The 128,547-nt window shown below is 44.5% G+C and overlaps 16 protein-coding genes and 2 pseudogenes across 22 annotated transcripts; 9 read left to right on the top strand and 9 right to left on the bottom strand.

Annotated features, from left to right (window-relative positions):
• Positions 1–6,625: 6,625 nt before the first annotated feature.
• On the bottom strand, positions 6,626–13,101 carry LOC112875461 (endoribonuclease Dicer homolog 2a-like). Of its 3 annotated transcripts, none has more exons than XM_025939325.1 (9): positions 12,807–13,101; positions 12,286–12,548; positions 11,742–12,145; positions 11,542–11,642; positions 10,276–10,472; positions 9,755–9,961; positions 8,750–9,157; positions 8,149–8,421; positions 6,626–7,695 (listed from the first exon to the last, which is right to left on the bottom strand). In XM_025939325.1, the coding sequence occupies exons 1-9, from the start codon at positions 12,895–12,897 to the stop codon at positions 7,342–7,344; spliced, it is 2,298 nt and encodes a 765-aa protein (XP_025795110.1). In that variant the 5' UTR covers positions 12,898–13,101; the 3' UTR covers positions 6,626–7,341. The 3 variants fall into 3 exon arrangements, with proteins under 3 accessions (XP_025795110.1, XP_025795111.1, XP_025795112.1); XM_025939326.1 differs by having other exon boundaries at positions 12,286–12,661; positions 12,807–13,099; XM_025939327.1 differs by having other exon boundaries at positions 12,286–12,588; positions 12,807–13,099.
• Positions 13,102–13,959: 858 nt separating this feature from the next.
• On the top strand, positions 13,960–17,901 carry LOC112875670 (alpha-soluble NSF attachment protein-like). 2 transcript variants are annotated; one of them, XM_025939607.1, is made up of 9 exons: positions 13,960–14,273; positions 14,927–14,976; positions 15,070–15,142; positions 15,647–15,726; positions 15,944–16,095; positions 16,841–17,000; positions 17,073–17,120; positions 17,317–17,421; positions 17,509–17,901. In XM_025939607.1, exons 1-9 carry the CDS (start codon positions 14,129–14,131, stop codon positions 17,587–17,589), a joined length of 894 nt encoding a protein of 297 aa, XP_025795392.1. In that variant the 5' UTR covers positions 13,960–14,128; the 3' UTR covers positions 17,590–17,901. The 2 variants fall into 2 exon arrangements, with proteins under 2 accessions (XP_025795392.1, XP_025795393.1); XM_025939608.1 differs by having other exon boundaries at positions 13,969–14,273; positions 17,317–17,397.
• Positions 17,902–19,771: 1,870 nt separating this feature from the next.
• On the bottom strand, positions 19,772–21,246 carry LOC112876833 (dof zinc finger protein DOF5.7-like). The gene has a single exon (XM_025941015.1). The coding sequence runs from the start codon at positions 21,014–21,016 to the stop codon at positions 19,943–19,945; it is 1,074 nt and encodes a 357-aa protein (XP_025796800.1). The 5' UTR covers positions 21,017–21,246; the 3' UTR covers positions 19,772–19,942.
• Positions 21,247–23,111: 1,865 nt separating this feature from the next.
• LOC112877099 (arabinosyltransferase XEG113) lies at positions 23,112–28,484 on the bottom strand. The gene is made up of 10 exons (XM_025941304.1): positions 27,645–28,484; positions 26,403–26,659; positions 26,048–26,183; positions 25,798–25,892; positions 25,645–25,698; positions 25,045–25,158; positions 24,540–24,638; positions 24,314–24,433; positions 23,892–23,978; positions 23,112–23,809 (listed from the first exon to the last, which is right to left on the bottom strand). The coding sequence occupies exons 1-10, from the start codon at positions 28,360–28,362 to the stop codon at positions 23,639–23,641; spliced, it is 1,851 nt and encodes a 616-aa protein (XP_025797089.1). The 5' UTR covers positions 28,363–28,484; the 3' UTR covers positions 23,112–23,638.
• An 11,527-nt stretch (positions 28,485–40,011) lies between these two features.
• On the top strand, positions 40,012–41,905 carry LOC112874683. The gene is made up of 6 exons (XM_025938155.1): positions 40,012–40,395; positions 40,482–40,566; positions 40,668–40,860; positions 40,982–41,094; positions 41,232–41,339; positions 41,498–41,905. The coding sequence occupies exons 1-6, from the start codon at positions 40,211–40,213 to the stop codon at positions 41,615–41,617; spliced, it is 804 nt and encodes a 267-aa protein (XP_025793940.1). The 5' UTR covers positions 40,012–40,210; the 3' UTR covers positions 41,618–41,905.
• A 205-nt stretch (positions 41,906–42,110) lies between these two features.
• LOC112874684 (DNA-directed RNA polymerases II, IV and V subunit 6A-like) lies at positions 42,111–45,227 on the bottom strand. The gene is made up of 6 exons (XM_025938156.1): positions 45,073–45,227; positions 44,365–44,398; positions 44,100–44,272; positions 43,970–44,021; positions 42,591–42,658; positions 42,111–42,500 (listed from the first exon to the last, which is right to left on the bottom strand). Exons 1-6 carry the CDS (start codon positions 45,105–45,107, stop codon positions 42,431–42,433), a joined length of 432 nt encoding a protein of 143 aa, XP_025793941.1. The 5' UTR covers positions 45,108–45,227; the 3' UTR covers positions 42,111–42,430.
• Positions 45,228–46,974: 1,747 nt separating this feature from the next.
• LOC112876182 (paladin) lies at positions 46,975–63,236 on the bottom strand. Of its 3 annotated transcripts, none has more exons than XM_025940235.1 (19): positions 62,662–63,219; positions 61,593–61,724; positions 61,194–61,265; positions 60,810–60,880; positions 60,621–60,720; positions 60,448–60,546; positions 59,976–60,102; positions 59,592–59,725; positions 59,451–59,510; positions 59,128–59,363; positions 56,841–57,270; positions 56,089–56,412; positions 55,369–55,974; positions 55,110–55,283; positions 54,055–54,285; positions 53,701–53,984; positions 53,334–53,612; positions 53,037–53,171; positions 46,975–47,491 (listed from the first exon to the last, which is right to left on the bottom strand). In XM_025940235.1, the coding sequence occupies exons 1-19, from the start codon at positions 63,154–63,156 to the stop codon at positions 47,359–47,361; spliced, it is 4,122 nt and encodes a 1,373-aa protein (XP_025796020.1). In that variant the 5' UTR covers positions 63,157–63,219; the 3' UTR covers positions 46,975–47,358. The 3 variants fall into 3 exon arrangements, with proteins under 3 accessions (XP_025796020.1, XP_025796021.1, XP_025796022.1); XM_025940236.1 differs by lacking the exon at positions 46,975–47,491 and adding an exon at positions 51,951–52,084 and having other exon boundaries at positions 62,662–63,223; XM_025940237.1 differs by lacking the exons at positions 46,975–47,491; positions 53,037–53,171; positions 53,334–53,612 and having other exon boundaries at positions 53,813–53,980; positions 62,662–63,236.
• Positions 63,237–65,720: 2,484 nt separating this feature from the next.
• Positions 65,721–67,119, bottom strand: LOC112876621 (annotated as a pseudogene).
• A 683-nt stretch (positions 67,120–67,802) lies between these two features.
• LOC112876620 (lysine--tRNA ligase) lies at positions 67,803–74,550 on the bottom strand. The gene is made up of 17 exons (XM_025940762.1): positions 74,273–74,550; positions 74,105–74,180; positions 73,805–73,879; positions 73,565–73,727; positions 73,390–73,483; positions 72,552–72,637; positions 72,047–72,129; positions 71,759–71,839; positions 70,707–70,832; positions 70,352–70,634; positions 70,134–70,230; positions 69,856–70,012; positions 69,406–69,549; positions 69,257–69,325; positions 68,826–68,969; positions 68,674–68,741; positions 67,803–68,102 (listed from the first exon to the last, which is right to left on the bottom strand). Exons 1-16 carry the CDS (start codon positions 74,404–74,406, stop codon positions 68,703–68,705), a joined length of 1,851 nt encoding a protein of 616 aa, XP_025796547.1. The 5' UTR covers positions 74,407–74,550; the 3' UTR covers positions 67,803–68,102; positions 68,674–68,702.
• Positions 74,551–74,749: 199 nt separating this feature from the next.
• Positions 74,750–81,866, top strand: LOC112877356 (DNA-binding protein SMUBP-2). 2 transcript variants are annotated; one of them, XM_025941651.1, is made up of 15 exons: positions 74,750–74,882; positions 74,965–75,057; positions 75,190–75,258; positions 75,709–75,798; positions 75,887–75,970; positions 76,235–76,399; positions 77,661–77,848; positions 78,052–78,124; positions 78,525–78,578; positions 78,971–79,228; positions 79,568–79,774; positions 79,881–79,984; positions 80,323–80,467; positions 80,848–80,982; positions 81,334–81,866. In XM_025941651.1, exons 1-15 carry the CDS (start codon positions 74,781–74,783, stop codon positions 81,508–81,510), a joined length of 1,944 nt encoding a protein of 647 aa, XP_025797436.1. In that variant the 5' UTR covers positions 74,750–74,780; the 3' UTR covers positions 81,511–81,866. The 2 variants fall into 2 exon arrangements, with proteins under 2 accessions (XP_025797436.1, XP_025797437.1); XM_025941652.1 differs by having other exon boundaries at positions 74,836–74,882; positions 75,185–75,258.
• A 1,780-nt stretch (positions 81,867–83,646) lies between these two features.
• LOC112874556 (inositol monophosphatase 3) lies at positions 83,647–86,192 on the top strand. The gene is made up of 10 exons (XM_025937933.1): positions 83,647–83,804; positions 83,892–83,942; positions 84,092–84,279; positions 84,380–84,464; positions 84,684–84,738; positions 84,854–84,897; positions 85,421–85,489; positions 85,571–85,671; positions 85,746–85,802; positions 85,895–86,192. Exons 1-10 carry the CDS (start codon positions 83,748–83,750, stop codon positions 85,989–85,991), a joined length of 804 nt encoding a protein of 267 aa, XP_025793718.1. The 5' UTR covers positions 83,647–83,747; the 3' UTR covers positions 85,992–86,192.
• A 336-nt stretch (positions 86,193–86,528) lies between these two features.
• LOC112874555 (probable cytokinin riboside 5'-monophosphate phosphoribohydrolase LOGL10) lies at positions 86,529–88,381 on the top strand. The gene is made up of 4 exons (XM_025937932.1): positions 86,529–86,981; positions 87,090–87,218; positions 87,517–87,701; positions 87,797–88,381. The coding sequence occupies exons 1-4, from the start codon at positions 86,706–86,708 to the stop codon at positions 88,197–88,199; spliced, it is 993 nt and encodes a 330-aa protein (XP_025793717.1). The 5' UTR covers positions 86,529–86,705; the 3' UTR covers positions 88,200–88,381.
• A 174-nt stretch (positions 88,382–88,555) lies between these two features.
• On the bottom strand, positions 88,556–94,913 carry LOC112874554 (kinesin-like protein KIN-12C). Its single transcript, XM_025937931.1, has 15 exons — positions 94,527–94,913; positions 94,277–94,420; positions 94,101–94,184; positions 93,868–93,993; positions 93,733–93,792; positions 93,586–93,639; positions 93,411–93,503; positions 92,139–92,234; positions 91,803–91,948; positions 91,374–91,520; positions 91,171–91,300; positions 90,157–91,092; positions 89,985–90,083; positions 89,150–89,908; positions 88,556–89,052 (listed from the first exon to the last, which is right to left on the bottom strand). Exons 1-15 carry the CDS (start codon positions 94,776–94,778, stop codon positions 88,804–88,806), a joined length of 3,375 nt encoding a protein of 1,124 aa, XP_025793716.1. The 5' UTR covers positions 94,779–94,913; the 3' UTR covers positions 88,556–88,803.
• An 11,142-nt stretch (positions 94,914–106,055) lies between these two features.
• Positions 106,056–107,610, bottom strand: LOC112872538. Its single transcript, XM_025935562.1, has 5 exons — positions 107,339–107,610; positions 106,923–107,049; positions 106,603–106,821; positions 106,428–106,529; positions 106,056–106,356 (listed from the first exon to the last, which is right to left on the bottom strand). The coding sequence occupies exons 1-5, from the start codon at positions 107,542–107,544 to the stop codon at positions 106,264–106,266; spliced, it is 747 nt and encodes a 248-aa protein (XP_025791347.1). The 5' UTR covers positions 107,545–107,610; the 3' UTR covers positions 106,056–106,263.
• Positions 107,611–109,451: 1,841 nt separating this feature from the next.
• Positions 109,452–111,840, top strand: LOC112872758 (annotated as a pseudogene).
• Positions 111,841–115,839: 3,999 nt separating this feature from the next.
• LOC112872757 lies at positions 115,840–116,584 on the top strand. The gene has a single exon (XM_025935816.1). It carries the CDS (start codon positions 115,862–115,864, stop codon positions 116,582–116,584), a length of 723 nt encoding a protein of 240 aa, XP_025791601.1. The 5' UTR covers positions 115,840–115,861.
• On the top strand, positions 116,460–118,904 carry LOC112877129 (uncharacterized transmembrane protein DDB_G0281039-like). The gene is made up of 4 exons (XM_025941336.1): positions 116,460–116,573; positions 117,261–117,431; positions 117,681–118,077; positions 118,569–118,904. Exons 2-4 carry the CDS (start codon positions 117,285–117,287, stop codon positions 118,796–118,798), a joined length of 774 nt encoding a protein of 257 aa, XP_025797121.1. The 5' UTR covers positions 116,460–116,573; positions 117,261–117,284; the 3' UTR covers positions 118,799–118,904.
• A 2,260-nt stretch (positions 118,905–121,164) lies between these two features.
• On the top strand, positions 121,165–125,598 carry LOC112874201. Its single transcript, XM_025937400.1, has 3 exons — positions 121,165–122,745; positions 124,221–124,393; positions 124,653–125,598. The coding sequence occupies exons 1-3, from the start codon at positions 121,209–121,211 to the stop codon at positions 125,301–125,303; spliced, it is 2,361 nt and encodes a 786-aa protein (XP_025793185.1). The 5' UTR covers positions 121,165–121,208; the 3' UTR covers positions 125,304–125,598.
• Positions 125,599–128,547: the final 2,949 nt, after the last annotated feature.

Genomic DNA, 128,547 nt, shown 5'->3' with positions numbered 1-128,547 from the left:
TATATAAGGGAGCTATGGAGGTACCCACCAAATACAACGCAACTAGTCTGCGCATTCCAGAAACCCTAAACCAGTCAATACAACACCGAACACAGGACGTAGAGTGTTACGCTCTGAGCGGCCTAAACCTGTCAAAACCCTTGCATCTTTTTGTTACCATCAAGTTCTTAGCTCTGCGATCTCTCTCACCTACAAATCTACTACCCGAGCATACTCCGGGTGGACTTGCCGGAGTACAAATCCGACAGTTGGCGCGCCAGGTATAGGATCTTCAGGGTCCTCTCGGCGAACTTGATGGCATACAACTCTGGCATCTTCTTCTCCACACAAGTGACGCTGCAGATGCAGGCCGCCGCCGGCCACCCCATCATCTTCGGCGACTTCCCCGAGATGACCGCTACTAGGAGCCCACTTGCCTCTGCCTCATCATCCGAGATAGAAAAGCTCCCAGGGTTCCAAATCTGATCTGACCCTTTCTGGCTCCATCACCCGCAAAGTCAATGAGCTCTCCATCGACGACCTGGCCGAGAGCCGTGTCAGGCGACTCGTCGCCCCAGGATCAACATCGACGACATCATCTCCGGAGTAGATTGTGTGGATCGCACCATCGCGGAGTGCATTGAGATCACCGAAGCTGCTCTCCATCGCCCAAGTGACCCGGCTTGCAAGATCCCGCTCGGATTCCGCAACAACTCCACAATCTACTCGGACCAGATCCGAGTATCTATGGAATATCTTCACGTTTCCAATCTGGTTTGATCCAGCATCGACCAGATCAGTTCTGAAGTGATCCCAGGACCAGTTGCCGGCTACCAAGAGGCTCTCTTCACCCTCCCACCCAACCACTCGCGGAGTTGGCACCCTAACCACTCGGCCAAATCGGAAACTACTCGGCTCAGGAGCAATAAAAATGATAACTTAATTACATGCAAAATAAACATTGTTTCTCGGCCAGCACTCGGCCACTAGTTATTCCAATGTAACTTAATTAAACTACCTACAGGTCAATCTGGGTCATGATGCGGTTGGCCAGGGGCTTGGCGGACTCAAAGTGCATCGTCCACTCATCATCGATGCAGTTTGCACGCGACGCCCTCCCCTACTGGATCCAGGTCCGCCTCCAGGAGATGGGACTTCACAAGCGCCATCGAGAACTGCACTGCATCCGTAGCGACCCACTTGACAAAGGCATTGAGGCGGCCCAAAGCGGCCTCCATGCAGGCCTGCATCTCCTCGGCGAGGGCGACCCCCTCCAGCTCGAACGCCGCCGGAATGAGTCCACCTTGCCGGTCACCTGGTCTAGGATCGACCTCGACTCGGCCAGGCGCAACTCCAGTTCTACAAAAACAAAAGAAATACGTCAGCTCGGTACTGCGAGAGCATCCCAGCAACTCGGCTCATATCCAAGATAGGGCCATCACCTTCGCGGTGCTGCTTCTCCATCCGGAGCTTGCCCTCCGTGTTGGCCTCCCGGCCCTCGGCACCCTCGCGGAGTTGATGCAGCTCTTCATTGGCCTTCATAGCCACCTCAAGCTCTAGAGCCATCAAGCAGTTAGCCTTAAGCAGCTCTGTAACAGGACCGTCGAGTCAGCTCAGCACAACTCTCCAACCAAACCATAGGGGTACAAAAGTAAGCTCACCTCGCTTCTCTTCGGCGTGCTTCCTTGCGGCATCGGAGCGCTCCTGCCCCAACTCCCGCGTCCGCATCTCCAGTTGCGCCAACCGCACCTCCAGTTAGCGCAGTCGGTCAGCCGGGTCGTCCTCGACTCGCAGCTAAGCTGCAGCCTGCCGACTCAGGTCGGCCAGGGCCTACCGGAAACCAACATCAAAATATACACCAAGGTATTGGAAAAACAACATAGCATCAAACACTTACCAACGTCGCCTTGACCGCCAGCTGGGTTTCTGCCAGCAATGCCTCCTTTTTTCACTGGCGCTGCCTGTTGATGGGTTTTCCGTCCACGAGGCTGCACCCCTGCCACACGAGCCGGCGGCGGAATGCGCGGCGCCAGGTCGAAGGCCGGAGCGAAGTTCGGCGCGGCAACCACCTCGTCCACCTCCCCCTGTTGTGGCACCGCTGACTCGGCGTTGACGCTCTGGGGCGACACTACGCTCGCCGCTCCCTCCACCTTCGTCTTCTCACCCGCTGCCGCCTAATCCTCCAGGCGGGCACGGGTACTGGGCCGCTCATCCGCACGAGCCACCCCCTTGGCCGCCTTGGCCGACTCGGCCTCCTCAACGGACTCCTCCACCTTCCTCTTGGCGCCACTAAGCGACGCCTTCATGTGGTCCGATACTTCCTCAACAAAACAGAATATACATCTACAATTCAGATAATGCAAAAGAAGGATTTCGACTTAGTTCTCGCTGCGACGTGCGCTGAAGCTCGTCTTGAGCGGCACCACGGTCGGTAACAACCGTGCCAACGCCGTAGGCGGCGTCCTCTGCTGCATCCAAGGCAGCTCCTAGGCTACCTCCTCCTCCTTCAGGGTGGCGGCCTCCGTACGACCGCCACCAGTTATCTCCTCGAGGACGTCCCTATCCCCCTCTGCTCCAGATACGGAGGCGTGCTCGCCTTTCGGCTGGGCCGCTCCCTTCGGCACCCTGGAGATGGGCAGCTTGCGCACAGGGCGTCGCTGCCTCCTCATCGTGGAGCTAGCTCCTGGAGCCAGCCCCGCAACCTCTACAACATCCCCCAACTCACTCCCAATGGAGGAATCGAAGGAGAAATTCAGAGCCCCCTTGGTGCTGTGCAAGCCCGGCAGAAGGGTCGATTGCCTTCCCCTGTTGTCCCTCCGGCAGCGGCGCAAGGCACTAGAACCTCATCACCCTTTCTTGCAAAAATCCGGGTACTGTCACAACCCAACGGGTGCTATCTACTACGAATTTCAAATTCAAAAGGACTCCGAGGAAGAAATCAACTCAGAAGGAAACCAAATCAACTCTACAGGAAGCGGTTCTTACCTCGGTGGTGGACCGCTTGAGGCAGTGCGCCTTTGGGCAGCCCTTGTCCCGGACCTCCCCGCTCACGATGAGGGTGACCTGGTTCAGGGCCTCCTTGCGGGTACTCATATCCCGGGTGGACCTTGTCCTGGATCAGTTGGGTCAGCCGCTTGCAGAACGATAGCGCCACGGTAGCTCCGGTCAGCTTCTCGGACTTGAGCTTTGACAGCTCGGCCAACAGGACCCTCACCTGCACCATCTCGTCCTCGGAGGGCATCTCCTCCCACTTCTCGTTAAGGATCGGGGGATACCCCGCACGGGGCGGAAGACTCGGAGCGGGGTCCGCAACCACGAACCACTTCTCCGCCCACCGCTTGTTGCTATCCTTGAGGGCAGCATCCAGGTACTTCGCCGCCTGGCGGAGTGAAAAGGCGGTGCCGCCCACCACGCTGGGCGCCTCCTTCGAAGGATACGCCCTCAGGTGGTATAGCGCCCGCCAGAGGTTGAAATAGGCAAGAATGCCCAAGAACCCCTCGCACAGATAGATGAAGATCGCAATCTGCGCAAGGGAGTTGGGCTTGAGTTGGATCACCTCCAGCCCGTAGTAGTAGAGAAGCCCGCGGAAGAATGCTCCCGCGGGCAAGCTGAATCCCTTCTCTAGAAGGACTGGAAGACGATCATCTCGGTCCGGTCCTCCGAGGGGAATTCTTGGCCATAGCAGCACTTCCTCCCGGAGATCGCCTTCTCCGGGAGGAGGCCACGTGCCTCCATGTCCTCCAGCTCCTCCTCAGTAAGGGTGCGGGGCACCCATGATTCATCGGGCGGCGGCGGCCAACGACGAGGAGGGCGCGGAGGAGTCACCGGCCATCTCGAGACTGGACGAGGCCGGCGGATCGGGAAGAAAGGCGGTGGCGGCTGGGTAGGGAAGAGAGCGAGAACATTTTGAAGGATGCCGGCGAGATCTAGAGTGGGTCGGTGGCAGCGGAGAAAGCAGAGGAAGGCAAGAGCGAGTGGATAAGGATGGGCTGGGTTAGTTTCTTTTATATCAGCCCAAAACCTAACCACCGAGTTCGGCTCTGCATTCAAAATTCGAATCGCCCCTAACGGCGGATAAGGAGCGTATGCCGGAAGGGACGGGCGAACGTTAAAAATCCTGGCGGCACCGTTAGTCCCAATGGTAAAAGACCCAACCTGCACAAAGGAAGGTAGCGGTAAAAAGGGGGAAACGGTGTCAGGCGACAGACGGCGAGGAGATCAAGCGGTGCTCCGGAAGTTTCTCCCGGAAAAAGATTTCAGATCTGTTGATTCCCGATTTCTCAAGGAATAAATTTGAAACTACTCGACGTGTCTCCCTGACTCTACTAGTGACCCTGCTTGGGGGCTGGGCGCCGCTTATTGACTTGGTGCATCTCCGTGACTCCACCAGTGACCCTGCTCGGGGGCTGGGCGCCGTTTATTGACTCGGTGCGTCTCCATGACTCCGCTAGCGACCCTGTTCAGGGGCTGGGCGCCGCTTATTGACTCGGCGTGTCTTTGTGACTCTGTCAGGGACCTTGCTCGGGGGCTGGGCGCTGCTTATTGACTCGGCGTGTCCCCGTGACTCCGCTAGCGATCTTGCTCGGGGGCTGGACGCCGCTTATTAACTCGGCATGTCTCCGTGACCAGTGACCCGGCTCGGGGGCTAGGTGCCGCTTATTGACTATGTGTGTCTCCGTGACTCCATCAGCGACCCTGCTCGGGGGCTGGGCACCGCTTATTTGACTCGGTCCGTCTCCGTGACTCTGTCAGCGACCCTGCTTGGGGGGCTAGATGACTTTTATTGACTCGGTGCGTCTCCGTGACTCCACCAGCGACCCTGCTCGGGGGCTGGGCGACGCTTATTGACTCGGCACGTCTCCGTGACTCCGCCAGCGACCCTGCTCGGGAGCTGGGCGTGGTTTATTGACTCGGCATGTCTCTATGACTCTGCTAGTGACCCTGCTCGGGGGCTGGGCGCCACTTATTGACCCGACTTGTCTCGGTGAGTCCGACGGTGACTCTACTTGGGGGCTGGGCACCGCTTATTGACTCGGCGTGTCTCCGTGACTCCGCCGGTGATCGGGGGCTGGGCGGCACTTATTGACTCGGCGTGTCTTCGTGACTCCGACAGTGACCTCGCTTGGGGGCCTTGCGCTGTAAATTCTTAAAAGTATTGGTAATCGAGAAAAGGGAAGATAGAATCACTCTATTGACCCTCAAAAGGCCTCTATGAGACCTTCTAAGGCTCGGAGGCTACGCCCAGGGGGTGCGCCTAGGGGCGCATCTCGTTGAAGACTAAAGAACAGGCAAGAGTTCACTAACGTCAGGACTGTCGCGAGAGCTTGAGGATCCGGAGGGATGCTTCGACTACAATGATGAGCACTGACCAGCTTCATGACTTCGGCGGGAACCCATTCAGTGAGTCGGCGCTCGGGGGCTTGAGTGGACCCAGGTACCTCCCTGCCGAGTGGAGCCTGGTTCTTTAAGGGACGACTCCGCTTAACAATCGGCAGACAGGCACTCAGCTAGACGTTGGGAAGGGTCCTTCGAGATCAGGATCAGGGCTGAATTGGATAATCGTGATATTGTGTATCTTAACCGACCTGATTCCTTGTAAACAATCCGAGTAGATCTTAACCTAACCTAACTTGTAACCCACAGCTGCTTGGCTATATAAGGGAGCCGTGGGGGTACCCACCAAACATAACGCAACTAGCCTGCGTATTTTAAAAACCTTAAACTAGTCAATACAACATCGAACACAGGACGTAGAGTGTTACGCTCCGAACGGCCCGAACCTATCAAAACCCTTACGTCTTTATATTGCTATCAAGTTCTTAACTCTGCGATCTTCCTCATCTACAAATCTTAACTACCTGAGCAATACCCGAATGGAGTTTATGGAGTATAAATCCGACGGAACGGCACCCCATTTTAGAGATCCGCGTGCCTCCATGCTCCTCCCCGATGAATCTATCGTCTCCATGCTAAGAGGATGTAGCATATGGAGAGAGGAAGAGCTCAAAGCCAAATAGAGTGGTGGCGGTGACAAGAGACAAAAGAGAGAAAAATAAAGCGGCGCCCGACAAGGTGGCTCGTAAGGTGATAGTGAGCTCAAATCCGACGCGGTGGCTCAGATCACAAGAGGTAGGGCGAGCGGCAATCACTATTCTCGCCACCACGATGAACCTTTGCATCTGCTGCTTGATGTTGGATTAAAGGAGAGAGCGATGGCGGCGACGCTTGATCCAAGAGAGGGAGGGAAGGTGTGAGAAAGGAGAGAAAAGGGAGCGGGGAGAAAAATGATAAAATGAGGGGAATTAACTTACCGACAGTTGTAGTAACTTCTGAAAACCTAAATTTCAAATTTTGGTACGTGCATGAAAGAAAATTGTAACAGGGTAGAAGTTTCTGGTAGTCCGCGGGAGATGCTTTACATGGATGCTAAGTTCTCCGTACTGATTAAGGCTCATTTAAGTCGAGATAGAAGAATGCGGCAAAAATTTATACTTAATTATCATAGATAGATTTGCACTATTTACGATGCATTTATTAGTGATAGACATGGAAAGAAGAGACAAAATGTGCATCGAGTTATCATGGATTTGCATTTGGAAGAAGTCTATATTTTTACAGAAAGTTTGATTAATTTTAAACAATCATATATGGTGATACAATCACACTAAGACAAATTCCGGTATCTGCATTGTTAGGATATATAGTCTACAAAAATTGAAGGAGAAACGAAATAGGAGAGCATCGTGACAATATATATCTTGCTGCGGTAAATTTACTGCAACTATCAACTAAATATTCAATTTCGTGCACTTCCATAACATTGCAGCAACACCTAGACCGTGGACAAAAGGCTCCACAAAGACCACGCCTCCAATAAGGAAACGCCGGTCGACGGTCGTGCACTTCATCGTCACCATGGTCCCATCAATAAAGGCTAGATCAAACACTTTCACCTTCGAGGGCAAACTATTCCAACTCCAATCGATGTCTTCAACAAGCTGAGGTTAAACCTGAGAATTTCTCCTCGGAGTTAAGGAATCGGGATCCATTTACCACAAAACAAAGTTCATATCAGTTATGCCTCCTTTCCGAGCCAATGCCATCCAAACACCCAGTCTTGGCCAACTGTCATCTTTAGACGTGTCACCCCTTGATAATCTTGTCGCGAAGTAGTCAATAGGCACACACACAGAGTCCACGGAGACCCAGCTATTCTAAAGAAGCTTCTTTTGACAGAGCCAGCGCTCAAACCTTGAACGTTTCCCACAAGCTGCAGCGCTCAAGAATGATCAGACTTGATCCACTGCAAAAACAACTATAGGAGCGTAGGTAACTAAAAAACTAATGCTGCTGCTCCGAGCTTCATGCTACGGATGCGACCTTCAGTTTCTGGAGCAGAGCCTTTGCGGCCAAAATTTTCGCCACTTTCTTGTTGCGGCCTTCTCCAGTTCCATAGTACACTGTCCCTGCAGCCTTCACCTTTGCATCCACCCTTGTTACTCCAACTCCACTATCACGAGTTTTAGAGTATAACGGCTTGGGGTATTTTCTGCGCTCGCATATTTCTTTCAGTTCTGACACCGGGTACAGCTCCACAGTCTTTGGGGTGGCAAGAGGTTCCAGTAGGCGTCTCATGGCTCTCCAGACAACCTCCTTCTTATGCTTGCTGTCGAGGTAAATCGCACCAGCTATTGATTCAATCAAATCTGCAAGGTCCTGTTTTTTTATATTGTTTTTGGTGAACAAGCAGCAAACCCAAGTTAGTCGCGAAATGGAAAATAAAAGGTCAAAAGAATGAGCAAAATATAGATTTCCAACTATTCAGAAAGCTGGATAACAGAGTCAAATCATGGCTAACCTATTGCAGTCCCATATAGCACGTTACTATTTCAAATGTTTAACAATATTCACCCTAACATTATCTGTGATATTTTAAAACTTTAAATGAAAGCCGTACAAAACCAGCTGCTGATTAGCAGCGTTTATCTACCACAAGACACGGTATAAGAGAACAAATAATAATGAAAAACAAGAGCTGAACAGAACTGGCCAGTTTCTTGCATACGAGCTGAAAACATAGAAAATATAGTAGAAGTATGCTCAAAACAAACTCAAATAAAAGCACTTTATATAGCAACCTGAAACAACTGAAAAGTCAAGAAAACACACCTCAGGTAGACCAATGCCAGGTTCCCAACCATGCGATGGGCCTGAAAATGACCGCCCCGAATTCTCAAGGTCGTTAATCATCTGGTTTGATGATGAATGAAGAATATGCTTGTGTAATCCTGCTTTAACAGCTGCATGTGCATAGCAACAATTGTTCACAGAAGCTTTCCGTAAATTTGTCAACAATGCTGGTGTACATCCTGGGTAGTACTGTTTGTAGAAGTAATCAGTTAAGATGTGGTCCAATACTGCATCTCCAAGAAATTCAAGCCTCTGCAGGGTAGGTGCAAACTTGTTAAGTAAACATTACCCACAAAAAGAACACCTGGAGTAAAATACCATTTCCCTAAAAGAAGTTAGTAAAAGGGGTAAGACAGTACTATAACTTTCATGTATTTGACTTGGTTTATATTGGTTTTGTTTAACAAAGGCGTTGATAATTATGAACGGGCAATTTCGTCTGTGTTCTTGCAGGTCAAAGCTGCACAATAGAACTGCAAAAAGTATTGTTGACTTAGAAAAAAATTATTTTCAGTTAAACACAAAAAAATATAAACAATAGTTACTTAAGATCGAATTGCATTGGTTCTTCAAGATTAACCTCATAGCAAGGGCCAGCATTATTGTAGGAACCATGTGTCAATGCTTCTATTAACAGTGAACGATCATTGAAAGCGTAACCGAGCATCGTCTCTAAGCTTCTCACATCAATGATTTCTTCAGATTTTGTTATAATTTTCCTTTCATCTTGCATTTCATTATGCAGTTCTAAATCCATTCCTAGTGTTTTCATGAAATGAAATGCTGCCTGTTCACCAGAAGCACTGAGATAGGCCCCAATCAAGGCTTCGACTGTATCTGCAATTCTCTTGCTTTTTATGGATATTTCCTTCAGTATGTACATATTATTTGTTAATAGGAACAAACATTTGGTGTTACCCCATATGTCATAACCAAGTCCTGGAATGATCCATTTTTTGATATTAAACTCTTCACCTCGAATGTACCCCTGCCAACCATTAAAAAAAATCTGTAAACATTATCTAGACCTAAGAATAAGCATATAAATCTTAAGTCTTGTGTGACATGACAAAGCAACTAAAAATAATTCTGTTTTACATGCATAATAATGGTTGCAAAATTTAGTCCATTTAGCTTAGTGTTTCATTGCATAACATGGTAGAAAATTGTGGATAACAGGATTATCAAAAAAGTATTTATAAAACTTGGAAGGAAGGAATGGACAGAAAAACGTATATCTATATCACAAGTAAGATTTCCATGAAATACTGCTCCCAACAAGATCTTAGCTGAGAGGCCTGTTTGCAACACAGATATTGTGCAGAAAGCATAACAATTCCTGCAACATTTCCATTAAAAGACTGCTCCAAACAAGGTCACTTGAACCAGGGTGCAAACATGCATTACTAGCAAAATGGACTTGGAAACATAGCAACAAACCAGGTTCCAAGTTCAGGACTTCTTGGCTCTGGTACATATTGAGTTTCAATTGGCAACTGCTTCACTCAAAAAGCTTAGCCTACTATTACACTTTGGTACTAAGTTCAAAAAAGATATGCAAAGCAGATTAGAAGGTATTACGTACCACAAGATTCCTGTTGCAAGCCAGCTGGCATAGAGTTGTGTTGGAGACCAATTCTTTTCTCATAGAGGTTAGCTTGCCCTCTCGATGCTTATATTTGCTAAAAAGATGCTGGCCTGTAACATACTTAAGGAAGGAATCCCCAAGTGTTTCTATTGATTCCAGTGAAAATTCCTCCTGGCATTCCTTTGTAGTAAGTGCTTCCAAAATCTGCATATGAAGCAAAATGCTAAATTTAAATTTATAGGAAACAAAATACTTTAAGCATTGTAATGTCAGTAGAAGTTGCAATCAATTTAGATGCTAAGTATAGTACTGGTAAGCCCTCTATGTACATTGACAACTGCCAATCCAGTTCTTTATTCTGAAGTCTTTAACAAAACTGCTATTTATTCTCAAGACCTTAACAAAACAGGAGTAACTCAAATTATTTTCTAGAATATAAGCGCACCCAGTTGATTTAGTATCTAGTCGCTACTACAGTTATTATGGAGTAAAACAGATTACTGCCGAGAGAACAGAACCTTCAGAGCTGTTATGTTGAACTGTTGCATTCTTGGGCCCAACTGGATTTTCAACTTTGCAGAAAGAAGCAGACACTGGATACGATACATTATGGAAGGAACAAATGAGAAGCTGCACAAAATATTTGTTGACACTGGCGCCATGACTACTCTGCAGAGTTCAGATGGCAACTTAACAGCAATTCTACCGCTAGGTTCTGAAGCAAGGAAAAGGATGATCAAGTTAGCCATATGACAAACATAGCCTATTAATAGCTGTAGGATCAATGGTTACACTTCCAAATTCTAAGCTGATTCTATGTCTTTTGAGAGGCAAACTACATGTGCCTACCTTTTCTTTTGTATGGAATCTGCCTACTAATTACTTATGCATTGGTTTACGAGCGCTTTTGTTTCAGCTTAAAAGACAAGAAAAGCTTGAGCCTCGCACATTGAGACATGATTCAGCTTCTTCTCCTTCTTCTTCTTAAACAGGCTTATTCTGAAGGACTTATTCACCAACCTATATAGGAACTGTTTATAGAGGTTGAGCTCCAAGAACAAGAGTCGGAGTTGGCATACATTTCCAAAATAATTTGTTCAGTACTTCAGCTTAAGTTAACGAAGACAAGATCTATAGTTATTGAAACTTGAATTTCAGTCTGTATATTTATTTATCCATGAGGCTTTGTAGAGCCTATACATTAGGTGTCTCATAGATTATTGCCCATTTTTCTAAATTGTAAAGTCTTGGATGAACTAGTTCATGCATTAAACCATAGGGAAGTCGAAATCATGAAGACTTAACATTTTTCAGCTATGAAATTTGAATTTACAGCCTATACATTTTATTATTTCATGTCCTTCGGTTGAAATAGTGTATGGTCAGACGTTCCTTTTGCCACATGATGCTCTTTCAGTGAATAGTAAGTACTGATGAAGATTCTAGATAAAATACGAACAATATAAATTCAGTTCCAATTGCAAAGGAAGAATATATCTTTCAATAATTGAGACACATATTTAGCATTTGTATTAGTTGCAAGGAATAGTTGGGAGAGTATCATAAACTCTTGATGGATGTAAAACCAATAATGTTCATAACAACACATACAAATATCATTCATTTTGATAATGCTTGTAAACAATCAGCATCCATACCTTGTCATATGCAAAATATATAAATCTGGCAGTTCCAGGATTTGATCATAAATTAGTTGAATTTATACATGCTATTGAAACAAGATAGCAAGAGACAAAAATATTGGTACTACTACAGAAAACAACCTTTCCCTTTTCCGTAGCACTTGTAGAGGAAATTTTGCACTGTGAATAGTCCACTGGCAACCAATAGTGGGTTGCTTTCAGAGGTTAAAGATAGGCCACATCTGGAGCATACAAAAAAGAATACTGAATTTGTGGACGTAACTCCTACAGCTTAGAGGAGCATTTAACAAATGTAAGGACAAAAATATAGTCTTAGTTACCTTTTGGAGCTAACAACACTCTTGTCTCTGAAATGCAGCGGGTTGTTTTCATTTAAGTCAAGGAACCCTGTAATATTATAAAATTTTCCATCACGAGGGATGTAGACAACAGAATTCTGAAGCATGCACCTGCAGCAAGGACCGTCCATTGTCTGCAGTAAATCAGCGTCTTTACAAGAATGACAATGTCCCATATCTTTTTCAGTCGCATCATATACTGATGAGGTTGAAAACTTGATACCACACCAATCAATCTTGCCAGAAACTGAAGGCAGAAGTAGATAGACAACGCCTACAGATACTTGTAGTTCATGGAAGTATTTTATAGCATCTCTGACCTCCGAATGGTCATTGCCAATGAGCAAAGAAAGAATGGTGGTCTGAAATCTTCTCGCAAAAATGACCTGAAGAAGCAAAAATCGTGCCCTTCACATCAGGAATACAGGAGACTCAAACTTAAAATGCTAACGTTTATGAAAGAAACTAAAAAGTAAAAACAGGATCCAGAGATTAAGAAACTAGATGACAGAAATTCCATGTTTACCTGTTCTTGATTTAGATGAACGATACTCATGTACCGAATGGTAACATCAACACCACCCGAGTTAAATGAGTTACAGAGGAATTCAGGACCCATGTCACATTTTACAGCTAATATTATGTCTGCTGGAGTAGCAGTTGTGTTCAAACACCCTCGCAACGAGATGTTGTAGCAATAATACAAGCCGCGACGAGAAAAAGACACCCAATTGTCCACTAGTTCTTCTGGAAAGTAGACAGGCTGTCCATGCTGATATTTATCCTCGGCTGTGTGAGTGAAATTTCGGATGAGTTGTCACGAAGCTAACTGTATCGCAGGTGCTCCAAAATAGGTGAATCGGTGACATTATCAGTTTCTATTGAGTGAATGAAATTCCAGTCTTCAAAATAAGAATAGCTGAAAGCATCAGAAATTTCGTCGCGGGATCGAACCGGGAAGAGCAACGCACTAGTTGCAGTTTGATGGTACATACGTATTGCACTGTGCAAAGCGAAACAGAATGAGGATGTTCCCGTCGAGCGTACCGTTGCCGCCAGTCCCTTCTTCGGATTCGGATGGAGCTCCTCCTCCCCGCGCATCAGCCACGCCGGCGCCGGCGCCGGCGGAGCCGCCCATGGCGGTGGCGACTGGTGAAGTGGTGAGGTTATGGCGAGAGGTTGGGCGAGGAAAGGGGACGGGAGGGAGGCGGAGGAAACCGGTGCAGGTGTCGTCGCTTGGGCTCAGTTGCTGTCGTCGCTTGACTCGTGCGCGCACCCGACGAGACTTCGGGCGGACGGAAGGAAACCGCTGTCGCCGCCGCGTCGGCCCCCTGCTTTTCGGTGGCGCGGCTTTTGAGGATGACGAGGACTGCTTACGATCGGGGCCGCTTGGGCGCTGACGTTTGCTGCTAACGCCGTCCAAATAACACAACCGACAATTCAAATTTTCAGGATTTTCCACCTAAAATCATAAGATCCTTTGCTTATTGTGTGTTGGTGATTTTTCAGTGAATGTGCTTGATGGACAAATAACGATGAAAATATGACAAAATCAATTCCAGAATGCCCAAGCCAGTTAGCAGTTGAAGCAAAAAAAAAAACTAATTGTGTCATATGGTCTAAAAGAGTATACTGTTGATTGTAAACCACAAACTCAAATGTTTTTTTCATCTAATTTAAATCTAGAATTCATCATATATGGTAGTATACTAATTATCTTTTTCATCAAACTTACCATAAATTATAAATAAATTATCTAACATCAACAACAAAGAAGGCATAATAAAGTTGGTATGACGCTGCCAGAGCTGATAGCGAAGAATGATGGAGAAATAGGCAGACAAAATCAAGTGTGGTTGGATAGAGAGGCAATCCAGCGAGATTTGAGGTTTGTTGGGAAGGGAAAGAACCTCGGGTTCACAAAAGCGGAAATTTGGTGCATTGGTGCTAAACAAGCTTCTATAAATTCATCGTACAATTCAAAGTTCAAACATTTCATATGTAAATTTCCGATTCAAATTTGCGCTTCTGTGAATATTTATGTATGATGAATTGATTCGTGCAAAAACTCGTTTTTTGTTTTTTTCCCTTTTTAGAGAAGATGGATAATGTGTGGCGTGCATCTGACCAAATTACTATTCACATCGGCGGTGCCGCACTTTTCACCCGTGTACCTGGTGGAACCCAACCGAGTTGTGACTTGTGGGCCCATCACATCTGGCCCGTCCCCACCACTCAAGAAAGCGCCAGGTTTTCCCGTTCCCTCGCCACAGTCCGGACGGCAGCGATCGGTAGCAGCACGCGCCACCGCGACGCCGCACCGGAGCAGCGAGCGAGAGAGCGAGAGAGAGAGCGAGAGAGAGCGAGGGATGGGGGACAACGAGGCGCGGGGGGACGATTTCGAGAAGAAGGCCGATCAGAAGCTCTCGGGCTGGAGCTTCTTCGGCAACAAGTACGAGGATGCCGCCGACCTCCTCGACAAGGCCGGCAACTTCTTCAAGCTCGCGAAGAACTGTGAGCCCCCCGCACCCCTGTTGCATTGCATGCCTTTGCAATCTCGCCTCCGTGTGCTAGTTTTGAGACATTAATGCGCGATCGGTCGGATATATGTTGGTGTCTGATGATGTCGTTTTCGTTGGGATCGCCGGGGATGCGAACGGAAACGCAATTTCTGAGATCTAGGTTTACGGTTCCATACGAGTACTTTTGGTTGGGAAGGGGTTACGCGGTATTCATAATTTCCAGGAAATTCTCGATGCTGCCTATTATGGCGATCTGAATTTTGAGCTCCCTGATGCTACCATCCATTTGCGTTTTTATATGTTCCATGACCTGAAATGCAAAGTTTTGATTCTCAACATCGTCCCCCCATCCCCCACCACCACCAATTTGTTTTGGCCGCATAATTGACTCTTCTAGTGTCTTCATTCCAATGTTGAATTCTGTCCCCTACACCATCGTATTGGTCTGATACCTGAATTATCCATTAGGGATCCTGAAGTCCTGATATGCATATTCAATAGCTATTGTGCCTTGTCATCCATGTCGAATCCATTTACAATCCATGTTGCAGATTTCTTCGTACTGGAATTGATCAACTTCTCTTTTGGATTCAATTAAAAGAAAATTTTCCTATCCTTATTAATCACGGTCACTATTTGCTACAGGGAGAAGAGCGGCTGCAGTATACAAAAGGATTGCAGATTGTCATTTGCAGGTTTGTTTGGCTAGCTCTTTTTTTTTCTGCTTACCATGTTATGGGATCATGGGAATTAAATTATGGGACATGCTACCAATGTTTATTGTATAGGGAGATAGCAAGCATGAGGCTGCCTCTGCATATGTTGAGGCTGCAAACTGCTACAAAAAGTTCTCACCACCAGGTACTTTTATTTACACCTACCTGAGTATGATAAATATCCTCCATTGTTATTTCTTTATTTCACATTCTTTCTGTAATATATTTCTTAGCTAGATATACAATTCGGTAGGTCCTGCATATTTTTTGGGATATCAATTTCGGGGCTAGTGAAACTCATTCAGTTGACCAAGTTACGGTTCTTGATTTGTTCCTTCTTGCTAAATATGTCTGCCTCTTTCCATAGTTGACTACCCTTGGACATCTAGGCTAGTAAATTGTACGCAAAAGGTGCACATCCTTTTAAAAATAATTGTTTTAGTGTGATATATGAAACATTAAGACTATGTATAATACTTTATGCAACTAAACAAATCATTAATTGAGTATCTTTTGAGCGAACATCATTAATTGAATTTGGTCCACGACTCCTGGCATCCAACCAAGCCAAGTGAAGTTCGATTCCCTTGGTGTGATTGTTCATGCTTCAACATGCTTTACTAATTATTACATATAATGTTTGATGTAGATGCTGCACAAGCACTTAACAATGCCGTCAATCTTTTCTTGGAAATTGGCAGACTGAACATGGCGGCAAGATACAGCAAGGTTGTACGCTATTGATGATCATTTAATGTTATATGAGCACATGGGTGCCTATATTTTACTCTCTTCTTTTACCATTCTTGTACTATATAATAGAATAACCTGCATATCTGTATTACTGAATAATGAACTTGGATTATGTGTTCACTCAAAAGAACTGAAGAATTCTCGTTATTATCTGGAAACACCAACATGATGTCCTTGAGTTTGAACATTTCAGGATATCGGTGAAATCTATCAGCAGGAACAAGATTTAGAGAATGCTGCAGTCTACCTGAGTCGGGCTGCTGATCTTTTTGACAGTGAGGGACAATCATCTCAGGCAAACACCATGACACAGAAAATTGCAGAAATATATGCTCAGCTGGAAAAGTAAGTTTTATGTAACAATGGCTTGTTATGCAAATAACAATTCTGAATAACTAAAAAATCTACCAATAAAATACCATTTTTCTGCTGACATAAGTGCAGATTTTGGCTGGTATTTAAAATGAAAGCCTGCTCGGTACATGCTTCCTGATTTCTAATTTGATAAATGGTTGTTAAACCTTACAGCACACTAAGGATATGGCTAGTTTGGTGGAAGGACAGGCAAGGAGAAGATGGCGTGTTTGCCCTCGTTAGAGGCTCTCGACCAATTAAGTGGAGGATAATTCCTTGCTTGATTCACATTGAACTGCCAGAATCATTATATAGAGTCGCTTCCTAACAATCTCAGCTAAAATCTCGGTAACAAATAACCAATTCTCAAACAACCAACTCTTCTAAACAATAGCTAACAACTTAACTGCTAAATGGATTACTCTGCCGACTGAAACTCTGCCATGGTTCTGCTCCATTGTGGATGCTGAAATGATTTGGCCCCATTTCTAATTTCGCCTTTTGGAATGATTTGTATTCTGTAAATTGGCTGATTTTAATCAGGATACGTATTTGATTTGAAATGGGTAGGTTAATGTACCAGCTTGAACTGACCACTTTTTTCGTCTAGTTGTTAGGTGATTATTTCTCTCTCTTTGATGATTTTGTCTTGCTTTCTTAGCTTGTTAGATAATTTGCATGATTGCGGCCTCTAGCACTCCAGCACAATTAGCACACATACTGCCATTATTTTCAGGTACCAGAAGGCAACAGAGCTCTTTGAAGAAATTGCTCGTAAATCAATAAACAATAACCTTCTCAAGTACAGTGTTCGAGGAATTCTACTTAATGCAGGCATTTGCCAACTATGTAGAGGTGATCCTGTTGCTATAAATAATTCATTGGAGCGCTATCAGGTGTGAACTGTTCCATTGAACTGTAAGTTGGTTGCCGTTGTCAACTTATCTAAATGTTACTCCTTGTGGCAGGACATTGACCCAACCTTCTCAGGGACACGCGAATACAAGCTTTTGGCGGTACAATACTATACTCACATGCCTTTTCTTCACTGTGTTCCTCTTGATGACTATTCATTAGCTTGAATTACGTATTGGACGTCAACAATCTAAAATGAAGCCCCAAAAAGGCTGTCATTCCGAGCTGTCTAGTAACGAAAACATAGACATTTTGTTTCTCTTGGTGGCTTGCACTGAACTGAAACTTGCATGGCAGGATCTTGCAGCCTCTATGGATGAAGGAGACGTTGCCAAGTTCACTGATGCCGTAAAGGAGTTTGACAGCATGACACGCCTGGTACTGTCAATTGGAATCTTGCCTGTAATTTCCTTCGTTGCTTTTGGCAGGTGTTCTTCAATAGTAGGTCCGTCCCCTTTACACGAGGTGTCTTACGTGGATCTGTTTCAGGATCCTTGGAAAACAACTCTCCTTCTCAAGGCAAAGAACGAGCTAAAGAAAAAGGAAGATGACGAGGATGATCTAACCTAGGGTTTTGCTCTACAAAAGGTTCCATGGCCCCCATCGTGGATGCTGCCACGTCCTCACCCGAGATGTAATAGATATACTAACTTCTCCTATGGACGCCTGTTTTGGACCACTATGGTTACCACCCAATTCGCTGTCACATATTAGAACGACAGACTCGGTAGCTGTTAGCCTCTTCTCTTACTGGCGTCCTGCTATATGCTCGTTGTTTCTTCTACTGCTGTTCATGGCTATCTGTTATGTGCATATTGCTCCAGACTTTCTAGTATAAATATACTAAAATAATAGGAACGAGGAGTTTGGAATTGTTTTAAATGTCTGGGTGCTGTTTGGAAAGTGAATGGAAATAGGGTAAGATGGGGAGTAAGAGGGGAAATTTCAACAATAGGATGAGGAACTTTTGAAAAGCTAATAGGATGGGGAATATGAATGCCATTTGCTTGCTAGGTTGAAGTCCCTGCAGCAGCGAAGTGATCTAGCAACAGTGTCGGTTCCTCCGCACGGCGGCAAGCGTGCAGCGGAATCAAGGCCGTCGGAGCCCGCGTGCTCTGTCGATCGACCCACCGAGCACGTCAACGCAGACGTCCAATCCGGTGGTGGCAGCGGGCAGCAGCTAGGTGGTTAAAGTTTTGCTGCTGCCGCCGCGCGCGTCCGTACGCCGGCCGGAGCAGGAGCGGGAGATGTCGTCATCACCGGCCATCATCCCAGACGTCGGCAGTCCTGAGTCCTCCCCCTGCACGCGCGCTGCCGGTGCCGGTGCCGGATGGGGAGATCCTGCGGCAGAGCCCCATCGGCGGATCGGGGAAGTCCATTAGTGGCGGTCGGCCGGCCTCAGGCGGCGCGGCGCTCGACGGTCCCAGGAATGGAAGGATCCGGCTGCGGAGACGGACGGGAAAGGAGGCTGGCTTCGGTCGGGACCGTGACGCGCGCATCGCTCATGGAGCCACCAGCACTGTATTTATCACTGGAGAGTAGAGACGGATGCTGGCGAAATATATGGGGGGAGTTAAGCCGGCGGGCCTCGGACAGGGCTGTCAGGCCATTACTGTTCCCGGGCCCGGGCGCCCACCTTGGCAGGCCCGAATGTGCTGCTATACCCTCTTCCTGCACCATTGGATTTGGATATAGTAGCGCAGGTTCATTGATGAAGCCCAGGCCCACAGTGCCTACCTAGCTAGCTGGAGAGGGGGATCAGAGACCGGCCGAGAGAGAGAGAGAGGGTGTACGGGTAGAGGCTGATGGGCGAGCTGCACTTTGCCACGCATAAGAGATGAGATTTCGCTGATGATTGCTAGCTGCAGCTATCATAACAGAGAGCTTGGGTAATTAAGCTAAGCCTAGCCTCACTTGTGCTGCCGGCAGATCAGGCAGACGAGTAGCAGGTAAGTACGTGGCTGGGTGGCTGGCCTGGTAGTGGTAGCTCGCGAGCTCTACGTGGGAACGGGAGGGGAATCCCGTGACCCGACCCCGCCCGCCCTCCTAACACCATCACCGGTCACAGGCGCGGCCGGCCTCGCTCCGTCGTCTCGCTCATCTCATGCCTGCCCGCCTTGCCATTGGAGCTGGAGCGGGACGCGTCTACAGCTCACACCCACAGGAACAGTGCGCGCTACAGCTGCGCGCTACCATTGCGGTTGCACCCCATGCACCTTTGATCTCTCCATGGATAGATGGGATCACAGAACCAACCAGAGCTCCATTCTGCTGCAGTGCAGTGAGCCCTGTGCGAGCAAGCAACGTCATAGCTGAATTCATCGCCACTGTATTTTCCAAACAACTTCGATCATGCTACAAAGCTAATGTATACGAGCATCCGCGTTTGTACTATATTTCTAAAAAAAAGTATATACTACAAGCTGACTAGAACTTGCTCAAAGTTAAATCAAAATCTGTCAAGATTTGAATCCAAATCAATCCCCTTTATTTGCCCCCCCCCCCCCCCCCCCCCCCAAAGGGACCTTCAGATCATAGGCTGGGATGAGGAGTGGAGCACAGAGTAATCAGCATGAGGTATGACAGATTAATATGCATGGATGGGTCGACAAAGTGGAAAAGAAGAAGAATGAAGTAAAGAAAAAAGAAGAAGAAAAGAAAAGAAAAAGACTACCATGACAACATGGATCGCCGATTAGAATGTCTTTGACAAATATAATATACCATGACCACAGACAATGATTGACCAATATATGAAGTTAGAGATGGACAGCTAGTTAAATCAACATATAGAACAAAGTGGCGATTCATGCAAGCTCTGCTAGCTCAATTCCTTCGGAATCAGCCCTCCCAAATTGGAGCCCTTCCTTGCTCGTGCGCCATTGATCGATCAGGTGGTGCTAGAGAAGCTAAGCGAGCTTAATTATGGCAGCATCGCGAACGTCGACATGTCGCCCCACGACGGGATCGCGCTGCCGCAGTTGGTGCCGCTGTCGTCGTCGCCGCTACTCCGGCCGCTGCTGACGGCGACGTTGCAGATGGCGGTGGCGGCGGCCGCGTTATTAGCGTGCGCGGTCGGGGAAGGGAGCACGCCGTAGGAGCTGTCCATGAACCACGACGTCGCCGCCGGCATGGTCGACTCCATGCCGGGCGGCGGCCCCGCCATCTGCAGGAAGGCGCCGCCGATGTGGGCCGCTGATGCGGGGGCGCCGTCGACGTGCGCAGCTGCGGAGGTAGGCGGCGGCGGCGGGCCAAGGAACATGGTGGCCAGCCGCTGCTGCTGGAGCTTCCAGTGGAGGTCCTGGTTGATGAAGCTCAGCGACTCGATGGACGACGCGATGCTGCTGCTCACCGCCCCGGCGTGGTCGTTCATCGCGTGGCCGCCTCCGCCGCCGGAAACGTCCCCGCCGGCCCCCGACGGCCACTCCCCGAACGGCACGTACTGACCGACGGCCTGGGCGGCGTGGAGCCGCGGCAGCGCCATCATCCCGACGGCGCCTGCTGCCTGCTGGTAGTCGGCCGCGGGGGCGCCGCCGATCGGCGACGACGCCACCGGAGCGCCGCCGGCGCCAAGGAACCCGAGCCTCGCCGCTGCCTGCTGGTCGCCGACGCCGCCCTCGACCGGCAGGTTGAGCGAGAGGCGCGAGGAGGCGGCCGCCGCCGCAGCGGCTGCGGCGACCGCGGAGCGCGAGCGCTTGTTCTTGCGGCAGCCCCCGCCGACGGGCACGTTGCGGAGCGCGCCGCCCTTGGTCCAGTACCTGCGGCACGTCTTGCAGAAGTGGCGCGGCTGCGAGAGGCTGTAGTTGTTGTAGTAGCAGAACTTGGTGTTGGACGAGTCGCAGCGCGGGCACCTGAGCCCCTGCTCCGGCGGCGGGGGCGGGGGCTGCTGCTGCTGCTGGGTAGCCGGAGGCGGCGCCGTGCCCCCACCGCCACCGGTACCACCCTTCCGCGTCCCGACCGCGTCGTCCCCCGCCGCCACCGCTGTCGACGACGCCATATACCTCACCCCGCAGCAAGCAACACGGCCGACCTGCGATCTAGTAGAGTCCGTGCTCTCCTCTCACCGCCGCCGCCGCAGAAGCAGGTTGTGTCCGATCCGTCGTCCTAGCTACTAAGCTAGTAGGCGATGGCGACGAGCCGCAGGCAGCTAGGTATCAGGTGCTTCGGTGGGTGCGTGAGCGTATATAAGGAGAGGAGCCGAGCACCGGAGCTAGCTGCTGGCCTGGATGTGGCGTATTGTATGGAACGGTGGAGGAGGGTTTCCTGGCGCGGAGGGAAGACGACGGGGGTCCTATTGAATGGCGTCTCATGTGTGCGCTAGCTGCATGTATGCATGGGATTAATGAGAGCCTCGAAAGCGACGTCCGCGGATTGGCGCCTGTGATTGCCATCAAGTTGCTAGCGCTGCCCTGCCCTGCCCTGCTCATCACCACCACCTCAGCAGCCGCAGCTGGCTCCCGGCCTCTGCCTGCAGGACGACGGGGAATTACTAGTTCCAGATCTCCATATTGGCCGGCCATGATCGGAATCACTGTTCCTCCGGCCGGCCGGCCGGGGTAGGCCCCGAGTAAATACGCACTCGATCCAGAGTGCAGGCGGGCGCCAGGCCGGCCGGTAGTAGTTTTACTGCCTAGCTCCGAGCTCCTCGTATGCGAGCGATGTCAGCGTGTGTCACAGTGCGAGAGCTGCTCGATTCTCTCCTTGTTAAGGTAAGACGATGACGTCTCGATCGATCGCGTAGTCGGAGCACCAGCGCGAGGTCGTAATGGCGTAGCCTATCCCTCCTGCAGCTAGTTGCCGTACCTAGGGCGCTAGTAGAGGCCTAGAGGGGTCAATCAAGGTGCCATCAATGGATGGCGCAGGTGCTGGTGGGGCCGACGGCCGCGAACCCGGCCAGAGCCAGACGCGGCAGGCCGGCCAGGATGCAAATCGCGCGGAGACAGGCGCCGCAGAGCGGCGTCAGGGGCGACACCTCTGACACTTGCCTCTGACCGGCGGCAGATCTGAAGGGAGGGAGAGTACGCGGCGTTATGCTTCTACTGTTGAACAGACGCACGCCCTGTTCCTGGGGCCGGCCGGCCGGCCGGCCGGCGGGGGCCAGCATGCCCGGCCGTGCCGTTAATTCGGCCGGCCGGCAGCGGCCGGGGCGAGGGCAGTTACTCCCGGCCGCGCGCGGCTGCGGAGAGATAGAGGATTCTTCCGCCGCGGCAGGGTTTGACTCGCTGTGCCGAGAGGTCTGGCGCGCGCGACGGGGACTGGGGCACGACGGCGCTGCCGGTCCTGCTGACTGCCGCGCAGACTGAGCTCCTGCTCGGGAGTAAGCGACCATCGATGAGCTGCTGAGCTGCTGCCGCCCCGCGCGCGGCAACATACGGACGCCGTCTCAGGCCGGGCTCAGTTCATCGCCGGAGTATTGTGCGCCGTGCCGGCATGTGGCGGAGCGAGCACGGTCGTGGCCAACGTGGGCAGTAGTCTCCCCGGCCCAATAAAGAAAATGCTCAGTATAGCTCAGTTGAATTTCAGCCCATTATGCGTCGATCAAGTTTTGCAATCCGGCCCAGTTTGTTCTGCGGCCCCCTTCTGAGATTTGGCCCACGCTCTGCCGGGTCCGTGGGTCACCACCTTTCTCGCGCCGGTGTCTCCTGTTTTGTTTCTTGGGAAAAATGATCCCTTGCTGAAATTCAGAACACTTCTATTCTATTTGTATCATTTCTCGTATCAATTCAGAAAACTTGCTGACATGTTTCCACATAAGAAGTCTCAGTGGGCTTGCTTGTACTGAACTTGTTTGCTGCTTCTTATATGACATAGCAGCGCTCCTGCTTTTCTTTCAAAAAAAAAAGTCTCAGTGGAAGTGTAATAAAACTCCACTTTTCCGTCAATCGAAAAGAAAACTCCGCTTGATTCCATTTCAGTGACCCGCATGTCAGTGATGAAATCACGTTTAGAGCAACAGGGCCGTCAGGCGAGAGCTCGCTTCAGCCAATCAGCCGAACTAGTCAAAGATGCACGGCCAAGTTACAGTTATGAGCACAAGCTTCCGTGTGTGGGCGCGCCGCACTGCCGCCAGAGAGCTGCACCGCTCAAAAAAAAAACAGATAACTGCTCGGAAAATTTCCTAACCAAATTGTCAAGTTTTACACAACAGATATGAACAATTGTGTGTATCATCCAGATAGCTGGCTAAAGAGTCACCTGTAACACCAGCGACAGCCAAGCTTCGCTCAACAGTTAAAAACAATGCCCTCTTCTCCTTTGGAGCTGGTGCCTGTATCAGCTATGATTCTATGAACATGATGCAAAAATAAAAGGAAAAAAATAACTAAGCCGTGAGCCAAATGTTTCCTCAATCTAAATCAATAGGGGGCTCATGCTTCACCCGAGGATCTTAGGAACAAGGGCCACCACTTGTTGACAGGTGAATCACTCTTCCGAGGAACAGAACTACAATGCCGATCCATTCCTTTGCTTCAAAAGCATGAAGTTGGCCCGACGATTAGATCACCAGAAAGGAGCAGGCTGCTCCCAAGTAAACCTGCTCCATGCAGCAATTTATCTTGCTTTGGTTACAAGATCTCAGATCCTCATTAGTATCTTTCTTGCACCTTGTTGTCAGTTGTCATGACCAAGGTGGATGGTCCTGTTCCCTTGTCTCTGGAGGGTGTGGCTTCCACCCTGGTTTCTCGTCCCAGTACATGTCATAATATATGTGGCCGATTTCACGGAACTCTACACAGCACCATAGGCCCACATACCTCTTCACACGATCCCGGAACTTCATCTCCACAGCCTGGTTTCAGTAATTTGAGTTCAGGTGGAAACATTTTATCCAGAACATTAGGAAACAATGTAAAACGTGTATAGCAGCTTACTGCATCAGCAAAACCGCCGAAGGCATCAACCATAGATGAGAATTGTATGGTTTTGACACTCTTATATGATGAGAATATATTCAACAGCTGCCAAAAGAAAGGGAAGAAAGCCGCAAACTTCAGCATATGTCATTCCAGTAGCTGTCAAACAATATAGCAAATTTCCTAGCTTCAAGAAACAACAGTACTTCTGAGTTTGCAGGAAACGCTTTAAGTTTCACCAGTTCAGTTATATTTTGCTCTTTCGTTCATAAAGGCTTTCCCTAGCTTTCTCCATAAATTATATGTACAAGAAATCAAGGAAAATAAGGAAACCCAAAGGATATTATTACAATGTGAGCTAAGTCTGATTATGTGACAAGGACTGTTGTACTTTGTACTAAACTGAAACCACGTACTGCAGGAAAGAAATAACAATTTACCTTTTCTTCAGTGCTATTTCTTGGTAAAAGAAGGGGTCTGTGCTTATCAGTTCTATTAACTGCGGAGCATCTGGAGCTATGATCATCACAGAGTTGAACCTCGAGCAACGATTCTTTCACCTATTTGAACACTCCAAATCAAAACAATTAGGGGACAAGTTAACTTTTCTTGTTGCCAAGCATTCAAGGTGAAATGTAGAAAAGGCAGCAAATCACTTAATATTACCTCTTGAGGTAGTGATGGATTCTCAAGAAAGGAGTACTCTCTGAAATCAATATGCGGACCAAACTCTTCCTTGGGCAAGTCCTTCAGCATAACATGCACCTGTGCCATGAAACTATTGATTAAGGAAAATTTCTTTCATAACTGATTTACAAATAGCAGTTAAATATTGTGTTCAAACCTTCTATAGAGGATATTTTGATTGCGCTCAAGGTCAATAAACCAAATTTGAGGGAGGGAGGGAGGAGAAGGGGAGAGGAAAAACATGGTATGCAAGGAGGGAGGGAGGGAGGGAGGTGATTGAAAAAAAATGGCAAGCAGGGCCATCTAAGCACAGCCAGTGGTATGGACTGACAACACCACAAACCAAATACAGAACCAACCTCAGGGGTGAAGTGATCCGTTATTAGAAGCTGAGCTGGCAGTGCGGATCTCAGGTTTTAGAAATAAATAAATATATGTTAAAAAAATAGGCTCACTGAAACGAGAGTTTTCCTTACAGAATTACCTCAAACACATGATCCATTGGGCAGAGAAAAGGCTGTCTGGTCATTGTTCCTTCCATAACTCCAGGATGTCCAAACCACATTCTATCAAGCCTGCACCATAATGGAGGCATTACCTAAAAGTACAAACTGCAGTCAGAAAAGGGGCATCAAACACGGATGAACACTAACAAAAGCCAGATAATACTTAAAAAATTTCTACTACCTTCAAAAGCAATAGAAGATAAAAATATGATGATTTTGTCTTATTGAAAGCAAGCATCTAGTGTATGTAGATGTTGAATATCTAATTTTTCACCATAGTACCTCTACCTTTCCAATTGTGGAAATTTTGCTGGTACAATGGAATTGTGAAATTTGTATTAAGGAGAGATGGAACACTACATTCAAAAAGGTGACAACACAATAGTAATCCTTAAAATCAGGCAAGCTATATTTTTTGACAGAAACCAAATTAATGAAGTCAACAGTGTGGGGGCAAATCATGTTCAGTGATATGCTTCTGCTAGGTATGCCCATTTACCCCCAAAATCAAGCAAGTGAACAGAAAACAATCATGAAGCATGAAGGAAACTAGTATCGAAAAGAGAAGTTTCACCTACCAGTGTCCGTTTTAACAAGGACGCGATTGCAAGTGCAGTTCTTATTTGTTTCAGCTGAAAATTTTCAAGCAACTAATTAGATTTCTTTTAAAAATAATATTAATAATAGACATAAAACCGGTAATTTGATCAAATATACACGGAAGAAGATACCTGATAATTAACCAACGCAAAATGGGATTCAACAGTATGAGCACCATCTAATAGCAAACTTTTTGGAATGTTAGGTTTAAATGACAGGAAACCTCCTGCAATGGGACACCAAGCTAAGTATCGGAATGATGAAATAGTAACAAGTGCAAAGTATAACAGTACTTTTACAGTCCATTTCAACGCAGTTGAATAAACCATTCACAAAAGTAGAATACAGTTTTCTTGTGACAGGTATAGACAGGGTACAGACCTGGAGAGTCATAATATGATGGCCGATCAAAGAAAAGCATTGCCTCTCGCAATCTATGGCGCTTTCCTTCAGTACCCGCATACTGAAAAGTAGTATGAACTGCATATGGTTCCAAATGAAGCTGCTTATAGATGCCCTGATAATCCAACAAGATAAAGACAGCAGGTTGATATCAATACCACAATACAAACATGACTGGAAGCAGGGGAAAAACTAGCAAACAGAATGCAAACAGAATATCCAAAGAGCAACAAGCACACTCAAAAAATTACAAGATACAACTATTATCTAACAAAAAAATGTTTTCACATGCAAAGTTTCTAATTGGCAGCTGCAAACAAAGAAATACTCCTACCTGCACAAAATACGTGTGTCCGCTGCAAAATATACTAGCCGGTAGTACTCCCAACTTCAGTTTCCCATCATAAGAATATACAAGATCATCTTGTCCTTCAACTGGTTGTCCAAAAACTTTGTGTACAAGATCATTAAAAGCATTCTGGTCCCATAACTTATCATCAGATAGGACTAAGTCTTTCCAATCCTTTGCCAGCCTTTTAGAAGGTTCAGTGGGCCGCCAATGGAAAATACCAATATTGAATGCACCAGTAACTGTAGATAAGATAACCACAAATGGCTGTTATGTTAATAATACATAATATTGGAATCTTCAGTTATGTAGTTCTCCAAAAGACGATAGAATAGTTTTCCTAGAAGTTGGGAATCACTTACCTATACCACTGCATTTAGATAATTTCGTAGAATTATAAAGAGATACAAGAGTGGGAATTGACATGCCTGAGAGTTGTGGGTGAAGTACAAAATTAATAAATATGAGAGTGAAATCATATTGTTGGACTTGGAGCCATGGACCATGGAGACTGGATGGTATATGTGACAAGGTCCATAAGTACCTCCAATAGACCAATATCTTAAGTTTTAAACAATGCCTAGGGCAGAAAAGATTGTGAAGATAGTTATCAATTGTCTAACTCTACCTAAAAAACTGGGTGAACATGACTCACGCTTACAGGAATTTAGATGTAAAATTACTAAAATTTAATAGTGATAGCATGATTGAAATGTGCATCCTATCACTTAATGCTAGTGAAACACATGACCATGCTGAGCTACTTAGCTGTCTTCATCTACATAGAAAGGAGTGCTAAGCAAGAGCATTTGTTCACAAAGGTCTACTGAAGGTGTTTGGTACTTGGTTCACATATACTTCACAAAGTAGATACATGAGTTGTGCCTTGCTGTCACTAGTGAAAATGCTGAATGTTGTGTTGTTCGTGCATAAATGCAAGTTCATATCGAAGTTCCAAGACAAGCAGTACAAGGGAAATGCCAAATGCTACAGAATCATTAGCACGCAGCTCATGCAGTTCCTAACATAATGTTCAGTTCAGATAGTAAACAACAAATAAGTTAAAAAACTTCTTTTGGCATGATTATTATAGTCCGGTGCAGATCACACCATTTCTCCTGTCAACGCTCAGAATTGAATAGAATATGATGCAATCTGTTACTTGATTACTTCTGATCAGAGTAGAGACCGTAACAAACACACGCGATGTCTGTGGTTAGTAATTACCTTCCCTCCAGTTCTCCAGGCTGTCGTCGGTGACGGTGGGTATGACCTGATCGCTGGACGTCAGGAGATCCGCGTCGGGGTATCGGGCGAGGTAGGGCAATGGGTTCTTGAGCCACACCATGTCCGTGTCGCACATGAGCAGCTCGTACCCGAAGGGCAGGAGCGCGTTGATGAGCAGCACCTTCTCCCTGCCCATCTTGTGGAACGTGGGGGAGCCCCACCCGGCGTCCTCGGTTGCCATCCTGCTGCCCATGTCGAAGACGGGCACGCCCCGGAGGTAGAGCTCCCGCAGCAGCTTGGTGTCCATGGCGCCGACGAGGAGGTTGTCGACGCCGAGGTCGGTGAGGTGGCGCACCCAGGTGAGGATGAAGTCGAGGAAGGCGTAGTTGCCGAAGGTGACGACGATGGCGCCGTCGCGGGCGCGGGCGGCGACCATGTCGCGGGTGAGCCGGAACGCGCGCGGCGAGGGCATCCGGGACTCCCGGGGCGGGGGCTTCCAGATGGGGCGGTTGTACATGGTCTCCGGCAGGGCGGGAGCGGACCGGGAGAGGTTGGCGGCGGCGGCGGGGGTGGTGGGGAGGGGGAGCGGTGGCGTGGAGAGGGAGGAGAAGGAGGAGAGCAGGAAGAAGAGTGCGGAGACGGCGAAGCCGCCGAGCACGGCGCCGTAGATCCCGACGAAGACAGGCTTGGTGGACTCGCCGGAGCACCGCGCCCCCATTTTCCCCGGCGGGGATCGGGGTCGCCGGAGGCGGAGGCGGGGTCAGCGGGCGGTGGGGGCGGCGGGCATTCTGCGGAGTGAGCGGGCGGCGACCAAGGAGTGGGGCCCGCTGGACGGCGGGTGCACGGTGGGTCCGGCTCGAGTGCTCGACGGCACGGTCGTGTCGTACACGGGGTATTGGTCGGTAGGAACTGTGGCGTCCCCGTTACGGGAAAGCTGCGGGCACGTACACGTGGGTCCCGGCTCAGCACGCTGCCGTGCGGGTCAGCGAGGGTGAATGTGGGCCCGCAGGTCAGGTACACACTACACACTCACAGCCCACACCAAGGAAGCATTTTGCGATCGTTTCGTTTTTCGTTAAGGAGCCATCTTGTATTTTGGTTTTGACCGGTCTTCGTGTTCTTTCTTTAGGCAGATCACGAGAGCCTCATTAAATCACGGCAGGATAACAATTCCTAACTAGTTGAATACCCCGCGCGTTGCTGCGGGATAGCATTGGAGATATACATGTATATAAGATATATGATTAAATACTGAAGTCAATATAAGGATAAGTTGAAGTTGCTGAAACTCATAAAAAGAGAAACCATAATAGGTAATAAGGTTGCTTTAATTTTATTCTAGGAGGAAATGGAAATGTCTGCATCATTTTGTGAAGTGATTGGACTTTGTATCGACTATCTTGGATAAGTGAAGTTATGGATTCTCCACTATCGTTATCTGCATTTGTGTAGGATAATAGGGTGTTAGTAATGGGTGTGATAAAAATGAGTGAGGGAGTGAGGGATGTTAGCACTTACATTATATTTTTGACGTTTTGCATCATCTCCCGTGGATGGTGCATGTGTTTCGCTGAATTGAGTGGTGTAATATCAATACCAGGCAAATTGAAATTTTTTTTAAAATTGCAATAAGTAGGAGTGCTTGCACAACTGTGTACCTATGATCAAAGTCTATAGTTCTCTTCGCAGCAGAACTTGGTTTTATGTTGAAAGCAAAAAAATGAAATAGTTAGAACATATTAGAAATACACATGAGGTAGTTAATTTAAATTGTAATTATTTAAAAAAACCTGGTGACGCTGGATGTGTCATTAGTTGCTGGAAGAGGTAATATAGGCGATGTAGGTGTATTCTGAAAACACATGTTTTCCATAAGATATGGTAATAAATATGACATGATACATTCAGAATAGTTGGCTAACCTCATTATGTGACAGAAGTGATGTTGAGGGTGGTTTGTCGATTAGAAAACTCTTCCGGATGACATATTTAATGGAGAAGTTTGATGACATATCAGTACTCATTCCTATATGGAATAGTCTTATTTTCCCAACAGCTGTTTGTAAAGACGCTGCATGGTCTGTTGCATGTATCTTCATGTTTTGAGAAGCTTGGTATGCATTACGCTCTACTAAATCTTCAGCTATGGAAGAGAAAGCTATTGCTTCTATGCTTCCTGTATCATCTGTAAGTGCAAGAGGAAGCTTGAACCTGTTGTACTGATACAATGTTAGCAATGTGACTAATATGTTGGTTTGGAATTTTTTGAAAACATATTTGAGAAATAAGGAAGTTACATAGGCATGGGCTGTGAAGTAGCACAATCACATCTTGGAGTTTCTGAAATGCTGTTGTATCCTATTTTGCAAGTTAGGCAGGCTTTGTAGTACCATTTTATTGACGGTACTATGGCTGTTATCTTTGCGATGCAGCTATATGTAGCACCCCTCTGTTATTTGCATGGAAGAGAAAGGAATGAGAATATGCAGTAGTATAATTTGGTTTAGGACAAACTCATTGTCAGGATAGAATAGTAAAGAAAGAGCAGACTATGTTTGACTAAACAGTAAACAACTCAATGTACGAAAATTAGCTCAAAGTCACTGCTACAGAAGTAAGGTAGCAGTTCCAGAAATCGTTATGTGATGAGGAACATGTAGTGTTACCTGGAAAGAGGAAGGTTGCAGTGCAGTTAGCTGCTCAATCTTGTATATTTGACCAGCTGCTTCAATTGGTGATTTTTGTAGAATTTGAGGTAAATGTCGTTGTAAAGCTGGAGGTTCCCATTGGTAGCTTGAGAAAACATTGGTATGTATGTATTAATTTGTTTGCTATAGTTTTTTGTTTCACTAATATTGGAGATGGACATTTCTAGAAACATACCTTTCACGAAATTTGACGATTTCCTGAAGGTCCGAGTCAATGAATACTTGAGTTGCAGAACTTGATGATGCCTCTATTTGTCCTATAAAGTATGATGGTATTATAGAGGGCATATATGCATAAGGTTAGTTTTGAAAAAGAATTATTTAAATTACTAACCTGAAAAGTTTCCTACAGTTAAGCCTGCAAATATTGCCACCACAATTCCATTTTTGGATTGTTGAATGATGTTGTCCCCATCAAATGATTCACCATGTTCAGACCAGAGGAGCAATTGTTGCGTTTGTTCCCTATCATAGTACAAATATTCATAAGAAGGATAGTGGTCAGGTTGCTAGAAAATCATATCTTTGTGAAGATGCATACTCTAGGTCACAAATTTGGATTTTTCGCAGTTTTTTATTTGATGTAGGGCTAGCAAAGTCATATGGACCAACATCACTGATGACTCCAATTAAATCTGTATAAAAGGAAGCTTTGTTAAGATATATCGGTACAAACAATTCCAGGTAAAGATAGAAGGGCATGAAATACCTATGAGGGGTTTTGAGCGGATGTTTTTTGATGGAAGTTGATCAAATGGGCATAAATTGAATGCAAATCTGGGGATGGTTCCTCCTCGTGTTTGAAGACGATTAACCGTCGAGGTGTGTTGGAACTGGAGCATGTAGTCCTGATGGTGATATATATATGCCTTTTGTTTTGTATCAACAGCAATGAGGTTTGCAAACATATAGACAGATCCTTGAGTGATTGAAGGTCGAAACTGTTTTTCAAGTTTTTTGGGGACACTAATGTGAGCCATTTTTCCCTGGATCCAAAAGGAAATGGAGGTTTGATTATGCTTAATCCATATAAATATGTGCAAATTAGCTGGAAAAAATAAAGTAAGCCAATAGAGAATGTACATCTTCGTCAAGGATGACACCATCAATGCTAATGAGGGGATCCGCAGCTCTAGAGTTCATATTTTTAGAATCCCATAGTCTTGTAATGCGGGCTAAGACCTTGCAGTTTTGCTGCCCTGAAGTAATGTCTGCAAGCTTTGTCATTGAGCTCATGTCTGAGGATCGTCTGAAAGAAGGGCGAAGATAAATTAGAGGAATTTATAATGAAATTACATAACAAAAATAGCAAGCAGCAACTGGAATGTAACTGAAGAAAATACCTGTAACAATAGGTTATGATACTGGTCAAATTTGTGAGAAGACTTCACCATATACTATGTTATGAGTGCAATCTTCAAATAAAGGAGGGCTGTTTTCAATTAATATTCGCAGACCCTTAGGTGAAGTTACTCGGGAAAAAGCAACATATAATTGACCATGTGAGAAGATAGGAGATGGTAAATATGCACCGACTGTGTTTAGTGTTTGTCCTTGGCTTTTGTTGATGGTCATAGCATATGAAAGTCGTATCGGGAATTGGCGACGTTTCAATTTGAAGGGCCATTTGGATTGATTTGATGTAGTAATAATGCGAGGAATGTATGCTTTTGAACCCCTGGCTTTTCCTGTGATTATTTCACCTTCAATGACACGAGTTGTAAGCTGAGTGACAATTAGTCTGGTCCCATTGCAAAGGCCTCTGGAGGGATCAAGATTGCGTAGAAGCATTATAGGAACACCAATTTTCAATTTTAGGACATGCTCTGGAAGGCCATTGATTGTAATAGTATTCAGGAATTCAGTCGGGTATAGTGACTCCAAAGTAGAATGGTTGGCTGAGGTGTCGTCTATTGAATCTGAGCTATAGTATGACATCTCATATGTTGTCAGCTGAGAAATCATTTTATTGTTTATTTCTGTCACAACTTCATTTGTAGGAGCTAAAATTGCACGATCACAGAAGTAAGATGGTATATCTGTAGGTTGACATCCAGATGAGTAAACAAAAGAAATCAATCCATCAAGATTTCTATAATCTGGGTGCAAAAGAAGCGATTGTGGTATTTGTATGTAAGTACTGCTGGGTTCATTTTGGATCTGAATAAAAGGCTCTGTACCATTCCCAACACGTAGAAGCCATTCAGAAAATAGCCGAAGGTCTTCTCTGTCAGAGGGTGTAAGAAATGTTGATGTTAGTCTCATATTTTGAGTCAACTGTAGAACTATGCAGTGCCGCCATAAATAAGAATTAACTATGCAAGCTCTTAAGATTTGGTGTTTTGTTGCATTCTGGACAACAGGAAGAGTTTGTCGGAAGTCTCCACCAAGTGCAACAGTTATACCACCAAATTGTTTATCTTGTGCATTAGGTCTGTTCTCTGAAAGTATATCCCTAAGTGAGCGATCCAATGCCTCAAAAAGATACTTATGGTTAACTGGTGCCTCATCCCACACAATTAGAGATGTTTGCTGAATAAGTTCAGCAAGATGTGTGTTTTTCTTAATACTGCACATAGAATTCTCACGTATGTCCAGAGGAAATTTAAATCGTGAGTGTGGTGTTCGACCACCTGGAAGTAGTAGGGATGCAATTCCTGATGATGCAACAGCTAGAGCCAATTTTCCTTTGCTCCTAACAAAGTTAAGCAAAGTTGTCCATAAGAAAGTTTTTCCTGTACCTCCGTATCCATAAACAAAGAATGTTCTGCCTTCATTATTCATAACAGAACTGGTAATGGCATCAAAAACATCCTTCTGATTGTTATTTAGCTTTGGAATATCATTAGCTACAGATGCTTCCAAGATAGGCATATCATAGCTAAGCTCATCTAATATAAGTCTATTGTCTGAGGATGCAGTACCAATATATTCAGGGATGGGTAAGTTAAAATGAGATAAAGAATATCCAGCATCTTTCAATAACTTATCCAATTCAAATAGGAGGGAAGAAGTAACGAAGGAGTCCAGAACAAAATTATTTGTTTGGGAAGAGTTGCGATTGATCTGGTATAAGATATCTTCACTCATATGTGATGCATGGTCGTCAAAAAGTTTTGAAGGATTTGTTACTTCGCAAAATAGCAACAAAGTGACAAAAAGTTGTCGCAATTGTTTAGCTGTGGCCCACTGTGCAGCATCAGTGAGAGCATGGGACCACTCTTGATCATCTCCAAGAAGACCTAAAGCCTCACATGTTGCACAAAATGTAGGGTACTGGTGGCCTCCTAAAGTTTGTATTTCAGAGAATGATTTTGCGCCTTTGACTATGTGGAGTAACATGCGCAAATAATAAGTTTCACCCTTTGCAGGATTGACATGTGCTATACGACCAATTTTGTTGGATCCTTTTCGTGTATCCCAAAATTTTCCATTTGAATGCCATGTGAAGTACTCAGGAAATTCAATGTATGTGCGTTCTCTTGCTGCTGGGAATTGATTGTTGGCTTCAAACCATGCAGTGAGTTTAGTAATCAAATTGTTTGGATTTTCAATGACTTCTTCAAGATCATCTTCTTCTGTAAAGACAACGCTATTTTCAAAAGGTAGGTGGACAGGGAGCCTCTCTACTGATGGATCTGTATGATGGATGTCATATTGAAGCAATCGCCAAGCAGCATCATGTGGTGTCACATAACGACACTCTAGATAATTCTGTATTTCATTAATAGTGTCATTGGATGAGCCTTGGGTTGAAGAATTGCCATGAAATCCAACTCTAGCACAATCAAATCCTTTTGTTACATACTTGAAAAGGTACTTGTGCATACCATCATGGTTAACTCTCTCTACATTTATGTGAGCTTGATACTTAACTACCAGGTCAACATTGTGAGGAACAATAAATGTGTTGTCAATATCAACATTGTTTTTGGTGACAACTAAACCATTTTTAGGGCGGGCATACTGGACAAAACCATTTTCAAGGATGGTTGTCTTCTCACAAAACTGTTTGGGGTAGAATTTGGAGCATTTTCCTTCAGACATGCATGGGGAAGAGGTGTTTAGAGCACCGCAAGGACCATGGACCATGTGGGAAGAAACAGCCGCATATCCAATTGGATCGGTTGTAGGATCTGGCAGTTGGGCAGAGATGAAGTTATCTATCATTGCAGCATCAAAGGGCCCTTCTTTTGCTAACCATATAATAATATGCACATGGGGAAGACCACGTTTCTGGAATTCAATTGTGTAAACAACTGCACATAGATATCTTGTTTTTAGAGATAGGGAAATTAAGTAATGTGAACAAAGCATGGGTAGGGAAATTTTTACCTGCATTGATGGGGCCAAAGAATTTTCTCTTCTTTATATCATCCATTAGAATATTAAGTTTCATTTTGAAAATTCGATCGATAATATCTGGTCGGTCAGAAGGTTGGAGGCCTGGAGGTAGAGCCTCCATAATTTCGGGCCAAGCAGGATTAGAAGTAAATGTGATGAACAAATCTGGGCAACCATGCTTTCTGCAAATCCCTATGCAATCTTGGTATTTTTGATATAAATAGCGAGGGCTTCCAGTAAATGAGGCTGGTAGAATAATTCTTTGGCCAACGGAGGAAGCAGATCTAATACCACTTGAAACAGAGTTTGCTAAACTGTTGTATGGTGCTGATCTGTATTTTCGCTGGAAACTTGGGGTTCGATAGTGATCAATTCTTTCTCCCTCAACTGAGCAGTAAGCATCCACTTCATATGCTTGGGTTAATCTTCCACACCTTAATGGAGTGTTGAAATCTGATGGCCTATCATGTAGCCTATAAGCAAAGTACTCAGCCATAGTTGCCTTTGAACGCTTGACAGAGAGAGAGCTTCCTATTTGACGATACATAAGTGATTCATGGTAACCATCCTCTCCATATGGAAATAATATTGGATATTGCATGGCCATGAACTTGCAATGTTGTTCATTTATTCGCTGCAACCTTGAAGAGCGATCCTCTATGATGATATCCCTACCAACATCAGTTTGGCCAATATCACCAACTATCAGACCAACAACTTCAGATGCGACTGGAGCACTATAGATATCTCCATGTGCATCCGCTTTACCAAATAGCCTAATGTGGTACTGATCAGATGAATCACCTAATAATCTTTCTCTTGCTGTTCTAAATAGCTTGACAATTGGATTGTGCATGTCTAACATTTCTATGAGAGAAGCAACGATATTCTGATTGGCGTGAAATGGAGCGCGTGAAGAAGATGAAGCAACATTTATTCGATTGGAGACCTCATGCTCTGTATCAAATATGTACAGCTGAGCATATTCTGGTCGATGGCCTTCAGATGGCACTAAAGAACCCACTCGATGGCAGACCTGACCACTTATCTTGAAAACATATGGAGCACGGCCATCATTTATGGATTCAATTACTTTAGCTCCCATTGATGTCATTGCAAACATGGTGTTGTACTGTCGGATATGGTCAAAGAAGTGTCTTGTAAGAGGGTTTCCATGTTGCGTTAACAAATCTAGAAGGGGTTGTGGGGGAGGCTGGTATGGTGGAAGAAGGATGCGGCCATCTTTACAACATAAATTATATTTTGGGTTTGGTGTGTTCCTATCACGCCGAAGACGCTCTTCATACCAAAACAAAGCACCACAATGTTGACAGGAACAACGGGGACCTCCAAGATTTAAAGCACTGAAGATTGTTCCTAGGAAAATATGCAGGTTAGAAGAATAAGATGTTGAGGTTAGTAGGTCACCTAATTGAGTCTGTAATGAGAATTATTACTTTTGTGGTTAAATATTTGATTTGAAGTTGTTGGAATAGACTCTGATGAATGGGAGGCTGTGATGGTACCAATAATACGGTGCTGGGTGTGTGAGGCTGATGTCGATATCGGTGAAGGAGGTGTCCGAAAGGTGTCCAAACTTGTAGTGTTTGATGTTAACATCGAGGAATCTGTAGGCAATTTTATAGAAGATATTTATTTGCATAATGCTAAGGAGCAGATTGGATTGTGCGATGAAGCAAAAAAGGGTTAAGTAGAAAATATCTAGACAGACCTCCTGTTCTCTTAGCATACATAAGCATCCGTCGTTTAAGGCGATTTTGATGAGCAGCTGCAATGTCAGGTTGCGGAACCAAAATTTGTGATGCACGGCGGCGTGGACGGCCACGGGTAACTGGACGTCTTGAAGCACTTGGTCCTTCGTCCATTATGAACTGATTTCACATGGTTTTTTTGTATTTGGGAATGAATAAGACTGAGGTAGGAATTTCTTTTTTTTTAAAAAAAGCAAAGTAGCAGAATAACACTAAGTATAATATTTCAATTTCATCAAAGGTGTCACTGCAGTGTACACGAAGTAGTACTAACCTGATTGCATATGTCTTTTAGTATTTGGGAATGCATAAGACTCAGGTAGAAATTTTTTTGATTAAAATAAAGGAAAGTAGCAACAGAAGACTGAGCACAATATTTAATCAGAGGAATGACTGCATTGTAAATGAACGATTACCAACCTGAGGCTTGCGTATCCACGATCAGGAAGAGGTGGTGCACCTGTCCCAAAATGAGATCTAGAATGGAAGAGTAAACTAAATTAGAATGCAGTTAGAAATAATCAGAGAAATCATTAGTACGGTAGCAAGAATGGTTTATACATCAGTAATAACCTAAACCAAATAGGAAAATGTTGGATATGCTAGCTAAACATTTCAGCAAACATTTAAGAAGCATCAAAGCAAATAAAGAAGAACATTAGCAATTTAATGTATCGAGAAGGCATGATTCAAAGAGACTGAACAAAAAGGAATAATGGAAGGAATATGTCCCTGTTAGAGGCTGACGAAACGGAGGGGGATCTGTAGGCGGAAATGAAGACCAAGCCAGCACAGCAGCCAATAGTAGAACACTCGTGGGAGCAGCAAGCTGGGAGTCGCGGCGGCAGCACAGAGGAAGAAGAGAATATCGACATAACGGAGGAAGAATAGAAGAATCGCAAAAGTAATTGCATCAATTGTTTGGGGGCTGGGTGCCGGGGTTGGAAAAGGGGTGCAGGTTTGGAGGGAGGCCGTGGCTAGCGGTCGGCAGTCGGCTCGACGGAGGCGAGGGCGTGGTTGCCATCCGGCAGGCGCTGGAGGTCGAGGCCGCGGCCGCGGCCAGCAGTTAGCCCGACGAAGGCGAGACGGCGGCCGGCAGTTAGCCTGAACGGCGTGGGTGCCGTCCACCGTCCGGCAGGCGCTGGATGCCGGTAGGGGCAACGGTGCCAGCCGCCAGGCGCTGGATGCCGGTGGGGGTGGGGTAGGAGGAGGGCGAGCAACTGAATAGGATCGGCGTAGGAGGTAGCCTGAGCAAGTGGTGCAAGCGGTCGGCCCCGACGCTCGACGACGGTGCCGGCGGCGGGGGCATTGGCGGCGAGTAGGCAGTGGAAGTGGTCGGCTGCGACGGTGCCGTCGGCCCGCGACGCCGCGGTGACAGTGCCAGCGGCCTAGGTGTTGGCGGCGAGGTGAAAAAATAAAGGGAATCAAAACAAAAGAAGAATTATCATCTCTTACCTCAACACACAGCAGACGGAGGAGACATATTGCTACACTGCCGGTAGCAGGAAAAAATGCAGGGGAACAGGAAGGATCCAGATGCGCTGGGGAAGAGAAATAGAGTAGTAAAATCTGTTGGGGAAATAAATGAATCATAATTTTGCATGAACAAACTCTTGGGCTCCTGGTAGATGAATGGCTTTTGCATGAACAAACTCTTGGGCTCCTGGTAGATGAATGGCCTTGTGTGAGATGGTGGATTAACGTACAGCAAAATAGACATACAGGATAACAGGGAGGATGAAATCAGACGGTGTAGACTTAATTGATGACGTGGCTTGATGTGGTTGCAGCAAAATAAGAGTTAATGATGTTTAGTGGGTTCCATCTATATAAGATATATAGATACCTACCTCTTCTACCCAGTCTGGACGTTAGAATCTCCTCCAGCTTATTGACAGAGATAGCTACTCCTTCCGAGTCATTTTAGATTTTCTAGATTTATAAAATTTATTATGCACCTATGCATAATATATATATGTAGATGCATAAAAAAATTATAAATTAAAAAAGTTAAAATCATTAAATTTGGGACGGAGCGAGTAACTTTGATTAGGATGAATCTAAATGGACCAACTAATGAGCAATTAAAACCCTTCTAGCTAATTGGATAGTAGCTACCTGATTAACCTTTTCAAACAAGCTAATAAGTTTGTTGAGTGATCCAAATTTAGACTTTAAAATAATCGAGGAGCATACGAGATTACTAAATCATTTTTTACAGCCTTACGAGTGTTGTAAGAAAACTAATTTTTATAAGTATTGCAAGAAAAATGTTGGTTTGTGAAACTATTTTCATTTCAAAATAGATGCAGATGCTCGCATACACATATATACTCACTTATCCAAATATACGCATGCAAGTCTATTTTTATAGGCACATCAAAGAGACTGAGCTCGCAGATCTTGAGAATGATAAAATCACCACACATGCCTCGCTACCTATAGGCACGTTACCTAGCACTGAAACAATACTGCTAATTAAATTCTAAAATAAATCTAAGGAAAGGGCGGATCCAGTGACAGGGGAGAGAGGGTTGTGCGGTGGTCGGTAACTTTGGCACTGCAGCAATAGACTATTGACGATGGACAACTATGATTCAGGGGTGGCACCCGGAGAAAGTAACACAGTGAACTATACTATTCAATATATATATATATATAAAACAACAATATAAAAATATAAGCTACTAAAGCCCGCTTAACAGTAACATTATCGGATTGTGAAAGGTTTCTCTATAGATATTGCTGTGGGTCTTGTTTACTTGTTTATAAGAATTATTCTCAATTAAAAACATGAAGACCATCTTGTGACATCTATGTGAAAATGTTGATAGAGTTGTCTACGGAAGAAAACTAGACATGTACTTAGATATTTTTTTAAGTGGACGCGCCTGAACGCCTTCGAATCAATTGCAAATATCCTTTCCTATTTCAATTGTTGTAGTATTGAACTATTTTTAATTTCTCACTTTCTCATAAAATAATAATCAGTCAAAGAACAAATTTGATCACTGCTTTCATGCCCACACGGGCCATACACTCCCTCCATCCTAAAAAGAATGCAACTCTCTTCCTGAGAAGTTGAATAAATATCAAATCTGGTCAAATTTATATAAAATAATATTAATATTTATGTTACAGGATAAATATTATAAGATTAATTATGTAATATATTTTTATACTAAATCTATTTGGAGACACAAATATTAGTATTTTTTGTATAAATTTGATCAAACTTGAAATTATATTTGTATCTTTGTGTAGCAGATCCGACATGTGCATATTTTACCTTCCTAGCATCATTGCAACTGAAGAACACCAAGCTGGCAGAAAACAGAGAGAAACAAGTGGAAATTCAGTGAGGGTGAAGATAAGAAGCCAGGATATTTTGGAGTCGTGAGTTTTGACCACCGGGGCTGGAGATGATCTTTTCCCGGTGAAAGCCAAAGCGCGCCCACTCCCTGCTTTGTCCCGTTCCCGCGGCTAAAAAAAAGATCAAGTCGATCAGCTCGTACTTGGTCGCCAGCTGCATCATCCACTCCGGAGTCCGGACACTCCCTTTCGCTGCCGCCTCCCCACCACACACGTCCACCCGCATCCATCCATCCAGCCCTATTTACGCCGGCGGCCTGATGCGGTGACGCCTCCAGCGCTGCCCGAACCTGCCGGAGCACGGAACCGCGACCTCGTCGGTCAGTGCAGCCACGGTTTGGCAAGTCGTTGCAAGCAAGAACGACGATCGATGGCCACGCTCTCCTCCTGCAGCCGCCTCAGCGACACCGGCGCCGCGGCTATCCGCCGCCACCATCGCCGGCAGCCGGGCCGCGCGGGAGTCGTCGTCACCCGCCGGAGCTCCTCCGCGAGCGTTCGCACCGCCGCCGCCGCCGCCACGGCGGCCCCGGTTGCCGTTGAGCAGCAGAACAAGGAGTAAGAGTAACGAACTTGCCAAACTCTCTTGCCATCGGCTTGTAGCGTTTGGCTGATATGAGGCTGTTGGACATGGCTTCCCTCAGGGTGTCGCTGCCGACGTGGGCGGAGTTCGAGCTCGGGCGGGCGCCGGTGTACTGGAAGACCAGCAACGGCCTCCCTCCCTCCCCCGTGAGTTGTCCTCCATCAATCATCTTTTTCTTCGCTCAATCTTCGATCTTGCTTTGTTTCGTTGGCACTGATGGGTTGGGGGGTTGCGTGTCGGTCGGCAGGGTGAGGGCCTGACCCTCTTCTACAACCCGGCGGCGACGAAGATGGCCCCGAACGACGTGTTCGGCGTGGCGTTCAACGGCGGCTTCAACCAGCCCATCATGTGCGGCGGCGAGCCGAGGCAGATGACGCTGCAGGTCAGGGGCAGCGCCGACCCGCCCATCTACACCATCAGGATCCGCGTCCCCCAGCACGGTGCGCCGCCGACCTCTCTCCCTTCCAACTCACTCACCTCCTTCTTATCCCACGGCGCACGAGCAGACACTGAAGCGAGCGGCGTTGCTGCTGTGCTTTTGTTTTGTACCTTTTGCTGCAGCCGTGAGCCTGGTCTTCTCCTTCACCAACGGGGCCGAGTGGGACGGGCCCTACACCCTCAAGTTCAAGGTTCCCAAGCCATGGCAGAACAAGCCGCTGAGCTTCTTCAACGAGGTGACGAACTTGATACGACTTGTAGACTGTAGTGCTTCAACTTGATACCACTATGTATGAGGGCATCAATCAAGCGACGAGGAGAAAGGGGATTTTGTTTGGTGCTGACTGGTGGGAGTGTGTTCATGGCGGTGCAGGGCCTGGCGGACGAGCTGAACAGGGAGGGCGCCTGCGACCGGGCCATCTACCCCGACGAGAACATCGCCATCACCAGCTGCGCCATAGAAGGCTACTACGAAGAGGGGGTGCGTAACCATTCTTCTGCCGTTCGTTCATCGCCCGCTGCTCTGCTGTTACTCTACTTCTCTGTTCTCTGGCTTCACCATTAGTGTGTTCAGTGACACCGTCATCAGGACTGAACTGACTCTGATTCATCATTCATGCCATGGCATGGCGATTGCAGGGAGACCGGTGCAAGCTGGACATCGTGAGCGGATGCATGGATCCCAGCTCGGGCCTGTTCGACCCGCTGGCCACCGTCGACGACGGCTCGTGCCCCTTGGAGTCTGATTCGGAGGAATGAAGGGGCTTCATCCGTAGGGAGACAATGTCTGTGAAGCTTTGTGATACTGTGATACAGCCATACAGGAGCATGTATGTATGTATTTAACCACAGCAACACCGATACTGTGATACAGCCATACAGGATCACACTTGCAGTAGTATAGTTGTGGAAGTTTGCTACCTATCTGTGCAAACTCTGTTAGATCAACGCCAGAGGCAACTAGAATACGCAGGTAGCTAGGGGTGGTAAAGTGAAGTGCTTCAAATTTTAGCATAAATAATCTAAAAGCCGGACTCTTATTTTATACAATTTAAGCTAAAAATAAACCTAAATAATCTAAAAACCGGATTTTTATCTTATACAATTTTAACAATTTTAAACTAAAAATATATAAAAACCAAGTTAACTATGATCCAGTACCACCCCTACACGCAGTAGGCAGGGTTACAAAGATATTTCTCCTGAGTGACTCATCAGGTTCATGAATCAGCTGGCCACAGCTTTCAACATCTTGCCGAAACAACTTGACCACATCCGATAATGGACTAGGCAAACAAATCCTTAGGGATGTTCAACTTCACAAGGTGAAACACAAGTGCGATGCAACTGCGTGTATGAAACTGAAACACACGAAGTGCAACCAAGCTAGTGGGTAACAGTTCCAGAGGGTAAGGCGACCACAGACGTTAAGGTTACATAGCATCATCAGTTCATCACGTCTCAGTTCATCCAATACAGCATCCACTTATGTAGGAGTAGCATAGACCACTATAACTACAGGGAAGTCCAGCTGCACCACAAAGGCCTTTCATGCCGAGTAGCTCAGTAGCTTCAGTCCCCACCAACCTGGCGTTTCCACGAATCCTCCACGATGAGCTCATCAACACCCCAATCCTCATAGCTGTTTTAGCACAAAGTAAATAAAAACAAAGCTGTAGTAAAGCTGTCCTAAATTTCTTTAAAAGGTTGGAGCTTTTCCTTTGAAACTCACCTTCCATCAGGTAAATACCGCCTGATTGTGAAGGGGATCTTGCGCGCTCTCAGCTCCTTCATCGCAATCTAACATTGTGCAAATACATATGGATCGTCAGAGCAGGCATTACACCAACTAAATATGGCATATTGTATGAGAAATGGGAGAATGCATCTGAAATTATTTGAAAGGAATTATTGAAATTTGACAACTAAGGTGGAATTTCATTTTACAATACAGTTTATAATGCCTTCGATGTAATTAACTAAATGCTAAAGCTATAAAATCCCTTTAGTTCAAATGACTTTGACCTTTCCACCCATAGGGCGGTAGAAAGTCAACAAAGACATGCTTTGAGAATACCCCGGCGTATTTGTGATTCTCTGGCTTGTCTCCAAGTCCAGAGAACTCTAAAAACTTATTTCTTCATCCAATTCCAGGGGAGGGCTTGTCTACAGGAATTAATAGCAGGTACTGCTCACTGCACATTAGAGGTAAAAACCAGAAGAACTAGGCAGTCTATTTGCGCATGTCATGAAATCATTGGAGATTCATGATTCTACAGCAAGACAACACTATTTTTATGGAAAGAAATCCACTATATCAGCATGCACATATTGTGAATTTTGAATTTTTCAACTAGAAGAAAACTTTCCACTCTATTTGCTGTCCCTGAGCCCTTCTAGTTCTGACATCCCAATCTGCAACTATGCATTGTCTCTCTAAACTAGAAACCTTAATGTTCTTCTAGTCATTCTGGCTAAATTCCGCACCCTAGTTATCTCGTTGTTTATAAAATTCACAACATGCAGATGGTATACTATGTTGAGACAATGAAAGCTTCCAAAAAATACATTGGAACCGATATTTGAGGTCCCACAGAAAATATATAAGTTAGACGTATTCATGAGCCATACAACAAATCTGTTGTACAATAAAAGTATGCTTGATTATCCGACCATCAAACTGGTTTACCATTTTTTTTATAAAAAAACTAAAAGCCAAATCATTAGCCACATGATTTCAGAAAAGGTACTACTACTTGTAAATGGCATAATAATATCTCAAACTAGCAAATAGCATAATGAGAAATGCAAGCTACCCAATATTCTAGCCAAAAACTAAAATGACAAATTCAGTCAGTTTCATTTGTACAGATTGATCAGATTTAAGATGCAATTAATACAAGTGCCAACCCATTATGGGGCATTCCCAAACTACATTCTTTCACTATTGAATATTAAATGTTTCCACCATGAATAGATAGCCACTGTACACTGCATCTAACGTATTCATTTAGAAAGACTATTGGAGTTTTACTAGAAAGGAAAGAAAAGGGCTAATGTTTATATGAAGAATCCCAATTTTAAGTGTACAAGAGCCAAATTTAACTTTACCTCCAGAGGATCAGTTTCTCCCTCAAGCTCAACCATGACTGGAGCATTCATGCTGTAAAATAACAGCGAGGGTCAGTATTAAATCGAAAGATATCTTATACAAATTAAAAAATCTGAGGTAGAAATTAACCTTATCTGCAAAGCACGCGTACCCAGGATGCGTGCACGCTCATACTTCGTCATATACTTTGACGTTTTGCGCTCACGCTTGGCCTTTTCCTGTTCCTTCTCTTCACCCTCTGCATCTACAACGTCATCAGGGGTATCCTCATTGTTGTTCTCAAGCTCTTCCTCAGCCCCTTCCTGTTCAACAAAAGTGAATTGATTGCATCAGTCATATAAGCTCTTACTGTAAAGTATAAAAGTCAAATGGAACAATAGCAATGGATCTGCACCTCAACCTCAGGTTCTGGGGGCTCATCCTCGTACCTGCATAACAGGATAAAGAACTGTAATGCTCCTAAATTCAATGAAACAACTATGTAAAACTTAGTGTATAGAACAGCAGGCATAGTGACTACAGCAGTCAGATAAGTTTGAGACACTAATTTATTACCTCTAAGTTCTAATGAACCAACAAACCCCACAGTCTAGTCACAGTTTGAGCAATACAACGCAGCTATAAACAGTGAAGCCCTTAAAATTTCCAACAGATAAGAGAGAACAAACTAAATCTACAAGTATCACCCTTAATTGGAGAGGAGCCCTCCATTTCACAAACCACTGAGGGGAGGCCTGTGACTCATGGACAAATTCGGCCAATCAAATAACTTAAGGTATCCTTTACTGACGGAAACCGATAGGAAATCAATTCCTACAAAACACAACTCCAAGACCACCCAGTTTTCACCCCTACCCTAAACCCCATATCTCCCTCCTGAATAAAAAGATATCCCTCCTTACTCTCACAAGGAACGCCAATTCAATCACCGTCGACCCGAAATACTACCAGTAAACAATGGGAGAAGTTCTCTCGTTCGAGGGTAAGCGGGGATTAGCGGAGGCCGTGCCTATCGAAACAAACCCTAGCAATGCTCCGCTAAACTTTGCGTGACCAGACGATAAGCACGAGAAAGGCAGGAGGAGGGAGGGAGAGGTCGAACCCCATGTCCATTTCGTTGTAATCGTCGTCCGCCATGGCTCCCGCCGCCCAAGCGCCGCTGCTCCGGTGGTTCGCTCGCTAGGGTTTCCGCCGGGCGGCTGGGGGAGGGGAGGAGAGGAGTTTGGAGGAGAGCGAAAGAAAGGCCTATAGTCCGGTCCAAAAAGAGGGTGGGGATCCTATGCCAGTACGCTTCGCGTTCGCGACACGAATCTTGAGAAGAAAAACTACTGGGAGATCCGACTCTTTCTTTCATTTTACGAAAGGGTCCATACATTGAACACTTTGTTCACTTCACCCTCGTTTTATTCCCAATTTCCTATCAACCAAAATCACTCTCTCTCTCTCTCTGAAAAAGTTCAAATGTTATGCCACGATAACTATATTATAGAAACGATTAAATAAATTTTCATGCAGTATATGGTTAAGCTAGTGCCATATATTTTCAATTATGATAGTAAGCACGAAATTTCAATTGTAAAACATGACATACAGATTTAATTTGGGTGTGGGGTGTAAAATGGACCAATTTTCACCACTTATAGGATTCAAATGATTTGAAATTTATATACGAAGAGGATGAACAACAAAATTGCACTAGATCATATATATAATTTTTTTTCTAGACCTTAAGTTAATTCTCTTCGCAAGATGGTTGGATTGGAGAAATTTGAGGGGATTTTGACTTGTAACATTTAATCTCTAATTCTTTTCGATCTAATCTCCATATACGATTCATGCACCAAAAGAAGGTTTGAGAGCGTGGTCACGTCGCGGGCTATTTCTGACCGTCGGATCGGGTGGGCGGACGGTCCAGATCATGCAAGTCCCGGTTATTTTTAAAAAGAAAACCCTCAGACTTTACATAAATCAACACGCTGTCCGACCTCCTCTTTTAGTTAATTTTGCGAAAAAACTCATAACTTTTTTAAAATCAAGCCGCGATCCAACCTTCCTGGTCCAGAAAAATTTGCAAAGAAAATCTTAAATTTTCATAAAATCAACCCGCCGTCCTAGCCCTCTCTCATAGGATTTGTTTTAGAAAAATTCTCGGATTTTAATTAAATCAAACGGCAACTCGTTCCCATTACTTCCACACGAGCAACATTATACGTACAATTTGAACACCAAAACGTGTTGAAATTAAAAGTTGTTCAATATATAATTTGATTAAAAAGCAAATTTTAAAATTCAAAACGTTTTCGCAATTCGTTTGTACAAATGCTTGCATGCAATCCGTCGTACCTACAATATGGACACCAAAACATCTTCAAAATTAAAAGGTGTTCAATATAAAAGCTGCTAAAAATTCAACATCTACAACTTTATTATATAGACAATTTTATGTTCAAAGCGCTTTTACAATTTAAATTCATCCGCATAAATGTTTACCTAAGATCCATTCTACCTATGATTCAGACAACGAAATATCTTCACATCAAAAATTTTGAATACAAAAATTGCTCAAAACTTCAAAACCTAAAGCTTTGCTACACAACAATTTTTTAAAAGAATGATAACAAAAATACTATAACCAAAAACACTAAATATAACAATAGTTCCATTTCCATAAAAAATAATATCCTACTTAAATAATAGCATCACCGTCACGGTAATAGAGAGTTCAAAATATATACCAAGTATAACAACGGACTGCACAGTCAATGACACCTGCACATGCAATAAGTACAACAACGGACCGCGCAGTCAATGACACCTACTCTTATTGCTGTGTATATAAACTAAAGTCTATATCAACTACGGTCGGACGACACGACGACACGGAATAGGGGCCCTGCTCGGCAAAGCCACGAGCCTTTCTAGTCAAATCTGAATTGCCCATGCGACTTAGAAAAAGAAGCATTTTCTTTGGATTTTCAAAATTGACCAATCAACTCAATATAACTTCTAAAAAGGGCAGTGTCCATGTCGCCACCCAGATAATAACTCATAAATCAAAGCTGTCGAAGCAGGCATATCAGATACATACATGAGGATGAACTAGATAAAACGGTAAAAAGAAAAAAAGGAAAGGGAAAAAATACTAAACCGAAAAGTCCTAACATATTCACCTACATAAGCTTGACAATATATACACGCTTGCTGGTGTCAATTAACACCGACAAGTACAAGTACAATGCCCAGCCTAAGCTGCTCTTTCTTTCTCCCGAAATCCCATAACCACAGCTTCCTCCCTAACCATTCTGTCTCTTTCCCTTTCTAAATATCGAGGTGAGTTTGCCTAAGGAAGAGCCAGAATTAACAACACAACCACGACCCTGAAGATTATCTATTTATCCAGCTTTAAATTATCGCAAAGGTGGCCAAGCTCAGGCCTAGCCTTCATCCATGATGTAAATGTTGCTTCACGCGGTGCTGCACAGTAGAGGTAGGACCTGAAGGTGATCAGAAAGAAGTAACGCCTGCAACATAGTACAATATGAATCAATACCAGGTGAAAACAAATTGGCATAGCAAAGCAAATATTTGAGCATTTAGGATCAGGCAGCTAAACAATAATAAAAACACTGTTTAACCAAATGTATCACCTGATCAACATCTTGAAGTACCTGATTTCTGGATGTCTTTTAAATAGCATTTATTTTTTCCAACTTGCAATATCAGTACGTAAGCTCCCCCTAGAGGCATACGACTACATCTAAATGTGATCCCCTGGCTATATCCAAACTGTTAGAATGTGCAACTCATCTATTACTCTGCCCAAAGGGGCTGATATGAAGGAGTACAAAGTGCAGATAGCACCCTAGACTAGTGACTATTTACACAAAGTATATATACATCTACACCCCCCCCCCCTCAAACTCATGGTGGGTCTACAACACTTGAATTTGGAGAGGAAGTAACTATGCTGCGCCTTCGTCTGAGCCTTCGTGAAGAAGTCCGCTAGCTGAAACTCCGAAGGCACATAGCGCAGGGCCACATCATCATCATCATGCACTTGCGATCGCATGCATGAGGCATCAACACCAATGTGCTTGGTAAGTTCATGCTTGACAGGATCACAAGCAATGCTGATCACACCAGTGCTGTTGGAGGAAAGAGGAGTTGGTGCAGAAGTCATCACACCCAAATCCTCAAGGAGCCACCTGAGCCATGTGACCTCAGCTATGACAGTCGCCATAGCCCTCAACTCATCCTTAGCACTTGAACGAGAAACTGCCGTCTGCTTTTTGGTTTTCCAGGCAATCAAGGAGGATTCAAGGAAGACACCATAAGTGGAAAGAGAGAGACGATCTGAGGGCTCACTAGCCCATGTCGCATAAGAGTATGCCTGAAGCTGGAGGGAGCTAGAGCTGGGTAAAAACAATCGACGAGAGATTGTTCCACGGAGATATCGAAGAACACGAAGGAGGTGAGTGTAGTGGAGCTGGGTAGGAGCAGCAACAAACTGACTCAGATGTGAACAGCATGAGAAATGTCAGGACGAGTGATCCCAAGATAGACAAGACTGCCGACAATATGACAATAGCGAGTCGGATCGGTAAGGGGTTCACCATCAGTGGCTCGCAAGTGAACACCGAGCTCCATGGGTGTATCAGCAGTACAGTGATTGGTGAGAGCAGCACGAGAGAGGAGATCCTGAACATACTTCTCCTGAGAGAGGTAGATGCCATCAGGTGTGGAAGAGACCTCAAGACCAAGAAAGTAATGAAGGGGACCTAGATCAGACATCAAGAATTTGTCACTGAGACGCTTCTTCTTCTTCACAAACACAATAAATGAGAGTCACCACCAGTGATGATCATGTCGACATAGAGGAGTGTCTGCCCACGAGGAGAAGTGTGAACAAAGAGGGCGGGATCATGATCACTGGGCTGAAAACTAGCATCAATGACAACCGAGGAAAAGTGCTCAAACCAGGCACGAGGAGCCTGCTTGAGGCTGTGAAGAGAGCGACGCAGCCGGCAAATCATACCATCCGGGACAGAGTACCCTGGAGGTGGCGGCATGTAGACCTCACGCAACTCGCCATTAAGAAAGGCATTCTTGACATCAAGTTGGAAAATGGGCCATTGTCGAACAGAAGCAACAACAAAAAGAGTCCGAACAGTGGTCATGTGGGCAACAGGGGCAAAAGTCTCATCATAGTCACGACCGTGCTCCTGCTTAAAACCACGCGCCACAAGACGAGCCTTGTAGCGCTCAAGAGAGCCATCAGATCGAGTCTTGATCTTATAGACCCACTTGCAAGTAACAGGAGTCATGTGAGGCGGCAAGGGCACAAGATCCCAAGTACCGGTGCGCTCCAAAGCGGCAATCTCCTCATCCATGGCATGCTGTCAGTCCGGATGGGGAGCAGCCTCTCGGTAGGTGGTCGGCTCAACAAGAGTAGCCGCAGTGAAACCATAGCGCTCCGTAGGTCGTAGAGCACCACAATCACGAAGATCATACCGAGACGACGACTCTGGAGGAGGTCCAAGGAGCGATGGGGAAGACTCAGATGAAACGGTAGGTGGAGGCCTCGAACGACGAGTGTAGACATGAGTGATCTCACGAGGAGGAACCATCACGGGAGGAGACCCAAGTAGCGAGGGAGAAAGATTGTGAGTGAGCTCAGGAGAAGGGACCTTGAGGGGAGGGGAGGGAACAATAGGAGGAGCGGAAGATGGTGATGATGGAGTGAAGGTAGGAGACGACAAAGGTGAGCGTGGATGAGGCAGGGGAAGAGAGATATCAGGAAGAGTAAGGAAGGAGAGAGACTCAGCAGGGGTGGAAGGACCAGAGGAGGAGTGTGGGTAGTAAGGACGAGATTCATCAAAGGTGACATCCTGCGATATCCTCATACGGCTGGCAACATGGTCATAGCAGCGATAACCCTTGTGCTCCGTGCTGTACCCAAGAAAGATGCACTAAACCGACTCAGCAGTCAGTTTAGTACGCTCACGAGGAGGAAGAACAAAACAGGCGCACCCAAAGCACCGGAGATGGCTGTAACGGGGAGGATGACCAAAAAGGCGCTCATAGGGAGAACAACCGTGAAGAACAGAGGAGGGCTGCCTGTTTATGAGAAAAAACAACTGTAGAAACAATCTCAGCCTAGAAGTGAGGTGGAAGCTCAAAAGAAAGAAGTAGAGCACGAGAAGTCTCGAGAATGTGGCGATGCTTACGCTCAGCAACACCATTCTAAGCATGGGCACCAGAACAGGAGAACTGGGCGAGAGTACCCTAATCAACAAGAAAATGTCGATGCGCATCAGAAATGTACTCGCCAGCAGAGTCGGCTCGGAAAGAACGAATGGGAGAATCAAACTGAGTACGAATCATAGTGGCAAACTGCTGGTATATGGATAGAAACTGACGATGCCACTGAGCAAAAGTAGCGGTAGTGGAGGCAGCAGACGCGGAAGCAGTAGAGTTGGATGACTGATTCACCAGATCAGTCAAAGGAAGACGTAGCCAGTCAAGCTCCCATAGGCGCTGAGAGTCATGACACCTAGGCCCAGTCCCCACCAGAAGCCCCGTACGGAGATCCTGAACACAACAAGAATCAGACTCAAGAATGATACGACAACCATGATCAGTGATCTGACCAGCAGACATCATGGAAAGAGGATGTAGAAAGAACACCCTATCTAGCAACTGGAAGAGAAGTACCATCAGCGGTCTGAACAATAGGAGGTGGATCAACATGAGACAGAGAAGACAACTGACTGGAATCTTGAGTCATATGAAAGGACGCTCCAGAATCAAGAAACCACTTGGATGTTATACCCGAGTGAGGAGGTGGAGGTGGCGGACCAGAAGCCTAAGCAGTAATGCCAAAGGGAGTAACAACATTGAGACGATGGAACAGCGTGAGAACCTCCTGCTCCAAAGCAGAGGCTGAGCGAGGAGCACTGGAGCCACTGGATGCACCGCGACGAGCCTTCTTGTCGCGCTGCTTCTTGTGACAAACGGCCTCAGTATGGCGATACTTGCCACAATAGCCACACTGGACCTCAGGGTCAAGCGATGGCAGTAGTGGCTGAGGAGGAGGAGCGGCGGACACAAGTGGAGCCCGAGCAGCCAAAACAGAAGAGGACTGCGGAGCTCCACCCATGCCCCCCTGCCCAAAGACGAATCTCCTCAGCACGCAACTCCGGCATCACCTCATCGAGAGACGGGCAAGGCCAGCGGGTCAGGAGCTGGGACCTGACAACCTCAAACTCAGGACGGAGACAGGAGAGGAACTTGTGAAGACGTAGAGTCTCCCGTTGTCCCCGGTGACGATCACAGCACTTGCAGGTGCCACCAGCACAGAACTCAGCACCCAAGGTGTCCAGACGATGTCATATGGTAGACATCTGACGATGAAACTCCTCCACGGTAGAGTCGTGCTGACGAAGTGACTGGGCTTCCTCAACCACTGCGAGGTACAAGGCCTCATTATGAATCTCATAACTGCGACGAAGGTGAGCCCACATCGAGAAGTGGAGAGACCACGGAGAGACAGGGAGATTTCAATCTCCATGCTCGCAAGCAGAATGGCCTTGGCACAAGCCTCCTCATGCAGCCAAGTCGCCTGCATGTCAAGAGCGGACTGGTAGGTCTCCATCTGAGTCTCAAACGCCTCAAGGAGAGGCAGCTTGATCGCGTCAGGTGCATCAGGCGCATATGTGGGCGGAGTGGGAAGAACGGGTGTAGGCGGACAAGGCCGCTCACCCGTGAGGTACAACCACAGCTGCTGTCCGCCCATGTAGATCTCCATGTGAAAGGCAAACTCGCTCCAATTTGTGCCATTGAAGACAACAGAGCACCGAGGGACGGGTACAGCACCTGGTTGGCCTAGAGAAGCCATCGCATAAGCAACCCTCTCTCTATCCCCCTCTTTTTCTTTCTGTTCTTTTTTTTTGTTCTTTTTTTTTGAATCAGAGAGGAAGAAGCAGAGAGGAAGAAGAGGGCAGGCGTGCATGCTGGCGCAGACGGTGGGAAAGAGAAGGTGGAGCTGCCTTCACCGGCCGGCGATGGAGGCTCACCGGCGACTTGCCGGAGACGGCAGGATGGTAAACCCTAGGCTGTGATACCATGTTAGAATGTGCAACTCATCTATTACTCTGCCCAAAGGGGCTGATATGAAGGAGTACAAAGTGCAGATAGCACCCTAGACTAGTGACTAATTACACAAAGTATATATACATCTAACACAAACATCAATCTGGGCTAAATGAACACCAACATCTTTTGCCTCCATGTTTTATTTCATATAATGGTCATGCTTTCAGCAAAGTAGTTTATCAGGCTGATCATGACAGAGTAAGCACTTTGTGACATGCATACAGGACCTATGAATAGTGTCCCTGGGCTGTCTTGAATACATTACAGAAGCACCAAAAGTTCTTTCTGATGTTAACAAATTCTCATGGCCATGGACGATATACAATGTAATGTCAGGAAAGGCTAAACATAGCACATAGGAGGTAGTTACTTAAGAGGAATTTTAACTAAAGCACCAACTGGTGGCTCGTCCAACTATATTATAGCATTGTCATGTGGCTAACAGGGACGGAAGGATTTGAAGTCTAAACCCCTGGGGAACTCCTTACAAGGAACTAAACCCCTGGGGAACTCCTTACAAGGAAAAGAACCAATATTTCTAGTGGCATACAGTCAATTGCGTGTTTTCAGTGGCACTTCTCATAATCAATTATTTTTGTGAGGCACGGATCAAAACTAGGCCCTATTTCATAGCATTGTCTTGAACCATCAAGTGATTTGAACCTCTAATCTATGATTCCTCGAGGTACTGACTAAAATATAATGGGAACATGTATGTTAAGGAGTTACAATTGTCTAAGAAGAATTATTTATTACAAATATAAGGTGAATATGGTTTGCTCACAAGATACTGACACGGGAAATTTATCTTGAGAACTATCTATCAAAGATGAACAAATAGAACGCATGGTAATTGCTGACAAATAGAGGAGGTTATGCATTAAAACAAGAAAACTCGTTAGTTAAACATACCTCAAAGCTTTCGTACCCATATCAGTGAGATAAGAGTGTTCCTCATCATCGTCATCGTCGTCGTCATGCGAACAATCTTGCAGTGCTTTCCTATATTGCAGAATATCCTCCCGCAAATGACCAGCACCAGAACACCTTCACAGGAGAAATTGATTATCAGAAAAAAATGACAAACAACGATAAGATGGATCACATCAGCGAGGCAACTCATCTAGCTTTCAGTTAGTCCACAACTGCATTTAATTCTTCAATATAAAATCCGCAGCTCAAGAAGCAGACACAAGTTACACCACATACCTGTCAATAACTGTGTCAACCTCTTCTTTGCTCTTGGGCCCATGTACCAACACTCTAGTAAGGTTTAATATGTCACGGTAGTCACCCTGCCTAAGTGCTATGTCAGTGGATGTTTTGATGGACACATTCTTTGTAAGAGATGTTGATACAAAGTGTGTTTCTGCTGTTTCTTCCATGACAAACTTTGCATCTGCACCCAGTCCCAGGCAGGTAATAGCCATTGCATAAGCAACACCACCATATCCAGTGTGTGAAATAAAGAGATAGTACCTAGCAGATCTGTAGAAAAGCAACAGTAATTCTTGTATCCTGTAACTGAGGAACGTAACTCGACAAGTTATAGAAATTTGAAAATCAGTGTACGTACTCATCAATTAATGATTGAATAGCATCTACATCAGCAGCTAATGCTTCTCTTTCCCTGGTGAGAGGTATTCTTTTATAGTCGATACAATAGCCCTTGTCTCTCAATGTGCCATACACTTCAGCTGGTGTCATCACGTCCTCCAGATCTATGTGTTCCCAATAACCTACCACATTACATTGATTCGTGTCTGCATTAAATTCTTCCTGATGGAGAAGTAACCGGCCCCCTAGTTGTTTGACTTCAGCAACTATATCCTCTTTTAGCCTTGTCTCTATGCTTTCTACCTGCACATAAGATAATTTAAGGATTGCCACAAAAAAGAACTCCTTTAATTATTGCAAGAATGTCTCTCACCATGGGACCACTAATGCCAACATGCTTCAGAGTATCAACAGGTTGATCCAGTTCTCTCAAAACAAATGGCATTCCCTTGATGTAAACAACCACTTCCTCCCTAAGATCAGTGACGATCACCTTCTGGGCACTGCTTCTTCCGGTTGTATCTTTAGAACCTAGATATGACAGAACATCGCTTGCTCCATCAATAGTTGGTGTTGCCATGCTATAAACAGGGTATCCATCCACCTGAAACAGATATTCTAAAATTTGTAACTATTTGTTCCAAAGTATCCCTTCATTTCTAAAGTAAGGTTTAAAATTGGCAATTGTTGTAAGTAGATCGGCTAGTTTGGTTGTAATGGCCATCAATTTATGCTTTCAAGAACTTGCAAGCACAGAGGTAAAAAAACATGCCCAGGCTAACCTGGATCCCATGATGGAAAACACCATAGTGGCTACAGCTGTAGTGCAATCTTAATGAACAGGAAACTTTCATTAATTGCACATGGAATGTGATATAGATTTTTTCCCCTTTTACTATGACTACTTGGATAAAAAATGTATTTATGCACTAGGATTCAACATAGCGTATGGGTCATAACAGAACAACAAACTGAAAATATCTAATGCAGAAGCTAAGCTGACCTCCATCAAAAGAACTTACAAAAAAAACTATCTACATTCACTGCATCTAAGTGAAACAACCAACATGTTATTTCAGTATGTAACCTAACATAAAGATTCAAGGCTCTCAATTTGAAATTCAATTATGAAGCCAGCAGACATATTAGTACAGGTTAGTTGCCATAATAAAAGCTTAAAAAGATTGAGAAGCCAATATCTTTTGAGGATAAATATCATTGCTTCGTTGCAATATTATATATGGTATGAAGTGATTAGAAATATTTGTCCATCAGCAGTCTCGTGCCAAAACATCAACTAATCTAAATTTTAAACAACAGAAGTTCAATTGGCAGAATTGAACAGGATAGGAATGGTTTACTTAAAAAACTGTACACATCCAATTATCAACGATTGAATGCGTCAATTCTTAGGTAAAACAGCAATACCTTAAAAACATGTGGTGCGCCCCGGAAATTCACGCTGCTTGACCTTTTCTGTCCAGGAAAGAAGTACATTTTGAGTATTGATCCCTTTCCCAGAACAGAACCATTACGAGCTTTGACAACGGTTTCCATTGTTACATCACCTTGTGGAGGTCGATATGTTGCTTTCTGCTCATGCTGCAAATAACAAATATTTCTTTGTAGTCACTTTTGGAAAGATGCCCAAAACGAAGTTTTTGTGAGGAAAAATGAATATATTTACCGGTGCAGTGAAAAAACGGCCAGGTCGCAGTCTTATGCTCCATTTCATGGTTTGGATCTCTGGCCTCTGTTGCAGCCATCCTTTAAATGAGATCTTCGCTTCTCCTTGCCCACAGAAACCATCAAATGCTTCACTACCAAGGTATGCCGAGAATGCAATTAACTTGAGGTATCTCTCCAAATATTCAGCACCGCGATTTAATGCAACCCTCCTAACTCTAGGTTCCACATGTTGTTGATTAATTACTTTTGTATACTTCAGAACAGCTTGGCGAATATTCTGCAAAGCTGAACATCTATCAATAACAGTATCCAAAGTCTGCCTACACTCAATTCCATTATCAAATAATCTTGTAATTTTTCGCAGAAGGAGGATGTCTTTAATTCCAAATCCAGAAGTTAGCTTTGTCAAAGTGCGACTTTTCCAAGATTCTGAACTCAAGTGCCCATTGTAATCTGCTGTATCTTCTCCAGTTGAGTAAACAGCATCATTGGCATCTTCATGGTTATTTTGACATGCTGGAATTCTAATAGGCCTGCCATGATCAATTCGGAGTTTCAGCAGGCAAGCAATCACAGTTCCAGTAGTTGTTCTGCCCCTGCCCATCTATATAAACACCACAAAAGTCAACATTTAGGTTTTTTAAAACTCACATAAGTCAAGAGTCAATCCTTTATTTAGTGCAGTATGCTGTAACAGTAAAGAAATGAGCAGCTGTACCTGGCAATTGAATACAAAAGCAGTGTCCTTGCTAGCAGAAGCAACATTGAAGGCTATCGTGTCAAAGTCTGAACTTTTTGGAGCTTTACCATCAGTAATGGGCACTCGTGCATATTTTATCTGAAGGCCTTCAGACTCCAAGTGTTTGAATACCTCCAATGGAGTCAGAACAGCATTATTATCCACATTTTCCCATGTGTCGAAGATCTCACCACTGTCAGTTTCATGGATAACCATTATTGCTCCACCATACCGTTCCGCCTCCCGTAAAATGTCCTCCTTTAGCCGAGCTTCCATGCGTTCCACCCTTTCACGATCAATCCCCTGATATCATGTATCAGTTAGAGAACTAAACCATTTTCCGGAGCAAATGACATACCACATTAAAATATACACAATATACACTCAACATGTTTAGATATAATAATTGACAACTCCATAAATTCTAACAGTATGAACAAATAAGCCACCTTCAATCCATACAACCCATCTGCACAAGTCCTTTGGACAGTTTTATGATTAGTAGTTGAACACCTAAGAAGAGAATGAGGATAAGTAGCAGAGTTGTGGATACAAATTATCACATCAACATAAGAATTTCAAATTGATGCATCCTGTGACAACAATAGAAAAGCATAAAAATGCACATCCAATATAGACTATTGAAAATCTTGTTCTTATTACCACAAAAGGTTACAAGCAACCAACACTTTTTCACAAAATCCATCGAGGAAACTGAAGATGGTGCTTACCGTGTACTCCAGCATATTCTTGCAAGGTCTTTCCACTTCACGTAGCACAAATGGTTTTCCATTTATGTAGATAACTGGTTCTTCTCTCATATTATGCCACAGTATTGGCCGCCCTCCTTTGCTTGTACTGATACGCTGGATAACAGCTCGAATACCATCAACCGTAGGATTTGCAACACCATAGACTGGAAATCCAGGGATTTCCCGAAAATTTGGTGCACCCTCCACTCTTTCAGGCAAATTAAGATTGTGGCAACCTGGGCAGTGATCACTTTTTAAAACAGTTTGACGCCCAAGAACTTCACCATTCCTCATGGCAGCAACAACATCCATATCTTGTGGACGCCCATCAGCAGACTCAACAATTTTTGTTAGAGGGGGTTTTGAACTTGAATAACCAAGAGCACCCATTGGATCTCTCCTCAGTAGCCTGAATGCAGTTAAATGGGAGAAATGAGCTTCCTTGTTATGTGGAATGAGCATGGAACAAGAGGCTGGAAGTAGAGAATAGAATAGGTGATAGTATTACAAACAGTTTTTTTTTATTATGGCATGCTTGAAAGCTTCCTTTTTATGTCGAACAATCATGTATTAAGAATAGAGAATAAAACCGGTTGTAATATTTGAAAGAAAATTTTCTATCTGGCACTGTTGACTGTCATCACCCAATGCATCTTTTCCAATGCTTTAAACAGAAAGCAATGGAATCAATGGACTTTATATAGTGGACAATATCTATAGATCAATATGCCAGCAAATTACGTAAGCAATCCATAAGGTTTTGTGCTTTAGTGCCCTACCGTGGATAGCCGGCTATAGCAAGAAGTGAACCCTGCACAAATGCACCACGCAAACTGCCATAAGCAGCTGTGCGCAGTGTTACCGGACAAAGGTGCATGTATCGAAGCTTTCAAAAAAAAAAGGTGCATGTATCGGAGTTTGACTCGGGTGCGGGGTGCCCAATTCGGCAAAAGATCAAACAAAATGAAATCCGACAGGGGTGTCCAGGTAACACTCCTGTCACATCTAGTCCTTCATACTGCGCTAGTGGAAACAGTGATCTTGCCCTTGAAATTGTTAAGTAGCACTTCCGTCCATCTCCGCTTGCTTCTACTACTCATCCCTTGGTGCCAGGCCAGAAACTGGAACACATGGATTCCGCTCAGACATTTATATGACAAATTTCAGATATATTATCTCTGATGTGTATGCATTCTTGGTATACTCTCAACATATTCTTGCTAGGCATACCCGCAGAACATCCTTGATCAAATGGGGGGGAGGGGGAGTGATGAAACCTCTATAAAGTTAAAATATGTTGAAAGAGAGAAGGCAGACAGATGAATGGAAGTGAATAGTGATACTGCTAAATTATTATTTGTAAGCTATGAAGATGTCATGTGCAAGTGAGCAATGGATCATATCTACTGGTGTTGTATGCCTGCTCTCTCAATATCCACAACAATACCTATATTTTAAATAATATCTCTGTAAACACTGGCACTTAGATGCGGAGTAGCTCTTCAACAATGAATGTCTAGAGCATATTGTGTGGCTTAGAAAATGATGGTGTTCAAAAATGGCAACCGTCTATATAGAAAAAAGGACCTAATATATTTTTAGTACACGAGGACTTTACATTGCCTTAACTTAAAAGATTGACTAGGAATTTCATGCGTTCAAATTATATGTCCAGTTCACAGTATTGGCTTGATATGCAGGTTCATATAAGGTAGTCTTGCTTAGATCTAATAATTCTACTACTTTTCCAAAACAGTCCACAAGCAAAAGTATTCTTGGTTCTGAAGCCACAAGCCCAAATTAAGATTTTTGACAAATGCAGTAATTATTCAGATTTTGGCCATGACCTAAAGAATTCTTGAGCCACAAAGGCACGGTGCTGTTATTAGTCTCCTATGTTGCGTTAATGATCATCACACTCATGTGTGAACCATATAACTTTCGACACGATGGTATATGCCTTGCAACAGTTCTCACTGCCATCAAGAATTCAAAAGTAAAATCTGAACAAAGATTGATATAGCATCTTGCAGAGACTAGGGAGCTTTCAAGACATGACAACTTGGTTGAAACACTGGAAAGTCTAAGAGGATGAATGGGCAATGCGAGAGCAAAATAAACTATCACTCAACAAGTAAAGCATCACAAAACAAAAATGTGTTGATTTTCAAGAACTAATCTCAGAAAGGAAACATAGTTTAGGCTACATACATTCTTACAAGCTGTATACTTCTGACATGTCTACAGTAAAGTTGCCATATCTCACCTTCGAAGAATGCTGTACAGTTCAGGCCTCGCTCTCATCCAATCAGAAAAACTAACTTCTACTGAAAATTTTGTTTGGTGAGCAGAGCTCACTGAATGCACATAGACAGCAAAGCATATAAGGAAGTAATAACGTTCCAAGTACTCCACAAAGAAGGAAAGTGATGCCTCCCGTTTCATCTCATCAGACTGCCGAAGAATGCTGTTGCGGTAGGTAGCAATAGCTTCTCTTAGGTTCTGTTCACAAAGAAATGAGGCATAAACAGGAAATAACTGATAAATTGCTCTGATTAAATTGCTAGCATTCAGAACATAAAGACATACCTGCATAGAGTCACATTTGTCAATAACTTTGTCAACTTGCCTTTTTCCTTCAACACCACCCTGCAAAAATACCAAATCATAAAGTGGCGAGACTTAGAAAATGAGAGATTAAGGGGAAAAAAAAGAAAAAAAGGTTATTACTTCAAGAACTCGGACTAAACTCCTAATGACAGCATATTCTCCTCTGAGGATTGCTTCTTCTGAGCTAGGCATATAGTCATCTACATCATTTCCAGCGTAGAAGACCTTCCCAATCGAGCCTGTCCTCGGGATACCTGCAGCACATAGAAAATCCCCACATCTATAAAATCCAAGTACTTGCATGATTATGAGCACAAAACACAACAAGCATATATCAAGATTCAGTGTGCCCTACGTAGAATCAGTTGCCATCAGTTTGTAATACTAAAAAACCACACAACAGTTCCAATACAACTGTCTGCGGGCATACTACTGTTTCTCAATTAGTTCTACACAGATAACAGAAGGAACCATGAATGCATCCAAGTAAACTTTTGTTCTCACCTGAAGCTCCTATTCGGTTTAGATAAACCAATGTAGCTATGACCATTCCAGTAGTCGTCCGTCCCCTCCCCATTTGGCAGTTAAACACAATTTCTGTTTCTAAATCAACTTGAGAGATTCGACGTACCTGTTCAATACAATGAAACTCGACGTTATGTAACAATTAAATTGCTACAGCAGGTAACTTTGATATTATACAATTTCTGAATATTTCATAATTGCCATAGCTCAGTGTCTGCAGATACTTGGAACCTGCCAGATACCCTTCCTGTGAAGCATGGCAAAACAGTCCAGACCTTTTTCAACTTAAAAGAAAAGTTAAATACACAGAAATAGCATGACTTGCACAAATATTTCAAGGCATCCAGATCCAGACAAGGTAGACCTGTGAAGGTCTAATTTTTCCAGCAATGGAGTGAGACGATACTAGCAGGAGCAATTAGCAAGTTCAACAGCAACATATAGAACTAACCAAGTTGTCAAAATCTCCTTCCTTCGGTGCTTTTTCATCAGTAATTGGAACACGTTCATAGTCAACAAGGTACCCTTGATGTTGCAGCTCCTCATAGACCTACAGAGGAATAGTTTTTTCTCTGAATAGGACTAAATGTGAGAAAAATAATGAAACCATAAATATGACATTACCTCAAGTGGAGTCTTCACTGTATCAGACACCACTGATTCCCACTGGTCCACCATCTGACCACTTGGCAGCTCATCAGTGACTAGTATCTTATTCCCATATCTGCCATCAAACATTCCAGTACCAGACACCTCTTAATAGTCACATGGACATAAAATGTAGTTTGGTTTATAAGTTTACAAGTGATGTACCTTGAAGCTTCCTGAAGAATATCTTCCTTAAGGCGAAACTCCATTTGCTCCACTCTCTCTCGGTTAATTCCCTATATTAACAGAGATTCAGGATCACTAATTGTTAAGAAAAAAAATGAAAGCATATATTTCTAGGTTAAATACCATTGTCAATATGTTTCCAAAACTTAAAACAAATGCAAAAGTAATGACAATTAATTTAAGAAAAAACAAGTATGCCATAGATATAAGTTAAGCAATAAGCACTCAGGGTGTTAGCATCATAATTCCCCATTTGTAAGTTTAACAGGACCAATGGCTTGTGCCTTATGACCTTTGTGGATTCTAACAAAATCAGTAAAAATGCAAGTGAAATTATTGAGTAGGTCAGGGATGTAAGCTAACCGTGTACTCCAGATTTGAGAAGGGCTTTTCAACATCCCGCAAAACAAAGGGCCGACCATTGATGTAGATAACCTGTATAGTATTAGTGAAGAAAACACAAGTTACTAGATGCCATGCCATGAGAGACATAAAGACAGAGCATATACCCTCTTCCAGAGAGATGCAGAACTGCTCACTAAGAAGGAAAAAGGTATATATTCAATTCACTTGAAATAAAAATTACATGTTTCTAAAGGGAGGGAGGGAGAGAGGTTTCTCAATTTTTTTTCTTAAATAACACATGCACTCGCTTTCTACTTCTCTTTACTAGTGAGAGTGGCAACTTGATATTCTATATATCTTCAAAGGTTTTGAACCCATAAATTTGGTGTACTGTAGTCTATAAATTAGAGCTCTTACCGGTTCCTCCCGAAGACTATGCCATAGAATTCGGGTTTGCTTTCCTTTCTTTTTTGCTCCAATATGATTTAGCACATTAGCAATCCCTTCCATTGTTGGCATCGCAACACCATGAACACGCAACGACCCAGCCTGAAAAACAAAGTGGTGATAGCAGCTGATGAAAGAACTACTCTGTTAACCATCAAGAAATGATTGATACAGACAGATTTTAAGAATGGGCAGGGAACCAAGACCAGACAGACCACTGAATTTGAATGGTCCCATGGAGAACAAAACTAGAGCAGTACAAATTGATAAGGAACTACTCTAAAGCTAATGATTCAAGCCAACAGTGTTCCCCCAACGGTCGAGTTTTTTTTTCAAGGCAGCATGTAGTTTGCCAAATTGAAGATGAACTTTTTAGTGCCTGCATATGTCCACATAGAAGTACATTTTTCTGTGCTGCCATGGATGCAATGTCAGAATGTCCAATTTTCGTGTGATCGAAATATTTCAGGCACTTTTTTAAAACCAACAATGTGTGTTTCCATATAGTCTTAACACTGCAGTTATTTTTTTCCCCCAAAATTTCAAATCATGTAGCACTGCAATGTCCAGCCAAGTAGTGTGTGGTTTTAAGCAACTGAATCTTCAAGGGAACTGAAAATTAGCAAAGGCGGTCTAGAACGAAAGTGAGCTACAAAACCAGGCAAGCATGTTACACGAATCAGAACGAATGCTTAGAAACTTAGACAGATTATTATGACTGAAAAAAGAGCGCGCCTGAAAATGAAGCAGTTAACGCACGCGCGCTGAAGACAGCAGGGTAACATGCGCGCGAGAGGGAAACAAGGCAAACAATCCCTTCTCTCAGCGATCGCGTGGAATGCCGGCGACGCGGAAGATTGGAGAACCCACCCGCGGCGCGCAACAAAGGACTGGCTGCTAATTGAGCCCCACCACCACCGCCCCATCCACCCAGAGAGGTGAGGGCGCGAGATTGATTACGGGGGTGCCGACAAGGCAAGGCACGGGACGGGACGGGACGAGAGAGCAGCGAAAAACCCAATTGAACCAACCAACCAACCTGGCGGTAATTGGGCGCGCCGTCGATTTGCGGGGAGAGGCGCTTGTTCTGGCACCCTGGGAAGTGGTCGCTCTTGAGGATGGTCTTCTTCCCGAGCACGGAGCCGCCCCTGCTGCTGATGACCTGCTCGGCGGCGGCGGCCGCCCGCACGTCCTCCATCTCCCCGGCCTCCATCCCCGCCGCGGCCAGCGGGGGCACCCCCAGCCCCGCTCCCCTCAATTTCGCGCGGCACCTCCTGCTCCCGCGGCGGGGCTGGGCGCACGCGACGGCGCGGAGACTGGGCGGGCCGGGACGGCGCGGCGGCGGCGGTGGCGGTGGCGGGAGGACGAGGAGGGAGCGCGGGGCGGAGGAGGACGACGGGGTCGGGGCGGGGGCGGAAGCGGAAGCGGACGCCAATAGGAGGGGGAAGGGATGGGGCGGGGCGGAAGCGAAAGGGGGCGGCCGGTGCGGGGAGGCGGGCCTTATAGGAGGCAGCGCGGAGGATGGGATAGGCATCCGGCGCAGGCTCTCCCTCTCCCTCGCTCGCTCCGTGCAAGCGGCGTACGCGTAGGCCCCGCTCCCTCCCAGTCCCAGGCGCCCAGGCAGAGGCTGGCAGGGGGCAGCAGCAGCTTTTCTCGATCCAGATGGCAATTATGGGCGTCGCCGCCTCTGACACCCGTGTCCCAGGCAGGCACAACTCCAGTTCCTGTCGAGGCGACGAAGATGCGGAGATGCCAACGTCCTGCCGTGTGGCCGGGGTGGGGGGGCGGGGCGGGGAACTCCTCAGCCTAGCGCTGCTGCAACTCCAATGATGCGCGCCACACGCGATAGGCGTGCGGTTTTGCCGGTTTTTTTGTTTGACGCCGCTGCCGGTTTTTTTTCTCGCCCGCCGCTGGGGTCGTCGTCTCGTCGACGTTATCATCAACGAAGCCACGAGCTGGCCTGATAGGTAATTGGTCTACTGTATAAAATACACATGCTTTTGTGTTCGGGGTGGGTGATTAACAACGGTTTAGTCTTAAGTAATGGGCTACTGGGCTAGTCGACAGGCAACGAGGCCGGCGTCGCTGTCGAACGAGCGCTCGTATTCTGGCGGCCGGTTGCCGTCGAGGATCACATGTGTGACCCCGACGGGTCGTGGTATAAGAATTGGCTTTCGGCTCCTTTTTCAAGAAAAAAAATGGGGTTTGTTCCAGTGTAATAATATAGGGTGTGAATGGAACGGGTGAGAGGGGCCAGACGGCGACGCCGATCGACCCCGGGGGTGGCGTGAGAGAAAGCGACTGTCGGTGGCAGCGCAAGCGCCGAGCGCGCGCGCGCATCTCGGCACGGCATCGGCGTCGGCTCCCGCCCGTGTTCGACGCACGGCGCAAAGGCCGGCGCCGGCATATTCCCCTCCCACACCAAGCTTGCTTTCGTTCCCACCCCGCGTCACGCGCGCGCGCGCGCTGCCCTGCCAGGGCCTCGCCGCGGCGCCGCGCGGAAGGATCCGCATATCCGCCGCCGCGGATGCGATGCCGTGCCGTGCGCGGGGCGGGGGCATCATTTTCGGCTCGGGCGCCGCTCGCCCCCTCGCGTCCACTCCCCAGGCAGTCTTATCCCGTCATCCCGGTGCGCGCCTCGTGCGCGCGGAGCAGAGCAGTCACCAGCCAGGACAACACAAGTGCCCCAGCGCCGGCAGTGCCCGTGCGGCACATGCGGGCTACGCGATCTGCCGCGCAGCGGTGGGTGAGAAAAAGCAGAGCCAAGCCGTGCGCGATCCGATCCGATCCGGGGGCCAGGCCACTTCCGGGGCGTCCGGACGCGCCGTCGCGTCAGGGGCAGGCCACGAGCGGCCACGTTTCCCTCCTCGCCCTTTTCCGGCCGGAGTGCCGGCGTCCGTCACCGGGGCACTACCGGCCCATCCACAGTGCAATCCACTCCGATCCTGCCCGATCAGCGCGCACACGAAGACGAAAGGTTGTTGGGGTTGGGACATGGGGCGTGCGTGCTGCCGCAGCAATGCGGTGGGGAAAAGCATGCGCGTACGCGCGTAGCGTAGCAGCTGATCAAACGACAAGCGGGAGGACGTGTACCGCGCTCGATGAGTGCTGCGCGAACCGAAAAGAGGGCGTCGGGTTTGGTTCGGCGGGTCCCATGCAGAGCCAGGGAGCTTCAGCCACAAGCTATCACCGACAGGCAGGCTAGTGACTCCCCAGCTTTTGTTGTTAGGGATCCTGCGTCATGGTTAAGCAATGTGTTTTTGTTAAATCACTTTAGTTTGACATAAGGTGATGGATGGACACTTTCTTTTTGGTTATCGCTCCTGATCGCTCAGCTTTTCATGTCTATTCATTCACGCTCGCTTCATGTGCGTTGGCCATTGGGTGTCAGAGAGGATAGGGGGGTGACGTGGTTACCTTTTGAAAATAGCTTCATCTGCGTTTGCAGTGAAAAGAATATTAAGTCTCGCTTCCCGAGAAATTAAATAATTTTAAATTTAATTAAATCGATTAAAAAATTACTAATATTTATATCTTCAAATAGATTTAATATAAAAATATATTACATAATTAGTATAATGATACTAATTTTGTAATATAAATTTAATATTATTTTGTATAAATTTGATCAAATTTCAAATTGTATGACTTCTCAGAAAGCAAGAATCACATTCTTTTTCGGATGGAGTTTTCAGATGGAGGGAGTGCACCTTTGTTCTTGGATTATGTAGTCTCACAGGTGACGAGCAGCAACATAACTGCAGTGGCGAAACATCACTTTGCCACTACTTCATACGTGTATGACGGAAAAAATATTAGTTGGGACAAGCCTTTAGCAACGCCTTTATAATAACTATTCATGTCTAGAGCAAACAAACATCTCAAAACTTAAAAAAGGTAACCAATGATACCCCAGATGAGACCTCGGGAGTTCACACACAGCAATGGATCTATTTATTATTAACGTCTGAATGGCATAGCGGTCACCGAGCAAAACGTGCCCATGATTATGACTGAGTCCAGTGGCTCGCCTCACTCTCGCCCCGCTACGCTACGTCAGCTCTCGTCTCCATTCTCACCACACTCTCATCCCACCTCTCCAATGCAGAGGCTATAGTGCCACCTCTCACTTCTCTCTCGTCCACGTCAGCTTTTCTTTTCCAGATTTAATTATTTCACTCTCTTTTGTTCGCGTACGCAAAATAATTTAATAAATTAATTTTATTCAACTTAAAAAAGTTACCGATTACATAATAAATAAAAAAATTACATAATAAATAAAAAAAATTACATAAATCTAAGGATGACTACGTGCCCACACATGCTCAACCAAATCTTGCTGGAGCTGTGCATACATCGGTGAGTCCCTCATCTCGGTGTCCATCTGAATTTTGGCAGCTAGGCTTGGTGGTGCATCGTTGTGGATCGTCGGACCGACATTGGACGCAACTGTCTCATAGATCTCGTCCAAATCGGTATCACGCTCGTCATCGATGATCATATTGTGTAGGATGACACATGCATGCATGATCAACCCAAGAGTACGCTGTGAGTAAGAGCGTCCAGGAACTGCTATAATGTTGAATCTAGACTTGAGCAGTCCAAATGAACACTCGACATCTTTGCGCCAAGCTGCTTGAACATTTGTGAATACCTTATGCTTCTCACACTGCGGAAGAGTAATACACTTCATAAACACCGGTCAAGAGGGGTAGATGCCGTCGGCAAGGTAGTAACCCCTATTGTACTCATGTCCATTAACCGTAAAGTTCACTAAGGGTGCTTCTCCTCTAAGCATATCAGTGAATAATGGCGACTGATTGAGTACATTAATGTCGTTGTTGGATCCGGCCACTCCAAAAAAGGCATGCCAGATTCAACGATCATACGATGCAACGGCTTCTAAGATAATGGTGGGATGTTTTATGTCCCCCTTGTGAATTGCCCCGCATATGCCACTGGACAGTTTCTCCACTGCCAATGCATGCAATCGATGCTTCCTAGCATGCCCGGAAAGCCACGCTCCTCGGCTTTCGCTAGTAGACGCTGAGTATCCACGATATTTGGTCGACGGCAAAATTCATCCCCGTAATAGTGAATGATGCCTTCACAGAATTTCTCTAGACAATCTAATGCAGTTGATCTAGCTAGCTTTAGATACTCATCTATCAAATCCGCAGCGCCTCCATAAGCTAACAAGCGTAAGGCCGCGGTACACTTTTATAGCGGAGAGAGACCACGACGGTTGCAAGCATCTTCTCTTTGGGTGAAATATGGAGAGTATTCACCTAATCTACGCATAATACGTAGAAAAAGTTGACGCCTCATTCGGTACTTTCGCCGAAAGTAATTCGGAGGATAAACACAGTTGTCGGCGAAGTAGTCTTGGAACAGCCGATCATGGGCACCCTCACGATCACGCCTGATGTAGCGTCGACGACGTCGCCTTCTGCTTGACTCCTCTTCAAGATTGAGTATCGCCTCCTCATACTCCACTTGGAACGCATGGATCATTTCAGCCTCCATTCCTTCACTCGAATCCGCGGTAGATGAAGACGTGGCGTCGAGAAGAGTGAAATTGAAATGTGGATGGGAGAAATAAGCTCAAATGGGGTGTGGAAGGAGTGAAAACCGGGTGGGGTATCTATAGAGGGTTGGAGATAAAATTTGCAATTTTTTTTAAATTTTTTGGAGTTCAAACGGTCAAATAACGGCTAGTTCAGCAGATAGTCCGCGTGGACCAATCAAAACGCGCCACGTCACGTCCTCTCGCCCGGGACCCGCCGCGCCAACACACCGCCTCGCTACCGCCCCGCGCGTCTGCCAACGCGGGCGAGAGCGGGACGATAGCGCCCGCTCTCGCCCGGCGGTAGTGCTACCGCTTTCTCTCTCCCTCTCGCCTCACTCTCCCCTGGGCTGGGGCAACAGGGGGACGGTATCGCCCGCCATTAGCACCAGCCTGAGACCGATAGAATTTTAGCAGGTACGTCGACACAACAACATATACGAGCCGAAAAATATCGAAAGCAACCTGCATTTTCCGTGCAGCAGGTGCTAACAGAAAACGTGTCGAGTTCACAAGGAAACTGCATCACCAAAGCAACACGTGATACTTGAGACATCTTAAGCTCATCAGCATACTATCGTCCAAAGGCAACACGATCCGGATGGCAAGAGGCATTTCGCACACTGAATGTTTCACACATCCGCGTAGACTTTGCGCGCGCATATTTCTGCATAGACCCAGAGTATTTTGCACATCCTCCTTAAACGCTACATTTTAGGTTGCAGAGTTTTCATCACTGACGGTACAATTTTTGGTCAATAGTCAGCAGCCAAGGCAAAACACAATGGTTTATCAAAACAATGAAAATTGAAAAACCCTCACACGCACTGGCAAAAAGATGTATAACTTCCCTATAGATGCACAAACCTCCATATTTCCTTCTGTCGTGGTGCAAAGCATCCAGCCGAATTTAACTGCAGATGAAAAAACACCCGAGTCGGTGTAACTGCGAATCTATCATGTGGTAGAAGAACAGGTATAAAAGTAACACTCTGAATTCAAAAGAAACACATGGGAAACAGGAATGCATCACGCTCAACACTAGATATGCGGCATTCTGTCATTTCTAATTTTCCCTAAAATACTTGACATCAATGAATGTTAAGAAAACTGTAGCGCTTTCATTTCCAAGGCAACCTAAAATGCAATTTTCCTCACTACATTTCATTCAGAGTATCATCACAGCCAGCACAGGGCAATGGAGGCAACCCTTATGGTTTGCTTGAAGTCGAGGCAGGAGGTATCAATCAATAAAATAAAGGATGCTATTTTTTCACTTTTCAGGGTTATTCCATGATGCACGAGATCACAAACGCCTACAGGCATTCTACACTGTAATTCTAAGCTATACCTCAAAAAAGTGTTTTTAACAGTGGTAGCCTCTTTGAACTTGAAAATGTGTGTAGAAAAATGCTTGAAGACCACATTTGCAGTCTCGATCCAGCAAACAATGAGAGCGACAAGTTATAGAATTGTAAAACATACCCTTTTGTGCATTTCGGATCTGTGGACAACTACTCTTGAGGCTTCATAGCCGGGAATAGAAGAACTTCCTGAGTTTGCATCAAAAGATCCAGTGAACACCAAGAAACTCAAGAAACGTTGGACATCCATATGAACAATGGAAAGATTCAAACCTTAATATTCTGGGAATCTGTTAGCAACATCGTAAGGCGATCGATTCCCAAACCCCAACCACCTGTTGGTGGCAAACCATACTCAAGGGCAGTACAGAACGTTTCATCCAAGGCCATAGCTTCATCATCACCAGATTGACGATCCTGAACAGGATAGAAACTTAAAAAGATTGTACAACTTTCTAATAAGAAACAGTACAAAATAGGCAAATGCAAGTCTCAGTTAACATGACTCTATTCCGACAGGAGAATGGTTACACTTGTTTATTTTTGTTCCATCCTCCCAGTGTCCATTTTTTGTTGGTTCTATATTCTTTAAGTGCACACGTGCATGTGCAATTGTGCATGCATATCAGACTCAGATATCCTAAATGCGGTCATGTTCAACAAGTTGCAATGTTACCAAGGTGTTCAATAAGTTCAAAGTGTACCTTTAGTTGTTCCTCAAACCGTTGCCTCTGGACAACAGGATCGTTCAACTCTGTGTACGCATTGCACACCTACATACATTTGATGGTCATACTGTGAAACAACATGATGGAAACTAACCATGCAAGTGCTAATGAAGAACAGTGTATACCTCATGTTTGTTAACAAATAGCTCGAACCTCTCAGTCAGACCAGGTCGGGACCTATGCCACTTTGCTAATGGACTCATTATCTCTGGATGATTGATGATAAATGTTGGATTTACGCATGCCTCCTCCAAGAAGTGGCCAACTAACTATCCAAGAGTAACAGAGCACATCAGTATATAGCAAATATAGTTTCAACAGAATACACTGCATAAACGAATGACAGTAGGACAAGACCATGACACACAAACAAATGAATGCAGGCTAAGCTAGCACCACTGAGGATAGTTTTCCAGTAGGGCGGAACATTAAACAAATTAAAGACCTTAACGAATCAGGAAATCAATTGGAAATAAAACAAAAGTCAACCACTTTAAGTAATGAAACCATACTCAAATCTAACTATCAGAATCGAATACAACATGTTGTAGTTTCCATCAAGTCAAAATAAAAACCTTGTCAAGCAACCGTGATGTTGTTTGGGGAGGTGGACATTTCACATCATACTTCACACATGCTTCTATCAAGTACCGATTTGCTTCATCACTTGACAAATCTTTTGGTATATTGAGATTGGCCATTTCCTCCAAATCTTTAATCATATCTATCCTTCTGCAGTAAGATATCAGAAACAATGCATCAGTTTTTTGTAGCAACTGAAGATTGAAGAACATCATTCACATCTAGAGAACTAGAAATTATCCTGATGCTTTGAAGAATATCCATCTAATACCTGAAGGGAGGCGTGAAATCAATTTCTATTGGGGGATTTGTAACACCATTTGCATGATATTTTATCTTGTACCCACCTGTAAGCTCCTTAACCATGCCTGTTAACCATGAAACAAAAATGTATATGTTACACTTAGAAAAGGTACATACTCACTAGTTTCTCATTTAAATGATGTTTGCTCATTATTATTTAGTTGAAAAAGATATTCAGATGCTTACCTGACAACATGGTCTCAGTAACCTCCATCAAATCATTGTAATCTGCATAAGCCATATAAAATTCACAAGTTGTGAATTCAGGATTGTGTGTTAAATCAATCCCTTCATTCCTGAATTGTTTTCCAATTTCATAAACACGGTCCAATCCACCAACAACCAATTCCTTCAGATATAACTCGGGAGCAATGCGCATAAAAAGCCTCATATTTAATTCATTGTGGTGTGTGACAAAAGGCCTTGCAGCTGCTCCACCAGCAATCATGTTCATCATTGGAGTCTCCACCTAGAACCACATGAAAGGTCAGATATCAAAGTATCAACTGGAAAGGAACCACAAGAAACAACAGGTGCTTACCTCCAAAAATTCACGGTCATCAAGAAACTTCCGGATAAAAGAGACAACTTTAGATCGTGTCTTGAAGATATGCCTCACTTCATGGTTTACCATTAGATCAAGGTACCGTTGACGATACCTAGTTTCCTGATCAGAAATAAAAACTTAATAACCAAAGCAAACGCTTCATGATCAAAGCATAGTCTAGTTATTCATTGTTGGCAATTGATTAGCTCTATAAACTATTGGAGGTGTTTGGTTTGAGGAACTCATCCAGATTGGATGGTTTATCATGGGATCAACCCATGATCTTTGTGGGATGACACCATCCCTCACATTTATAGTAAAAAAATGCTTCGAGTAATAAGGTGGCGCGATGGGCCAGAGCAAACAACCCTTCATCAAAAGGAGTGTTAGGTTCCAAGTTAAGACCTGACGGGTCATTCACATTCTATTTCTTGATACAAACTACCCATCACAAGTCACAACACACAAGACATCAAAGCAACAATATTGACATCTAAGCATGCTAGCTGCCTGTACCATAATGTCTTATTTGCTTTGTCCCTGGTGGCCCGGGATCATTGGCCACCACACGATCCTAGCTCATCCAAACAAAGCTTAAATAAGTAAACATATTATCTATCATCAGACTTGCTGTTTCTTAAAGTGCCTTATCAACATTTTCAGCCTAACGTCATCACAAGAATGACTTGCGCACAGGAACCAAATAAAAAAAGACTGCATTGCACAGATGCAAGCTAACTAGGTTCATGAGTCAAGACCACCAAGATAAGATTATAGGTGACCACAATGATCTTACACCCCCATTGTTTATTTTGGATACTACCGTAAAGCAATTTATCCTTGCAAAGCATGCTTTATGCACAAGCGTAGTAGGAAAAATGATGTAACTACTAAAGTGAAGCACAAATATAGAAGTGGTTCTAAATTCACAGGAAAAAAAGATGATTAAACTAGACTATTTGCAAAGATAGCATGTCAGCAAAGTAGATAATGCTTCTTTTTGCTTGAAGAAATAGTGTTTAGTGTAATGAGCAACAATAACAAACCTGATCCCTCAAAACATAATTTTCAATGTTCCTGCCCATTCCTGGAGTCCACAGTGCAGGTACTGCACTTCCTTCACCCTTCTGTAGAGGTAAACACTAAATATGTAAGCATTGCAAGGCCTTCTTGAAGGCTAAGTTTGACAAAGCAGAGTTCTGCCCCACAACATCAGAGGGTACAAAAAATGAAACTTAAAAATTTGCTTAAAAATACATATTGGGCACCTTCCTTCTCATCGATTAGATAAAACAAAGACAGAAATATTTCTTTGAATTGAGTCTGACTCTCACCTGTCGAGGCATCATATGAAGACATGGAGAGAGCACAACAAATTTCTTTGGGAATACACTAAGCTCGCCTCGCTTGCTTTTTCCTGATGTTCAAAAATAAAAAAAACTTCAACTTATCAAATATACCAAAAAAATTGCAATAAACAATCATATTATCATTTGGCAAGTGCTCAGACAAACACACACACCACTTGGATACCAGGATTGCCTTACAATGTTGAAAACTCAAAGTTATCGAATATAGCAAAAGAATCACAATACACACTCATCGTATCATTCGGTAATCTCTCAGGTAAACAATAGAGTGCAACTAACCAGGGACACAGGCAACACAACAGTACAGTTTATCACAGCATTTATGTGTATAGAAACTGTAACAGCATAATACCTACTTATAACATTTCTATAGGCTACAAACAAATGATATTTTAACTAACAAAGTTAATAGATGTCCTGCTTATAGTTAATAATTCAAAACTATAAGATGAATGCAAATTCTACAGACCTGGATAGCCACATATGCCAACAATATCACCTCGCTTCACACCTGAGTGGTATTTAGTGAATTCAGCTTCGTCCAACTCTGAGGTCCTATAACAGATAAAAAGTCTCAGCAAATACAATACAGTTGGAATAAATAATTGACCCCTAAAGTCCCATTTTATAATTAAAAATATCCAAATTGAGAAAATAGGTAATCAATGAAATATCAGTGAGCAAATCTATTAGCTATGCACTGTCCACCAAAAAAGGAGACCGTTTGTTTGGTCTTATAAGAGAAAAACAAACAACTTTCGATACAAACGAGATATATAGTCTCATCTCGTTTGCTCCAGCAAAATAGGCAACATTTATGACTATAAACCGAGCAAATATTCAAGGTCGACTATGTGACATGTCCAATAGACTACCATAAGACAACTACCTTTTGTTGACTAAACAATGAAAATTTAAACTAGCTAAGCCATAAGAATGTCGTTAGTGTAGTTCTAGGAATATTCCCTAAGCAAACTATTGCATAAGCGGCCAAGTAGGATCAGCAGCTCATTACTTCGACTTGACCTTAGCATAGGTGTAGTAAGCATGAATTCTACCACCATGCAGCTCTTCTATCCAATGAATATGTGTATTATTCCATGACACTCAGCCAGCTGACCAATTTGCAATGTTGTTATGGTACTACACAAAGGGCTCGACAAATCCCAGGTGGTGAATGATAATCTATTGGAAAACCATGAAAGAGACCCAGGCAGTGAGTAGCAATCAGCTCAAGCAATAAAAGGCTAGTTGCATTGTGAAGAAATATGAAAAATGGACACCATACAAGACATGGAAAGCTTTACCTGGCATCAGCCATCACTTGAACCTTCAGGCCACCACCATAAAGATCATAAAAGAATAGCTTAGATGAGGATGTTCTCTTGTTCATGATCCTCCCTTTGAAAAATATATTCACCAATGAGACCTATATGAATCTCCACATCAAGAACACAACCCTAGGAAAACAAAAGGTGTTACCAGCTAAACACTCTGTCACATCTAGCTTCTCCCCATCGCTCAAGCTCTTGTACTTCTCAATGTATTCGGCTACAGCGATGCCAACTGGGAACTTATGCGGATAGGGGTTTACACCTATGGCCTTGAGCAAATCAAGTGTCTTGAGCCTATTCTCATAGTATTGCTGCAGCAGGAAACACGTCAATAAGAGCAAGGAACAGAATTCAGTAAACCAACACAGGAACAGCACGATGAACATACAGTGGGATCCATGTCATCATCGTCGGCAGAAGATGCCTTCTGAGTCTTTCCACTGGCAGCAGCAGCAGCAGCCGCCTACAACAACAGAAGGCATTCACATCAAATCAGACTTTTGGCACTGATATAGTTAAAATCGAAACTTCAACTGCAGCATTGCAGTCTTCTCAACAGCTAACAGAGCAAAAAATATGCTTAGGGGAAGCAATGACAAGTACCAACTTAATTAAGCAAGGACTAGCCGATTTAGCATATAACACGAGCTACAGTTACACGAAGAGAGAGCAATTCGATCGATCTCACCTTGTTCTTCTTCTCTTCCTCCTTGAGCCTCCGCTCCTCCTCCAGCTTCTTCCTCTTCTCCTCTCTCTTCTTCGCGCTGCACACATCAACAACGCAACAACCAACCCACGAATCAGGCACCAACACAAACGAATGAATCAGGGGAGAAGAAGGCTCTGGGATCCCTACTTCTTCGAGAGCTGCGGCTCCTCTCCGCCCTCACCCGCCGGCGGAGGGTTCTGCTTGTCGTCGCCGCCGCCGCCCGTAGAGAGCCCCGCGAGCTTCTCCTCCAGGCCCGAAGCCGAGCCCACGCCGTCCGCCATTCCGCGCGCCGGACTCTAGGGTTTCGCGGGGAGGCGGCGGAGCGGCTTGAGAAGAACAGATGAGACGCGGTCAGACTGCGGAGGCGCTGGTGGTGGTAGGGCTTTAGGGCAGCTCGTGGCGGCGCGGAGGAAAGGGGAAAATGGAAAGGGAGGAACCTCTCGCCAGGTCATCCTTCCAAATCCTACCACCCAGTTCCCCGCGGCAACGACATGGGCCGAGCCTGCATGGGCCGTAATAACTAACTTGAAGTGCTTGATGGGCCTGGAATGTAGGCCTAGCCCAATACGGCCCATGTCTATGGCTTCTCTCTCGGCAGAGGCGATGGGCAATCGTCCAATTCCACTAGACAAGCCACTGAGCCAGCCAATCAGCCATGGCGGGGAGAAGCGGGGGCGGCGGCAAGGGCGCGGCGGGGAGGATGATGTCGCTGCAGGAGTTTGTGTCCTCCATGGCCCCGCTCATCGATCTCGAGAAGGTCTTTTCTCTCTCCCCCCCCCTATTTCACGTTTGCTTTTGACTCGGCTGGTAATTGGGAATGGATGGTGGGAACGTCGCAGGCGGCGGAGATATCGGCGGAGTCGGAGACGAGCGCCAAGAGCCTGGAGAGGCGGGGCAGCGTCATCGCCAACCTCAAGTGCACCGACGCCCAGGTTGGTGCTTCAGTTCTGTACTTCTGTTGCTGCTTGCTGCTTGTGCTGTTTGGTGTCATTTGGAATGCTGCAGTTCAGTGATAATCTTCTAATGGGCTTTGACTTGCTTATGCTGGTTGGGGCGTAGTGTAGACGGGACTGATGGGGAAGACGCTCCTGGAGTTCCAGCCCAACAAAGGCGACGTGCTCCCGTCTCACAAGGTGAGGCTGCTCTCTTGCCCCCCTCACCCTCTTTTGGGTGCTTGCTGTCATGGCACTAGGGTTGGGAATTAGGATTTTTTATGCAAACGAGCTCTTTACCAATTGCTGTTGTAGTTGTTGTGGGACTTGACAGTTGCAAATCATGTGCTAGTTATCTTGTGTATATTAGTGGTGTTAACTGTGGATGGATAGAGCCAAACGATTTTTTTTTTGTACTGAATACCTTTTGTGTGAGCACATTAAGATCACATTACATCCATTGTTGAAATTGGCACCTTGTTTCTTCTGTGAGCAGTCACTGTAATTTCAATCAATTAAACATAATCATGATTTACTGTGCGGTAATTGTGTGACCGGAAAGGCTCACAAGTGCTATGTAAATTCACAGGATGTTGATTGGAATCATGTTTACTGTCATGATAATGCTTCTTCTTTTTCATGCTACTTTAGTTTGGAACCCATGATGTAGTTGCCCTGAAGCCAAATAAGGCAGATGCTGGATCTGCTTCTCTTGGGCAAGGTGTAGTTTATCGCTTAAAGGTACCTTCATATCATCTAAGAATGCCTATTTTTGTTTTTTTCTCCGTGTGTAGGAGTAACAATAGTAACTTTGTTTTTAAACCAACAGGATTCTTCCATTACGGTTGCTTTCGATGATATTCCTGAAGATGGTTTAAACAGTCCTCTGCGTCTTGAGAAGCTTGCAAATGAGGTACTACCATCTTTTGCATTACTCCATGATTTCTGTTAATCGCAGCCTACAGAGCTCAAAATTGCACATCACACGAACAGTTACACTTGTGGCCTACCACCTATTTGTTTTAGATGTGCAGTCTATGATCGTTGTTTGTTTTTATATTGGCCTACAGTTTGAATATGACCTCATTCATCGTAGATTTCTCCTAGCATAGTTCAGTAATTGCTGCTTTGCTGTTGCCACTTGCCAGACATCGAATTGTGATAATCTCTATTTTAGGTCACTTATCGCAGGATGAAGGATGCGCTAATTCAACTTAGCAAGGCTGTCCAAACAGGACCTTGTGCAAACCTTGTTCCTGTTTTATTTGGAGAGAAGGCACCCATGCGCTCCAAGGATGCTATGAAATTCAGTCCATTCAACAAGAATTTGGATGATTCACAGGTCACTATTTGAAACTTTTTCTTTCTTGATCACATTCAGTATGAGCTTGTTAATGCTGCATCGTTGGGTTCCATTGTGTTCTGATCCACACGGTTGGATGAGTTAAACAAAAGCCATATTCAAATCAAACTGATCATTTTTGCTGGAACAATAGGATTTACTATATTATTTATAAGTATGGTATACCATAGAATTTCAGTAAATTATTTTGTTCTGTTGTCCCTCGTACACATTAATTACATTACATGAAGTTAAATCATATATGAATTCACATTTTGATTTTTCAACCTGCAGTGATAGGACTTACATTATATATAATTATTTTAGTTATGGGAGCCACAATTGCAAAATTCAACTCACCAGGATGTCTGGCATTAATCACATGCTACAATGCCAGAAAGAATGGTCTTAGTCTCTGATGCTTGCCATTGTAGGAGGACCACATCAGAAGATGATACAATTGTAGTTGATGTTGCTTTTATCAGTTGTAACAGAGATGTTATTACTATATTATAAATAATTTCAAGCCTGAATTAAAACTAAAATACCTAATGCCTTCATTCGTTGGCGTACAGAGTGGTTGCACTTACTACATTTTATTACTTAGGTAGGTTGTATAAAGAAGCGCATCAATGAAATGATTCACTGCGTGGATATCTACCATATAACCAGTGAAACACCCAACAGTTTACACTTCGAATTAAGTTTCAGAAGAAAGGAATAACATTTGTTGATAGTTTATCTTAGCTGCAGTTCTTTTAAATGGGAGCATTTCTTTAATTTTAAACCGATAATAGAAGTAGCAACTGAAAACAGCCCATGAGGCGTCAGCAGCTTGTGGATGTACATCACATTATGTGTTATGACTTATGACTACTTCTGCGTTTCACCCTCTTACTTTTCAATATCAGTTAGCTGGCCTTTTTCTTTCACGGCAGTAGTCTAATCTAGGATCATAGCACCCTCTTAAATTTTGATGGCTTACCTTGTCATACTTCTATGTTGTTTCTCTGGCATTGGTAACTTATATTAGTTTTAAAGTGATGTTTCACAAAGTTCCATACTACAGGTTAGAAAGTTATTATTGTTTGAAAAAAAAATCAGAACTGCACAAATGTTCTGTTTTGATCTTTGGACATGTATGTTTTTTCACCTTGCTTTTGAATAAACGTCCAAGACACAGCATAGTATTTAAACTGTAGGGCATAAATTGGATGCTTATCAGCCATGTTATAGAAAAATATATTTGTTTCTTCTGTAGAAAGATGCTATCTCGAAGGCGCTTGGATCAAGGGATGTTTTCTTGCTTCATGGGCCTCCTGGAACTGGAAAAACAACAACTATTATTGAGATAATATTGCAGGAGGTCAAGCGTGGATCAAAGATTCTTGCCTGCGCTGCATCTAATATCGCTGTGGATAATATTGTTGAGCGACTTGCACGATACAGGTTTGCTGAAGCAAAGTTATGAAAGATGTTTTTCACTGAAAATTTTTGTTTGATGATTTCTGTTGGGAAAAGTGACAAGCATATACTGTATCCATTTTAGAGAAGATAGAATGTGTGAATAATCTCATTGTCCTATAAATGACACAGTATATCCTTTCTCACCAATTTGCTCAATGTGACATGGGGCTATTGAAACTCTGCAGGACAAAATTAGTGAGGTTAGGGCATCCTGCTCGTTTACTACCCCAAGTGCTCGACAGCGCTCTTGATGCACAGGTATAACCCTTTTTTAAGTGGCTTATCAATTTGCTTCTATGCTGTTGAACTAGAATTTCTAGATGCTTGAACTTTGCTATTTACTTCATAAGTGATGATTGACTATCTTTTAACTGTTGGTTTATCAAAATACATAGTAAAGTGTTGCAATCATTTGCTTTTGTTGGAGATTTTGTGAAAATGCAGATTATGAGTGTTGTATTCCCTTAGGTTAGATCACTTTTTGCCTCTGTTATTGCAGGCTGATTCTTTCTTTTCCCAACATTAGGAGTTGGTTTTATAGTCTTTTTTATTGTTATCAACCATACAACTACTAGCAGTTTAAAATTCTTGTAAGAATTTTTGTTGGAAACTATGTTAATTGTGATACCTTATGTATTCATATGACTTTTGGGACCAGGTATTGCGAGCTGATAATAGTAGCTTGGCAGGAGACATTCGCAAGGAAATGAAGGTAAATAACTATTCGCTTCCACATTCTTGCTTTTATTCAACCCATGACTGCTTCTTAGAATCCATGCTACCAAGCCTAACTTTCAACATCTATATGTTTAATCATCAATGTTCTGATATAAGACAACTACATCACCAGATTTATCACAGTATGTTTGTTAAGTTTTATGAATTCGAGTAATGGAACTACAAAATCAAGGTCAAAGGGTCATATTGGAGAGCAGAAAAATCGTAAATATTAAATAAAAAAGAATGCAGTGAGTGCATTCTTTGGACACGCTACCAACAGCGATCAAAGGAACGAACTACTGACAAGGCTCTTATAATTGTGACTGCAGTTATTTTATCATTTGCATTTAGGTTTTTCTTGATATGTTCTCTCTCTTCTTGAAGGTGCTGAATAGCAAATTGCTGAAAGCTAAAGATCGGAACATTAAAAGGGACATCAGGAAAGAGCTCAAAACCCTTGCCAAAGAGGAAAGAAAACGACAGCAGCTTGCAGTAACTGATGTACTAAAAAATGCAGATGTTGTGCTGACAACTTTGACTGGTGCATCTTCAAAAAAGCTAAATGGCATTACATTTGATTTGGTTGTCATTGATGAAGCTGCTCAGGCACTTGAGGTGGCATGCTGGATAGCCTTGCTGAAAGTAAGTATACGACTGAAGCACAAATCAAAGTTTATGATAAGCTCTGTAAGGATGCAATTTGAATATACTGAAAAAGCATCAGAAATATTGCCCACTAGATAAATCTTTGGACGTGTATGAAGTTGTTTTTAACATAAAATTCACTTAAAACATCCTGCTACTGGTGGCTGTTTTGATGTGAGCTCCCCACTAGGTAATGCCATTAGCTAAGTGATTGCCTTTTCTGTTTGGTTTGAGTCAGCATGTGCAATACTGTAGCTTCAGTAATCTACGCACTGTTTGTTCTCAATCAATTTGGTTATGATATGAAGTTTCTCAATCCATTTTCTTGGCATCCAGGGGCCAAGGTGTATTCTTGCTGGAGACCATCTTCAACTTCCTCCAACAATTCAAAGTGTTGAGGCTGAAAAGAAGGGGATGGGAATGACACTCTTTGAACGGCTTACTGAAGCTTATGGAGAGGAGATCACATCCATGCTCACTGTCCAGTACAGAATGCACGAGCACATTATGAATTGGTCGTCTAAAGAACTTTATAACAATAAGGTGTGACATTATGTTATTGTGCTACCAGTTTGGTAACCTGGTTTTTTATTCTTATTCTTTGAATTCTCGTTTTCCCTAATGTTATTGTTCCCATATTTCTTCTCAGATCAAAGCACATTCTAGTGTTGCTGGGCATATGCTCTATGATCTCGAAGAAGTCACAAGATCTTCTTCAACAGAACCAACTATTATACTAATTGACACTACAGGGTGATTATTATCTGATGCTTCTGGCTGTTCAAAACACTATTGTAACTGTATTTGTCAAACTGTTCATGCATAGAGATTTCACTATTCTTCTGTTTCATGTTTTCTCTGTGTGCCTTGCAAATAGTATTGCTACATAAACTTTTTCAAGAGAATAGGATTACTATTTTCTCTGCAGAAAGATATTTCATATTTGAAAAAAAATGTAGTCAGAAGTTTAACTTTTCAAATGTGGAACAATCCTTTGGTTGATTGAAAAAGAAGCTTGTTTTTTTCCTAAGAGATGAACCCCTCTATATGCTTTTCACATAATGCTTCCAATGTTTTTCATATATTCTTAGATGTGATATGGAAGAAGTAAAAGACGAAGAGGAGAGCACTATGAATGAGGGCGAGGCAGCAGTATCCATTGCTCATGCCAAGTTGCTTGTTGAGAGTGGTGTTCATGCGTCTGATGTTGGAATAATTACACCTTATGCTGCACAGGTTTTTGGTCCCTTAACCCCTTAGACACCCTAAGTGTCATCAAAATAATATACACCAGCTTACCAGTCATGCCTGCAATATCATCTTAATCTTCTGTTTAATCACTCTTCTATCTGATCCTCATGACATTTGTTGCTTTATTTTCATGTATAATGTATAATATAGGATGCCTGTCTACAGTACTTATTTTGTTCTGCTTTACACCATCCTTGGTGGTTGGCAGACTATACATGGCCGATTGTAGTCCGTTTACATTGTGAACATTGTTTCTTGCAACCTTCAGCTTGTAATTCATCTATATATTATGAATTTATGGTTGGCTTCTTGAAGACTTCACCTAGTTCTGAAGAACTGAATCATTGAATGTTTTAATATCATAGGTAACCTGCCTGAAGATGATGAGAAACAAAGATGCTAAACTGAAAGATTTAGAGATATCGACAGTTGATGGGTTCCAAGGCCGGGAGAAAGAAGCCATCATCATTTCAATGGTCCGGTCTAACTCAAAGAAAGAGGTAAGCTACCTTCCAAGATCCTGTGAGGTGAAAGTGGAATGTTTCCTATTTTCGCCTTCAGCTCTAATGCTGCTCTACATGCTATGTTACATTGTAAAATTCAGCATTGCAGATACACCTTAATCTTTAAATTGCCGAATAAAATAAGTAAGCATCACTAGCATGATGTGCAAATATTTTGTTCATGCGACTATAGTTCTTATCACAACCAAAACAAGATGTTCCTACCTATTTTATATTATATATATGGTGAGGATTACCGTCGCCATCTGATCCAAACACAATACTTGTCTTTGGCGCAGCTTTTCTATATCCACTGCTTAGTAAACCTTATGCCTTTGGTTTTTTCAGGTGGGGTTCTTGAGTGATCACAGGCGGATGAATGTCGCGGTGACACGAGCCAGGAGGCAGTGCTGCCTGGTGTGCGACGTGGAGACCGTGAGCAGCGACAAGTTCATGAAACGTTTGGTTGAATACTTTGAGGAGAATGGGGAGTACTTGAGCGCTTCAGAATACCAGAGCAGCTGACTGGCATGACAGACACGGTATCGGGCTTCTCCTGCGCAAATTAGAAGCCGATGCTCCTACTCTATTTGTTCTTGCACAGGAGGCAGGGGTGATCCGTTTAGTGTAGCATTCCGCATATCCGTGTCCGCGGAGCAAGTAGATTGGAGCTTGATGTGAAGTGAAGTCCATTGCAATGCTACGATTCCTAACCATCTTTGCATTTTTGTTAAGAACATATAGTTACCTATAGTATATTCTACGCTGTTCGTTTTGCCACTGCTGATGTTACTCGACTAAAATGTTGGAAAGCAAGATAGCAGCGTAGAATGTGCTGTGGAATTGTGCAGATCTGCAGAAGGTGCTCTGCCTTTTTGCCGGACCTTTTGTCCCGGTGACGCGATTCCTGCTCTGTGGACTCTGGTTGCGGCGAAGATCCGCCGGAATATGCTGATTTTTTTAAAAGTTGCCAGAATATGCTGATGCAAGGTTGCGGAGCGCGATAGCTGCGTAGAATGTGCTGGTTGCGGAAAAGATCCACGGCAGGGAAAGAATGTTGAAGAGACACGTGATGTCCAAGTCATCTCGGTCTCTTTCCATGTGTTTAGTTGGTGGGTTGGAAGAAAACAACACGAGTCGTCTCTATAAATAGCTGTGTTTGATTCGGAGTTATATGAGGATAGAATCTGATGTCGATACAAGAGGATGGGATCATTTCACTCCATCCCACGCATCACATGAGGATGAAATCTGACGTCGATGCAGTTCCACATGGTGGCTTCGCCCTGCTCATATGTAACATCAACTATCTTTTAGCTCTTTGCTCCCTCTCTACCTTAAGAGGCTCGAGTCACGACGCAGGGAGGGAATGACGTATGGAGTCCATATGGGAGTAAAATGGATCTTGACCGTAAAACTATGGTTAATAAGATCCAAAAAGAGGGAGAAAAATATCATGAGAAGTGAACGAAGTTAAAATGAGGGGTTAACATCACCGACCTAACATGACAAAGTGGAATGAAAAGTACTGAAGTGATATAAAATTACAATTAAATTAGTCACTCTGTGGAACAAGAACTTGCTAGTATGGAAGAATGTCATAAAGAGTTTGATCAGTTCAAAAGAATTTTTTATGATTTTGGTTCGAGGATATATGTTCAACAGAACAGCACTAATAAACATCTACAATTATGATAGATCCAATGCCTCTTGAATTGATGTAGCTTTTACGAATTTTTTTGCTTGTTCCGAACATTCCAACATAAGACCAATCTCAATGCAAGTTTTATAAAAGTTTCATCCTCATTAAATGACATGCCATGTAGGCAAAATTGGTGACATGATATGAAATTTATAAAGAGAGAGAGAGAGAGAGGAGTCGAGTTTTATGGAGATGAACTTGGTGTACATAGTTACCAAGACTGTAATTGTAAAACTGATTTGAAACTTCCGCTGAGAGTAATTTGTTCCATCATCACAACTTTTCTTGATCCTATGTAACCATACCTAATGTGCTAGTAATTAATTTAGTTAGAATTGCTAGTGGTCATATATTCATGTGGCATGTTTGATCTCAACACCATGCGCAATTAAATGTTATATCTAACATATGAAATGACGAAGTGAAACTATGCATTGTGATATGTTGTTTTATCATCAACCTAAACCTATAAGATGATGTGTGAAACACTCGATTCAGGATAGCCTAATTAGGGTACCTGCCAAACCTGATAAGAAAATATTGTGGCGTGGTCAGTGATGATAGTGTTTGCCTTCCCGTACCTAGTCTGACTAGCATGAGATGATCCATGGTATGTTTTCTTGTCTTTGTGTTTTGGTTGCATGCACGATCCCAATTTGGCAGGGGTGCCGATTCTAGGAAATTTCTATTAGAATGACGTGCCGTCCCATTTAAGAAAATCAACAGAACCAGCATCAGATTCGCTAATTACTTGTGGTTAGTGTTGATAAGTGACTATTAGTGGTTTTTAGTTGAGGATTAGCTTTGTGTGGGATTTTTATCCCTGTATACGTAAAGTATATGGACTCTTCTCCCCTTTTCCTTTTAAGTTTTATATAGGAAAAAATAGTGGACTATGGGTTATGGACTTTATGGTACGGGCCCCGGCCCAATCAAAGCCCGTATCCGTTCCGGTTTCTTACGCCCGCTTGCTTGTATTATACCGAAGCGAGCGGCCAGAATTGCTGCTGGCCGTAGGGGGCGAATCAAAATCGGCGGGGGCGAGACATCGGAGCACAGCATGTCGGAGGAGCAGTTCCTCGGCGTGGCGGTGGAAGCCGCCAAGAGCGCCGGCGAGGTTCCCCTCCTCACCGCCGTGGATACTTTGCTTTTCTCTTCCTTCTCCTTGGGCTGTCTCTTCACCTGTTCTTGATTCCCTGAACAGATCATCCGCAAGGGATTTTACCAGACAAAGAATGTGGAGCACAAGGGCCAGGTATCATCTAGTCCTCTTCCTCCCCTTCCCCTCACGCTTCTTATGATTTAGTTCCCCATGTCGTCGATGTCGATGTTGATGCGCCATTGCGTCCCATCGATTGGATTGGGATTTGGACTCACGGTGCGGCGCATTGCTCGCCGATGCAGGTGGATTTGGTGACGGAGACGGACAAGGCCTGCGAGGACTTCATCTTCAACCACCTCCGGAAGCACTTCCCGGACCACAAGTTCATCGGGGAGGAGACGTCCGCGGCGCTCGGCGCCACCGCCGACCTCACAGACGAACCTACCTGGATCGTCGATCCCCTCGACGGCACCACCAATTTCGTCCATGGGTAAAGTTGCTATACTTTTTATATTTGTGTGGTAGGGTCCTTCACTGCACATTCTTTTTCCTCTTCTCATATCAATTCTCTGCATTTTCTGAACTTGCAGTTTCCCCTTTGTGTGCGTCTCGATTGGCCTCACCATTGGGAAAATTCCCACCATTGGAGTCGTTTATAACCCAATCATGAATGAGGTACTGAATGATTCGACACAATGTTCATATCTGCAGTGTTGGATTGAGTGGAAGGATGATATAGAGTCATGTAGACTAAAAAGGGAGGTTGTTTTCTTGTAGTATCAGATTTATATTGTCGTGTAAACCCCTTACTTTAACAGTCTGTTATATTTTGTCACTGCATTTTGAAAAGATTGTTAGTCCAAAGTCTAAACTCATGCTGATTGTTCCATTTAGCTTTTCACTGCGATTCGTGGAAAAGGTGCTTTTCTGAATGGCTCTCCAATCAAAGGTATACCCAGATTTGGTGTCAATCAATCTAAGCAACATCTTGGCCCTTGCAGTGCTTGCATACTGTTTTCCTCCAACTGACTATTCTTATTTGAATATGTTCATTCCATTCGCAGCATCATCTCAAGATGAGTTAGTGAAGGCTCTTCTGGTAACAGAGGTAGGCAACTTATACCATGCAGTTTACACACTCTTCAAGTTTGTTTAACTTGAGGGTGATAAATTGATATGTAGAAACTATATTGCTGCTTGTCCTCTTTACGTTTTCACATGATTTTATCAGAACAATGTAATTTGAAAAGAAAAGTTACTTCTACAAAATGAATAGGAACTACTTCTAAAACTCTAATAACTGAACAAATGACCTGCGTTTGTTTCCTGAATTTCTTCTGGTCGAACATCCTTCCATAAAGTTACTTTAGAGGGCCAACTGGCCAAGTTCAAACATGGATAGGGTATGAGCATCATTGAAGAAAGTTAATTGTTGTACGCTCCTTTTATTTTGTCACCTGGCATTCTTGATGCTTTGATAGCTGTAGCATTGATTTTTGTTTAAATGTCAAATGCTCACATGTAAGTTAACTAATACATCTTCTGAACTCTGGATGGCAACTTACATCCCAGAGCCTCTTACTGAGAGAACTTAATGGAAATATTGAACTGATAGTATACTGATTGATCAGGTTGGAACCAAAAGAGACAAGAACACTCTGGATGATACAACCAGTAGAATCAACAAGCTACTATACAAGGTAAACCCTGTAAAGTAGCATCAGGTGCATTAAATACAGCATGTCAGCATTCTTTACTGGGTTTTGTTTTCTGTTTTTCAGATTCGATCCATACGGATGTGTGGCTCTTTGGCGTTAAACATGTGCGGGGTTGCCTGTGGTAGGCTTGATTTGTGTTACGAGATGGGATTTGGTGGCCCCTGGTATGGTTATCCAAATTAATAACAGCAGCTTATATCATCTGGCTGTGCATCTCAAATTGCCAATTTTCCTGTAGGGATGTTGCTGCTGGAGCTGTGATCCTTCAGGAAGCTGGGGGCCATGTTTTTGATCCGTAAGTTAGCAAGTCTGGTCAAACAACTATTGTGACCGTAATTCTGTGAATTTCTCTTGACTGATTGTGCCTTTCTTTCTTCTGATTTGCAGAAGTGGGGGAGAATTTGATCTGATGTCACGAAGAATGGCGGGATCTAATGGCTTGCTGAAGGATAAGTTCGTCAAGGAATTGGGGGATACCAATTGAAACGACTACTACCATTATTCCTGAAGTAGAATAAGTACAATAAGATTACCTTGCCGTAACAATAATACCATATTGTTTCGGCAAATTTTTCCATGTAATTCTACACAGGGAGCAGTGGCTTGCACAACAATCTTGGATTCAATAACATTTTGCTGATTCGCGCGATTACATGGGAATGAGTAGGTTGATGCAATAGTGCCAGTTTCATGACTATACCATATACTTGAATGGAAGGGTAGCCCAATTAGTTTTTAGACGGAAAATGGAGACATCCTGCTTTTATAGGAAGCAATAAGGTTTGTTACAGTACCAGGTGCGCTGGGAATTCCAGCTGCAGTGAAAACAAAAGGGATTGCTGAGGGATATGTATAAATTGCCGCCTGTTCTGCATTTTCCTGAGGGGAACCTGTGTGCCAGTTCTGATGCTATTGATATCGTTTTGAAGTATAAATTTTTTACGATGTTCTAGTATGGTGTTGGTGCCAGAACTTTTGATGCCAATACCGAAAAGCACGGTGTTCGCTAATGACCACCGCAATACTATGGCAACTGGCTGGAATTCGGCGGGGTCAGCAAAGAAAGCAAGTAGAACATATTCCTCTCGAGGCTTGACTGTGCCCTTGCTTGTCGGCTGTCGCTGCCTGCTCTCTCTCGAGGCATTCAAGCAGTAGGGGGGCTGCGGAGTGACCGAGGACGCTCAGCCGCTCACCATCCATGGAAGCGGCGGCGGCGAGCTCGGTTGGGGCCGGATTCGGACCCCAGCCACGTCCCGCCCTGGGATTCAGGCACAGCCAGCTCCGGGCCCCAACCTGTTCGTGCCTGCGCACGCCCCGGCCGGCCTCGCGCCTCCTCTGCGGCGGCGGGGGTGCCCGTCCCCGCGGCGCCATCGCCACCGCTTCTGTCGACCAGCGGCGGCAGCAGCTGGGTGAGCTCGAGGCGGAGGCGGAAGCCGGTTCGGCCCTGGGTCCTCCGAGGAGCAGCCCCCGCGAGGTCACCGCTCACCACCTGCCATCCGCGTGCCTCGCTCGCTCGTCGTCGTTCCCGATCAATCCCAGCTCGTTCGTGGTCCGAGGACTGACTGGTGAGCTGCATGTGCAGGTGAGGGAGGAGATGGCGCGGTGCTTCGACCTCGTCCGCCGCCTCGGCCGGGGCGCCGTCTACCTCGGCTCCTCCAGGGTCCCGCCCACGCACCCGCACTTCCTCCAGACCACCGAGCTCGCCAGAGAGGCAAGCTTACAACTAGATACCACTTCCTAGCGGTTTCTTTACTAGTTACTCAAAACATGTTTCTATCTTCAGCTGTCAAGCAGCAGTTCAGCAATCAGCACTCTATTATTGACCTCACATAATTCACACAAATTTTCACTCAATGTGAGAGAATGATTCCATAACATCTAACCCGACTAGAAGTAGCTGTAGAAATGCGTGATTGGTATTGTACAGTTTGGCTTGGAGCATTTACTCCAAAATCTGCGGAAACAACGGGTGCTCTGATGCTGAGCTGCCTGTCTTAACATCAAAACAGATTGCTCGGCTGCTTGACTGCACCACATGGACCGGAGCTGGACCTGGCCTCATGGATGCCGCCATCCAAGGCGCCCTTGAGGCAGACAAGCCAATCGGTGGCCTCAAGATCGCCAAGGAGGCTGGTGAATGGACAAGCTCAGGCTTCCATCCTTACCTGCCTTCAGAGACCTACCTCACCTGCAGGTACCTAAATGCTGGCAACGCAACACCAAGATCAACTAGAGGGTTGTCAGATTGATGGAATTTTACTCTGTGCTAACTGCTAAGTTGAATTTCAGGTTCTTCTCTGCGAGGAAGCACGGGCTGGTGGATGCTGCTGTGCGGAGCAGCGCTGCTGACAGAACTGCTGTGATTGCATTACCAGGCGGGATTGGGACACTGGACGAGCTGTTTGAGATCATGGCGCTGATCCAACTGGAGAGGATTGGGTCGACACTCCCAGTCCCATTCTTGCTTCTCAACTATGATTCTTATTACTCAAAGCTGCTGGACTTCCTGAATGACTGCCAGGACTGGGGCACTGTGGCTCCAGGGGAAGTGGCGTCACTTTGGAAGGTTTGTGATGGGAATTATGAAGCCCTGGAGTACCTGGCAGAGTTCTACAATGTTCCTGCTGCCAAGAGAAATTACCAAATATCACCACCGTTGAAGCAGCACAGAACTTCATACGCCACGAGTTGATGTTGGAAGCATTTCACTAGATTTATCTGTTTTTTTTTTGTTTGCCCCCCTTTTGATCTTCTTCTGCAGAGAACAGATCGTCATTGCTTCAGTTTTTACAAGTTCTTTGAGTGGATCTTATCAAGCCCTTGGAAGCAATATTTCAAAGTAAATGGTGGTGATGAACGCAATCGAAGCTTGCATGTGGTTATTGTCTTTTTTTTTACTAGAAAGCATCTAATTATACTTGACCATTCTCTTCAGATTCAATTCCTGATTGCTACAGCTCAATTACAGATAAACTACTGTGGCAGATACTATCACTATGTCTTGTACTCTTACCCACAGACCCACAGTACAATCAAAAAGTAGAAATATTTGCAATAAAAGTTATTATAATCACAGCTGCGAACTCAAACAATACAACTCAAATACACTGCTCTTACTACAGTATAAATGGAAATTTTGCCCGTTCAGAGGGCATATGAATCAGTCACATACTCGTGTCCATGTATAATTAAGGACATACATGTAAGAAAAGAAGAAGAATTGACCCTTTCCCAATTGTCAACTAGGCTCAGTTGACGAGTCTGAATTCCCAAGCAATCAATCAGGCAAACTTCATTCACTCGTACGCAGATGCGAAGGCGGAACGCCAGGACTGGTCATCATCTTGCGTCGTGGACGGAGCATCGCACGAGTACTCCGGCGTCTTGTTCTCATGGTGGTAGAAACCGCCCAGCGCAGACTCCGGCAGCCGGCTCTCCGCAAGGTGCACCTTCATCGTCTCCAGCTCCATCTCGTGCTTCTTCCTCAGCTTCTCCAGCTGCTTCTTGAGCTTCTCGTTCTCTTGCAGCAAAGCGGCACTCCTCTCCTGCAACATGCAAATTAACCAAATTGCATTGGGCTGCTGTTCACACGTGAACTGTTGTATTACAGAACATTATGATTGTGTTGAAGTTTGGACTGACCTTTTCTTGTGTCGATGCTTCCTCTGCTTCCCTCAATCTGACGAGCAGTTCGCCAGCAGCATGAACAGCTTCAGCAGTATCGCGGAGCTGAATGCGGAGCCTTCTGTTCTGTTCTTTCAGCTGCGCCCTCTCCTTCTCTCGGTCAATCCTCACGGTGGAAAGCTCCGCGGCAAGGGCAGCAGCAAAGGCCGTCCCGCAGCCCTTCCTGCCTGCTTTGGCAGCAGCTCTCTTCACCTCAGAGATCGCCTCCATCACTCTGCGATGCTTCTCAAGAAGATCATTGTACAGCTCCTGGAGCTCAACATAATGTTCAACCATCCTGGCATGGCCATACATGGCTCGTTGGAGAGCATCATCCAGCTCAGCTGTGCACTTCTTCTCATTGCAGAGCTCCATCTCGGTCTTCTCTGCATGCATCCGGTTCGACTCTAGATCAACCCTCAGCTCTTCAGTGAGGGAGATCCATTTGCTCTCAGACTCCATCCATTTCTGTCTTTCTTTCTCCAGTTCATACTCCTGGTCTATGCTGCCGTTCCTTATCTGATCCAGAAGACTACCATTTGTTGACATATTAGTCTGGTGTTTTAGTTGCTCCTTCAGACTCTCAATTTCAGTAAGAAGTGCCTCCCTCTCATTCGGACTGAGTGATGACACCTTACCATCACCGCACTGTTCATCAATCTTGCTAGTTAGTTCTTCTGCAGGTGTCACACCATTTGGATCTGGACCATCTCTTGACCCATTCCTATATTGATCAATCTGCAATAAAACAAAGGAAATGTCAAGTGAAGGTAAATCACTGTCTGAAACATTATTGATTCATCACAGTACGTACCAAAATGCTCAGCTCCTTGATCTTTGCTGCCTGTTCTTCACATAAAGCTTCAAGTTCGGTCTCTCTCTTTGAAGCAATTGCTGCTTTACTGTTGTCGCCCTGGCCAAGTTAAACGTTTAAATAGATGATACAATTTGAATGCAATATATAAGTCAAAAACAACTTTGCATACCTTAACTGAAGAAATAGCTGATTCATTGGATGCAGCACCCAAGGCCAGCACAATCTGCTTGGCTGAGTTTATGTCTTCTGTTTGGTTCTCATTTGCATGCACTGGTTTCTTGCAGGATGAACAAAGGATGGTTCCTCGGCCCTCAGGTAGTGCCTGAACAGCTGAACTGACATTTGCTATTGACTGACGTGGATTCACCGCGAAATGATCAAATGAAAGGCCAACAAATGATCTTCGTGGGGCTGGATTCTGTTGATGGTATTCTATAATGTGCAAGCCTCGTTGGAGACTTGCAGCCAGTGAGTCAGTGGGGCTAAGCTTGCTTGACTGTAGAGAGGAACGAACTGTACTGTTTTTGCACGCTTCAACATTTATGTCACCTAGGCTCTCGGAAACCCTAAGCTTGCTTGGCGACAGCCCTGGTGAAGTGATGCTCTTTCTTGCTTTGTTGTGGATCTTCGGAGAAGAGCACAATGTAGGATCTTGTATCGGTGACAGACTTGGGGAGGCACTAACTGATAGACTAGATTTCCTATCAGAAATAAGCTCGTCACCAGCATTTGTAGTGCCAGGCACTTCTTTGTGCTCTTGCTGTAGTGGACTTCCAAAATCATCTATGATAGGCTGATCATCTTCTTCACTTGTTTCCAGATTCCCCTTGGCGTAAGGAGTGTTGTCATCCCCACTCTCTGCATCCATGAAGTCATCAAAAGTTTCAGATGAAGAGTGAAGCTTGCTAATCTGATCACGCAGTTCTTGCACATCTTCTTCGTTCACATCCACTTCTTCCTCTGAATCAACTTCAATGTGAGGCAAGATTAGAGAGCGATTAAGGCTCATTCGCAAATTATGCAAGCTTTCACGGGCATTTTGTGCACTGGAGTATCCAGCCTTGCAAGTTGCGGAGTCTCCAGACTTTGTTCTTATGAGTTCATCCTGCAAGGAATTAAATTATTAGCAAGTGTTCGTAAAGCCATAAAATTGGTCTACTTCTATGTGCTTCTGAGGCAATACCTTCAACTGACGTATCTGATCACTCAAGCCATTTACATCATCTTCTGATATCTCATTTATCACAGCTTTGTTTGGCAGAAGCTTTGCTCGTTCACCGAATCTTAGTGTACTTAACGTTCCAGATCTGCACCTGCATTTCCCAAGCATCAGTCAGCACAACAAGATCTAGAATGCGTAAAAAGAAATGCAAGAACAGAAAATACCTGTGCTCTGAAGAAATTGAACATAAAAATGTAACCCTCGAGTTGCCACCTAGTGTATCCTTCAGCACATGTGTCAAACGGGATTGCTCATAGGGCAAATCATCTTTTTGGGATTCTGGTGTTTCTGAAAGAATGTTGACTAGTTTCCTGAAATGAAACCATGCAACTGTGAGGTTTTGGCCTTCTTAATACATTTCATATCTTGGAGTATCTCAATCATATGATGTTTGTATTTGGAACAGAACAAGACGATTCAGCATATTGCACTCAGAGGCCCATAGCACATATCAAGACAGAGAAACTAAAGTGAAACAAGTAACAGAATAAATAATGATACATGGTATCTTGTATGACAACAAATAAGTTGTTGGCTAATGAGAAAAGATTATCACAGAATTTGACTGAACAGGCCGTTATAAATTTACATACCCAAGCCTTGAGAGAGACTTCTTCAGATGCCTTTCCTCCTTTGTACAATTCTTTGCTGCACCATCAAGGTCATCATTTTCAGGGCCAGCAAGGTCAACAAAAGTAATTCTGCTAGTTCTTGAACTACTAAATCCATTTGATGAACCCTGTAATGTTAATTGAACAAGGTAAATCCAAAATATAAATCAGCACATGTCTATCTGGTAAATATCTGACATAATTATTACAAAAAGATAGAATAAGAAGGCTCCACAGTGACATACAATAATCAACAAAGGACCTAGAAAAGAAAAGAAAAATTAACATCATAACATAGGATGGTAAGAAGGTGTTTACCTTGCTCCATGCTTCAATAATGCAGGTGAATATCACATGAGAACGTGAACTTTTCAAGTTCATACTGGTGGTGCCAACTTTCCTATTTGAAAGTCCCTGTAAAGAAAATAAACTTAGTTATCACGAGAAGTATGATTGGAAAAAAGACTAATCAAGAGAAGCATCCTTACAAAACAGAACCTCATGTTGCATGATGTAATCAAAGCAAACCTTTATATTCCACATGATGTTGCATGGGGGGTTAAACAAGTGTGATGTCTTGGTTTCAATCCAAAGCAATACAGAGATAAAAGATCCCGTTTTAAAAAGAAGAGAAGAGAAACTAAAAGGCAACTTGTTTGTGAATTGAGATGCTACCCCCCTAGCTGACTTGGTTAGAGGGCTCAAGTAGCACCTCCCCAGGTCTTGCGTTCGACTCCCCGTAAGAGCGAATTCCAGGCTGGGGTTAAAAAAATCCCCTCACCAGCCACCACACCAAAGCACATGAAGGTCCAGCCCGCTCTCACACGGGCAACGGCAACCTCTATGTAAGGGTGAGGCAGGGGTTCGGAGATTTTCTCCATCTGCGTGAGAAGGCCTTCTTCTTATATTAATGCTCGGGGGGCGGCTTGCCCCTCGCAGACCGAGTTTTTAGTTTCTCTTGTTTCTCAAATTTGTTCTTAGAGAAACATAATAATTACTTGAAACAGTACTGTTTACAAAAGCATAAAAACTATATTTAGAACACATGATGGATGCTATAATGTCTGGTCCAGATAAATTTATATCTTAAATAATTGAACTAACCATTTTAATAATGTGGAAAATGCCAAATGTTTCCATATTCGTAACTTGCAGATTCTGTGTAAGGGTGAGGCAGGGGTTCGGAGGTTTTCTCCATCTGCGTGAGAAGGCCTTCTTCTTATATTAATGCTCGGGGGACGTCTTGCCCCTCGCAGACCGAGTTTTTAGTTTCTCTTGTTTCTCAAATTTGTTCTTAGAGAATCATAATAATAACTTGAAACAGTACTGTTTACAAAAGCATAAAAACTATATTTAGAACACATGATGGATGCTATAATGTCTGGTCCAGATAAATTTATATCTTAAATAATTGAACTAACCATTTTAATAATGTGGAAAATGCCAAATGTTTCCATATTCGTAACTTGCAGATTCAAGTTAGCAGTAGGTGTCATATAAACTTGCAAATTCGTGCAACAACTTCCTGATCAGTGCATCCACTATCCAGAAACAGAGAACAACATAAATGGGAAGTTGTTGTGCGTATACCTTCATCAAAATCTGATTGATATCCTCTACTGTTGACACATACTCATCAGTCAAGTTTTCGACATGGATACCATTGCCAGCATTCTCTCTTATCTAAAGGAATAAAGTTGGATAAGATACAGATATACCAATAGCAATTGCAAATCCCGAATAATTTCCTTGTCAAAAAAGATACCTGCAGGTCACGCTGAGATGGTTCCAACAGATCATTGATCTGCTCGTTATGTACCTGCAACAAAGTTGGGAAAGCAAAAGCATGTGTTCAGTTCCAGAAAGCATTCCAAGGCATGGTTCAGTTGAAAACAAACAGATAACTACGCACCTCGAGGAACGAGCACCGGCATTGGTAGCTGGTATGCTTCTCAGGAGAGCTCTCTTGCGTCTGCACCGAGATAGGCCACATCAAGTCAACAAGATCACTCAGCGATTTACAAGAAGTAAAGAAGAATTTTCTTACTCTTTGGATTCGAGAGAAGAGGTTCTGGAAAACCCGAGGCACGACACCGCGGTCAGCGTGGTCAGAGCCGCTGTCAACCATGGCGCCGAGAGGGCCCCACATGGTGTGTGTCTTACCAGTGCCGCTCTAGAAGCATTCAACAACACATAGACGAGCATCAGAAAACAGGAACAGAGAAGCAGAGAACAGGAAACCGACTCCTCGGATTAGCCGACTCCTTGGATTAGCAGTACCTGGCCGTAGCAGACGAGGGATGTGTTGAATCCAGCCAGGGCGTTCTCGATCAAGGGCAACCCAACCAGATCGAACGCATCGGCCTGCAAACAACCACCAATTCACAGATTTCGTTCAGGATTGCGCACAGTTGGGCCAAGCTCCGCAGTGTAATGGGGTCAGGCTGCTTGTATACCTGCGAGGCCCTATCGTCGAGGACGCCATCAACCGCGAAGGACCGGTCGCCGACAGCGACGGCGTCCGGGGCGGTCTTGCGGACGAACCACAGATCCTTGCCGTCCACCGGCCGGCTCACCGTCGGCCGCACCCTCACCACCACCTGCGCGCACACCCCCACACATCACGAACAAGGATCGCGACCCTCACGAGATCCCAAATTGCCCTCGCATGAAGCGGAATCAGGTGAAGTGGGCATGCTACGGTACCTTGACGGAGGGCTCGTTGTCGGCTGGCGCGGCCGCGGCGGTGGCCGTGGCGTGATCCTCCTCTGCGGTGGCCGCTGGGTGCTTCGGGCGCGGCGAGGCGGCGCCCTTGGCGGCGGGCGACGCCGGCGGCGAGGAGGCGAGGTTGGGGTGGAGGTTCTCCTGGTCCGCGGCGCGCGGGGAGGCGGCGCCGCCGGCGAAGGCGGAGAGCGAGCGCGACCCCTGCCGCTTCAGGTTCCGCCGCAGCATCTCCATGGCCTCTTTACTGCTGCTTCTGCGTGCTAAGGCGAGACGCCGATCCGCAAGCGGAATCTACGGAATCGAGTGGGGAAGAGAGGAGAGGAGAGGGGAGGAGAGGAGCCGAGAAGGGGCGCTTGATTTGCTTGTAATTGTAAGATGCGGTTGGATGTCTGTGACTGTCCGTTGGAGTTAATTCGAAAACTTTTGAAACGGGGGAGGCGGCGGGGGTGCGGTGCGCCGCTGGCGCTGGGGGAGCGGGCGAAGGGGGAGAGCGACGCGGGCGGCTCGATCCGACGGGCTGATCGGCGATGGACGGCTGGGGTATTGCCCACATGGGGTGGTGGGCGGTAGCGTGCGCTGGCCTGGGGTCACCGGACCGCACTACTAGCCGTTGGGTGGGGGAGGGGAGGGGCGCCCGTGCGAAAGGCCAAACGGAGAAAACGCCGGCCCGGTGTCGTCGGACGCGTCGTGGAAAGCTGGCTTGGCTGTCTGGCGGCCCAGATCGCTTGTGTTTTTTTTTTTTGCCATTTTTGTTTCATGATATCTTAGTATCCTACTTCTGTACGTACATGTAGATCCTAAAATTATACCTTCCCGTTACATCGGATATTTGGATCTGGCTGATTAAATTAAATTTTAGTCCTATCACATCGGATGTTTGAACACCAGTTATGAATATTAAATATAGATTAATTATAAACTAATTCTATAAATCTCGACTAATTCACGAGATGAATCTATTAATCCTAATTAATTTATTATTAGCATATGTTTACTGTAGCAATATTGTCAAATCATGAACTAATTAGGTTTAATGGATTCATCTTATGAAATACTCTTCATTTATACAATTGGTTTTGTAATTGGTCTACATTTAATACTTCTAATTAGTATCCAAATATCCGATGTGATAGGGATTAGAGTTTAGTCTGGGGGTATCCAAACACCCCCTTAGATTTTCCGGGTAATTCATGGGAGGCTTGAGTAAGCTATATGGGGAGAAAAACCTGAATATCTAGGCTTGGGCAATTATAACGATTTGCAAACTTGCCTACCTAGGTAGAAGATCTTGGACTTGAACAGGGCCTCAGTAGGGCACGGGTAGGGCCGGGCCCAAACAATACCGAGGTGAGAAAAAATAAAATTAATTAAATCAGCTGCTTTAAAAGTCATGCAGATTTTATGGAAAAGACCACCGGAGCAAAACTCTCAGCCTATAACATATATCTTTCCCCATGACAGAAAACATCAACTATGGTCTTCTAGCACAACAAACTAGAATTGGCATAGTCAAGCTGTTCTTCATAAAATATTCATTATTGGATAGGTCAAGCAACAAATTAAATATTTGAACGATCTAGCAAATACAAATCAGAAGTCAGGTTCCTGTCAGAATTTAAAGACTGCTCACTTCAGTTTCAAGACAACATTTACTTATATTAAAAAATAAAAGATGGCAAGTCTATACCACTAATGAAAATACAATCTTACGAAAAATTCGAATTAGCTGAACAAAAAGACAAGGCTATTTTTGCTACATGATGCTTTAATATGTGAATTTTTGTTGGAGTGCATCGTGCAACTCTGGCTCATCTATAGATACCCCACCGTTTTTTTTTTTGCATATCCTTCCAATCTACATTACCCCACGCCTGATAAACAATAAAAAATTGTTTTTTTAATTTTGTGACCCTTTTATCATACTTCTACTTCTCGATCGTCTCCAACTCAGCCTTACACATGCATCTTCCTCCACGTTCCCACTCTGCTTCTTGATGAGATTTTCTTCCATTTCCTTGTGTACGAACCTTTCATGTTTCAATTTCTTTCTCGTCAACCTGTACATCTCAATTTCATTTATTCCATCTCGGAGGCAATGCTACACCTTTGAATTCACCTCGCCACCACCCATCTCTTTTGTCTTGCCCTTTCCAAGCTCTTTTGGCCATACCACTCACTTGGGTCAGATCCCCCACAAGCTCTACTACTCTACATTTCTGACACAGTTCACTACTAGTCCCCTTCATTTCCGGGGATTGGAACTATGCTGGAGCAGAGAAGGCATCACAATCAGTTATTATGTATCTTGATTAGGATGCAAGTTATATTTATTTTGGGTTATTGAGTTGACAAAAAATTTGATAAAATAAATTTAGGATGAGAAATGAACTACGATGACATGTCATCGTAATATTTAGTTGACCATAAAACATAAAACATCATTGGTACCCACCTGTATCCCTAATCATGATACCTACCATTCCAATCTCATCTTAATGGTCGTGCATGCCTGAAAGTGGTTTCTTTGTATGCTAGCTGATGCTACTAGCTGAGAGTACATGAATATGGCGGAGTGTATCATCAAGCAGCAGAAGAAGACAAGCAGTGCATACATATGAGTTGATATATAAATACTTATACAGGGCTTCCTCATCATTTGAGAAACCCTGTGCTATTACTGGATGTAGGTCTTAATAAAGGAAAAACTGCTAGATCAATAATGTGTGGGCATTTTATTTGGGGAATGTTGCATTACAAAGTGTGTGCATGCTAACACTCATTGCAATTGACCCATTTACATTAAGTGCTTAATACTGTTTGTTAGCTATCTAGACGGATCGTTGGATTTTCTCTCCCTCCTAAAGTAAAATCTGAAGTATCTTTGGCTCGCTATGCACTCTGCTTCTCTGTATAGTTTATATATACTCCTCCGTCTAAAAAAAATGAAATTCTCGTTTCTCGAGAAGTCAAACAATTTAAAGTTTGATCAAATTTATACAAAATAATATTAATATTTATGTTATGAAATAAGTATTATTAGATTAATTGTGTAACATATTTTTGTACTATGTCTATTTGAAGATATAAATGTTAGTAATTTTTGTATAAAATTGATCAATCTTGAAATTATTTGACTTTTCAGGAAGCAAGAGTTACATTTTTTTTGAACGGAGGGAGTATATCGCTTTTCTCCGTAGTACAGGTAGCCCGCACACTAAAATAAGGTGCAGAAATAAGGTGCAGAATTAAGGGCCCTGTTGGCCAGGGGTCCCTGTCATCTTCTTCACTGCTGTTTTTATGCCTTTACGCTTGCTTTCCACATGCCATTTTATAAATGCTGCATGATGTGGCTGTTTTTGATGTATGCGCGTGCTTTAGGGGGTGTGGGGGTATATTGTTAACACAATTTATTTGCTCATTAAACTTAACTTGGACTGATTTCTTATTTGAACTATCCATGAGAGCATTACATATGCAACTTTCTCTCAAAAGAATTATTGGATGATGTTATAATATAGTTACCATAGATTGTACAAAAAAATTTGCGGGTATTATACAAAATTAATGACGTAAATATCATTTGATCGAATTGCATTTTAGAGGTTGTGGTGCCAATGTAGGAAAGAACAATTTTTGGCACACATATATAGGTTATGCTAGGCATTCTGTCCAAATAACCATTCTTTTAATTTTATAAAGTCAGCCATCATGTAGAACAAAATTCTCTACGTAACAATTGTGCTTGTTAATTGCCACTATGTCAAATGCACCGGCTGTAGTCATGCTCTCTCTTTTTTCTTTGATGGAAGTGGTCAACATGTCATCCGTGCAAAGAAGGTTTGTGTAGTTATTCAGCGTCTTTGTTTCGAAATACTCCCTCTATCCTGAAATATAGAGCATTTTGGTTTGTCCAAAGTCAAAATAGTCTATGTTAGACCAAATTTAATTTATAGAGAAGAATATTAGTATCTAACACATCAAATAAGTAAATTATCAAAATATATTCTATAATAGATCTAATTATTCTCATTCGACATTCAAAATATTATTATTCTTTTCTATAAATTTGGTCAAACTTAGACCAATTTGACTCAAGACAAACTAAAATACCTTATATTTCAAGATGGAGGGAGTACGTCTTAACATACTTAAAAAAGCTGTGTTGTATCAGTCTAAATCCAACAATTTTATGATCCACACTAATTCTCCAAACGGTGTTGAATTGGGATTTTTCATGCGCTCCAAATCTTAGGTTTTGCATCTGCTGCCTGTTAGTACATCACTAGACGATGCTGGTTGATTTCACTTGGGGATCGGATCTCATGGGGGTTTGAACTGGTGAGGGCAACCGGCAGCGGAACAAATCTGGTATGCAAATTAAAGCTAGAGGCATTTGAGCATACCAATGCAATCTCCACATCTCTCACAGTCACATAGTCTAGCTCATACCTCACGTCCTTATGAATACATGAATGGTATATATAAATAGTTGGCCTAAACTTGCTTTCGTGTAATCAACGTGATACTGTGAAGATATGTGAAATTTATGACCCTGATTTCTCGCATGCCCAACCACCATTTAGTAGCACAACTAGCAGCATGGCCTGCACTGATTGACTTGAGGCCTAAGACTTGCATGATCTTGTCTATCAATGTGCTAGATGCAAGGGGCGTCTTATATAGGCAGCTAGCACAATATTTCTCCCTTGTGAAAAGAGAACAGAAGCACATCACATATTTCTGACTACATTTACATCACTGAGAAGTGAGAATACTTCTTCATCTGATAGATTAGAAAATGTGACATACTGTTGATCCTAATTAACTACTACTAAATGAGACCATTTATTAATTATTGCAGTGATTCTGTTTATGGCAATTAGCGTGAATTCTTTCCAAACAAAACTTGCTTCATTCTTGTCCGCTTGTTACGTGCCCTAGTAGCATGTTTAATTTCTAGACTTGTACTTCAATACCAATTCAAACAACAACTACGCTTGCTTTGTTGCCGGTCACTGAGTCACTGGATTATGTCGCTTGATTCAGCTTGTCAGTGAAGGTGATGCGAGATGAAAGGTAGCAGAGCCGATTTTTTACCCTACCCATTCTAAAGCCTCCACTTGAGCAGACGATTTTCCATGTCAGAGACGGGTGCATGGCACAGCCTACATCACTAAGCTGTTCACATGTTTATATAATCCAACATTCCTAGTCCGGCGACCGCAGTCAAATTTGTGTTCCTCATTCCACGCGTGCCCAAAGAAAAGAGTAGGGGACAAGTACCAGCCTTGGTTGCACTAACTGACTTGGGACCTAAACTTCATCTCGTCTTTACCTTGTCACGTATTGATCGAGATGTAGAGGGCATTTTATAGGCAGCACAACGCATGGATCTAACAAACATAACTACAGACCTACACCTTCTGTGTGCCTTCCATTATTAGATTTCACCAGCCCATCAGCCAAGACATTATTATCCAGCAAAAAAAATGTAGTACGTCTGCTGATCGAAGCTCCCTACCTTTTTTTTCTCTTGACTCGACTCTCAGTACCAATATCATTTCAGTGGAATGAGTGTCTCGTCTCGACTTATAACTTCCTGTTACATCTTCAAACACAACTACTTACCAATTCGCAAGTTGCAACTGCCAAGTACTTTCCATTCAAAGTTACATATCATAAATATCAGTTCATTAGTGCATGCTAAATTTAAATACAAAAGCATCAGAACTGAGCAGTCTGAGCTCCCTACTTGCATGTTACATCTCCACTCAAAGAAATGCAGATTTGAGCTACCTAGTCATGTTAAGAAATGACAGAAAAAGGAAGATAAAACCATATAGTTCATATAGGTTCCAGGGATAAATTAGCGTTGATTCGAATCTGATGGTGCAAGTGCAAGGCTTCAATCCATTTATTTAGTGCAACATCAGAGCTCTTCCCATCCAACACATTAACCTCAGCAGCAAAGCAAGCAAAAAAGTTAGTGTAGTTTACACAATGATTTTGCAGGATAACTTGAAATATTTTGTTCTATGAATCTTGCAGGAATGTGCCACCCTGCAGAAACGGCTGCAAGCCAAGTTTGTTTTTGTGAATCACTTCAATGGACATCAAGAAAACCGGGGAGGATTTGCTAATGGTTTCAGGAATGTTCTGACTCATGTGAGCCACAAACATCTTCTAGTTTCCTAATGGATGCAACACTGAATATTTTGACGAAGCAGAATTGACATGTCATGATTATATCTAGAAATATATACAGGCTTGGGATAGGTTTCTACTGCAGCACATGATACACCAGGATAAATTATTCTGACAAGTTTTTTCTTTGAGGTCAATGATTCTGACAAGTTAGGAACTAATAATACATGTCATGGCTGAACAAGAAAACCATGGCAAATAGGGGTATGTAAGGTTTGCAAAAGCTAATACAGATTAGGATTCTTCACCCAAAACTGTCGATCATGCATTTTTCTAGTGGAAAACAAAGTCCTCTGACTCTCTAAGGTTATGTCATACTACTTAGGCCCCGTTTGGATCCTACGGACTAAACTTTAATTCTCTCTTTTAACACCGATTAGATGGATTAAATAAGGGCTAATTGAAAAACTAATTGCATAAGCCGTGGCTAATTGTCGAGACGAAACTATTGATGCTAATTAGCCCATGATTAGCTCAAAGGATCTCAAGATGCCTAGAGGGGGGTGAATAGGCTAATCTGAAACTTAAAACCCTTTAAAACACTTTGAACGCTGTTGGTAATACAGATGTCCGAATACTTCGGATATATATCCGGATACTCCGGACTTTGTGTCCGGAGTTTCCGAAGATAATATCCGGACTATACGAGTATGAAACAATCTATATAAAAATAAAGATACTGATGCTGTAATTTAGATCGAGTAAATTTAGAAGAGCTAGTGGTACCTTAGGAGTGTTTCTCACCAGTTGACTTGCTCTAGAGACTTGTATAATACTAGATCGACCTCAAAACCTAGAAAGTTAGTCTTACAAGCAAATAACCAATAAAACAAGTAAGGAGCACAAGCGAGAGACAAGAATTTATTTTTCGAAGTTCACTCCCAAAGGAGCTACGTCTCCATTGAGGAAGGATTCAAGAGACGGTGCTCAAGAATCTCTATACTCCTCTCTCAAGGGTGAGACCAACGCTCAAACCCAAAATCACTTACTATGTGTTCCTCCGAGAGGAATGACGATTACAAACTTTCCGTGGAGCTTACAACTTGCTTGAGCACTCACGAGCGACGCCTGGCCGTCTAGGAGCTTGAAACTCCAAGAGTAATAAACTTGAGTCCACCGGCTAAACAAGGATGATGTGCTCAAGAGATGAAATGGAGGCTCACTAGCACAAATATTTGCTCTTGCAACAATCTCACTTGAATCCCTAAAGAAAATCAGAATGAAGAAAGAGGGAATGGGAAAGCTCTTCTTTTGCTTGTGGGCGTTTCAAGAATGAAGAAAGAGGGAATGGGAAAGCTCTTCTTTTGCTTGTGGGCGTTTCTGGTTGAAGTGGTCGAAATGAGCAAGAGAGAGGTCTGAGTGAGGGGTAATAGGGGTATTTATACTCCCTCTCACAGAAAACTGTTGACGAAAGGTACCCGGATACTCCGGGTATATGTCCGGATATAAGGGTCCGGAGACTCCGGACTCAGAGCAATTTATGGATGGAGAATAGTTACCCAGAGACTTCAGGTATATATCCGGATGCTCCGGATATCTTTGTCCGGATATTCCGGACCAGGACCCAGACACTCCAGGTTTAACAGGGAATTTCACAAGAAGGCTATTTATAGTAGTAGGTTTGATTCTCATAGTTTTTGCAGATTATCTTGAGCACAACTACCACGTCAACACCTGTAGATCAAAATCCCTCTTGATAGTACGGTCTTTCTATACTCAATTTCAAAATAAAATCTACTCTTCAAGTAAATTTGAAACGCCGCTTGTCATTTCCTCTTTTAGGGATCATGCTTCGTAATACGCTTTGCTTATTCAATCTTAGCACCCGCACACATGCTTGATAACACGATTAAATATACATGTGCTTTGTCATCTAACACCAAAACCCACTAAGGGGTCTAGATATCTTTTATTAGCACATGTTTACGGTAGCACAACATTGCCAAATTATGATTTAATTAGACTTCATTTAATGCTTCTAATTGGTGTCCAAAGATCCAATGTGATAAGACTAAATTTTAATCCTAGGCATCCAAACACCCCCTTAAGATTACATCCATCTTTCTACGACCAATGCAAAAAAAATCCTTAGTCCTAACAGACAGCGATACTAGCAAGATATCTGGCCACGCGGAGACGACATCAATGTTCAACTGAAATTTATCGACATCCATCAAATCCAAATGAGATTACTAACCGTTTCATCTGCAAGCAAGATTGATCCCCGGTGAAGTGAGGCAGTGGTGCTCCAACTTTGTCAGGGTGCACGAAATAGCCGAAGAAATCCTGCATCAGTGAGTAGTAGTATAAGGAATGTCCGGATCTTAAGAAGCAACAAGCAACATATACATATGTTCCTTCCACATACCCGCATGCAAGCCACCTGTGATCAATGGTACCCTGAACTCTTGAGTCTGGTGCGTGAATGAGGATCGGCTGAAGCTGAATCAGGAGGTATGAAACAGTTGAAGAACCTCTAGAATAACATATGTAGGAGTAGTTAGTTAGCAATAATTACAGATCTGATGCAATCTAATGGAAGAAATATATGAATACACATATACCCGTGTATCGCTTATCGTCGTCTTTGTTGCAAGCCATGCAGCAGTACTTTCTCTGATCTCCTCTATCATGCGCACAATTTCCAGATGTAGCCTTTGATTCTCCATCAGAAGTTGCTGGGCGCTCCCAGCATTCTCAGACAGCGCATAGTCATAGCAATAGCATACATCAGGGGACCTTGCGGTGCTGAATAGTGAGAAACCATCTTCACTCTATAAGAAAAAAAAGAATGCAGACGCTCGGTCATTTCTGTAACACAAATTGTACTGCGAGCGAGAAGAGGATCCATCACATTCCTTACATTGGGCATCCAACAGTCAAAGTCTGTCTCTGTCATCCACGTCCCACTGTCTATGTCTGAAGGCCACAGACGACCTGTCGACGCTGTACCTGTGGAAACGCTCGTGTTCTTCCCCATTGCCTTCAAGATGCCCAAACGACTGGCTGAAATCAAACAAGTAAAAGTTGTGCTTTCACACAGTAAGTTGCCACATGATTCTTCACATAAACATGTCAAAAAACAGGCTGAGGCAATCGCATTGCTTCATTTCACTGCTGCACGGCGGGACAACACTGACAGGAAATTCAAGAAGGGAGCTGCGTACCTTTGGCATGCGCCGTCCAAGGCGGAGGCAAAGGGAACGGAAGAAGCGGAGGCAAGCCATGGCCATGCCCATGGTACAGCTCTTTGCCGCCAGCAGGACGAAGGAAAGGAAACTGGAACAGGCGACGACAGACAATGGCGGCCCAGCGGCGAAGTGGTCGAGAAGAAGGAGAGGATTTCGGGCACAGCGAGGCAAGCCAGCGAGGGGAGTGGAAGACGGGCGGATGGATTTCTTCAGTTCACACTTCACAGTAGATACGCAGGATGAACATATTAGCCTATCTCCAACCGTCGTTCTCTATATCCTTCTTTATATCCATCATTTACAGACTTTTCTACAAGATTCTCTCCTCTATATCTCATTTCTCTCCAACAACATTCTCTAAATCTCGTTCTCTATACATTAAACCCTATATTACAAACGTATTTTGTTCCAAATTTTCGTACGTACGTATTTATCATACCTCAAATGCTATAGACATATTTTATTTTTATTTAATCCAGTATTTAAAACGTAAAGAAAAAATAGAGAAGAGGAGAGAGAATCTCTCTCTATATATAGAGGAAACCTGTAGCGTTTTCTATTTTAGATGACCATTTAGAGAACGTTGCTAGAGCATATAGAGAACGAAATCTTCTTTATATATAGGGTAGAGAAGGTTCAGAGTCTCCCGTTGGAGATAGCCTTACGCACGCGGCTGGCTTCCACCGCACGGCCCCTCTCTCTCTCTCTCTCGCTCGCTTTGAAAGGAAGTCTCCGTTGGGCGTTGGCCAGTAGCACATGAGTTTGACTCTTCATTCCACCCTGGTCTCCTTGACTTCTGATAGTATTTGGAACATAATTTTAATTAGTATTTTTTAATATTGTATGCTAATAAAGACAGATAGCGTTGAAGTATAATTTTTCATACATAACCAATCTTGATAGTTTGGGACACATATGGTTGCTCAAACTTTTAAAAGTTTGACCTCACAATTTTTTGAAGGAGAAACGGAAGTTTTCCTTTAAACAAACGGAAAGTTAATTGTTTCAGTCACCTACCCTTCAATAGCACATTTCAAATGCATAACATGCTAGGTAGCATTGGAATAACAAACACAATGGTTGTCCAAAATTCAAAATATATACATATCAAGAGTTAAATATGTTAATACGCTTATATATACTATATGCTCCTATAAGTAACCTTCAAAAGGAGGGAGTGCTCAAGGGACAAAAACCTTGATTTTGCACCCCCCCCCCCCCCACTACCCAAATATGTAGGTGTTTGGTTAACTCATTGTTACCAAATGATGTCGTTGCATTTAGAATATCAGCTGATCTGATACATGGGGTGATCGCTGTAAATTAGATGGATGGCTAACATAACCAATAGGTAGCAACTCTTATACTTTTAGGCTTTTAGCATACACATATGCAGTTATAATGTTCAAATAAATAAAGAAATTGTCCATTTCATATTATTCAGGAACATTTCTGCTTATTAAGTATAGCTTCAAATGCTGATTTACATGTATTTACAGAAGTGCATCAATGAGCAACTTCTGTCCCCAAAAAAAAACAGCTGCTCAATGTATGATACGGCATCATGCGCTGTGAATCACAAAGTCAAAACATCAATAGCAATTTAACTCAAATAGGAGGAAACCATGAGTCCATAAATTCACAAAGTCAAACATCAGTAACAATGCAACAAAGAGCACATAATTAACTTCCAGGCCAGTCCTTTTTCTTCAGTTTAGCACAATCGCATACCTCACTATCAATGTCTTCAGATCACATGAATAGATGAACTTTCTTTTTAAAGGAAAACGTGCCTTAATATATATTGCATCACTGTTCAAAGATGAAGCTTTGTCAACAGAAAACTGAAATAAAATTGCTAATACTTCCTTAGGTGTCGGCAATCTAGGTTGAGGCATGAAGTGGCACAGAGGTGCTGCAATTTCGTGTTAGAATGCTCAAGTAGGATAAAATATAATATACCCTGTTGATTGTCAGTTTTCTCCCAAACACCTATTTGGGAGGGCTTCTATCTGCTTCAGCTTCTCCTATTTTGCGTAAATCGAAGCGCCGTAGCATGAAGCCGTTTTATAAACCGGGGTAAAAATGAATTAGAAGCCGGGTGAAGTTATTTTTTTTGGCTTCACCAGATTCGGCTTCACCGGTGAAGCCCTTTCAAGGAAGCCCTCCCAAACGGGACCAAGGTATTAATTCATGATTAATTCTTAAGACATAAAACTAGGGTACCTTGACAGGTGCCATCTAGACAACTTTGGAAACTAGAGATAACTAGGAAATGGAGATATGCATCTAAACAAACTAAGGAATAGTAATAGATTGCTATCTTAGTTGGATGTGGGCTCAGCCAAATTCTTCTTCTTGCGCCGCTGGTACTTGATCCCAAATTTCCGGTCAATGGTAAAACAGTTTAAGAAATCCTGCAACAGAAATTATGTTAGGCCTGTCCTCCCATGTAATGAAGCAACAAAAATATGCTTTTTCCACATACCTGCATGCAAGCTACTTGCTGATCAAAATTACCCTCTGCCTTCATAAACGAAACTGCAGCTTCTGAAGCTTTCTTAGGAGGTTTGAAATAGCTAAAGAATTTCTGCAGTAAAATGTAGTTAGATAGGAATCAAAAGATGTAAAGAGATTTTATGTAGAAAAAAGCTTTAACTTACCGGAACTATACTGATCAATTTGACGTACTCATTTTTCTTGAGTGCAAGAGATGCATTACTTTCTTCTAGTGTCTGTTGCAACTCAACTATTTTCTGCCGCAGTATTGCATTATTCTCCTCAAGTTCTTGCGCTCGCCTGGCATGCTCAGATTGTTCGCTCATCTGGCTATCTGATGGTTCGTCATTTGTATCAGCGACTAATGACCAACCGTGCTTGTCCTGTAAAAAAATAGTAATGCAGATGCTCAATCATTTCCAAAATAAATAGCATACTTTCCTGTGAGAAATAGTAACAAACAAAAAGACACAGGTCTGCCTACATCAGTCGGTGCTGGCTCACTTGTGCCCGAAATCTGACTTGTGTCCCCCATGTACTCCATCATGACCTGTGTCATCCTTGTATCCTTGGAAGCATATATGTCCTCTGTCTTTGTAGCTCCCAAATAACTGGTATGCACAAGTTAAATTTAAATGAACATTGTCTCTATAGTTTCTAATTGACTGATGCAAACATGTACACATTATCCTGAGCAAACATGTGCACATTTAAATTTAAACCCAAAGATATAACGACCATTGTCTTTGCAGTTACTAAAACAAAAACATTTTGCATTGTCTCTATAGCTGCTAGTAGGCTAAACGACGGGTATAAAGACAAATGAACAACCAGCCACCTAAGTGACATACTGCGTTGTGCGTTCTCAACATGTAGAAATTCAAGAACACTGGTACATACCTCGGCAGCTTGTTCAGCACTGGTTGCCCAAGACGGACTAACAGGGATCGTAGGAGGTGGAAGCAAGCCACGGCCATGGCTACAATTCTCCGAGGCCGCGCCATCTTGTGCGGAGAAATTGGAAAGGGCAGAGGATGAGAGGCGCTGGGACAGCGAGAACGAACTGGAACCCGTGGCCCCCCGCCGCTGGGCGCCGGCCTCCCCATCCAAAATCGGCGGCCAAGATGGCCTGAGGACGGTTGCTGGCTTGCGGCGAAGAACGGAGCCCTGCGGTAGCGATTACGAGGTAGTGTCAACGGACTGCCTGGAGGCGAGGGATTGAGGAGGCGCCGGTGAAGAGAAGGGCGTCTTGAGCTGTAGCATGTCCGCTCGGATGGCTTCCAGAGGAAGCCTCCGGGTCCATCTTCTAGCGCACGATTCAGGTTAGATGGCGGTGGGCCGGTGGCACAGGCCTTGTTTATTTTAGGTTATAGCTGATTTTAAAAGTTTGATTTTGAGAAATTTAAAAATTAAATTATTCTTAGAATTCATAATAGAGGATCCACGGATTTTAAAAGATATCTGATTTTTAAATTCTTCAAATCAAGTCTTCAAAATTAGCTGGAAGTTGAAACAACCGGAGCTGTATCTCCCTGCTAATGAAAGAATCTTCTGTGCTTACTAGAATATTTTTCTTTTCATGTTCTACTTCGACTTTTCTACTACTATATTCTTAGTTTCCTTTCATCATTTTAGAAAAGGGAGAGTTTCCTTTCATGGTTGGGTTTAATTTCTTTTGATTTCGTAGCTTTAAATTTATTAACCTATCTTAATCTTATATATGTCTATCTGTGGTATTCGTTCCTATGGCAAGCGTCCCGTATAAAAGGAGCGAAGCTGTGTAGAGTTCTCTGGTGCCCAGGCACCTAGAAAAAAATCAAAAATATTTATACAATCAAATTTTCACCACTTATATACCCTTCAAATTAGAAACCATGCATCTCTAAGCAACTTAGGGCCTGTTTGGATTCCAAAACTTTATAACTTTTGATACTGTAGCGCTTTCGTTTGTATTTGACAAATTTTATCTAATCATGGACTAACTAGGCTTAAAAATTCGTCTCGTGATGTACAATTAAACTGTGCAATTAGTTATTTTTTTATATACATTTACTGCTTCATGCATGTATCCCAAAATTGATGTGATGGAGAGAGAGTATAAAAAGTTGGAATTTTGATAGAATCTAAACAAGGCCTTAGAGTAGTACAGTGCTAACAGTGCACCTGTCGAGTTTGCTCTGGCTTCGGCCCTACCTACGTAACCCCGGTTGCTCCACAAATGCAAGCGGCTGGCGCCGCCAGCAGCCGTGTCATCAGCGTCCTCGTCGCCCTCGATCACACGCCGACTTGCTCGCCACACGCATAGCGCTGATTATCACCGCGAAGACAAATTAAAGTAAAACGGTTGCATATCTGTAAAATTAATTTTCAGATCCCATACATTATTGCTGTTGATTCCATGCGGCGCTAATTAACCAAAGAGTCCTCACATTGAAGCCCAATTAAAGGCCTTATTAAGCCCTCAGGTAATCCAGGCGACGGCCCAAGCCCAACCCAACCGTCCCAAATCGCGCTCCTTCCGGAACGGACTCTACGAGTCTGTCTCCAACGGTAAGCTTAGACCGTTCTCTACCCTGTATACAGAGAAGATTTCGTTGTTTATATGCTCCAGCAGCGTTCTTTAAATGGTCCTCTAAAATAGAGAACGCTATAAATTTCCTCTATATACAGAGATTCTCTCTTCCCTTCTCTATTTTTTCTTTACGTTTTAAACACTAGATTAAATAAAAATAAAATATGTCCATAGTATAGTATTTGAGGTATGATAAATATATACGTACAAAAATTTAAAATAAAATACGTTTCTAATATAGAATTTAATATATACAGAACGAGATTTAGAGAATATTATTGGAGAGAAATAAGATATAGAGAAGAAAATCTTACGATGGATACAGAAAAGGATACAGAGAACCATGCAGAACGACGGTCGGATATAGCGTTAGAGCCTTCTAGCCTGCTCTGCTCGGATTCGTCTCGTCCGCGGCTCCCCCGTCTCGGAACGGCAACCGCGATGGACTCGCGTAACGGGGCGGCGGCTCCGCTGCCCCAGCACCCGCACGCCTTCCTGGCGCACCCCGACCTCGACCGCCCGCCGGCGGTCATGGAGATGTGGGAGCTGGAGGCGGTCGCCGCCGCGCTCCCGGCAAAGAAGCACCGCCTCCGGGAGACCTTCGACCGCCTCGCGGCCTGCGCCCCCGCACCGCTCCCCTTCCTCTGGGAGGACCTCGACGCGTACATTTCATCGCTCCAGTACTCCGTGACACTCCGACGCCACCAGCTCCTGGAACTCGACGAGTCCCGGCCCGCCCCGGCCGCAGTGTTCGCCGCGCCGTCCGGCACCGGCGACGACGTACGCCAGATTCGGGCCCTAGAAACCGCGGCACGTCCATGCCTCCGCGCCGATTCCACCCGCCGTCTCCGAGCCGGCCGCCGTCCACAAGCCAATTCGGGCCCTGCAGAAGTCCGGACCAATCCATGCAGCTGTCCTAGCTCTCGCCGCCGTCTCCGCGCCGGCAGCGACCGGCGTGGACGTCGGGAAAGGCAAGAAAAGGAAGACGTCCGGCCAGGAGGCGGAGGCCGCAGACCACGTGCCGACGCGTGTGAAGGAGGCCCAAGCGGAGATGCGGAAGTTACATGAGGACGCAGCGGCGAAGGATGCGGCGGCGTCTTCGTTGCAGGACCTGAATTGCAAAGGCAAGAATTTGAGGCTGGTTCCTCCGGGTCCAGGCGACGACGACGATGGGCTCGCCGCGGCGGAGGCGAACGCGACTGTGCAGGTAGATCCCGTCAGCAAGATCGCCGTCGTTCAGCAGGAGCTCCCTGTCCCTGTACCTGCCGCGGCGCGCCATGCCTCGAACGCCACGAACCGTGGGCGTCTCCCGCTGCAACGGATGAGTCGCCCGCCCCGCCCCATCCCAGCCCCCGCCGCAGTGTCCGCGGCGCCCGCCACCGGCAGCCAGGAGGTGGAGGCAGCAAACTAGAAAAAGGACGACTTGGTCGTCGCCAAGAACACCTCGCACGATGGCGGCGAGGCCGAGGTGAGTCCGTGCCGTCCTGGCCATGGCAGCGGCGATGGCCTCCCAATCACCGCCTCCACAACGCAGGTGGGTGCGGATCCCATCAGCAAGATCACCGGCGTTGGGCAGGAGCCCCCCGCTGCGACGCCGCACGCCTCGAACGCGGCTAGTCCTCCGAAGGTCATCGCTAGCTTTCCGCTGGCCAAGGTGCCGAAGCAGGAGCAGCAGGCCGTCGAGGAGGAGATGCCCGACGTAGAGATGGAGATAGTGGAGGCCGAGGAACCAAAGGACGAGCATCCCAACTATGAGGTGCCCGACGTGGAGATGGGGATAGTGGAACCCGAGGAGATGCAGACGCTCAACGACGACGCGCCAGTGGCAGACGAGAAGGCGTCTCCGTTGCAGGTCAAGGCTCAGGAGGCCGGCAAGGTGAGTCCGCTTCCTCTAGCCTGTAGCGATGGCCTTGCACAGGCCGATGCTCGCGCGGCCACCGCGATGCAGGCGGACGCTGCGGGAGCCACCGTGCGCAGAAGCTCACCCGCCGCGACGCGCGACGCCCCGGACCTCGTGCAGGTCGGCGCCCCGAAGAGCGCCGGCGTGAGCACCGCCACGCGCGACGCTTCAGACGCCGCACGGCTTGCACCGGCTAGCGCCCGGGACGACGCCAGTAAGGTGAGTCCGGTTCCTCCACGTAGAGGCAACGGCCTTGCTCCGTCTGGCTCCGGAGCGAGCACAGACGACGCAATGCAGACGGTCGCCGCGTGCAAGGGCGCCTCCGCTGTCGAACGGCGAGATTCGCCGGCCGCGACGCGCCGTGGCGTGAACGGCACTGACCTTGTGCCGGCTACGGGACGGGAAGCCGCTGGCCCTCCGCAGGCCAGGGCTCCCCCGAGAGCCAGTAATAAGCATGTGCTCCAGAAGCAGCAGATGTACAAGCAGGGCTACCATGAGGACCCGATTTCTTCAGCACAGAAACACAACCATTCGTTCTCGAGGAATCATGGCGGCCGTCCAGCGGGTTTCCGGCCTGTGCCTGAAGCACAGGCCGCGGCTGCTCGGTGGAACAAGCCCGGCGAGTGGAGAGGCAGCCCCGGGCGCGGTGGATTTGCAGCTGCAGGAGGCCTTCAGGGAGAGGGCAGCAGGAGCAAGGGCAACACCAAGTGCAAACAACCCAAGTTCTGCACCAAATGCGGATGCAGGGGCCATTTGGCTGGAAATTGCCGCACGGCGAAGCACCTGGTCGTCCTGTACCAGAGGGCCAAGGAGGAGGATGAGAACCAAATTTGCTACAGGTGTGGATGCACAGGCAGTGGTCGACCTCTACCAAAAGGATCGAGCGGCCAAACGTGCGGCACGGGGCGCCGGATCGCCTTAATCGAATAACATCAGATAGCACAAGGGTTAGGGCTCAAGGATGAGTATACTCAGGTCAGGAATTTCCCCTCTTTAAGGCAAATATGTTTAGATAATTGGGTTGCTTCGGGTATTTTTCTCAATTTGATTCATATACTTACGTAGTGATCGTCTCTGTATTTGGGTCTATAACCAAATAGGTAGTCTTTAGAGAAACATACTTTGCAAAATGTTGTCTTAGTTTTGATGTTGTATTTGTCATGTTAATACCTCCAAATATGGGTTTCCAAACAAGACTGAATTTTATATGCATGTTTGTGTTTTATAGGGTCAATACTAATCGAGCTACTTTTGAACTATTTGAGTTTGAATTTAATGAATTTTAAATGCATTTCACAATCTGGTGAAGTATAAGGCCAAGTTTGTTTGGACTTCCCCATGCTTGGCTCCTAAAACACGGAAGGAAATACTAATTGAGGCATTTTTGAACTATTTGAATTTGAATTTTACATGACATATGTGGTTGGATCCTCCTTGGAAAAGCACTATACCCAACAATATATGTTGGACAATGTTAGGGAACATGTGGTTGGTTTGACTCTCCTTGGTTCACTGATTGGACTATTACATTTCTGAAGTGCCATTAGCTTGTCTTAAATTTATACATTTAAGGTCATTAGTAGTTCATTTTGCAACAATCAAACATTACAATGTAAGACTGCAAATCCGCAATTATGAAGATACTTCTAATGTGTGCTATGAAATATGTAGCATATGAGAGATTAATATGTAATTTACCATTCTTATGTGATGGGATGTATACTGCTAGCATTTGGTGTGGTTTAATAAAGATTTAATGAATGATCACCATATCCAAGGTAGTAAATAGCATATAGCTGTTTAAATGGGCATTGCACCGGTGGTGGCGAATGCCAAGTTACAAATAGCTAATTATGCATATATCAAGATTTCCTCCTTCCATAAAAATCAATTGAAATAGTCTAGTCAACTAAAATTTAGATTTTTAGAAGCATAATTTGCACATAACTAGCACAAACAATAAGGTATAAGATAAAAAATAATAAATAATAATAATAGACTTTAATGAGATAGTGTGGCAATGATAAACCGCTAGTAGGATCAAATAGGGGCTGCACTCTATCAAGTAGGACCATATAAGGGTAGGGTTACTATCGCGGGAACGCTATTTATTACATTGGCCTATTTACTACATTCTTTTAACCTTCTCTGACATTGGGGCCGTGAAGAATTTTTCACTAATGTTAGAATCTTCTATTTTTTCCTACATAGTGATGTTTTTGCCACAATTTCGGAGAGCATTCACTAAAGGTTCATTAGGTGAGCGTAAATGACCATGATTATTTGCCCTAACTTTTTAACACTATGAGAAGGTGGCTTATCCAACTAATAGTTCTCACAAATGGAATAGCGTGATAAATAAGTGCTAATTCCGATTCCCGAGCAATGCATCTAAGGTGGTATTTTCTATCGTGCCGGTGCACCATCCGACGATACACAAAATAATAAGAACAATTGTGTATGTGGTATATAAACATAACAAAGACGCAAATAAAAATCATAGTTGAGTACTTCAAATATTCATTTCTTAAGTGGAATTAATTCTTATACAAGAGTACAAAATGAAGCCTTAGACTTTAGAAACTACTATGCATTTTGTTCATACTACAATACCCTTAATCCAGCATTTGCTGATCATAGATTTACTTGAAAATGTCAGCCAAAGTAGGCAACTCCCCGATCCAACAAATCATACACGAAAAAGAACCTCTAACATGTACTCATGTATTTTCGCAGGAAATGTAACCTTTGGAAACAAGATGCCCAACTCTTCAAGTTTAGAGCTATTCGAATGATATCCTGGTCACCATAGCGTCTCAGTTTCCACTCAATTTGATCACACGTTTCGTCAATGATCCAGATCCAGATGCAGTGTTTATTATGATGAAGTAATGCGAAGTAAATCCCCTTGTACGTCAGACCTTCCTAGTAGATGATGAAACTCTTGATCTTGAAACATTTCCATACCTCTCGAGGGTTTCATTACTAGCTCGGTACGTGCTGTATATAGGACACAGTGATACCCTGCAGACACATTGCTACAAGCAAAAGCAGTGCTTGAATATTTGAATCGTACGTATTTCGTACGGAGACAAAACTCAAAGTAAAGAGCAAGGTTGTTTCTTAACGTGCTACCTCACGACAGCGTCAGTTTGGGCAATCAATGATCGTAGAGCTAGCTAGCTAGCGCCCCCGGCGCCGCCAGTATCCAGCATGGCACATATATCTCCAATCCAGTTGCATGTCGGCGACTGTCACTGCTCGACGAGACGACCACTACTCAGGAAGCTAAGCACGGTGACGGCCGGCCAGCGGCCATTCTGAACGTAGCATGGCACTGCCTATACGCGCTCGACCTTTCTGTCAAGTGGACATTTTGCAAGGATCGCTGGAGATAGATCAGGAACACCTCGTAGCGCAAGGTATGCGTCCTCGACGAAATACTCGATCTCCACGCGCCGAGCTAGCCCGGCTGTCGGGCAAGATGATCGCGCGGGCCGGTGGCGGTGTTGTGCACCCAGTCGTAGAGCAGCGCTGGCACTGTTGGGCATGTCGTAATCGTAGATTCGTAGGGATCCACGGAAAGGCGGGCGAAGAGCTCCGCGTAGCTGACGACGAGGCTCGCCAGCGAGCGCCGGGAGGAGGGTCCACGCGCAGCAAGCCGCCGCCGCCGTCGGTGAGCCCGCGCGCCAAGTACGCGGCGCAGACCCAGCGGGACGCCGCGGAGGACGTCGGCCGCCGGCGAGCAGACCCGCCAAGTCCTCCCGCTGCCGTTTCCGTCTTCATTCAGATGGACACGGCCGGCGACCTCTGAAGTCTGATGGCCGGGCAGCCGGAAAAAAAAGAGAGAAAAGATCGCACCGAATCCGAGTTTTTTTAATACACAAGAATCCGGGTTTGTAGCGAATTGAGAATTCCGGTATCCCCCGGCCGCCGCCGAACTGACAGATAAAAGGGCGAGGCCGCCACGCGAATAGACGCTGACCAAATTAGTATCGGACTTCACCCTTTATCCCGGCCCAGCCGCACCGCCGCCCGCAAACTACCTCGGGCAAGCGGGGGAAAGGAAAGGAAACGCTTCGAAGTCGGTGCGCCACCGCTCCTCGCCGTCGCGAGTCGCGACGGGCACCGCCGCCGCCGCCACAAAACCCCAATCCCCTCCCCACCACTGATGCCGCGGCCCGGCCATGGACACCCGCCGCCGGCCGGGGAGATGACGGTGGCGGAGCTGGGGGCCGCCGTCGCCGCGCTCCCCGGCAAGAGGGACGCCCTACGGGAGGCATTCGACCGCCTCGCGGCCTCCTCGCCCTCGCCGCTCCCTTTCGCCTGGGAGGACGTCGACGCCCACCTCTCCTCGCTCTAGTCGTCAATCTCGCTGCGGTTTTGCCAGGTGCGGGCGCTTGAGGCCGCCCGCCCTGCACCCAATGCTGCCGCGCCGGGGGAAACTCGCGGCGACGGGATGGGAGAAAACCTGGAAGAAGAGAAAGAGATGGTGGAAGTGGTGGAGGAGGTCGTGGAAGAAGAGGAAGAGGTGGTGGAAGTGGAAGTGGAGGAGGAGGTCGAGGAAGAAGAGGAAGAGACAGTGGAAGTGGAGGAGGAGGTCGAGGAAGAAGAGGAGAAGGCCGATGAAGACATGCAGGAAGGCGGCGATGACGAGGCAGACGATAAAATTGGCAAGGATGGAAAGGACGAGGAGGCAAGCGATGAGGTGCTGCAGGAAGAGGAAGTTGAGGAGGTGACCGACGACAGAATTGGCAATGATATCAAGGATGACAATGAGATAATGGGGGAGGAGAAGAACGGTGATGACGAGATGCAGGTGGTCAATGAGGAGGTGCAGAGTTCCGAAGATGCCGAGAAGGCCTTTCAGGAAAAGGAGGACGATGCCAACATGGAGCAGTAGAGTAGAGAAGATGGTAAGATAGGTTCTCAGGACAAGGAGGATGCCAGCATGGAGGATGAGCAGGATACCGGCATGGAGGAGGCAGTGACCAAGAAGGCACCCGCAATGCAGGGCAAGGAGGAAGAGGCTTGTGGCGTGAAGCAGGAGAAAGAAGAAGAGCAGAAGGCTCGTGAGGAGGAGGAAGGTTCCAAAAATGTTACGACAGAGGAGACAGCGGTGGTCGAGGAGGTGTCTCAGGACCAGGGTAATCGAGCTCTTCCAGGTGGATTCAGTGATCGCACTGCAGCGTGTGCAAACATGGATGCGCAGAGGATTGTCAAACTCTTATTCACCAACACCGGGCTCAATTTAGAGTTTCACGCTGCACTGCACCGTGCCCCAGATGCTGCAACACTGGCTCTCCATGTAGTTGAGTTATTCCTGCACGACAAGATGCTTAAGACCAACAAGGCTTGGGTGAACTGTGTGGGGCTTATTCGTATGGTACCCGTAGTTGTTACTGAGCTTTCTGCAGACATGATTGAGCAGGCCAAGCCGGTGGCTAAGGATTGGAAGGAGATGATTGACAATTCAGAGTGTTGCACAGTCCTTGGCAGCCTGGCCTCATGGGCTTTCCTCTACTTCATCATCTCCTATAACATTGTATCCGAGTTTGAGACAAAGGAGATCTTCCATCTCTTTGCAACCATGCCAAGCAAACAGCAGAAGATGAACTATGCCATGCTCTTTAAGGATCTTCGGCTCACCGATAGAATCCTAGGTAAGAATTAAGATTGCATCTTTCGCCATCATTATTATAATATGTTTTGCACTTCTGCTCAAATATGCTCTTTTTTTAACGGACCTTCTCAAACTATGCTGGACAAACATGATATGTTGTTCTTGTTTCCATTACCGAACTGTTAAAATGTGCTGTGTACATTACTCCTTTGCCCCTTAATAACAGAATCGGTATTTCAGGAGTTAATCCTTCCATGTATGGTGCACAGGTTGTGCCCTCTCTGGTACAGTTGAACAAACATACGTAAAAATAAATAACACATTTGTTTTGATTCCAATGCACTCAACAACAGTTGTTTGGTATATTAGGTTGGGAGAAAGTACGGCAACAGTTTGCTTATATCACATTGCAGCACCATAGCTTCTTAAGTCTTAACTACATAAATATTGCACTCCTTCTGCATGCAAGTTGGTATTCATAATAAATTGAGATGTGAGCAAATTCTTAAGGAAACTTCACATTTTTTGAATGGCTTGAGTGACAACACCAGAGGCTTAAATAACTGCTCATCTGTTGATGTTTTGGTTCATTGCTGCGTGCATATATGCATGATGAGTCATCAGAATGCATATGTTCTGTGTCATCATTTAAACTCTATGACACTACCTCATCGGCAGTGCAAAGGTCTGCTTGTTAATGTTTTTCAGGCCTTCATCTTTTCTGCAGAGTTAATGGACTATCTGATCGAAAATGGCAGCAAATGGATGTTTTATATTGGGCACGTGTTTTAATTTGGTGGACAAATATCCTCCAGTTTCTCTTCTGAAGGGATATGTTGGAAAGGCGAAACAGACTGCTATTGAAATATCTCAAAAGAATATGACACGCGAGTCCCTGGTATGTGCTAGAAATAGACTTAGTGGCAGAATATTTTTCTAACTTACATGGCAGAGTGGTTGTACCACCCAACTGCATAAGAAAATCACGGAGATTTAATGTCTTATTATGCTTGAGCATAGGAGTGGCCCATTATCTTACAAAATTTAAGAATTGTGAAATATATTAATATATCCATATGGGGAGACTCAATCTGCTTTGTGTTCGCAATATGATTAGTTTAATGCTTTTGCATGTACTTGTGTGCAGAGTGTGGTAGTAAAGGAGCTTGATAATCTAAGAAGGGCACAATATCTAGCTGAGCAGCAAATCACTGATTCCAGCCTAAGCACCGGTATTAGGGAAGAAATCAACGGTTTGTTACGGAAGTTCGGAAAAAGGAAGCAGAGTTTAGCAAAATCCTATACTGCCTCAACTTCAAATTCACAGCAGCTGCATACGGAGTGCAACAAGAAGCACAAGAAGGAGCGAGAGCATCACGAGGGACAAGAAAGCCAGCAGCAAGGGCAACAGAGTAAGCCGGGAGAGAAGCTGGAGAAGAAACTAGACAAGCCGCAACAGAAGCAGCAACAGAAACAAGAAGATAAGCTGCAAGAGAAGCAACAACAGAGTAAGCAGCAACATGCAAAACGGCCAAGGCAACGTACTCTCAAGCAAGGTTTACATTACCGTTGATACGTTAAAAATCGGTGGTCACCGGTAACGATAATCGATCGATTATCGACGATTATCAGTAAAAATCGACTGATAAGGACGGTTAAATTCAAATTGTCAACAATCGATATTTATCGACAATAATCGGTGATTTTCGACTGATAAATCGAGAAATATGCTGATAAGTATGTTACTGCAATAGTTTTATTTATACATGACATATATTTATGTAACATTTATTAGTTTTGTATGTGTGGGACGACAATTTATATATATATATATAAGTTCACCATAGTCCATAACAAACTATTGCAGTAACAATTTACTCAGGTATGACATATATTTTTTCCCCTGATTTTTATAATTTTTTTAAATTTTGAATCCAAATTTATCAAAATCTCAATCGATTATCAGTATCGCTATATGTTGATAACGGTAGAATTCACCAATAATCGTGATTATCGGTCGATTTTTCAATCCTTGCTCTCAAGCTACCAGCACGGGCTTCTCCTACGGCACAGAACGTGCCATTGAGAGGCCACTTTGGGCATCCACCTCGCGCTGCAATTCATGGAGTCTATCACGGTTACCCTGTCCAGCCAGGCTGGCCTGGAGTTCATTTTGTACCGCCGTTCACACCACAACTTGGAGCACCTGAGTACATAATACCCTTTAATCCCTTCTACCCTCATCCAGAGTTTTATCCCTGGTAGCAGCAGCTGCACTGGTTCCTTAGCTGCTTAGTGAAACACAGATTAGGCGTAGGAGTTCAGTTAAGAGAAATAGCTTGGTAGGAGTTGTGTTTATTCCAGCAGCTTTTGGTGACGTACATATGATGTGGGTCACAGTCTTGTTGGTGATCTTCAATATTCTTGCGAGATAGCACAACTCTTGTTATAGTGTTCCCGCCAATTCCTCTGATCCAGATCATCAGCCGTTGATCCGAACACGACGCAATGTCGGTGATTTACTTGACTTCATTCGCAGGTCCCTGCCGAGGAAGGTCGCCTGCTGCATGCTGCTGGAACAATCAATTGGCTAGGTAACCTTATAACTCCCCTGCTCGATTTATTTCCAAACTAAACAGATGAATTATGTCAGATACAATTTATGAAAACTTGCATGAATTTTTGTTTCAGTTTGAATACTTGAAGGAACTTCTGTTTACACGGTAACCATGTACATCTCCGCAAGAATTGTAACAAATGTGATGCGATTTTCCTAGCTGTTTTGCAGTTTCTCCAGTGAAAACTAACTGGGCAAAAATGACCTGAGACAATTCTGGATGGTTTACTTAACTCCAAACTGCTTAGCTAAAGGAATGCTCGAGTCTGAATTAATTCATTAGTCACTTTGTACCATCCCTGATTCTTGCAAAGTTAATGTAACGAAAGGTCACTTTAGATCTCCTAAATATACAACTCTGCAATTCCTAATTAATTTACAATGAATTTACATACTGCATTTTCCACAACAGAATCTAATAGAAAAACAAAAGTTCTTATATTACACTGCTAGTATATGTCTTTGTATTGTATCCTGGGCTAAGATCCCTCCTTGACATCTAATGCTTCCATAAACTCTTGGCATAACACTTTTATAGAACCAATTATCTGCAAAGTGAATAAGTGATACATGACCTGCAACTATGTACTGTTAAAGCACGTAGCACAAAAAACAGCTTCAGGGGATAATCATTCTGTACACTAATGTTTATGAGAGAATCATGGTCCCTGTCACTAAAGTGGCAATCATGCTTTTACATGAGCATATGGAGAGGTAGTCATGTTGAGTCTGTCTGGTGGATACTACCTCCGTTGCAAATTATAGATCGTTTTGGTATTTCTAGGTGCATAATTTTTGCTATGTATCTAGACATAATGTATATCTAGATGCATAGAAAAAAATATGCATATAAAAATACCAAAACGACATATAATTTGGAACAAAGGGAGTAATAATTATCCATTACACTTACTAGTTTGACTCCATATATTAGTGGGTTGTAGTATAGGATAGCAGGCGAATAAAATCTATGCCTATATCCACAGAAATGGGTACAAAACAAAGTTGATGGTTGCTGCTATACGGAAGAAGCAGCACATATTTAACCTTATGGGGTAATTCGTTCTTAGATCTTGTTCGGTTACCTATAGATTTATTTCGGACCAGGAATGATAGATACAATAAAAGATCAGGATTTATTCCGGACCGAAAACTAATTGCAATACAATAGACTGATGATAGGTACGACAAGAGATCGGGAATCAATCCATAAGTCAAAAGGTATGGAATCAATTCCGATCTCTTGTTGTATCTATTATGAGTCTATTTTATTACGATTAGTTTCCGGTTTGGAATAAATTCTAGTCTGTTATTGTACCTATCATGAGTCCCTTATCGTATCCATCACTCCCGGCTCGGGAATAAATCCATGTGTAACCGAACAAGGCCTCGTTGATTTTTCTATATTTCGCTGAAGAGGAGCTCATATCTGAACCGTTTAATTGCAATCAGTGGAATTCAACTCTGAGTGGGTAATTGATCCAAGCTTGGACACAGATCTTGGGAACATCAAAATAAACGTTATATATTACGATAATAACATTATGATTTAACAATATATTATAGAATTACTTAAGTTGACAATGCAGAATCGTTGAGTCACAGAGATACTGAACGTGAGCCAAAAGGGTAGTGAAGCCAACTATCTCCATCAATCTCTCGGTGTTGTCTACAACTCTTCGTAAACTAGTTGATAATGTCTATAATTACATTTCTTTCTTAGTCAAGAGGGCTAAGTTCGTGAATTTATGCTGTCTAACTGTGCTCCTGAGTATCTGTTACCTTAAGAAACAAAATAGTCACTACCTGGTGTACCTGGTGTTTCTTTTATGTCTCTGCAAATTCTAAAGGAATCTTCGGTGAACAAAATCCTTGTGACTGATGCGTTTTGTAAATAGTTCAGTAAAATACTCCAGTGACTCGTGTCTTGGCCTCGTGGGACAAAAGTAAGGAGAATAAAAAAAAAAAGGTGAAGCGATAAGGCCTCGTGGGACAAAAGGAGGACTGTTCTCGAGAAGGCCCATCGTTTCCAGTTCTCTAGTCGCCGTCGCAGACGCGATGGACACCGCCACCGCGCAATGCCCCGCCGCTCCAAAACCCCAAAACCCTCCTCCATCTATGCCGCCGCCGCCGGCGATGATGACGGTGGCGGAGCTGGAGGCCGCCGTCGCCGCGCTCCCCGGCAAGAGGGACGCCCTGCGGGAGGCCTTCGACCGCCTCGCGGCCTGCTCCCCCTCGCCGCTCCCCTTCGCCTGGGAGGACATCGACGCCCACCTCTCCTCGCTCCACTGGTCAATCTCGCTGCGGTTTCGCCAGGTGCGGGCGCTCGAGGCCGCCCGCCCTGCACTCGCTGCTGCCGCGCCGGGGGGAACTAACGGCGACGGGACGGGAGAAAGCCTGGAGGGGGAAGAGGTGCTGGAAGTGGAGGAGGAGGTTGTGGAAGAAGATGAAGAGGTGGTGGAAGTGGAGGAGGTCGTGGAAGAAGAGGAAGAGGTGCTGGAAGCGGAGGAGAGGGTGGTGGAACAAGAAGAGGAGGAGATGGCCAATGAAGAGATGCAGGAAGGTGACAGCGGCGAGGCAGATGATATGATTGGCAAGGATGGGAAGGACGAGAAGGAGGGCAGAGATGAGGTGATGGAGGAAGATGAAGTTGTAGAGGCAGCTAATGACAAGATTGGCAATGAGATAAAGGATGACAAGGATGCAAGGGAGGAGATGCAGGTGGCCAATGAGGAGGAGCAGAGTACCGAAGATGGCAAGAAGGCCTCTCGGGACGGGGAGGATGCCAACATGAAGGAGGAGCAGAGTACCAAAAACGCCAAGAAAGCCTCTCAGAACAAGGAGGAGGAGCAGAGTATGGAAGATGCTAAGAAAGCCTCTCTGGACAAGGAGGAGGATGGTGACATGGATGAGGCAGCGACCAACAAGGCATCTGCAGTGCAGGGCAAGGAGCAAGAGGCTTGCAATGAGAAGCAGGTGGAAGAAGAAGACGAGCAGGAGGCTCACAAGGAGGAGCAAGATGCCAAAAATACTACAAAGGAGGAGAAGGCCAAGAAGGTGTCTCAGGACCAGGGTAGTGGAGCTCGTCCAGGTCCAATTGAATTTAGTGATCTTGCTGCAGCAGTCACAAGCATGGATGCACAGAGGTTGGTCATGCTCATACATACCAATGTCGGGCTTAGCTCAAAGTTCCGTGCTGCAATGAGTCATGCCCCGGATGGTGCAGCACTGTCTCTCCGCATAGTTGAGTTATTCCTACACGACAAGACGTCTAAGACCAACAAGGTCTGGAACAACTGTGTTGGGCTGATTCGAACAGTACCTGAAGTTGTTACCAAGCTTTCTACAGAATCCATTGAGCACGCGAAGCAGCTGGCTAAGGATTGGAAGGAGATGATTGACAATCCGGGGAGTTGGACTGCCCTGGGCAGCCTGTCCTCATGGGGCCTCCTCAACTTCCTCGTCTCATATAACATTGTATCAGAGTTTGACACAAAGGAGATCTTCCGTATCTTTGGTACCATCCCACACAAACAGCAGAGGAAGAACCATTTCGTGCTTCTTAAGGGTCTTGGACTCGCCGATAGGATCCCAGGTACGGTTGGATCTTTCGTCATTTTTACTAATAATATGTTATGCACTTCTGCTCAAACGTGATATCATGATGTTATCGGTTCTCATCAGAGAACATGTATTATTCATATTATTCCTTTGGCCTTTAATAAGAGAATCAGTACTTTAGGAGTGAGTTCTTCCATGTAAGATGCATTTGCTGCGGCCCCCCCTTTCTGGTACAGTCAGAGATTTTGATTCCAATGCAGAATGCACTCACCAACAGTAGTTATATATTAGCTGAGGAGACAGTGCTGCTACAGTTTGCTTAAGTCACATTACAGCACCATATCTTCCTAACTACATAAATATTGCACTCCTGCAAAAGCTTAAGAAATACTCTTGTGCAATTAAGTTGATCTTCATAATAAATTAGTTGAAATGTTAAGCAAATTTCTGCTCATTTTTAATTTTCAAAGATGTTTTATTGTTTGACTTTGATCATGTTAGCTTTTGTGCTTCCAGCCTAGTATGATGCAGCTCACAGATGAGTGCGGCAAAACTACATCAAAAGTCTACAGAAAAATAACCTGAAACACAGACAAAGTATTGTATTTATAAGAAAAGTGGAGCTATTCTGACCCTTCTTTTGATGGTACTTACCACATGATTTGTGAAAATTTGTAAACCTGTGACTTCCTTCAAGTGCTCAGTAGCAATCAATGCAAATCGGTAGCTTAAGATGCACTAAGAGGACCAGTTGGTGCAACCCCTTGTTTTGTTACATAATGAAGTCACTAATCTTTGGCATGAGAGTCAATCATCAAATCTCTAGCCCATTTTCGTCCACGATATGGTTCTTCAGTTCTGTGCCTATTCATTGATGCCTAGCTGCCAGCCAATTGTGTTAACCTGCCACAGTGCGGCCTCTTGATCAAAACTAGGTGGAAAAATGTTTCCAAGTTTTGGGACCAAAATGACATTGACTAAACATCACATGATATAAGTCCAAGCAGTGGCAAAAGCCATGTTGAACCAAGTTGATGCACTGGCAACACGCTAAAAAATAGTTGTAAGTACCTTATTCTGACTACCTAAAAGGCTAAAACAACTATAATTGGCAATGTTGCTTCAGGATTATAAATGTGTGCATAACCATCAATTTCATTCTAGCTTTGCCCCCGAGTCTAAATATGATATTGATGGATATGTTTGATTTATTTTGCATGCAATCTATAGCCTCCTTAGTAACTATATCATTATGCACTTTGTTAATTGATAAATTGATTCACTGCCAATGTGCATATTTACCTGCTGAATCATCAGAATGCATGTTCTTTACCAATATTTGAATGTGTTGCTGTTTCATGGTGCTGCTAGACTACGTTAAACTAGCTGCCTTTGTCTTTTGGACATTTTCCTTATTACTTTGACATAATTGATGACATTTGTATGACAAACTCATCTGTGGCACAGGGTCTGGTTATTAATGTTTTTCTGCCTTCATATTTTGTGCAGAGTTAATGGACTATTTGATTGGAAATGGGCAACAGATGAATGCTTTATATTTGGCACCTTTTTTTAATTTGGTGGACAAATATCCTCCACTCTGTCTTCTGAAGGGATATGTTGAAAAGGCAAAACAGACTGTTATGGAAATATCTCAAAAGAGTATGACACGCCAATCCCTGGTATGTGCTACTTCTTAGAAATCGACTTTAGTGGCAGAATGTTTTCTAATTACGTGATAGAGTGGTTGAACCACACAATTGCATAAGAGAAATCAAGGAAATTTGGTGTGTTATTATGATTGAGCTACTGGAGTGGCCCATTGAAATTTGAGAATTCTGAAACATATTATATTCTTCTAAGACAAATATGTATTCATCTCAATATGCTTTGTGTCCGCTATATTATTAGTTTAATGGTTTTGCATCTACCTGTATGCAGAGAAAGGTTATAATAAAGGAGCTTGATAATCTAAGAATGGCGCATGATCTAGCTAAGCAACGTATCACTGATTCTGGCCTACGCACCGGTATCATGGCGGAAATCCACGTTTTGCTTGGTGAATTTGGAAAAAAGAAGCGGAGTTTAGCAGATGCCTCTACTGCATTAACTTCAAATCCACAGCAGCAGAAAACGGAGAGCAGCAAGAAGCGCAAGAAAGAGCAGGTGCAGGATCATCACAAGGGACAAGAAAACCAGCAGGAAAGGCAACAGAGTAAGCCAGGAGAGAAGCTGGAGAAGAAACAAAAGAAGCCGCAACAGGAGCAGCAGCAGAAGGAACAAAACAAGCCACAAAAGGAGCAGCAGCAGAAACAAGAAGATAAGTTGCAGGAGAAGCAACAGAAATGGCCGAGGCGACGTATTCCCAAGCTACCAGCACTGGCTTCTCCCGCGGCGCAGACCGCGCTGCTGAGAGGCCACTCTGGGCATCCACCATACGCTGCAATGCATCGAGTCCATCATGCTTACCCTGCCCAGCCAGGCTGGCCTGGGGTTCATTGCGCACCGCCTTTCGCGCCACAGATTGGAGCACCTGAGTACATAGGACCTTTTGATCCCATCTACCATCGTCCAGAGTTCCATCCCTGGTAGCTGCAGCTGCTGCATTGGGGGGTTGCTCGGATTGGTTTAGGCGTAGGAGTTCAGTTCAGAGAAGTAGCCTGGCATTTTGGTTGGTTTCTTTGCTACTGGAGTAGTGTTTCTTCTAACCTCCAAGTACTGTACTGTACCGCGGTGGTCTTGGGTGACATGTATATATTCGTCTGTGGGTCACTCACTGTCTTGATGGACTTTTGTGTTCTTCTGAAACATCCGTACTCCAAAAGACCAAAACTCTTGTTATTCTAAGTGTACCTGGGAAAAAAATAAGAAAGGAAGACTCATGTAATGGAAAGCTCTAAGCAGCGATTGCTGGAGGCCTAATTGGGATCACAGATTCACAGGCCCGTGAGCGGCTGCAATGCTGAGGCCGATTGGGAGCAGCCTTTGCACACGTCTCTGCTGAAATCGCGGTGAGGAGCTGCGGCCTCAGCCTTGCCGGTAGCTGCTGGGTGACGGTCGGCGATCGTTGAGTAGGTTTGGATAATCTTTTCACCGTAAACGACCTTTTTACTTCGCATCTCCATCTCCGTTTCCCTTTTCAGGCTTTGAACGGGGCATGCCATCTTGGTTAAGCATCCGAAGATTTACGCCGTTTTTCGCGTGCTGATGCATTGGTGTACGTTTTTCTTTTGGGAAGCAAGTACTACTAAGGCCGTAACTGAAATAAAAAAAACTATAATTGTGTTTTACTAGCATTGCCACGTAAGTGTTCTTTTCACTCAATAATGATCTAAATATATCACTTAAAAATAAAAAGAATGAAGGAAAAAAAGATTGGGAAACGGCGGGCAAAGGCAACCCAAGCAGCGAACAGATTAAGATCAGCGGTTTTTTTCTAAAAAGGGGATTAAAAAAAATTCGAAAAAGGGGTGCCAGTTGGGGAAATTTAGAGAAATGGGTGCCTCCCGCCCGCTGAACGGGCGGAAAGGGGCCTCCCGCCCAACCATAGGGCGGGAGGCTCAAAAAAAACTTTTCTTATTTGCGAAGAGGTCCCTGAAGCAGGCCTCCCGCCCGGCCACTGGGCGGGATGCCTACCGCCCGGCCAGTGGGCGGGATGCTCCTGGTCCATTTTTGTTATATTTTTTCTTAGATTTTTTGTTTCAGAAACTATTTGAAATTCAGAGTTTTTTCAAATATAAGATTTATTCGCCATACTCTTATGTATGCATATAAAATTTTAATTCAATTTTACGAAGAAGATTACGGTATCTAAAACTCGTACGAAGATAGTTAAACGATAACGTTTGCAACGTAGAATCTAAATATTACGATAGTACAATACATGAAGCCATTAAAAATAAAATAATATAATAATGAACATTACAAATATTACAAATACATGAATCCAAATATTGTGTCTTCAGTCAATGCGGCAAATATTACAAATACGCATCCAGGTCTGATAGAATCTCAACGCAGCAAATATTATATATGAGCAAACAACGTTTAAATAAAATTACAACTAAATGATGCCTGATGACGTACTAGCACTCGATCGGCGACGTCTCCCACTTCTTGATGCAACCGGAGGTCTTCCATCTGTAGCATCACCTGTAGGGCCAGCTTCAGCACAACTGGGGCCAGCATCATTGGTTGGACAACGTTTATACGTGTGTCCAATCTGATTACATGCACTGCAGCGTTGTATCGTCGGACGGAGCTCTGACTCATCCATATCATTACGAATACGCCGTGACTGACGGCGCCCTCTCTTAACCCGTGATGATTTTGGGTCTGGAATATATATAACAGGATTTGCTGTCTCAGTGAACGATCCAACTAAACGGAACCCATAGATCTCATACTGCCAGGTGCTAGCAATTGTCTCCTTTCTGAAGTAATGTGAAACATATATATCGACAGGATGTCCAATATCCGCACAAATAGCCATTACATGAGAACAAGGTAAGTGCAGCAATTTGGGCCTCATGCCTGAGCAACAACAAGTTCCATCAAACTTGAGAATGCACTCCTTTACAGGAGTTTGACGTCTCATGCCATGTCGCGCCCTGTCTTTAGGAGATTCCTCAAACTTGAGCTCCTGTGTTCCACATTGCCGTACATGGTGTAGCCGGGCGCTTTCTGCCTTCTTAGTTATATATTCTGTTACCTTGAATCCAAAATTTTTGTCTGAATCTCACATGAATACCTGATTTTTAGTGAACCGCTCCCGAAAGTAATCGGTACACCCGCGGACAATGAATTCAACAATTGCAACCAGTGGAAGCCCTCGAACACCTCGCAGCACCCAATTGTAAACTTCGGCGAAGTTGGTGGTCATTATACCGTACCTTGCACCATCGATATCATAAAGTAACGCCCACTTCTCCTTAGGTTCATTCTCAATCCATTCAGAAAATTTTTTCACCGCTGACCCAGACCTTCTGCGAGTACGTGCAGTATCTGTTGGCAAAGGGCACAAAGCCTCTGCTTCATCCTGTGCAGTTATGTTTTTTGATGCGTCCTCGGCTCTTTTCTTCCCGGTCAGTTCATCAAGTTTCAGCCACTGCTTATTAAATTTTTGCTGATTCGTTTACTTGCATAGCCTCTTGAACATATCCATAAGGTGCTTGTTCTTGAATTGCCTGAAAAAGTTTGCACCGATATGCCTCATGCACCACCTACTGCGAATATCACGCCACTTGGACGGCTCTCCGGTCTCCACACACCCCTGCTGCAAATCTAGAATTGCCCTCAGTATGCCGGCGTGACGATCATGAATCAGGCAGACATCTTCCCTATCCCGAACGACTGCAAGCTCAACCCGTTCCAGAAACCAATACCAACTGTCTGTGTTCTCACTCTCAACAAAAGCAAAAGCAACATGCAGCAATTGATTGTTTCCATCCACTCCAATAGCTGTCAGCATTTGCAATCTATACTTTCTAGTGAGAAAGGTCCCGTCGATGCACAGGATAGGCTGGCAGTGATGGAATACGTTAATGCATGGACCCAAGCTAAAAAAGACCCGCTGCAATATGTGGGGCGGACCTTCTCCTCTGTCTAGAGTTTTTAGGTCATAGTAGCTTTCAGGATTTCTCTGACATAGGACGGCCAGTATTCGAGAACATTATCATATGCAGCCTCGAACGTACCAAACCTCATCTCCAACACCTTTTGTTTTGCACTCCACGCCTTACTGTATGAGATGGTATACTTGTACTTTTCCTGAATGTACCTGATAATAGACTTTGGTTCATATAACAAGTTCTCTACTATCGTCCCGTACATCTCA

Source organism: Panicum hallii, chromosome 9, assembly GCF_002211085.1.
Source record: "Panicum hallii strain FIL2 chromosome 9, PHallii_v3.1, whole genome shotgun sequence".
NCBI classification, from domain to species: Eukaryota; Viridiplantae; Streptophyta; class Magnoliopsida; order Poales; family Poaceae; genus Panicum; species Panicum hallii.
The sequence above is the reverse complement of the archived record's forward strand: the minus strand, read 5'-3'. Positions and strand labels throughout refer to the sequence as shown.

What these genes read in the sequence shown, in the direction of transcription:
- LOC112875461 (XM_025939325.1), bottom strand. Translation starts at nt 12,897, where the DNA reads ATGGGCGGCTCCGCCGGCGCCGGCGCCGGCGTGGCTGATGCGCGGGGA. An exon ending in AGAAGGGACTGGCGGCAACG is followed by an intron (nt 12,549 to 12,806) that starts GTACGCTCGACG and finishes TCACTCACACAG; the next exon opens with CCGAGGATAAATATCAGCAT. An exon ending in TCAACATAACAGCTCTGAAG is followed by an intron (nt 9,962 to 10,275) that starts GTTCTGTTCTCT and finishes CTTCATATGCAG; the next exon opens with ATTTTGGAAGCACTTACTAC.
- LOC112875670 (XM_025939607.1), top strand. Translation starts at nt 14,129, where the DNA reads ATGGGGGACAACGAGGCGCGGGGGGACGATTTCGAGAAGAAGGCCGAT. An exon ending in CTTCAAGCTCGCGAAGAACT is followed by an intron (nt 14,274 to 14,926) that starts GTGAGCCCCCCG and finishes TATTTGCTACAG; the next exon opens with GGAGAAGAGCGGCTGCAGTA. An exon ending in ATATATGCTCAGCTGGAAAA is followed by an intron (nt 16,096 to 16,840) that starts GTAAGTTTTATG and finishes CATTATTTTCAG; the next exon opens with GTACCAGAAGGCAACAGAGC.
- LOC112876833 (XM_025941015.1), bottom strand. Translation starts at nt 21,016, where the DNA reads ATGGCGTCGTCGACAGCGGTGGCGGCGGGGGACGACGCGGTCGGGACG.
- LOC112877099 (XM_025941304.1), bottom strand. Translation starts at nt 28,362, where the DNA reads ATGGGGGCGCGGTGCTCCGGCGAGTCCACCAAGCCTGTCTTCGTCGGG. An exon ending in TTGCGTTGGTTAATTATCAG is followed by an intron (nt 25,699 to 25,797) that starts GTATCTTCTTCC and finishes GAAAATTTTCAG; the next exon opens with CTGAAACAAATAAGAACTGC. An exon ending in CCTTGTTAAAACGGACACTG is followed by an intron (nt 25,159 to 25,644) that starts GTAGGTGAAACT and finishes TTGTACTTTTAG; the next exon opens with GTAATGCCTCCATTATGGTG.
- LOC112874683 (XM_025938155.1), top strand. Translation starts at nt 40,211, where the DNA reads ATGGCCACGCTCTCCTCCTGCAGCCGCCTCAGCGACACCGGCGCCGCG. An exon ending in GATCCGCGTCCCCCAGCACG is followed by an intron (nt 40,861 to 40,981) that starts GTGCGCCGCCGA and finishes CTTTTGCTGCAG; the next exon opens with CCGTGAGCCTGGTCTTCTCC. An exon ending in CGCTGAGCTTCTTCAACGAG is followed by an intron (nt 41,095 to 41,231) that starts GTGACGAACTTG and finishes ATGGCGGTGCAG; the next exon opens with GGCCTGGCGGACGAGCTGAA.
- LOC112874684 (XM_025938156.1), bottom strand. Translation starts at nt 45,107, where the DNA reads ATGGCGGACGACGATTACAACGAAATGGACATGGG. An exon ending in GAGAAACTGATCCTCTGGAG is followed by an intron (nt 42,659 to 43,969) that starts GTAAAGTTAAAT and finishes GCACAATGTTAG; the next exon opens with ATTGCGATGAAGGAGCTGAG. An exon ending in CGGTATTTACCTGATGGAAG is followed by an intron (nt 42,501 to 42,590) that starts GTGAGTTTCAAA and finishes GTGCTAAAACAG; the next exon opens with CTATGAGGATTGGGGTGTTG.
- LOC112876182 (XM_025940235.1), bottom strand. Translation starts at nt 63,156, where the DNA reads ATGCCTATCCCATCCTCCGCGCTGCCTCCTATAAGGCCCGCCTCCCCG. An exon ending in GCGCACCACATGTTTTTAAG is followed by an intron (nt 54,286 to 55,109) that starts GTATTGCTGTTT and finishes TATCTGTTTCAG; the next exon opens with GTGGATGGATACCCTGTTTA. An exon ending in ATTCAATCATTAATTGATGA is followed by an intron (nt 53,613 to 53,700) that starts GTACGTACACTG and finishes GCTTTTCTACAG; the next exon opens with ATCTGCTAGGTACTATCTCT.
- LOC112876620 (XM_025940762.1), bottom strand. Translation starts at nt 74,406, where the DNA reads ATGGCGGACGGCGTGGGCTCGGCTTCGGGCCTGGAGGAGAAGCTCGCG. An exon ending in CAAGTGATGGCTGATGCCAG is followed by an intron (nt 72,638 to 73,389) that starts GTAAAGCTTTCC and finishes TATCTGTTATAG; the next exon opens with GACCTCAGAGTTGGACGAAG. An exon ending in GGTTTGAGGAACAACTAAAG is followed by an intron (nt 68,970 to 69,256) that starts GTACACTTTGAA and finishes TATCCTGTTCAG; the next exon opens with GATCGTCAATCTGGTGATGA.
- LOC112877356 (XM_025941651.1), top strand. Translation starts at nt 74,781, where the DNA reads ATGGCGGGGAGAAGCGGGGGCGGCGGCAAGGGCGCGGCGGGGAGGATG. An exon ending in TTGAGAAGCTTGCAAATGAG is followed by an intron (nt 75,971 to 76,234) that starts GTACTACCATCT and finishes TCTCTATTTTAG; the next exon opens with GTCACTTATCGCAGGATGAA. An exon ending in ACAGCGCTCTTGATGCACAG is followed by an intron (nt 78,125 to 78,524) that starts GTATAACCCTTT and finishes TTTTGGGACCAG; the next exon opens with GTATTGCGAGCTGATAATAG.
- LOC112874556 (XM_025937933.1), top strand. Translation starts at nt 83,748, where the DNA reads ATGTCGGAGGAGCAGTTCCTCGGCGTGGCGGTGGAAGCCGCCAAGAGC. An exon ending in ATGTGGAGCACAAGGGCCAG is followed by an intron (nt 83,943 to 84,091) that starts GTATCATCTAGT and finishes TCGCCGATGCAG; the next exon opens with GTGGATTTGGTGACGGAGAC. An exon ending in ATGGGATTTGGTGGCCCCTG is followed by an intron (nt 85,672 to 85,745) that starts GTATGGTTATCC and finishes ATTTTCCTGTAG; the next exon opens with GGATGTTGCTGCTGGAGCTG.
- LOC112874555 (XM_025937932.1), top strand. Translation starts at nt 86,706, where the DNA reads ATGGAAGCGGCGGCGGCGAGCTCGGTTGGGGCCGGATTCGGACCCCAG. An exon ending in CCACCGAGCTCGCCAGAGAG is followed by an intron (nt 87,219 to 87,516) that starts GCAAGCTTACAA and finishes ACATCAAAACAG; the next exon opens with ATTGCTCGGCTGCTTGACTG. An exon ending in GAGACCTACCTCACCTGCAG is followed by an intron (nt 87,702 to 87,796) that starts GTACCTAAATGC and finishes GTTGAATTTCAG; the next exon opens with GTTCTTCTCTGCGAGGAAGC.
- LOC112874554 (XM_025937931.1), bottom strand. Translation starts at nt 94,778, where the DNA reads ATGGAGATGCTGCGGCGGAACCTGAAGCGGCAGGGGTCGCGCTCGCTC. An exon ending in TCGACGATAGGGCCTCGCAG is followed by an intron (nt 94,185 to 94,276) that starts GTATACAAGCAG and finishes GGTTGTTTGCAG; the next exon opens with GCCGATGCGTTCGATCTGGT. An exon ending in TCTTCTCTCGAATCCAAAGA is followed by an intron (nt 93,793 to 93,867) that starts GTAAGAAAATTC and finishes ATCTCGGTGCAG; the next exon opens with ACGCAAGAGAGCTCTCCTGA.
- LOC112872538 (XM_025935562.1), bottom strand. Translation starts at nt 107,544, where the DNA reads ATGGGGAGGCCGGCGCCCAGCGGCGGGGGGCCACGGGTTCCAGTTCGT. An exon ending in GTGCTGAACAAGCTGCCGAG is followed by an intron (nt 107,050 to 107,338) that starts GTATGTACCAGT and finishes TGTGCATACCAG; the next exon opens with TTATTTGGGAGCTACAAAGA. An exon ending in GTGAGCCAGCACCGACTGAT is followed by an intron (nt 106,822 to 106,922) that starts GTAGGCAGACCT and finishes ATTTTTTTACAG; the next exon opens with GACAAGCACGGTTGGTCATT.
- LOC112872757 (XM_025935816.1), top strand. Translation starts at nt 115,862, where the DNA reads ATGGAGGATGAGCAGGATACCGGCATGGAGGAGGCAGTGACCAAGAAG.
- LOC112877129 (XM_025941336.1), top strand. Translation starts at nt 117,285, where the DNA reads ATGGCAGCAAATGGATGTTTTATATTGGGCACGTGTTTTAATTTGGTG. An exon ending in ATATGACACGCGAGTCCCTG is followed by an intron (nt 117,432 to 117,680) that starts GTATGTGCTAGA and finishes ACTTGTGTGCAG; the next exon opens with AGTGTGGTAGTAAAGGAGCT. An exon ending in AAAACGGCCAAGGCAACGTA is followed by an intron (nt 118,078 to 118,568) that starts CTCTCAAGCAAG and finishes TTTCAATCCTTG; the next exon opens with CTCTCAAGCTACCAGCACGG.
- LOC112874201 (XM_025937400.1), top strand. Translation starts at nt 121,209, where the DNA reads ATGGACACCGCCACCGCGCAATGCCCCGCCGCTCCAAAACCCCAAAAC. An exon ending in ACTCGCCGATAGGATCCCAG is followed by an intron (nt 122,746 to 124,220) that starts GTACGGTTGGAT and finishes TATTTTGTGCAG; the next exon opens with AGTTAATGGACTATTTGATT. An exon ending in GTATGACACGCCAATCCCTG is followed by an intron (nt 124,394 to 124,652) that starts GTATGTGCTACT and finishes ACCTGTATGCAG; the next exon opens with AGAAAGGTTATAATAAAGGA.